We start from the raw sequence: 144,179 nt of genomic DNA on the forward strand, positions 1-144,179 counted from the left end.
GCGCGCCGGCCTCTCACAGCTGGGTTCCGTGGTTCAAATCCCGTCACTCCATGTGACATTCGTGCTGGACAAAACGGTGGCGGGACAGATTTTTCTCCGGATACTCCGGTTTTCCCTGTCATCAGCCATTCCAGCAACACATAATAGTAATAATAATAATAATAATAATAATAATAATAATAATATTCCGGACCGTCGTCAAATGTGCGGACCGCGCTGGAAACGGCTCCTGGACGGGTAATGACTAAGAATGCAGTCCGGCCGCGGGTTCAGTGCCGCCAAGGCACCCAATATGACACCACGCCGGATCTCCTGAAGGATTTTATCCATATTAAAAATGATTATAGGAAAAGATGGCAAAGATTTACGGACCCATCTGACCGGGAGGAATACCTGAGCCTAGCCCGGGAAGTACGAAATCGATTGCTGGAAAGGAAGATTGAAAAATGGGAGGAAACGTGCCGTAAAATAATAGAAAACCAGTCAGATCGGGAATTTTGGTGGATTCTTGCAGAAAACGAGTCAGATCGCGAATTTCGTCGGATTATATATCTAAAACAATAAGCATTCAGTTATAAATTTCAGTATAATACCGTAGCGAAGCACGGGTATCTTGCTAGTCGTTTGATATAACTAGAGCCCGGATATCCATGCACTATCAAATCTCAAAATATGCATGCATTCATGCACAATCATATAGCAAAACGTGCACGATAAACTGGAAATATGCACAATCAAAATTCACTTCCTTTTGAAACATTTGTACAACAGCTAATTTCTCCAAATTGCCTTGATTTAAGCTCGTCCGTTTATCTGTCAGCACATCCTTAAGCACAGAAGTTCTACGTCACAGGAAGTGACAGTGCATTGTTAATTGAAGACATTTGGAACAAAGTGAGGTCAAATTGTACGTCTTTTGCATTTTCACTACATCTTACATAAGCTTGATGAATCAAAATCAGGATTTGAACGGATCACTTTCCTCAACTTCTATCTAGCTGCCGCAGCTGTACTTCTCCGTGCGATGATGGCAGACACATTTGAATCTCCTCAATAACTGGCATTGATTGCCTGCTGCGATAACAAAGTCACGAGTGAGAGTTCCCGGTAGGAAAATCCAGGATAACAACGGAAGAGGGTTCAGTGCAAAACCAGCTGCTAGCTCAGCAACGCGGCGTCACAGAAATGCGATACAAGTTTTATTTTGTTCGTCTAACACAAGAATGAGCTCTCAATGAGTAATTCACAATTTATGGTTCGATTTATAACAATATATAACTGGGACAATTTAATCCCAAGAATTACACAGATCGACCTTCCGGCTTACGTCAATGTTTACTCAAGCAGCAGATGAGAAAGTGTTTGGTTAATTGGATAATGTACTAATTCTGGTTGTCATGTAGGATGCCTGGAATACATTCTCTCCGTTTCTCAGTAACAGACATTCTGCATAACGTGGAAAAAAGGCCCCAAATTCTGCAAACCAACATTCCTAAAAGGCACTATCATGCAAGTTAGCATTATATATGCGCCAAAGTCACAAGAAATATTATGCAATATTAAACGTCCAAATATTCGCTATTAAATCCAAAATCTTCAAGATATGCATTATGCATGAATTTTGTCCTAAAGAGGCCAAAATATGCAAACATGCACGGAAAAGGAACGGTCATTTGAAATCGTTAAGCCATGAAACGAATATTAGCAAAGTTTGAGAATTGTAACCAGCTTATTTAAAAACATGCATTTGCATGGAAATCCGGGCTCTAGATATAACATATATTCCATTTCATTGAATGGAAATTCGTACTATATTGTCCTATTTGTCTATGGAATGTATTATTTTCAGTAATATCATCCGAAAGGAAAAAATGCATTTCTAGGCAGCAAATATTTAAAATTGCATATTACTGTTGAAACATTCTCAGTGTATGCGTTCGATAGGTTGCTTTTCTTGTCCAATATTTAATCATCGACGCAAACAATCTCACAATTCGGGCGTTCGATCTAAGTAAACCAAATATGAATTAATTGACATTGCTAAATTACACTGAAAGCGCACAAATTCATTTCTTTTGACGATTTCCGGCGTTCCTAGCTGCTCCAACACCATTACGTTATGTGTATTTTTATGTAGAGGACGAAACTTAATCATGTGTTCCAGCCTGTTAAGGAGTAATCGGAGATAATACAATTATCTCTTGTCTTTACTTCTATTTGATTTGTTTGCGTGACATATTTGTTTTCAGCGGTTGAACTTATAAAGTCAAATGCCTCTCTTCAAGTGAAAGAATTTTAACTGTAACAGGAGAAACTAATACGTGGCCATATTATTGGTTCTTTTAGAGCAAATGTGCTTATCACACCTTATACAAAGTGCTCTACTACTGCGTGTAATGTAAACATGACCACCAGAGTACAGGTGAGTGCCAATACGAGGCGGATCACCACCAGTCCAGAACTGATGGCTCGCAATGCTTGCCACCATGGGTCCAGTGATCCCCGAGAGGCCCTACTGAGTTACTATTACCTGCCTACTACAAGGTGATGCCCAAACCCATTAATTGTCCATTGAAATGTATTCACCCATTACTAACAAGCGTTGGTTAACAATACATCTCGTGCTCTGTTGTGTACAAGCTCACCAAACCGACTAATCAAATCTGTTCTTGGACGTACAAAGGCTGACAATAATACACGACGTTCAATTATCTCCAGGAGAATAAAAGAGTTACTATTGTAGTACACTACACCAGATGCGAGACATGGCGAGTTATTTCTAGCAGGAGGAGCGAGAAAAATGATCTGATAAGCTAAGAATGTTATTTTAGGTCGTCTATGGAAAATAATATGTAATATTTTCTAATACACCAGTGTGTAGGTTATTATACAGTATATATTATATAGTGTCTGTGTCTATTACGTCATCAGCCCAGAGGCTGGTTGGATCCTCAAATTGCACCACCAATGGTTATGCAGTTATAAGGAAACCGCACCTTAATGAGGCGTACTAGGCTAGATGAGGAATGAGGTAGTTTGACATTGGGACAGAAAGTGCTATTGTGGCACGAATGACTATGAAAAACAATTTTCACAACAATCAGAGGCACTAGTCGTGCTCTGAATGACATTACTCAGCACCACGCATACCCCAGCAGCAATATTGTCACGGTCATGGATGAGACTGGGACTTCGGTGGAAGCCACACATTACACTGGCCTGTGCCAAAGAGATCGATGAAAAAACTGTATCTATCGAGGAATGACAGCAGGTCTCTATTATGTATCATACATTATACTTTTATATTATGTATAATTTTACAAAATATAAAAATGCTTTCAGCGAAGCAATGGTTGGCACACTGTATTGAAATACATTTAATGGATAAAAGCGGATTACTTAAAGATTTTAAAAGAAATAGAGGATAGGTGTCCTTAAGGCCCATTTGAACATTTATAAAATATCAATGGCCTTCTATTGCAATGTGATACAATTATCACCCAGCAGATGTCTCCAAAGACGGCGAATTCAACAGCATAAAACTGAATCACTGCTTCGTAATTACTTACTATACAGTTCATACCGCATTTTGATGACATTATGTTTAGGCTCGAGCCGAAGCGCTATCGTCGTGGTCATCATCATCGTCATCATTATTTCTTTCTGTGCTAAGTATACATTCGTAGCAGTTCAGTATCATTTCAAGGGGCGTAAAATTTTCCGACATCATTCTTGAACGTTTGATACCAAGTTATTCCTGATACAGTGCTTATTTTCTTTCTCATAGGTGTCCATCCCAGACAAAGTTCGGATGTCGTTATTCGAACATGCGGAGTAGTAGATCAGCTAGTTACATCCCATGTTCGGTCGCAGATGCTGACATACATTTTGAGTGTGATCTTCCTTACCCGAGTTTAAATCACGATACGAGACATCAAGTTGTATTTCAGGGCAAAGTTTTTGGAAAAAAAATTGCCATTTATTTACTTTATATGTGATTTTGTATGTTCCACAGGAACGTAAGCCTACGTGATCTTGTAGATACAAAACATATTTACCGTATGGCTAGTATCAAGTCATGAACTTATAATAAATTCAACTAATTAAGGGTATGTCTATTTAACAGTGTTCAGAAAATGACTTTCGTTCAAATAATCATCATTAATATGCATTTAAGGCTGTATCCCACGTGTAAGATTATAATATTATTTGATCACTTCGCCCGTAACCAGTAGAAATTAATAGAGGTTACAACAGTATGATTTGCCTGACAGTCTAACGTCCAGCTCCACAATACAGCTGGGTAGAGATGTCATGCCCCATTTAAACAACATTCAAACACGTCCATAGTTTGTCCATTTTCAATTCAGGACGGACCAGATCTTCCAAAGTTGTCCAAAATCTGGTGACCTAATGAAGATACAAAGCAACCAGAGTACCTCAGGGGTAGAACAGCCTTCCATGTATTTTATATCGGTCTGGATACATTGCTACTGATAGTCTGAGCGGTTCGTAGTGAATGGGAGCTAAAATGATCATCAACACAAAATTTTTGCTCTTGCTGACATCATTAATGTCTTCTTTAATTTTCCATATACTGATTTCGTTCAAAGTTTTAGTCCTCCGTCATAAGAGTTGATGGTCGTGTCTCGGAAGAAGTCTCAATTATGAAAGGAGTTCGCCAAGGCTGTATTCTTTCCCCCATGCTTTTCAACATCTATTCAGAAAAGATTTTTCGAGATGCTCTCTACGGAAAGACTCAAGGAATTGTGGTTAATGGTTTCATCATAAATAACATCAGGTACGCCGATGACACTGTGCTACTTGCAACCAATCTCCAGGATCTACAGGAACTACTTAATGCTGTCACTGAAGCCAGCAGCGCAATGGGCTTGAAGCTTAATGTAAAGAAGACCAAGTGGATGGTTATAAGTAGGAATGAAGATGGCATTCGAGGTAATCTCACAACAGCGAAGGAACAGATCGCGAGAGTGGCAACATTAAAATACCTGGGATGTCACATCAATGATGACTGGGACCTTACTCACGAGATCCGATGCAGAATTGAGCAGGCCAGAACTTCTTTTCAGAGACTTAGGAAACTTTTGACAAGCCGTGACCTTTCCATTTCACTACGGACACGACTACTCCGGTGCTACGTTTTCAGCATTCTGTTGTACGGCGTTGAGGCATGGACACTAACTGAGACCATGTGCAAGAGATTGCAAGCATTTGAAATGTGGACGTACCGAAGGATGCTTAAGATACCTTGGACAGCTAAAATGACCAATATAGACGTTTTGCACCGTATGAACAAAGAACCAGAAATTCTCACTACCATCAAGAGAAGGAAACTAGAATACTTTGGTCATATGATGCGGAACTCTAAATACCACCTTCTGCAAGTAATACTCCAAGGGAAAATTAATGGAAAACGTGGTCCGGGGAGAAGTAGGACATCATGGCTCGGCAACTTGAGCCAGTGGTTTGGGGTGACAAAGCTTACTCTGTTCAGAACAGCTATGAACAAACAACAGATCATGCTACTGATCGCCAACGTTCTGCGAGGACATGGCACATGAAGAAGAAGAAGAAGTCATTAGAGTTCATTACAAAAAGTACGATGCAGGGGTCCTCTGCTTGCTAATTGACAAAAAACGGTAATCTTAGACAATATCAACAGAGAAAAATAATGATTAATACAATATATAAAAATAAAATCAAAGTCATGAACTTCTATACAGTCTGTCACCAGTATACTTATGATTTCTTAGTACTGGTATTTGTAAATATGTTTGTCCACTTGGTTATATCTTGTCCAGCTCTTGTAGTTTTCTTTGCTACATTCTTTATTAATTGCTGAACCTCGTAACTGCATTTATTCTAATGCCTAAGATTCACTATACAATTAATACATATTTAGATACACTTGGATTTAAAATATGGTATTGATTCTACATAACACAAATTTCAAAATGTAAGTCAATATTCATGAGAAAATCTTTCTCCACTGAAATCATGTCCAGCCACGCTGAGTTAGTAACACTATGCTTTGTTTATTGTCATTCCAGAGCAAACTCTTTCCCGGAATTGGACTAGTTTGAAGTCAAACGGTAAATTTGAAGGAGTCATAGGGCTTGTCGGTGTTAAGACCGCTTCTCCTGTGTCACATTAATAGCTACAATCAAACAGTTTATGAAAATGTTCACTACCCGTCGCGTCCCATTCCACAACTTTGGTGGGTGCAGTTTACGTAACAATATAATACGCACCCCATATTTTAAAAATCGTCCGGCTGTCCGTTTGTCACAGGAGCCCTGGGTTCGATTCCCGGCAGGCTCGGGAATTTTAATAAAAATTGGTTAAATTCCATGGCACGGGGACTGGGTATATGTGCCGTCTTAATCATCATTTCATTCTCATCACGACGCGCAGGTCGTTCTCCGTCTCGTCAGGAAGGGTTATTATAGATTATATATAGTGTAGCACGAACGCTGGTCCAGCATTCCAGTTTAAGTATTTCAAGCATAAAATATGCGAGCATGCTGCGAGTGACGTAGGAGCCAGCCTCGGCTCGCCAAGGCTAAGTTGCATCATCTATAGAACCTTCCAAAACTTCTAACATCTTTCTATTTTTTTCTTCAAATCTGCTTTACGTCGCACCGACAGAGATAGGTATTATGGCGACGATGGGACAGGAAAGGCCTAGGAGTCGGAAGGAAGCGGCCGTGGCTTTAATTAAGATACAGCCCCAGCATTTGCAAGGTGTGAAATTGGGAAGCCACGGAAAACCATATTCAGGGGTTCCCAACAGTGGGATTCGAACCCACTATCTCAAGGATGCAAGCTCAGAGCTGAGCGACTCTAGCCACACGGCCAACTCGCCCGGTCTATCGTAAATAACTCATACAGGAATTACAACAGGAATATTATAAAAACATCACCGTATACATCATTTCAATAGGTCCAATACAACAAAGTTTCGTTAAATTCCACCTCAGATAAGAGGTATAGAACTAAATGAGGCCACAGCACTAGTTGCAAATAGAGGATTGTGGCGACGTTTAATAAATTCACAGAGGCCTGCAGACCGAACGCTGAAAGGCATAACGGTCTATAATGATAATATATGTACATTAGACTCCCGTTAATCCGAAAGTCCGGTTAATCCGAACTGAAATATTCAATTGTTTGAAAAATTCTCCTTATTGAAATGAAATAACACATTATACTCGTAGAATGAAGATTTACTTGCATTTTATTAGTCATATTTTACTAGAATAACTTAATGTGAACATAATCACACATCATAAACCAACAATCACTGTCGTTTATCTTTACAAAGTCTGTTCGTTTCTTTTGCCGTAGTGATAGAAACCTACTCAAAGGTGCAGTGTTAAACCAGCGTCTCATAAACATTACATCAGAAGGCGTAGCAGCGCAGTGTTGCTCGACGTAGCGTACGGCAAGTTCTTAGGTGGCCGGGGCATCTGAATGTGTGTTACCGTATTTTAGCAGTTTTAGGAGACAAGTTTTAACCTGGCTTTAGTCGTTTTCTCTTCTAAGGATTCTTAACAACCCTACTGTAATTTTATGCAGTATTTTATTAATGTAACTGCTAAAGAATGGACATTTCAATTTACAGTCTGTACTGTATTGTAGAAACTATTGTCCTCAGACGGTTGAGGCGCTGACCTTCTGACCCCAACTTGGCAGGTTCGATCCTGGCTCAGTCCGGTGGTATTTGAAGGTGCTCAAATACGTCAGACTCGTGTAAGTAGATTTACTGGCAAGTAACTCCTGCGGGAGAAAATCTCGGCACCTAGGCGTCTTCGGAAACCGTAAAAGTAGTTAGCGGGACGTAAAAATAATAACATTATTATTAGAAAATATTAATCCGAAAATTTTGTAATCCGAGCAGCTCCCGTCCCAATTAGTTCGGATTAACGGGACTCTACTCTATGTATGTTGTTAAAATTCGAAGAAATTTGCCATGATTCTATGCCGAATTCGACATCACCTCTTTAATGACGATGTGTACATTATTCCGAGGTGTAAGGTCGTATTGTATACAATGCTCACAGTCAAGATTCGTTAATAAATTCCAGGTCCATCACTGCTTCATTCAGATTAGAGAGAATGGCAGAGGCATGCATTAATTAATATTATTCAATAAGATCTCCATTAGTTTTATGTTTGAAGCTGCACATCATATTAATAATTGCAGTCTGAATTTTAGTACATGTTGCGAGACCAGTCCAATTATTACAAAATAATTTCTATATACGCAAAATAAAACGGCCGACTTTAGGAGAACATTCATGAATTCTGATATTAGTCGTCCTTCCTGCAGTAGTGAACAAGAAAAGATGTTTTTGCGATGTAACACACGAAAGGGAGACGTAAAGATGTGGAAGTCACAGACGCTGACAACTGGACCCTCGGTGCTCTATGTACTCTCAGCCGAACAAAGACTGGCTAGTAAATACATGTTTAATTTTATACCGAAGATATTCGGTTCGCCCTCAAAGACAGGATCGAGGACTCCATTTTATACTGAGTAGAGATTATTTTTTCTTGGTATCTGTGGACCTACTGTTGGAATAGCGTAGATTAAAAACAAACTCTATCATAAGAAACCCGTTGACTGTGGTTCCTTTCCTTCTCCCTTGTCCTTTTACAATGGCCTGTGGTCGTCCCTTTTGTTTTAAATATAGCCCAGTTTCACAGCCGCATGTTTTTCAGAATCCAACCCCATGCGGAACGATGTATTCGCAATTGCGTGTGTCTGTGCCGACTTTAGTGTGTCGTATTTAAATGAAACATGTATTACGATGGGCAAAAACATCCAGCAAAAATGCTACAGGGATTAAATACAAAAACGTTAAAATACTTAAAATGATCTACCTGTTTCGGCTTTGTATAAACCATCTGACATTCAATTCTGTTGAATTTCTTACCTACTGACATCAATTTAGTCTTCGAAAGGCAAATGTTCATACCATACTCATTGCACCTATTTTCAAGTTCCAAGATATTAGACTGCAGGCTTTCTGCACAATCTGCCATTAGGACCAAGTCGTCAGCATAGATCAGACTGCTTACTACATTTCCACCTAACTGCATCCCTCCCTGCCATTTTATACCTTTCAGCAGATGATCCATGTAAACTACGAACAGCAAAGGTGAAAGATTGCAGCCTTGTCTAACCTCTCTAAGTACCCTGCACCAAGAACTCATTCTAACATCAATTCTCACTGAATCCAATTGTCAACATAAATGTCTCTGATTGATTTTAATAATTCACCTTTTATTTCATAGTCTCCCAGTATGGCGAATATATTTTCCCTCGGAACCCTTTGATATGCTTTCTCTGAATTTCTACGGAACATAAACAAAGTTGCCTATTCCTCTCGTAGCATTTTTCAATTAGGTACCTGGCGCATACTGAAAATCTGATCCTGACAGTCCCTCTGTGGTCTGAAACCACACTGGTTTTCATCCAAATTCCTCTCGACCACTGATCACACCCTCCCTTCCAAGATGCCAGTGAATATTTTGCCTGGTATACTAATCAATGAGATACCTCGATAGTTGTTGCAATCCTTCCTGTTCCCTTGCTTATAGATAGGTGCAATTACAGCTTTTGTCCAATCTGAATGTACCTTACTAACACTCCATGCGAATCTTACTACTCTGTGAAGCCATTTCATCCTGCCTTCCCACTATACTTCACAATTTTAGGTCAAATTTCATCTGTCCCTGCTGCTTTGTGACAATGGAGTTGATTTACCAGCCTTTCCACTTCCTCGAGCGTAATTTCACAATCGTCATTTTCCTCCTCCCCATGAGCTTGGCTGTTCGAAACACCACCAGGAAGATTTCCTTTCACGATGGGAAGATGTTCAAAATATTCCCCCCATCTCTCCAGTGATTCCCTGGGCTCTATTATGAGTTAAACTGAATTACCCAAAACACTGTTAATTTCCTTTCCCCTCCCTCCCTAAGATTCTTTATAACTGTCTAGAAAGGTTTCCCTGCTGCGTGACCTACCTCTTCCAGGTTTTTACCAAAATCTTCAACGACTTATATTTGGATTCAACAACTATATTGTTTTGCTCTGTTTCCCTCATCTACGTACAATTTTCTGTATGCATCGGCCCTTGTGTGGAGCCATTTCTGATAAAACGCCTTTTTACGTTTACAAAATGCTCTCACATCATCATTCCACGAAGATGTTCGCTTTGTCCCATTATTACACACAGTTGTTCCTAGGCATTCCCTTGCTGTTTTCTACTACAGAATCCCTGTATGCCATCAATTCTCTTTCTATATCCTGAACCTGCTTACTGTCTGCTGTTTTAAACTTCTCACAAATAACATCCGTGTACTTACTGGAGATTTTTTCCCTTATTCGTTTGCAGACAGATTTCACTTTTTCTATCCTAGACCTAAAGGTACTCAGTTCACTGCAGATAAGATAGTGGCCTGTATCATCGAAAAATCCCCCGAAAACTCGTACATTCCTAACAGACTTCCTGAATTCGAAGTTGGTTAAGATATAGTCTATGAGGGATCTGGTACCCCTAGCCTCCCATGTCTAGCGTTGAAAAGCTTTTGCTTGAAGAATGTATTCGTAACTGCCAAATCCATACTAGCACAAACGTTCAGCAAACGCTTCACATTTCCATTAGCTTCCATATCTTACCCACATTTACCAATCACCCTTTCGTATCCTTCAGTTCTATTTACAACTCTCGCGTTGAAATCGCGCGTTAGCACTATCCTATCCTTGCTGTTGTCCCTGACCTCGATGCCACTAAATGCTTCATAAAACTTGTCAACTTCACCCTCATCCGCACCCTCACATGGTGAATACACTTAGGCAATTCTCATCCTAATTCCTCCTCAGTTCTGTTTACGACTCTCGCATTGAAATGTGCCTATGAGAACTATCCTATCCTTGCTGTTGACTCTGTCTACGATGTCACTTAATGCTTCATAAAACTTGTTAACTTCACCCTCATCCGTACCCTCACATGGTGAATACACTGAGACAATTCTTGTCCTAATTCCTCCAACTGCCAAATCTACCCACATCATTCGCTCATTTACGTTCGTTACAGAAACGATGTTGCGTGCAATGGTATTCCTGATTAACAGCCGTACCCCATACCCTGCCCTTCCCTTTCTAACACCCGTCAAGTACACTTTATAATTTCTTATCTCTTCCTCGTCTCCCATTAACCGACTATCACTTACTCCTAGCACATCCAGATGCATCCTCTTTGCTGACTCAGTCAATTCTACTTTCTTTCTTCCGTAAGTCCCTTTAATAATGATAGATCCCCATCGAATTCGATTTCGTTCGCCAATGTTTCCAAGGAGTCCCTCACCTGTCAAATGGGAGTGGGACTCCGTTACTCTCACAGGTCCGAGGATTGCTTAGAATGTTCTTACACATAGTCCAATTGAGGATATATCCTCTAACGGGTTAGGGATCACGGTGGATTGTATAGCCCTAGCCGCCTGAGCACAATGAAGGCCATGACTCAGAATATATCCGAGATGCCCACTCCCATTCCATAACAACAGGTATCCCGACTCTAAGGACCACTTACTGGGCCACTCAGCCGTTGCCCATGGTTCACGAACTAAGACGTGACTACAGTAACCCACACCACATATGGTTTATGCACATAAATATAGAGCAGATTAAGTCGTTTTGTTGAGATTATTTGAAATTTGAGGTGGATGATGTACAATTCTACCGTCCTTCACCCTATAAATATTATATCTAGTTTCACGTTTCATCTTAGGATTGATGTATTGGAAACCGACGAAGAGTTGAGGTGTGGGGAGGTGGTTGCAGAGTCGTGCATACATCCTTTTCATGAACTCCAATTATTTTCCCGAATTTTCTGGGGAAATCCATTTCGGGAATGGATGCAAGAAAAATCAACAAGTCTTTGCATGCTTGCTAAGTAATCACAGAACATTTAAAACAAAATAATATATTTTCAAGGTAAGTGGGGATCACAAGTAATAAAGTTTTCAATAATTCACAACATCTGTTTCCAGAATGATTGGTCACGGTTTCATTCTAAAAGTGTTACTCCGGCTTCTGATCCAACTTGTATAAATTCAAACCTGTTTCATTAATTAAAACCGGAATATCGGATAATTTGGTGACTGTGCCCGCATATCAAATTTTTCAACCTCCCTAGAAACCAGTTCGAATCAGGAAGTAATCATTCTCAATAAATTCTCTCAGTTCATTCAATTTAAGGGAAGCTAAGCTTAAAAGTCACCCCAAATGAAATTATTATACAGAAAATTCAACTTCTTAATGGATGGTTGGGAGGTAACTGAGTAAAAGTTATCGAATTGCTTGTAACGATTACATTCTTAGTCATTTTACATTTAATCGTTACTGTTTTACAAAATGCGATGTTTACCTCTCGCAAGAATCAATTAATTCATTAACCAAAATAAAATTTGAATAAAAAGAAATGTTTCGAAATTTGCAACGTACAATATTTAGTCTCACCTAGTGAGAAGAGAAAGTTAATATCGATATGCTAAAAAGAAACAAACCAACATTGAAGTAATGCATTTTCCTTGCAAATGATTGTATTATTCCAGCCCTATGTGTAAAGTCACTGATTGCATCAATACTGGCATTCTACACTGACTGACAGAGCAAATGCAACACCAAGAAGGAGTGGTTCGGAAGGGATGAAAGTTGGGGAAAAAACAGAGACGGCACGGACGAATAATTGATGTTTATTTCAAACCGATATGCAGGTTACACAATGCGCACGGCATCGACGCAGTAGGATGTAGGACCACCGCGAGCGGCGATGCACGCAGAAACACGTCGAGGTACAGAGTCAATAAGACTGCGGATGGTGCCCTGAGGGATGGTTCTCCATTCTCTGTCAACCATTTGCCACAGTTGGTCGTCCGTACGAGGCTGGGGCAGAGTTTGCAAACGGCGTCCAATGAGATCCCGCACGTTTGCGATTGGTGAGAGATCCGGAGAGTACGCTGGCCACGGAAGCATCTGTACACCTCGTAGAGCCTGTTGGGAGATGCGAGCAGTGTGTGGGCGGGCATTATCCTGCTGAAACAGAGCATTGGGCAGCCCCTGAAGGTACGGGAGTGCCACCGGCCGCAGCACATGCTGCACGTAGCGGTGGGCATTTAACGTGCCTTGAATACGCACTAGAGGTGACGTGGAATCATACGCAATAGCGCCCCAAACCATGATGCCGCGGATGCCGCGTTGTTTAGCGGTAGGGCGCTCCACAGTTACTGCCGGATTTGACCTTTCTCCACGCCGACGCCACACTCGTCTGCGGTGACTATCACTGACAGAACAGAAGCGTGACTCATCGGAGAACACGACGTTCCGCCATTCCCTCATCCAAGTCGCTCTAGCCCGGTACCATGCCAGACGTGCACGTCTATGCTGTGGAGTCAATGGTAGTCTTGTGAGCGGACGCCGGGAGTGCAGGCCTCCTTCAACCAGTCGACGGGAAATTGTTCTGGTCGATATTGGAACAGCCAGGGTGTCTTGCACATGCTGAAGAATGGCGGTTGACGTGGCGTGCGGGGCTGCCACCGCTTGGCGGCGGATGCGCCGATCCTCGCGTGCTAACGTCACTCGGGCTGCGCCTGGACCCCTCGCACGTGCCACATGTCCCTGCGCCAACCATCTTCGCCACAGGCGCTGCACCGTGGACACATCCCTATGGGTATCGGCTGCGATTTGACGAAGCGACCAACCTGCCCTTCTCAGCCCGATCACCATACCCCTCGTAAAGTCGTCTGTCTGCTGGAAATGCCTCCGTTGACGGCGGCCTGGCATTCTTAGCTATACACGTGTCCTGTGGCACACGACAATACGTTCTACAATGACTATCGGCTGAGAAATCACAGTACGAAGTGGGCCATTCGCCAACGCCGTGTCCCATTTATCGTTCGCTACGTGCGCAGCACAGCGGCGCATTTCACATCATGAGCATACCTCAGTGACGTCAGTCTACCCTGCAACTGGCATAAAATTCTGACCACTCCTTCTTGGTGTTGCATTTGCTCTGTCAGTCAGTTTATAAACTAATTGTAATTTTACTGATTATTAGTTGGGAAAGTAATTTGAAATTTTAATTGAGTAAAATATTTCTTGTCCACCTCTGTGGTGTAGTGATTAGCTGCTACCCTCGTATGTCCGGGTTTGATTCCTGACTCAGCTACGAAATTTTAAATGTCTTACGAGGGCTGAAACAGGGTCCATTCAGCCTCGGGAGGTCAACTGAGTACAGGGTATTTGATTCCCACCTCATCCACCCTCGAAGTGGTTTTGTGTGGTTTCCCACTTCCCATCGAGCCTCTACATTCCCTCTTCCTTGTTTATCCCTTCCATTCTTGCCATCCCTCACAAGGCCCTGCTCAGTATAGCAGATGAGGCCGCCTGGGAGAGGTGCGGTCCTCCTCCCCAATGAAATATTTCTCCGGCCCAATGTCTCACGCTCCAGGACACTGCCCTTGAGACGGTAGAGGTGGGATCCCTCGCTGAGTCCGAGGGAAAAACCAACCCTGGAGGGTAAACATATTACGAATGAAAATATATAAAGAAGGAACGAAAGAAAGAAAGAAAGGAAAAATGAAGAAGTATATTAAGAATACTTTGAATTCATTTTATTATACTTGTTATCATTGTATATTGTTAATTCAGACAAGTAGAACAACTTTAAAATAAAGAACTATGGACGATTTCTATCTGTTTTTCACCCCGTATTTGTTTCTCAGAAGAATTCACCTATAAAGGATATATTCCTATGTTGACAGAAATGAGAAATGCCTTCGTCTGATAAATGTAGTGAAAATACCAAGAAAATAGGCACTAACTGAAAGTAATAAAATATCAATTTTGGAATTAAAATTTAGTAATGCACATTTACATTCATATACATATAAAATAAGTGAAGCTATAAAGTATAACTGACCAGTAATAATTATAGGCAGTAATTCATCACGGTTGATGATTTTTTGTGGTGAACAAATTCACCTTTTCTTTAGAGTGTATGTACGCCAACCTCCTGAGCTGAAACATTATACGATCAATAAAAGCTAAATCCACGAACTATGCGCCATTAAACATAAAAATAAACAGATTGAACTGCAGTGCAAATATGAAAACAGAAATAAAAACCTATTTTATTTACCGCTGCTGGCAGAGAGAGGGAATCAAGTGACCCCAATTGGCTCCAATTGATTCATTATACAGTATCCACCCCTTAGAGAATAACTGCCTTACTCTAGTGTATCGAGAATCAACCTCAGAACAGTATAACATTTTCTAGATGTGATTCTTTTATACGCTATTAAGGCAACGAATTACCTGAAGAGGATTCTTATGGTTACACAAAAAGTCATGCATGTGATGATACATAGGCTGTCAGGATAACGAAGTTAATATACAATGTTCACAGTCAGTAAAACAGAATTTCTTCAAATTCAATGAGATGAGTCTTTCTATCCTCAAATCGGCATCTGATCCTATCTTCTCTAGAATCTCACTTAATTTGGTTTAATCAATATTATCTAATGCCTTTTAGAGATTTACGAATCGCATGTACGTGGGACGTCCTCCTTAATTCAGTCCTCTAAAATAAGACGTAAACTCAGTAGCTTCACGTGTTCATACATTTCTTATCAATCCAAAATTGTCTTCTAAGGCATGAAATTACATAATCAGAACGTACACAGAGAAATTCCAAGAAATATATTTAAATATACACACAATTCTCACACTGAAATGGCGTATGGCTTTTAGTGCCGGGAGTGTCCGAGGATATGTTCGACTCGCCAGGTGCAGGTCTTTTGATTTGAGGCCCGTAGGTGAACTGCGTATCGTGATGAGGATGAAATGATGATGGAGACGACACATACACCCAGTCCCCGTGCTAGCGAAATTAACCAATGATAGTTAAAATTCCCGACCCTGCCTGGAATCGAACCCGTGACCCCTGTGACCATAGGCCAGCACGCTAACCATTTAGCCATGGAGCCGGACATTCTTACTTTAATATCCAAGTTCCTATGAAAGTCAATTAGTAAAGGTGTCAGGTTGAGAATATCCTGAGGGGAACACTCGTGTACAGTATGTTTGATATTTTGTCGCTCACCACGACAATCACACTCATCAGTTGACAACTTGCCCCAATTTTGGAGCGTATCAACACATACATCATGGAACATACTAATTCTATTCAGCCTTGCGCAAAGTCTTCTGGGTGAAACGAATGCTCGGTGCTTTTCCATGTCAGAAGACATACTGCGAATTTCTGGAGTTACACCGGGGTTCCAGTCACGTGGCCACCGGTTAGTAAGAGTATAGTTCTAAGCAGTTATTTTGAGCTGCGCATATGTGGGGGGTTCCTGATATGAGCATGCAAGGCTGTATGTATGCCAGTGAACTCACTATGGATTGCTAATTGTGTTTTTTATTCTATATTTTCAATTTTCTGAAAAGGGAGCAAAGTCGATGAAAATCTGAAGGAGCGACGTGGCAAAGAACAGGCAGGTCAATTATCAATTAAAATTCTGCTTCGATAACTCTCTGCCCGTTAACGTTGGAAATTCACGAATTACATAACTCCCAACTCCAACGTATTTCGAAGGGGATGGCTTTCTTGCGCTCGAACCCACTTGAACCCGGAATCCATGAATACGTACGAGGGTTGGGGCTTCAATAGTGGCAACACTGCTGTGGAGACGCTATGCAACGAAATCTAATTTTGTCGCTGATAGCACACGTTGGTTACATACCTTACTTACGTCAGAGCAAATGGACTCGCCCTTCCCACATCACCTGCGTGCGCACAAGCGAGAGAAACACAGTCACGGTCTAACGTAACGTTGTCACAATGTTTTCCAAACAGGAACAACGGAGTTGGATCAAAATTGAATGTGCCAGAGGTCGTACAGCATGACAGTGTCATTAAGGTCTTCAAGAGGCTTCCGGGAAATCTGCATTGCCTTAGAGAATTGTGGCACGTTGGGTAAAAGCCTTCAACGATGGTCGGCAAACTATAGCGGACATTCATCGGACAGTTCGTCCTACAAGCGCCAGTGAAGAATAATTTTTCTTGCCGCGTTACTGGACAGTGATCGAAACCAGACGATTCGTGAGTTCGCCCAAGAAACCGATTTAATGCATACGACTATGCTTCACATCCTGAAGGAATGCCTGGGCATGCGAAAAATTGCATCACGATGGGTTCCGCATAATTTGAGGGAAAAGCACAAATGGTTGCCTTACGACGCTGCTCAGACGCACTTGAAGATCTATGAGCGAAGGAGAAACTTCGTGGCATTCGCTTCAGAACTGTTGCAGAGGTTCGACAGGCAGTAGACCGCTCCATTCGCACCATAAACCGAACAGGCTCTGATGAAAGTATACTACGACTTCCACATCGCTGGCAACTGGTTATACACATCGCTGGTGACCACATGAAGGACACTAAAGGTTGTTAACATGTAACTCTATTGTATCTGTTGTAAATAAATATTCGCCACTATTTAAGTTCCAAACTTCGTATTTAACGGGACAGTGTTTCTAATTCACGCGTTACCGCTTTAAGCCATGTTTTATAATATTCACATTTTTTTCAATTTGTACAATTGATTATTAGATAGTTCACTAAACGATGATTTCACATATAAAATTACACTTTTTGACAAGAGACTTTTAGTTATTTATTCGGATTTCCAACATACATAACAGATCTTGGTGTGTTGGTTGGAAACATTAGCCTTCTGTCTGTCTGTCTGTCTGTCTGTCTGTCTGTCTGTCTGTCTCTTCATCTCTCATTGAACTTGAAACATAACTGCAGTGCTCTTTTTTTTGCTATTTGCTTTACGTCGCACCGACACAGATAGGTCTTATTGCGACGATGGGATAGGAAAGGCCTAGGAATTGGAAGGAAGAGGCCGTGGTCTTAATTAAGATACAGCCCCGGCATTTTCCTGGTGTGAAAATGGGAAACCATGGAAAACCTTCTTCAGGCCTGCCGACAGTGTGGCTCGAACCCACTACCTCCCGATTACTGGATACTGGTCGCACTTAAGCGACTTCAGCTATCGAGCTCGGTGACTGCAGTGCAATACCTTAAGACCTCAGTCGCATATGTGTGATTCATTAAAACGTAGGCCTATAGTATTACTATCTTGCCGTCTACAAGTACACAATACCAAAGTATATTAAGTAGTGAAACATATTGTTATAGCTTGAGGAGCCATGCCGAGAAATGAGCATCAAACACTAACACACCGTGGCTTTCAGCCAATGCCACCGTAGGATACTTGCTATGGGCCGAGCCTATCAGCAGGGTCGTCCTTGTTCAAATCCCTCCCCTGGAGAAGTTTATTTCTGCTATCGGCGCTCTCAGGCCGGTCATAAGCCGCGTGAATACGCCCATCTGAAGTCGTGCACTAAGCGATCTGATGGGCGAACGTCAGCAGCTGATAAAGTAACAACGACGCAAGATATAGACATATCTTTTTTTTCAAATTACCTACGTGTATGACCAACGCTCTAACGCTCTTAGACCCGGTTCACCACCCTGTACAGCCATCTATGTATTAATCTTTGATGCAGTTACAAAATCGTAATCCCCGAAGGTTTTAATTCATACAAGGGGTAAGAGAGCATTTTTTCATTACATTTCATCACTTCCGATGGCAAGACATTAAAATCATTTCACTACTTAGAGCATTTAGGGACTTATCTACTGTGCTACTGCTTTATCTTATTTAGTAATATACATTCTAAATAATTCTGCATACATCTAACTTCGGCTTCATACCTAAGATAATATACTTTGTTAGCGCTGTATACACATAGCACATTTTTTAAAAATTAAACCATGTGTCTTAAATGTAATATTATATACAAGTATAACAAACATTAATAATTCAATCTTCGCTAATTTTCACCCAACACTACAGTACTCCAAACAGCCCCAAAGTCACATATAAACGCCCACTAAACCCGAAAATAACTCTCAGTGGCCATGAACAACATCGAAACGCCCTTCAGACTCTTTCCCCAGTGATCACAATCGCATCAAGACCTTCATACAGCAGTACTTTCACCATTAACACCAAAAACAAGCTTTAACCCTTTCAAAGTTGGAATGACTGACTACATCCAATATGCAGAGTCTGCCCATTTTTCTACATTGGCTTCAGAATCAGCATCGTAGCCAATCGAACACATGACAATTGCAGTGACTTTAAAATCCATGACATAGATCTTTATACTCCATTCACAACAGAATCTCTCAAACCTCATTCCATTATTGTTCCACACTTAAATTTCTACGACACTTACCCCCTTCTTCCTATCTCTTTGTCCTTAGAGATTCCTAAGTCAGATATTAACTAGTGCTCAGATTTAAAGAAGCACCCGAACTTAACTAACAATAACTGCTTCTGTTTCCCATTTTCTTCACTTACGTATGATTCCCCACTCCCTTCATCATACCTTAGCAACCACTACTTTTCAACAATGGTTACTACCTGGATCGTTTTATCCTTCAGTGATGAATGCAGCACAGAACAACTTTGGACTCGTGAGTTTCTGTCATGCGTACTCTATCTACGCATGTTTATACGGTGTGTAACTGCTGTCCAAGTGTTTCCATTACATATAGTGTATTACAATAATATAGATGTTTCTCTGGACTTTAGAAAAAATACATCGTAAGAATATTTCCTTTTAGTGAGGACGGTTGCCTAGTTGTACTTCCTCTTAAAACAATAATTACCACCACCTCCTTTCCTGTTAGTGGAATTCACAGTAGAAAATGTAAGGCTATTGATTGTCAGCAATGTGAGTAAGATTCAGAATGGGACCTCTCAATCATTGGCTTCATAGGTACACCTAAGTTAAAATTAAAATCCAACCTGATGTGTATAAAATGTGTGTATATATGCAATTTCAGTAATGATGTGATGACAATTAACCATCGTATCCCATTCAATTTCAGGTATTGCTGCCATTAATACTTGCAAATCTAATCAAGATAACAACATACAAAGCAGAAATGTAATTACGTCTAATATTTTCAGTACAACTTGTAATAATACAGATGCTTACTCTTGTTAAAATGCCATTGAATCCACATGCTTTATTGCACGTCTTAATTAAATTAAGAGGAAAGTGAAAAAATATCAGAGACAGGTTCCATAACGCGAAGCACCGTTTAGTCCCCGTATTAAGAATGATTTAATTAATTACAGCTTGGTATAAGACTGCTTGCACAGCCGGTATGTAAGCTGAAATAAAATATACAATGGAATTTAATCAAGTTGATTCAAGAGGAAAAACCTGTTACTGGTACTGTGTTTCTAAAGGCCAACCAACCGCTGTGTTCCGCCCAAGTGGAACGGCCAACACTCCTGCCGTATAATCTGCACTCCTCCCAGTTGAGCAGAAAATCCCATTTATACATAGCCCAAGGGCTGGGCGCCCTTCTTTCACCCGAAGCAGCAGAAAAATTAACGCTTGCACTTGTATGTTTGGTTTAGAGAACACCGCCTGCTGAGTGCCTCCCTAACTTACCTGAATCCAGAAGGTAAGCGAATATTATCCTGCTTTGTTTTAACCGATAGATGAGAAAATATTGTATGACCTAATAACAAGTACATTCTAGACATGATAATAAACTTTAGGGCTTTCGCCGTGTCAAGAAAAGAGAGATGACATTCTTGATGTTTCTTAGAAAACTTTGCTCCGCTTTTCAGTTTTCACTCAGTAACGAAATTTATTTAAAAATGTCATGGTTGTTCCATATTGAATATAGAAATATACAATATTAAATAGAAGGAAGGATCCACCTTTCAATACTCCGTTGTTAAGTTGAACCAAATAGAAGTTACAACCTGTTCATTTGAGACCGGTTTCAACACAGTTGAAGTGTCATCATCAGCCAATGAGCAAAGCAGTGCAAAAATTAAGTCATAAAGGTCTAAAAACAACTAACACAATGATCCCAGGCAAAAATTTAACACTATTTCGTGCCGAAACAAATGCAGTTGAAGTTCATAATTAGGTCTAGTACAATCCTGTATTGCCGCATTCACATATGAAGACGTAAGAAGATGTTGTATTTGAGATCGATAACGAGTTAAAGGACTTGTTCTAATATGCAAACTTTAAGGGTAACTCGTTATGAAATTGAACTTGTGATATGTCGACAACTGCATATCACAAGTAAAATTTCATAACGAGTTACCCTTAAAGTTTGCATATTAGAACAAGTCCTTTAACTCGTTATCGATCTCAAATACAACATCTTCTTACGTCTTCATATGTGAATGCGGCAATACAGGATTGTACTAGACCTAATTATGAACTTCAACTGCATTTGTTTCGGCATGAAATAGTGGTGTTCTTTTTACTCTTTTGACTGTGATCATTGTGTTATGAACATCTACTGGAAGTGCTTCGGCACGAAATAGTGTTAAATGTTTGCCTGTGATCATTGTGTTAGTTGTTTTTAGACCTTTATGACTTAATTTTTGCACTGCCTTGCTCATTGGCTGATGATGACACTTCAACTGTGTTGAAACCGGTCCCAAATTAACAGGTTGTAACTTCTATTTGGTTCAACTTAACAACGGAGTATTGAAAGGTGGATCCTTCCTTCTTTTTAATATTGTATATTTCAGTAATGAAAGGAAAACAAGTTCAGTCGGCTGAACGCGATGTTCAGTGAATGGAAGGTTATGGCATGGATGCTGAAACAATCAACGAGACATTTCGTACAATCTAGTAAACATCACCAAATTACATAGCATAAAAAGAAAGTGAGATGTTTTAAGTTTAGAATACAATTCTTCTTCTTGTTGTTCCTCGCGTTCTTCGTTTTTTTCGCGTTCATGCGACGTCGGCGTTTCTGACAAGTCGTTTCCATTTCCTTCGGTCCAATCGGCATTTTCTCTTAATTCGTTTCCCTGGGATCCCCCCCGCACACAATCCATCCATCTTTTCCTGGGTCTACCAGTCTCCCTCCTACCTTCCACCTCCATGTCAAGCATTCTGCTCCCCGCATAATTTTCATCCCAGCGCTTTATGTGGCCATACCGGAGCAATCGTCTTTCCTGGACCTTTATAGATATTTCAGTCACTTTAACGCTGCCTAGTATAATAGTGTTCTTTATGTGGTCCATCCTCGTAACTCCACACATCCATCTCAGCATCTTCATTTCAGATACATCCTGCCGCTTAAATTTTAGCTACAATGTTATACAATTTTACTTTGAAGAAGCTATTGCTCAAATTAGGGAATATTCAAAAATTTATTTCAAGCATATAAATAGTTCTACATGGAGCTCATTTCGAAATGACGCTGCATCCTCACAGGAATAATATTTAAACACATACTGGCATGAGTTACATACATGTTGTTCATCATTGAGGAAGACCGTGATACATTTTCATAGGAAAGTTCATTGTTGTGGTTTTCTGTTGCCTTACCGGCCTGCTTTCGATGTTAATGTCATGATCCAGAAATTTAATCGCAAATGAACTTATAGAACAGCGTATTAAAGAACAGCAAATAAATATCCATACGAATGAAAGGCAATTGTAACATATAATAAAATGATCATTCAGAGATAAATACAAGGGAACGTCCCTGTTACAACTGTGAAGCATGACTTAAAAAATAAGTAACACGTAGAACACCAATGTTACTATTTAAAATATCGCGCTTTCATAAAACCTAAGAAAGACGAAAAAATCTTACCCTAGTATTTATTATTCAAATATTACATATCTCAAAATCAATAGTATACAAATACGGTTCACTTTAATAAAATACATTCATTTTCTTTCTGAATTATTATTACATTTTACAATTTCACTTTAATTTACCATAGTTAATATATAAGCTAATTCTCTAATTCTATATATGGCTGACTGTGTAAGCTTATATAATCGTTCACAGAATAAGGAGACACTTCTGCTTTTATGGTAACGGAGTACCAAAATGTATGGTCATAAAAATAATTCTGTGCAATATTTCTTTATCTATAAATTATACTCACTATAATGTGATCAGCATCATACTCTTGAAACGGTCACCACATAGTCGAGTTCAGTACGTGTAGTAAACCTTACCTAAAAAAGGAAAAACATAGTTTAGACGATTATAATAACTGCACAAAGGTACCATTGTATTATTGTTACCCAGAATGTGATATAGTACGTACGGTATATTTAATCGAGGTATCGAATAACAGTAACGTATATTTTTATTATTTACTTTATTAAATTGACATATTGAGCATCTATGAAACGGTTAAAATTTGTGAAAAAACATGTGAACACATAGATTAGTAAATAAGAATTTACCTGCCAATTAACTCGGGAATATAAGAAACAAAATGTGTTACTTATCATCAAAAACCTATTATACTACAGCATCCTAGAGTGACATTTATTGGCTGCGTATCAGGTAAAGAGTAAAATACCGTAAATATTCCATTTCCTCAAGACTACTGTCTATGTCCTGATGTCAATGGCTAACTTTTAACAATGTAAGTTATATAAACAGAGAACGTAAGGTGGAAACAAATTTTTAAAAAAAGTTGACAACTATGAAATGATATATAGCAGACGGAATAAAAATTTATTAAGCAAGAAAGGAAAGAATGATAAATGTTGATTAACTAAATTCAGGTAGCTGAAGGGATGGTAAAGGAATTTTAAAATATATGTGGTGTCGGATATGAAAGGTAGTAAACATGTCAACAAATTCCAAGCAATACGGACTGAGGACGATGTGAATCTGACGACATGGCACTCCAATATATACAGGTTATCTGACTGGACAGCAGTCGTCAGGGCAAGTAAGGGCTCGTAAATAGCTGATACGTCCGATGGGTTTATTGGTTTATTTGTTTCTTTTGTAGTTATCCCGTGAGTGTATGTTTTTTAAATATTAAATTCCTACACGATTCATTACATATATAAAGATTATTGTGATTAAGTTGGCTTTTGGATTCGTAAAATGGTAGCTTCCAATCCAGAAGGGTTTGTCAGATTTTTGGAGGGAGAATAAGACCATTCGGCACTGTACGCCGTCTGCATTTGATGTAATCGATGTTTAGCCCATAAAAGTAATTAAAGATGAGCATAAAGGCTCTGCCACCTGCGGTATTTGCTGAAGAGGAAATCAGCTTTAGGAAGAAATTACTGTCACATTGCATTAGACTGTTATCAGATAGACTTTCCTGTAAGACTGAAAACGGGATAGACTCATAATATTCTATAGCTTAGGAACAAAATACTGTAAATAAAAGTAGTGAGAATGACTGCTTTTGCAAACAGATGGCAACCATTGCAGGAGGGTACTCGGAAAGAGAAATTACTGTAAAGGCAATATTAGGAGTAAAATAGGTAAATTAGTACGCATGAACCAGCTTCGATGATGGGGTCATAGGAGGCAAATAAAAGTGATTAGTTTACCAAAGAGAATAATGGACTTGACAGTGTAGGGTACGAGAAGTAGACTGAGACCAAAGGGATGACGGTCAGACTCTGTTTTTAATTATTTACTGATAACAGCAGAGGAAGTGAACGAATTTACAAAGCTAGTTAAAAATAGAGGGTTGTGGAGGCGCTTAATTAACTCGCAGACTTGTAGAACGAACGCTCTAAGGCATGACAGTCTATAATGAAGATGTGTATGTTTCTGTCGGTAGATGAAGCCATACGTTTATTAATGTTAACATTTTTCAAGTTAACGAAACAGTATATCTGGCATAGTCATAAATTGTGAGAAGCCTGGGTTCATATAGCGTAAGTGGCTTACAAAACGTAGTTTCTAGCAGCCTTCTGTGAAGGTAGATTCCCCACTCAATTTCCAGCAACCTCTCAGTGGTAAATTCGAAAAGTGGGCTTTAAATTGAAATATAATTTTGCTTCTGGCGTCCTAATAACAGTGCTTCTTCATCGTTAAGCAGACAAGCGCATAGACTTCATCTTCCAGTCAAATGTGGGGATAATAATGTAATCACAGGGTGCAAGGCTTCTCCTTTCTGAACGCGCAAGTTCCGACTTAAACTCCCACTGCAACAGACAGGATTTATTTCGCCTAATGAAAGGCTGGCAAGCGGCACGTTTCCCGTTAATCCCGTCTACACTGACGTTTTTCAGTGCACGACTACACTGCAAACATAGAGTTATTTATAAAATGTCCTCTAAAATTTCAAATGTATGTACTGCATGTTTCTGTAAGAGTATTAACAACCTTTCGTATTTGAACCAGTTCAACGGTTATTTATTTTCAGCTCAGTAATAATAATAATAATAATAATAATAATAATAATAATAATAATAATAATAATAATAATAATAATAATAATAATAATAATAATAATCTCAGCTACCGTATGCAAGCACTTCAATTTTACGCCATTTAGGCAGCCTAAGTGTCAATTTCTATTTTCCATTTTGTTTTAACACATGGCAGCGTAAACTGGATCCGTTTCGGGCGATTTGTGACTCAGTATTTATTACTTTTGTCAGGCAAACACCAAGTGATTCAACAGAAATATTTTACCTCACATTACCTTACGGCATGGAGTGTTGAATTTATGTGTATAGCTTTTAAAAAATCTGACTAGCTCTGCCGGGTTTGTAGTCGGGATCTTGGGATCCAGAGGTCGTTACACTAATAATGAGAATAGAGGAAACAAATTGCTGAGTTTGGCTAGAGCCGATCATTACCAACAGAAAGCGTCAATATATAATGAAGAGGGTAAATTGAATTTATTCTTCTTGTTCTTTTTCTACCGTTTATCCCACATCGGTTGGGTCGCGGGTGAAAACTGTGTCGCACATATGGATTTAGCCTTGTTTTACGGTCAGATGCCCTTTCAGACTTCAACCCCATATGGAGGGATGTAATTCCTATTGCGTGTTTCTGTGGTGGTTGGTAGTGTAGTGTGTTGTATGAATATGAAGAGGAAAGTGCTAGAACAAACACAAACAGCCAGTCCCTGGGCCGGAAGAATTAATGAGAGGCGATTAAAATCCTCGACCCGGGCGGGAATCTAACCCGGAACCCTATGAACCGAAGGCCTCAGCGCTGACCATTCAGCCAATGACTCCGCCAAATTGAAATTTAAAAATAAAAGGGGTAATTGTCCTAGCACACTTAGGTGGGTTTCCCAGGGTAATACACAGAAGATAATTCTAACTTTCGTTTTAAAGAAAAACACCTTAAAAGTTCAGAATAATAGAAGTGTGAAAACTAATTGAATAAATTACTAACTTTTGTGGGGCTCATAAGATACTTCATTAAGAACGTTGTGGATCTAATTTCACAATGTTTCGAGTTTTTGATAAACTAATTTTTAATAAATATTCACTGTACTGTTTATTCTTTGTCTTCTAGCAGCCTCCAGGAAGACAACGAATTTAAAATAATAAAATGATAACTTATGACAAAGCAAACCAAAGCAGTCATCTCGGTACAGGCCACGAAGGTCTTGGGAGGGTTGGAAGGTAAAAAGTTCTACTATCCGTAATATCGGCAGTTGGTGAGGTAGAGTGGTAAACTTCTGCTCCCGACCAACTTTTGGCTCCAGGAATTAACCTGGTACTCATTTTTGATGTAGGCTGAGTGAACCTCAGGGCCAAATATACCTCCGGAATTGGAAATTTCGTTTCATACATTTCCCGAATTGCTGGCGGGGAATCGAACCTACATCCTTCCAGGTGAACCCAGCTCGCCTTTAACGCCTCGGCCATGCAATCCCCAGTCTATAATGGTACGAACGAAAAAATAATTAACTACAGCGTTAACCTATGTTGGGTTAACTGGATACGCCATTACACAAAGAATAATCTCACAAACTCTTGTTGTTTAAGATCTCCTTGTGGAAACAGACAGAAAAATGAGAAATTCTGCGGATTCTTACGAACAATATAGAAACACATACCAAACCCAAAACTCGACGGCACAGCAGCCCTGAAGGGCCAATAGGCCATGGCCTACAAAGCGACCACTGCTCAGACCGAAAGCCTGCAGATCAAGATGTGTTGTGTGGTCACTTCTCTCGACCGGAGCCACTATCCCACCGTCAAATAGCCGCTCAATTGCAATGAAGTAAGTAGAGTGTACCAAGAGCCAGCCATCATATCCAGGTAAGAATTCCTTACCTTGCTGGGAATCGAAACTTGGGCCTCCGGGTAAGAGGCATGCAAGCTACCCCCACACCGCGAGGCGACTGATAGAAACACACACCGTCACACAATTTACAGAAAACAGTAAGTGAATTGCACTATTTTAAACTATTGCATTATAACAACTATCCCATTAAAAGAACATTGACAAATCTACAGTTTGAATTTAAACCTCGATTTTTTTGTAATAGGTAGTAGTTTTATGGTTCATGTGGGTTACTGTAGTCACGTCCTAGTTCGTGAACCATGGGCAACGGCTGAGTGGCCTAGTAAGTGGTCCTGAGAGTCGGATACCAGTTGTTAAGGAATGGGAGTGGGCATCTCGGACATATTCTGAGTCGTGGCCCTCCATGTGCTCAGGCGGCTAGGACTATACAATTCACCGGTGGTCCATAACCCGTTAGAGGAGAGATCCTCACTTGGACCATGTGCAAGTAGGGTAGCGTCCTGCTTCATGAATCGACCGAGCTCAGAACATTTTAAGCAAGCCTCGGACCTATGGGAGTAACGGAGTCCCACTCCCATTTGACAGGCGAGGGACTCCATGGAAACAACTTGGCGAACAAAATGGAATTCGATGGGGAGCTATCAATATTAATGGGGCTTATGAAAGAAAGAAAGCAGAACTGGCTGGGTCAGCAAAGAGGATGCATCTGGATATGCCAGGAGTAAGTGAAATTCGGGTAAGGGAAGATAACGAGGAAGAGATAGGAGATTATAAAGTGTACTTGACGGGTGTTAGAAAGGGAAGGGCAGAGTCTGGGGTAGGGCTCTTGATCAGGAATACCATTGCTCGCAACACAGTTTCTGTTAGGCACGTAAATGAGCGAATGGTGTGGGTAGATTTGTCACTTGGAATAATTAGGACTAGAATTGTCTCAGTGTATTCACCATGTGAGGGTGCAGATGAGTATGAAGTTGACAAGTTTTATGAAGCATTGAGTGACACCGTGGTCAGGGTCAACAGCAAGGATAGAAGAGTGTTAATGGGCAATTTCAATGCAAGAGTTGGGAAGAGAACTGAAGGATACGAATGGTAAATGTGGGAAAGATATGGAAGCTAATGGGAATGGGAAGCGTTTGCTGGACTTCTGTGCTAGTATGGGTTTAGCTGTTACGAATACATTCTTCAAGCATAAGGCTATTCACCGCTACACATGGGAAGCTAGGGGTACCAGATCCATAATAGACTATATCTTAACCGATTTCGAAATTCAGGAAATCTGTTAGGAATGTACGAGTTTTCCGGGGATTTTTCGATGATACGGGTCACTAAATGATCTGTAGTGAAGTATATCTAGACCTAGGGTAGAAAAAGTGAAATCTGTCTGCAAACGAATAAGGAGGGAACATCTCCAGGACGAGGAAATTAGACAGAAATACATGGATATGATTAGTAAGAAATTTCGAACATTGGCCGGTAAGCAGTTTCAGGGATGGGTGGCATACAGGGATGCTGTAGTAGAAACAGCAAGGGAATGCCTAAGAACAACTGTGTGTAAAGATGGGAAAAGGCGAACAGGTTGGTTTAATGATGAATTCAGAGCAGCTTGTAAACGTAAAAAGAAGGCTTATCAGAAATGGCTCCAAACGAGGGCCGAAGCAGACAGGGATTTGTACGTAGACGAAAGAAACAGAGCGAAACAAATAGTTGTGGAATCCAAAAAGAAGTCGTGGGAAGATTTTGGTAAGAACTAGGAAAGGCTAGGTCAAGCAGCAGGGAAACCCTTCTGGACAGTAATAAAGAAAGGAAGGGAGGGAAAAAGGAAATGAACAGTGTATTGAGTCATTCAGGTGAACTCATAATAGATCCCACGGAATCACAGGAGCGGAGAAGGGAATATTTTGAACATTTTCTCAATGCTAAAGGAAATCATACCGGTGGTGTTTCGAACAGCCAAGCTCATGGGGAGGAGGAAAATGATGTTGGTAAAATTACGCTTGAGGAAGTGGAAAGGATGGAAAATAAACTCCATTGTCCTGAAGCAGCAGGAATAGATGAAATTAGACCTGAAATGGTGAAGTATAGTGGGAAGGCAGGGATGAAATGGCTTCATAGAGTAGTAAAATTAGCATGGAGTGTTGGTAAGGTACATTCAGATTGGACAAAAGCAGTAATTGTACCTATCTATAAGCAAGGGGACATGAAGGATTGCAACAACTATCGAGGTATCTCATTGATTAGTATACCAGGCAAAATATTCACCGGCACCTTGGAAGGGAGGGTGCGATCAATCGTTGAAAGGAAGTTGGATGAAAACCAGTGTGGTTTCAGACCACAGAGAGGCTGTCAGGATCAGATTTTCAGTATGCGCCAGGTAATTGAAAAATGCTACGAGAAGAATGGGCAGTTGTGTTTACGTTTCGTAGATCTAGATAAAGCATATGACAGGGTACCGAGGGAAAAGATGTTCGCTATACTGGAGGACTATGGAATTAAAGGTAGATTAATAAAATCAATCGAATGCATTTATGTTGACAATCGGGCTTCAGTGAGAATTGACGGTAGAATGAGTTCTTGGTTCAGGGTACTTACAGGGGTTAGACAAGGCTGTAATCTTTCACCTTTGCTGTTCGTAGTTTACATGGATCATCTGCTGAAAGGTATAAAATGGCAGGGAGGGATTCAGTTAGTGGGAAATGTATTAAGCAGTCTGGCCTACTGATGACTTGGTCCTAATGGCAGATTGTGCCGATAGCCTGCAGTGTAATATCTTGGAACTTGAAAATAGGTGCAATGAGTATGGCATGAAAATTAGCCTCTCGAAGACTAAATTGATGTCAGTAGGTAACAAATTCAACAGAATTGAATGTCAGATTGGTGATACAAAGCTAGAACAGGTCGTATTTAGGTTGTGTGTTCTCCCAGGATGGTAATATAGTAAGTGAGATTGAATCAAGGTGTTGTAAAGCTAATGCAGTGAGCTCGCAGTTGCGATCAACAGTATTCTGTAAGAAGGAAGTCAGCTCCCAGACGAAACTATATTTACATCGGTCTGTTTTCAGACCAACTTTGCTTTACGGGAGCGAAAGCTGGGTGGACTCAGGATATCTTATTCATACGTTAGAAGTAACAGACATGAAAGTAGCAAGAATGATTGCTGGTAAAAACAGGTGGGAACAATTGCAGGAGGGAACTCGAAATGATGAGATAAAGGCTAATTTAGGAATGAACTAGATGGATGAAGCTGTACGCATAAACAGGCTTCGGTGGTGGGGTCATGTGAGGGCGAATGGAGGAGGATAGGTTACCTAGGAGAATAATGGACTCTGCTATGGATGGTAAGAGAAGTAGAGGTAGACCAAGACGACGATTGTTAGACTCGGTTTCTAACGATTTAAATATATGGTATAGGCCTAAATGAGGCCATAACACTAATTGCAAATCGAGGATTGTGGCGAAGTTTAGTGAATTCACAGAGGCTTGCAGACTGAACGCTGAAAGGCATAACAGTCTATAATGATAATGTATGTGTGTATGTAGGTAGTAGTTTTAACTTCAGCTTCTGACAGAATATAATCTATGCAATATGTGCAGTGTGGAATGATTTCAAGAGTTTCCGTATACAGTACGATAGTCAGGTACCGTAGAAGAAGTAACGTATCTCTGACCTAATGACATTTTAGCACAGATATGCACAGATACTTTATAATAATACAGTTTAATTATAAGGACCGAGTTCAATACACTCAGTAAGCAATGATAGGAAGGGTAGAATTCCTGACTTCTAATTTATTTATTTATTTATTTATTTATTTATTTATTTATTTATTTATTTATTTATTTATTTATTTATTTATTTATTTATTTATTTATTTATTTATTTATTTATTTATTTATTACAGATAGGCTTTTGACGACGATGAGATATGAAAAGGGTACGAGGGGGAAGGAAGCGACAGTGACATAATTAAGCTACAGTCCCAGCATTTGCTTGGTGTGAAAATAGGAATCCACCGAGATCGATCTTCAGGGTTCCCGACAGCGGGGTTCGAAACCACTACCACCAGAATACAAGCTGATAGCTACTTGACCCACACCATGCGGCCACTTGCTCGGTAATGACTTCTAATTATACAGTATAGTGCTCTGGTACATATTTAAAATAATCTGGCAAATAAACCAATATGGATGTGGAAAAAGTTATCTAAATCGAAATCACCAACGAAACCTGTAAGTTGAGTTTGTAGTTGCGCACTCGATGCACTGTAAAAAGGAAATGTGTTCACACGGAACAAGTTTGCTGTAAGAGAGTGGGTGTACATTGTTGTATATAACAGTCATAAGCTGCAGATAAAGGAGGTATGACGTTCAGTCCTGGACGTTGGCAGCCAATGCAGTGTTCCGAGGTGTATCATGGGACCAACGATCTTGCACTCTGAGTCAGAGTTTACTTGACGTAGGGTTGTCAGTTATTTTCGTTCCTCTTTCTAGCGTTTAGCATGTAGGATACCACCCGAATGACAAATAAATCCAGATATTATTTAAATTGAGGGATGTTACGTGATCCGGAGTAACAACAGGCCTAATAATATAAATACAGTTCATTTTATTTCAGACAAACTATCTTTAAAGTCTTCAATGGTAGTGGAAAATTGTCTGTTTATTGGGCTGAATGGATGGCATTTTTCCCTTCGGTTCAGAGGGCTCCAAATTCGATTCCCAGACAGACGAGGATTTCAAGTGAGTATGAGTAATTTCTCTAGTTTTCGGAACGCGTGTTTGTTTGTTTTAACGTACGTCTTACAACACAACACACTACAAACCCCCAAAGGAATATGCAATGGTGAACACATCCATCAACATAGGCGTCGGGAAGGGCATCCTACCGTAAAATTAGACCAAATCCACATGAAGTGGTGACCGTAAAATTCATGGAAATGTCAAGACGGGGAAGAACAGGAATGAAAAAAGGAAAGTTCCGTTGGTGTTATTTTACGTGCCGGTAAATTTATCTAAGCTGGGATATTTAAGTCCCCTCAATTATCATCGAACTGAATTGGGGTTAAACCTGCCAACTTGAAGTCGAAAAGTCAGCGCTCTACCATCTGAAAGATTCAGACAGTCCTGGGAACCGAAGTCTGAATCTAGTACGTAGCAGACAAGCTATAGTTGTGAAAATTAGCGGAGATAATTGCTTATACAAACTGGTTAGAACAGTGAGACGAAAGACGTAGTAATGGGAACATAAATGTTACGTTATAAATAAACAACATGTTGAATGAAGCTGATGAAATGAATCGCCTTGGATTTTCACGTTGGCACGAAAGGAGAAATGTAGGCAACGTAGATGACTAGATCGGCCAGCGGGGATAACAGAAGTAGAGGCAAGCTCTGGAACCGACTAATTCCAACGAAGGGGCTAGAGATTGTTCCCGTGACTGTCGTTGTGCATCAAGGAACAGGGTTGAATTCTCGTTATGGATACAAACACGTTCGATTTGCAGAGTGAGCTTCCTTTGTGTTGACGACATCCTACTTGCAATTACCAGTGTCCAGAGTCTAGGGTGTACAACATGACTTTCAGTCACGGAACGACTGGGTCAGCACTGAAAGGAATGAGTTTCATTGGGATCAAAGTGAACCATGTTACTCTTAAGTCAATGGGAAGGATCCTACAAAATCTGCTTCCCTCCTGGGATGTCGCATAATGAAGGCTATCTGAGTGATGTGCTGAGAGCGATGATAAACATGATTCGGATGTGGTGAAGAGACGACAGTTATACACTGTGAGCGTGGTCACATGCTAATCCATTATCTAATCCTCGTTATATCGTACTGTCGCACGCCAACCGCACTGAACGAACCAGAATTTAAGCCAACAAAGCGTAGAGCACCAACCCCACGTTGTGGAGATGCAGATACTTCGATAGACTATGAAAATTACATGGTTATACCACGTCTGATTTAACACAATCTGGCAGCGAATGAGTCTGAAACTAATGCACGAGAGACATTTCCTGGTGTACGACGCATGATTTCTATTTGCTACCTGCTCATCAACACACTGAAACTTTCTGCGACACAAGGTTCCGAGAGGTAGCGGTCTTCATCTTAATTGTGATACCGTCCCAGCATTTACCTGGTGCGACAAAGTTGCTGCCGATGGTGGGGTACGAACCCAAAATCTCCCGAATGCAAGCTCACAGCTGCGCAACAAATTCGACATGGCAAACTCGCTCAGTTACGAGGCATGAAACTGTCGTCAGTACAACACACAGTTTTGAAGACGATGGGTAACGTCAGGGAGGCCTATACAGCGATAAAACTAAACTCGTGCCCTCATTCCGAGATGGTGCAGATGTTTTCAAGCACACGCCAAAATGGAGGCGAGTTGAATGTAGCGTTTCCACCACATACCAGCCCTCCTGCCATTCTTAAATTTCTGGCAGTACCGGGAATCGAACCCGGGCCCCGAAGGACGGCAGCTAATAATACTAACCGTTACGCTACGGAGGCGGACTATACAGCGATGACTGGATACGATGATTTTAGACTTAAAATTCACCTGTTTTCTACCAGTTAATGTTTTGGGAGATCAAAATAATGCTCTGAGGTCCAAAAAAGTTGACATCGCACCTGAAGGGCAACGTTATGTACGTATATATGTATGTATGTATGTATGTATGTTTGTATTATCATATTTCTCGTGGTTTTTTTTTTTTTTTTGCTATTTGCTTTACGTCGCACCGACAGATAGGTCTTATGGCGACGGTGGGATAGGAATGGGCTAGGAAGTGGAAGGAAGCGGCCGTGGCCTTAATTAAGGCACAGCCCCGGGATTTGCCTGGCGTGAAAATGGGAAACCACGGAAAACCATCTTTAGTGCTGCCGACAGTGGGGCTCGAACCCACTATCTCCCGATTATTGGATACTGACCGCACTTAAGCGACTGCAGCTATCGAGCTCGGTATCATATTTCTCATCACGGAGAACTGCTAAGAAGTAAACCGACACCGTTCCGAAAGGAAAATGTTTGCTAACGCACTCTTAGTAACAACTACGATGTTATAAGGAGGTTCTCTGCCTGATGAAGGTGGATGCGCTCGCTGAATAGATATTATTACGCAGGACAGGACAAGGGAAGAGCTTTTGTTCTCATTTTTTTTTTTTTTTTCCAAGTTGCTTTACGTCGCACTGACACAGATAGGTCTTATGGCGACGATGAGACAGGAAGGGGGTAGGAGTGGGAAGGAAGCGGCCGTGACCTTAATTAAGGTACAGCCCAAGCATTTGCCTCATGTGAAAATGGAAAACCATGGAAGACCATCTTCAGGGCTGCCGACAGTGGGGTTCGAGCTCACTATCTCCCGAATACTGGATACTGGCCGCACTTAAGCGACTGCAGCTATCGAGCTCGGTGGAAGAGGTACAGTATTATAATTGACTCCACGGTATCTTCGAGAAGAGTATGGAACAGCCGGCAGCTATTGACCTAATAAGCTGTTACGTGTGGTTCGTCTAATCATTGGAAGCCGTGGGACAACCCGAAGATCTTTTGTGGAGTTTTGAAATCCCGTGGGAGCCATCCATCGGGATGCCGCAATATACGCTCTCTAAAGTTCGATACAAATACTGAGGAAATCACTTGCATCATCTCAAAAATTAATACGTAACCAAGAAATCTCGTGTAATGACCCATTACCGTTAATTTGTTCCTTTCATACTTTTACTTGTCGCACATTTTATCAAATTACTTTTTCACAACGCGTTTCAGACACTTAACCCCATTCTCAGATAGTGAAAAAGGCCTTTATAATACACTTCGTCATCTTATCTTAGTTTCTTTCATTTTTTCATGTTACATATTTTAACTAGGTATAGTTTCAATACCTAGGGCATGTTTTGTGCGGTGAAAAATACGCAGTTTTACATCTGATTTTGAACAACATGTCTTAATAATAGTAAAGACTGGACAGGCATAAAAAGCACTGAAGAACTCTACCGTGCTGCTGAAGACAGAAACGCACTCTCCACATTCATCGCCAAAGCCCAAACTGTGTGGAAGTTAAGGTAAATAACAACGTGTATGTATGTACATACATAAGCTTGCACGCCACAGTTTTCAAAAGTCTACATCTGTGTTGTCAGTACGTACGGTGAGTAACCCACGCATGCGTGGGAGCTTTTTACGATGTTCGGGAGTTGAACGACATGTGAAATAATGAATGCCTGCATACATCTCCATTTGTTGGGAGGCGGCGAAAAAAATGCTTAACACGATAGCAATTAAATTAAGCGAGGAGCGGTACATGTCGTCGTTGATTTATCACAGCACTGCCTGCCCCACAAGTTGTGATCACTGGCAGAGCTTTCCCAGCGTAGGAGAACAACGCATTACCCCATTTTATTACTAATCATTTAAAGGTACTTCACAGAATAAACAGAGCCACTGCGAGGATCGTAATTTTTGAGTAAGTGTAAGGGTTGACATGTTCATTGACCAGATGATGATGCCATCTAGATATTTGCTGGTTTATGTAAAATTAATCATGATAATAATAATAATAATGATGATAATGATCAACCTCATATTGACCACCCATCTTCATTTCCTGGTTCATAGATGAACAATGTATCATCGTTCACATAAAAAACACGGTTTCGTTTCCCGACTGGGTTGGGGCTTTAGCCGCATTGGGTTACTTCCTCTGCCTCTTTGTTTTTATTATATACCTCTTAATTTACTTACACGAGACAGTTCTATATACGCAGGCAAGGACATCCTGGCCAATCAATCAATCAATCTATCTATCTATCTATCTATCTATCTATCTATCTATCTATCTATCTATCTATCTATCTATCTATCTATCTACTATTATATGTATCTATCTATCTCTCTATCGGGCTGAGTGGTTCAGACCTTTGAGGCGCTAGCCTTCTGACCCCAACTTGGCAGATAGTTGAAGGTGTTCAAATACGTCCTATTAGGTTACTTTCGCACACATTTCAGACTCGAATTCTTTCCAACCAGGACCTCCTTTTTAATTTATGTATCTATCATAATGAACAGGGTCTTTCCGATTCCTTACCACCTTAAAAGGTCCATATATCTCTTCAGACTCCTCAACGATTGCTTTAAACCTTTCCTATAGGCTGTTAACATTTTAATTTACCATTTCTCTCTGATCATTATTACCTTCTCTCATGTCTCTCTTATCAACCATATGGTATTTTTAATAGAGGCATGAGGTAGTTTAAAAGAGTAATGATGCTAAGAAATGGCACAGTAAATACAAATGTAAAACGAAGTCAAATTTACACGCGGACAGTCTACCCGAATAGGCTGTAAGAAAGAAAGAAAGAAAGAAAGAAAGAAAGAAAGAAGACAGAGTAAAACTTCAAAATATTACTAAGAGTAATAGTGCCCGGTCCCGCGGTGTAGGGGGCAACGCGTCCACCTGTAAACCGGCGGCCCAGGGTTCGATTTTCGGCTTGGTCTGGGGTTTTTAATTGTAAATGATTAATGTTCCTGGCCTCGGGACTGGGTGTTTGTGTCGTCCTTAACGTCCCTTTCCTCACATTCATCACTCTTCACTTCCTCCATTCCAATTACATGCAGGTTCATATCACATGGTACATGTAGGCGCAAATAGGTCGACGACCCGAACAAATAGAATTAAAAGGAGGGTAGTAATAATAATAATACACAGAAGAAGAAATAACAATAGTAATAGCAAATTCAATGCTCCTCCTTTGACTCTGTACTATGGTGGGTGAAGAAAATGGATTCGATTCCCGTCTCACTCTAGGATATGAAGGTCCGAAAATGTCTTCCCCTCATATTCGTCGAATTAGTTGATAAGAGAAGCAGCGGACTCAGTTATAAAAGACAAAAATACGCCTTGGATATTGTCAAGATATTGTCAACACGTGTTAGTTCTATGTAGTGGCGGCTGCTCGTGTCAGACTGGGAGGGCTGCAAACCTCGATACCCATGAATAATTTTTGCGGTTACATACATCAGCAGAGGTTTCGTTAGGGCTATGTCATATATGTTGGTAAAGGAAAGCTACAGTATGTATATTCTCAGTAGTATTCTTCTTCTTTTCCTACCGATTTTCCCACACCTGTGGGTCGCGGGTGCGAACTGCATCGCACATGTCGATTTGGCTCTGTTTTACGGCCGGATGCCCTGCCTGACGCTAACCCTATATGGAGGGATGATGTAGTCACAATTGCGTGTTTCTGTGGTGGTTGGTAGTGTGGTGTGTTCTGTGAATATGAAGAGGAGAGTGTTGGGATGGACACAAACACCCAGTCCCCTAGGCAGAAGATTTAATCAGAAGCGATTAAAATCCCCGACCAGGCCGGGAATCGAACCCGGACCCTCTGAACCGAAGGCCAGTACGCTGACCATTCAGCCAACGAGTGGGACTATATTCTCAGCAGTATAGCATCGTAAATATATATGCGTGAAGCCCTTGCAGTGCTTTATGTAAGCACTCTCTTCGTTAGTCCAAGATCCATGTTCTTTTTGTTCTACAGTATTTAACATTAATACAAATGGTAATAACAGTTCACTAGAAAGTGAGTCCGACTCGTTGGCTGAACGGTCAGCGTACTGGCCTTCGGTTCAGAGGGTCCCGGGTTCGATTCCCGGCCGGGTCTGGGATTTTAACCTTAATTGGTTAATTCCAATGGCACGGGGGCTGGGTGTATGTGTTGTCTTCATCATCATTTCATCCTCATCACGACGCGCAGGTCACCTACGGGTGTCAAATAGAAAGACCTGCACCTGGCGAGCCGAACCCGTCCTGGGATATCCCGGCACTAAAAGCCATATGACATTTCATTTTACTAGAAAGAGAAAAAGGAAGCAAGTGAGGAAAGTGCAGTACCTTGGCAGCTGGAGCGAACTTAACATGTCAGAGAATGCAGCCCTGTTCACTAGAGTTAACAAGCTGAAACTATCCGCTCTACTAACTCAAAGTACCCGCAAGTGATATCCCGTCTCGTAATCTCAACCTGAAACACAACCCTACAGTCATGCGCCTGGAAGTCCTGTATGCCGCGGAGTGTCTACCAATACACACAGAAGGCTTGAATGAAAAACTAGAATTAAGAGAGAGAGAATTATCAGGGGGATCCCAGGCCCGCTACTAGAACATGGGGAATATCGGAGACTTCACAATTCGGAATTATATTTCAGATACAGTAGAGAGGCTCTCTGACTGTGCAAGGAAAATGATGGCAGCTTCTTATCGTCACGCGGTAAAATTGTCCCCCAAATTGACTGAGCAACTGCCTTTCCACCTTCTGGCAAAACAAGAAATTCCGCACCGCATGGCTGACGGAGGATGAGAAGGACATAAAAGAACTGGGACCGATGGATTATAAAACGGACAAGTTGTGGGACAGGTGGATCTCATGAGAGCTAATTGGTGTCCAAATTCTATGGTGAGAGATGAAACCAATCTTCATCGTTAAATCATAACATTGTTTGAACATCAAGCAGAAAGCGGCTGCTAGAAACAATATTGTGCGGAAGCTAATTGGAACATCTTGAGGAGCACAATCAAACACAGTGAGAACATCTGCCCTTTAGCTCTGCTAAATACGCATGCCCGGTGTGGTACAAATCTTGCCACGCCAAAGCAGTTGATGTAGCACTCAACGAGACTTGCCACATTATTACTGGATGTTTGAGACCTACACCTTTGGAAAACGTGTATTGCCTTGCAGGGATAGCACCTCCCGATATCCGCCGTGAAGTGGCAGCCAAGAAAGAAAATAGAAAGATGTTGACATCAGCAACCCACTCTTTGTTTGGATATGAGCCACCACGCCAGCGCCTTAAATTTAGGAAAAGCTTCTTGAGAGTAACCGAAACACTTGCAGGAACAGCGCAGCAAGCAAGAATTCAAGAATGGCGCGCCAGGAGTCAACATACGAGTAACATTCAATGGATGACACCAAAAGAGGAACTCCCTCCTGGCCATGTTACAGATTGGGTGAATTGGAGAGCACTGAATAGACTGGTGTTACGCGGTGCAGGGTCAACCGGAAGAAACGGGGTTTGGAAGTGGGTGTGTATGTGGAGAAGAGCAGACCACAGCCCATTTGCTGCAATGTAGTTCATGCCCATTCAGTTGCACAACAGAAGACCTGGTTAAAGCGAAACCAAATACACTTGATCCGCGAGGTAATGGCCTCACATAGTTTAATGCGGCTCTTCTGTTTTTTTTTTTTTTTTTGCTAGTTGCTTTACGTCGCACCGACACAGATAGGTCTTATGGCGACGATGGGACGGGAAAGGCCTAGGAGTGGGAAGGGAGCGGTCGTGGCCTTAATCAAGGTACAACCCCAGCATTTGCCTGGTGTGAAAATGGGAAACCACAGAAAACCATTTTCAGGGCTGCCGACAGTGGGGTTCGAATCTACTGTCTCCCGAATACTGAATACTGGCCACACTTAAGCGACTGCAGCTATCGAGCTCGGTAATGTGGCTCTTCGTCACTGAAGAATTTATATTATAATTTATGATTTATATTCTTTCCTCATATTTAATTTAAAACTTATATATGCTTCTGACACGATATAAAGAAATTGTAAAAAATCCATGGCTTCTTTCTCCGAAGTTGAAGAATCAATTTCAATAATGCATACGTTTGTCATGATCAGGCTCTGTCAGCTTGTGGAGAGCAGTCATTCTACACGGCCTGAGTTTTGCCACTTTAGTTGCTCTTTGGCATATCGTCACAGAGTATCCGATCTCCTTCGATAATCGGCGCAATATTTTCCAAGGAGAGCGAAGCAGAAACTTCAGTGTTCTTCCAGCAAAAATCATGTAAACGACCGGAGACACCAGATTAATATTATCGTACAGGACAATGGTATATGAGGACGTCGGATGCTGCAAAGACGGATCTGACAAAGTTTTCAACTACTAGAAAAGTTGGGGGAGGCCTACATAGTAGGATTTTTTTTTTTTTTGCTAGGGGCTTTACGTCGCACCGACACAGATAGGTCTTATGGCGACGATGGGATAGGAAAGGCCTAGGAGTTGGAAGGAAGCGGCCGTGGCCTTAATTAAGGTACAGCCCCAGCATTTGCCTGGTGTGAAAATGGGAAACCACGGAAAACCATTTTCAGGGCTGCCGATAGTGGGATTCGAACCTACTATCTCCCGGATGCAAGCTCACAGCCGCGCGCCTCTACGCGCACGGCCAACTCGCCCGGTCACATAGTAGGATTAAAGGAGACAGGCTGGTTTTGACGACCGGCAACTAGTTGGGCCGTTTCGACTATACAAAGACAATGCGTTGGAAACACTCTTTCATCGGGAAAGCTCTGATGGGCTACCAGAAGAAAGACTTTCACATCGTCCGGCAAGCAGTACCAATACCGACACAGATAGGTCTTATGGCGACGATGGGACAGGAATAGGGATAGGAGCGGCAAAGAAGCGGTCGTGGCCTTAATTAAGGTACAGCCCAAGCATTTGCCGGGTGTGTACACGGGAAACCGCAAAAAACCATATTCAGGGCTGCCGACAGTGGAGGGGGGAGGGGAGGCTTCGAATCCACTATCTCCCGAATATAAGCTCACAAATGCGCGCCCTTAACAGCACGGCCAACTCGCTCGGTAGCACCAATCTCAGAGCCGTAACTGGTCGCCTTTACGAAATATGCCATGTCATCTGAATAATCCAAATTTAACCATTACCAAATCAATGCATAATAAGGAATATGATCTATGTTCTCTCTCCTACTTTGTCTCCATTTCTGAAAAATAAAGAGTGATGGATTAGTACATGCTACTGTTGACAGAGGGTGGCGTGTCTGTCTGTCGAATGGTGACGACTGGTGTTTACCGGCCAATCTTGGTTTCGTATGGTTAAGAATGGCGAACGTTTCCGACCATGTAGACGCCCTACCCAGTAATGCTAGTCCTCTCCGGTAGTCATTTATTGATCTCTGACAGTGCTGTGATACGTCCATGTAGTTCTGCAACTGTAAGTTTACCAGGCCCAGAACTTTACCGACAACAAGGGTATTTTGACAGCCTTGGTTATGACTCCATAATTCCTTTGTTGGCATGGTCCCAAACCTCCTTCCCAAATAAATTAATTGGGTTCAAACTGGAAGATGACTTAGATCAGCATCGAATAAAATGCATCATATGCAACGGCTGTGGGTAGATATTGCTATACTGTATACAAGAATACCCAACCACGGCACCACATCTCTCTTCGACACGGGAGGTATGACGCCGGCCCCGTGATGAAGGGGTAGCTTGGCTAAGGCAGTATAACTATGGACCAGTACAGCCGTTGTTCCCTAGTTACATTTTATTAGACTTGGAGGAGAACGCTCATCGCATTACGTTGGCTCTAGTGTACGACTGAGGACACTTCCAAAAACTGCTCTGATGTTTCTGACCTGACACGACCCAGGATAGACCCTGTTACACGAGCCGCATCACCTGCAGTACGAACATGTTCCCTACGCACATTGATTCACACTTATGAACAAATGAGAATGTCACGAGTAGTTGCTCTAAAATAAGGACATGCAGGCCTGGATGCACAATTGCATCCTTAGTAGTGCAAAATTATAGTACAAAAAGCGGTAGTGAAATGGCCTATAAACCATTACTTTGTTTTTTACTTATTTTCCATATCACCTCCTGAATTATCTCCTTGTTTTATGCCACTCCTTATGCCACTCGCAGCGTACATATTAACAGGAGAATATTGTACAGTATCAAGGTACTGGAATGTCCGAATATCCACTGCTAATATTAATTTAGGGAAATGTGACACTATTGATGATATTAAAGCTGGAACTTACGAGTGTACTTTAGACTGGCCCGTAAGTTGTTATTTTAATGAAGCACTACGGTGAGTGTACACGGTCTGGCATATTGCAATTCCATTACACGGCAGGTTTACGACAGTATTGCGGTCCACGATACAGTGAACGTACACCTCTAGTCTCAAGTAACAAACCTTCCGATAAATTATTACATTCCTTGAATTTTATCACATAGGTATTACATCAAATAACATTTCAGTTTCCCTGTAGTCGTCAAAAACAAATAATTGTACAAAATTATATCTTACAGCTATCCAAAATAGTACAAATACACAATCGATCTTCACTATAGTTAAAATATCGTAAAATGAAGAAATATTTCAATTTATCAACTAAGATAAAACACTGTTCTAAATTACCCGTATAATTTTTCAAAACTTATTCCCCTATCTCACAAGAAAACTATACCTAAACCAACAATGGATTTTGGTAATAACATCCAAGTGCCACTAGGAAGCTCACTTACCAAAAATACCTACAACGTTCCGAAGTATAACCTCGAATATCTTCTATGAGGTAGCAACAGTTGGACATCCCTGAATGATTGCAACGGTTCCAGCTGCTCGAGTGAGTGGTGAGGTGCCCGCTTGACCGGAATATGGGAGTATGTGTTCCACTAGTAATCGGAGTTTCCCTAAAGAATTTACAATACCCCATGTAGTTATACCCCCAATTATTTTCGGGATTCTGATTTCGATCTTGGAACCTTTCATTTAAAACTCGCTGCTATTTTCTGGTAAGTGAGTTTCTTATAAGATGTATACAACTGTAGCCAAATTTCAATCCTCTCGACATGAACTCATTGATAGCACCCATTTCAGACAAATTTATACGTAGTGTTGTTTTAATTAAAAAAGCGGAAAGCTTCGATTTAATTCAGTTATGAGCAAGTGTTCTCAGAATAGAAATCAATAATCATGTTAATATTCGAAAAGTACAGACAGAAATTCGAGAGAAATAACTACGTACGATTCTGGTGGATATACGCCTAGTACATGTCAAAAAGAAGAATCGTGCGGTCACCATGAATGGCAAACATTTTATTTCTTCTCTGTTGTCTAGTATCTCAGATAAAGGTGTGGAAATATTACCTATGGTGTGATACGGAACAATTTTACCAATTCTCGTTGACGTTTACTCCCATTCATTCCTTTTCTAGCTTGTTTCATGTTCTTCCTTTTGATTTCATCAGATATATCCTACGACGATGCACTGTGAAGTTCAAATATCACCCACTCCAATACACGTTTGAGTCTTCTGTCTTAGGAAGTGAATAACTTCTAATCTTCTGTGGTACTCAGGCTGGTACCTGTATATGTAGCACCGTACGTGGTTCTCTCAAATTTCTGTCCGTACTTTTCGAATATTAACATGATTCTTGGTTTCTAAATCGAACAAAATAGAAACGAATAACCTATGCCCAGCTCAGATTAATTTTTGTTTGTTTGTTTGTTCGCTTGTTTGTTTGTTTGTTTGTTTGTTTGTTTGTTTGTTTGTTTGTTTTACTGCTACGGGATCACGTGGAAATGGATTTGTGGTATTTCCTGAAAAATGACATTTCCGTTTAGGATAAGGGTGATTAGGATCATATCTACAATTCCTTCAAAACATTTCAGTACGAGGGGGCCTTCAAAGAGGCCATTCATCATAAAACTCGATGTACCTCTCTTATGGATGAAAACAGCCTACGAAAAATGCGTTTAGGATATTAATTATACACGTTCTTGTTTCGTACCTTTTACATACAGTGAAAAATAAGGGAAACATCAGTGCCGATAGTGTGTAAGTTAAAGCGTCGATAATTAACACAATGGGAAGTTTCTACGTTCACCTTCCTAGAAATGTCTAAAGGCTTTTTATACCTGTTTGTAGCCTACTTTTTGAATATTAACCTGCACTTTGTTTACATACCTTGAGGTGGAGATCGAATCCAGAACAAGAGCAATACCAGAAAAGACTGAAATACGTAGGCCCACAGAGAGCCAGAAAGCGAGTGCGTCATAACAAGTCACTGACAACCGCACGTACACTACGTACCTCTGACTCTCAGAAACAACTTGAATGGTCGAGAAAAATAGAATTATGCAAGTAATAAACTATTGTCTCGTCAGCTAGTGGTACAGCAGATATTATTTCATAGAAAAATCACCGTGCTGAACTCTTCAGATGTTATAAGTATTCCCTAAACCCAGGTTGCTGGCTTAGATAACAGTCCAGTCTGGTGGTGTTTGGAGGTATTCTAATACGGCAGCCTGGCGTCCTTAGATTTAATAATGCTGTTGGCTTTACGTCCCACTAACTACTATTTTTACGTTTTTCGGAGACGCCGAGGTGGCGGAATTTAGTCCCTCAGGAGTTCTTTAACGTGCCAGTAAATCTTCTGACACGAGGCTGACGTATTTGAGCACCTTGGAATACCACTGGGCTGAGCCAGGATCGAACCTGCCAAGTTGGGATCAGAAGGCCAGTGCCTTAACCGTCGTTAGATTTAACGGCACGTAGAAGAGCTACTGTAGAGCAATAATTTCATCTACATTGTGGATGTTATAAAACAGTCTTTGAGACGTAAAGCAAATAACATTATGATTAGTGTGACTCCTTTTTGAGTGTTGTGCAAACTTTGCATGTTACAGTTGATGATCACATAATCATATCTGCGCCTGGTAATTATTTGAGGATAGAATAATTACGTGATACTTTGAGGAAGAGCTATGGTATGCTTTGTGTATTGCTGAACTGAACTTTCAGCCCATTTCTTAAATGCTGAATGGAATCCATTCCCTATTACTTTAATAACTTTATTAAATTTTACTAGACATCGTAAAAAGTTATGGCTTCTAAACTAACCACTTTTTCTTTAGTACAAGTACAATCATTATATTGCCTTCTGAAGTATCTCTTTCAAACTTTACGTAATCTTGATTACATGTATATACCTTTCTGTTTATTGAACTGGAGGTTACTACTACTACTACTACTACTACTACTAATGTTATTCGCTTTACGTCAAACTAACTACTTTTACGGTTTTCGGAGACGCCGTGGTGCCGGAACATAGTCTCGCAGGAGTTCTTTTACGTTCCAGTAAATCTACCGACACGAGGCTGACGTATTTAAGTACCTTCAAATACCATCGGACTGAGCCAGGATCGAACCTGCCAAGTTAGGGTCAGAAGGCCAGCGCCTCAACAGTCCGAACTACTCAGCCTGGCAGGTTATTCATAATGCAGAGGCGCCGATGACATAGATGTTGGGCTCCTTTCAACAACAAGCATCGTCATCATAATAACACAGAACTGTTTTAGTTTTCACACGTAACACTAAACAATTTTGCAGAATACAATCTGGTTTCATTTCCCTAACATTGTCAGGATTTAATCTACGGGACAGATGCTAATATAATATAATATAATATAATATAATATAATATAATATAATATAATATAATATAATATAATATAATATAATATAATATAATATAATATAATTGATTAATCCTTTTATCTCAGAACAGTGCACAGAATCCTAAAATATTGTTCCATATTTTGACTACAAATCATTCTTCTGTTCCTTAATATTTTTCCTCCTCTTCTGCTTAACTTTCCGAATTAGGTTTCGATACTGCACATGTGTCATAGTAGATGTAATGTAAATTATTTTCTTAATTTCGTCTAAATATTTGCTATTTCGTTGTATCTCGTGGCCACAGTGTATGATGTATTCTGCCCTTATTCTTCCATTAAATATTTCCGGATCGTTTCTGAGTGATCCTTCGTTACTCTCTAGCATTTCTGTATGTTCCATCCTAGGGTGTTCATATCAACCACTTGGAAATTGTTCCCTCCGATAGGGTATAATCCTAAACTGTACTTTCGTCCGTTCCTCCTCCTACTACCGTACTGCAATCTCACGCCCTTATTACATTGTGACATAACTCAATACCTCTCTTTTCTCCGTCCGACATTTCAATTTCAGATGCACCTGTGGTTGCGAATTATAACCAGTTTAAAATGTTCAAAGCAATACTACTAAATAGCAGTCAGCTTTAGTATGATGCTCGAGTATGAAGTTGCTGCGCCGATTGCTCTGATTATGAATAGAGTTTTCCTATCAGTAGGCTCTCAGGTTTAATATATTAATTATTGGTAATAATTCATACATTACAATTGGGAGATATTACGGTATCAATGTTTATGCAATTAAATTAAAAATGCATTACATAAAAATTGGAAAAGTATATTACAAGAAACTACATCAAAGCAAGTGTAATGGTGATTTAACAAGATGACTAAAAATCAGTTATGAAAAATACAAGAATACCTGGAAATTAAAGGTAAATCACGTGTAGTGTGACGTAATTGCCATCATTCGCATACGAGTTAATAAACAATTTATTTACAACATTTGAAACGAGGTTACACAGGAATTCACATAAAATATACAGGACATGTTTTTTTTTATCGTTACAAGTAGTGCATCGTAATAATTAAAACACAATAATATATCATCATAATCAATGGTATTACTCATTACTGAGTATCATGGCCCCATTGTTTTATCTCCAGAGAGTTACATACTTCACAAAGTGTCACCATCCAACTTGATGTTTAGCTTTTGTTAGGATTTTTTGAAGATGAAGGCTGGTTATCTTCCTAGCCTGATATAGCCATCTGATTGCTGTCTTTCCACGTAGTCTTCTGCCTTCTATTTTTCCTTCTATGGCAGACTTCTCCAAGTTGTCTCCATCCCTCCTTAAGATATGTCCAAGGAAATGGATTATTCTTTCATTGACCTGTGTAGAGACGTTTCACTATCTTCAGCTCTTTAATGATTGACTCATTTGTTCTCCTTTCGGCCCAAGCTAAACGTAGCATTCTACGCCAACACCATATCTCAAAGGCATCTATATCGTCTTTGTCCTTAACCTTGACGGTCCATGTCTTACAACTGTAAAAGAACACGGAAAATACTAGTGCTTCAACTAATCCAATCGTGATTTTGGATATAGCTTTGTTCTCCCAGATCTTAGTTAGTTTACTCATTGCTGCACGTCCCAGGACAATACGCCTCTTTATCACTTTATCGTCCGACTCGTTGGATGAACAGTCACCGTACTGACCTTCGATTCAGAGGGGTCCGGGTTCGATTCCCGGCCGGTTAATGGTTAATGTCAATGACCCGGGGGCTGGGTGTTTTTGCTGTCCTAAACATCCCTGCAACTCACACACCACACATAACACTATCCCTCACCACAATAACACGTAGTTACCTACACATGGCAAGTGCCGCCCACCGTCATCGGAGGGTCTGCCTTACAAGGGCTGCATTCGGCTAGAAACAGTCACACGAAATTATCTCTCTCTATCGCAATTTCCCGTGTCACTTATCCATGACCCAAGGTATACACGGTCATTAACCAAATCCAATCACTTTAATCGACCTCTCAGATGCACTTGATTCCACTATCAATCTATGATCATGAGTTTGGTCTTCTTCAAATTGATTTCTAATCCTAAAATTAGACTTGCATCCTTTACTCTTGTAAGTAAATTTGCAAGCTCATCTTCACTACTGACCTTGAGTGCGATGTCGTCAGCAAAACGCAAGTTGTTTATTTTTCGTCCAGCAATTGAGATACCACAAGACCAACCATCAAGCGCTCTCTTAATGATGTGCTCGACATAGATATTTTATAGCTGGGGAGATAATACACAGCCTTGTCTTAGGCCTATGTATACACTGAAAAAGTCTGAAGTATCACCATCCACCTTTACGGTCGCCAAGTTACTGTCAGAAAAGCCTTTCAGCAGTGATATGAGATGTGATGGAACAACCAATTCATCTAATACCTTCCATAGTTTGTCCCACTAAACACAATCATTTTTTGTAATCTACAAATCAGATAGAAACAGGAGCACAAAACTCACGACATTTTTGAATTATCTGCCTCATATTCAGAATTTGCCCTCGTGTACCTTTACTTCCAAAAAAACCCCTGCTTGTTCCAGGGATATCCGAAGTTGTGGGAAAGGCTTCATGCGTTGATTCTGTATGCGTAATACGACTTTGCTTGCGTGGGATACAAGTACTATGGTTCGGTGGTTAGAACAATCTCAAACGAACCCTTTCTTGTGTAGGGGAATTAAGACAGAATTTGTCCAGTCTTTTGGCCACTGCCCAGTTCTCCAAACATTGTTGCATAATGAGTGCAATACGTGAATGCCTTCTTCACCCTTCTTCTCTTCAAGCATTTCTCCTGAAACACCAACGATACCCGCCTATTTGTTATTCTTCAAATGTTTAATTGCATTCTCTATTTCACTGAACAAAATATCAAGTTGCAATTGAGGTTTTTTTCATTATTTGCTGATTTAATATATTATTTTTATAGGATATAGTTTTATACAATATTCTTTCCACCTTTCTACAGCGTCCTTTTTATCTCCGATGAGGTTGCCAATTTCATCCTTTATTAACCATGCGCGTGGTTTAAACTCTCGGGTAATGAATGCTGTGCAGTTTTTTTTTTTTTTTCTTTCTTTGTAGAGGTCATATACTTGGTTCTCGTTTTGATGTTCTTCCATTTCCTCGAACACACAGTTGAGAAAGTGTGTCCTGTCATATCTGTAATTACGCTGTATTTCATGGCAAAGTGCCTTGTATTTATCGTTTTCCCCCATGGTATGTATACCACGTTTCTTTAAATTACTTCTCTCTTCAATAAGCAATTATGTGGTGTCTGAAATCCAGGGGTGTCTCGCATTTGAAAGTGTAGTATCCGGTTTAGGAATAGATGAGGAACTGATCTCTTTAATATTATCCCATGTTTGCGGGACTGATTAATTGTCATCTTTATTAAATTCATGTAGCTTTGGTCGTATGTCTTTTCCGTATTCTTGGAGGGTTTTTTGATCAGTAATATGAACCCTTCAAGCTGATAACTTCTTGGTCAGATTGAGTATGATTCTCATTTTCATGGCGAGTATAATATGATCACTGCCATAGTCTGCTCCGGGGAATGTCTTACAGCCTAAAATGGAAGTCCCTCCAACGTTGTCGTACGAAGATGAAATCAATCTGATTTCTGGTCCTATCACCTGGAGCAACCCATGTCTTGGATGGTGCTGAAAGAGTATATTACAAATGTCATTGTTGACACAGAATTCCAATAAGCGCTCACCTCGTTCATTTCTCTCACCCAGGGCATAGTGTCCAACCACAGACCTCATGTGGCTCTCATTGTCAATGTCTCCTAGCTTAGCATTGAAATCTTGTTATTAACATTTCCTTGTTTGGCATTTTCTTGATGACATGTTCTAGTAGTTCATAAAATTCGTTAACCCCGTCCTCAGATGCTGCTAACGTAGGAGCATAAACCTGAACCAAATTGATTTTACGAGGAGAAGCGTTAAACTTAATGAAGTTGATCCTATCAGAAATGGGTTTATATCCCAAGACGGCACTGGTCAGCCTTTTTGAAACAACTACAGCGACACCACTCCGGCTTTCGTTCTCACATCCTGAAAAGTACACTGTATTCTCTCCGTTGGTAATGAAATGACCACATCCATTCCAATGTGTCTCACAAACTCACAAATAATATAAATAATTTCAATACTTTAACAGCACGATTTGCAGTAGTTTGAGCGGTACAATTATTTAACGCTGTATTTACAACGCCATCAGATTTAAACTTATATAAACGTATCAGCATACTGAAGTCTCTCGTTGAAACAACAAACACTTCTAGGGAAAGTCAGTAAGACTGCTATCTAGGCCTAAGATCTCCGGTGAATGATTCCTCTTTCCATTAAAGGAAATTTCCTGATGCATTGCTCATAAGGGAACTACAAGAATAAAAGGATGTAAGATACACATATAAAGACTACTCGGCTAATGTGCAGCTCCAGCTCTTAATGCTAGGGGGGGTTAATTTTATATCCAGTTTATCTCCTCATCTGTTGTTAGAAGAGCCACTGTAGGACTTCCATCGGTACTTTATGACCTACAGTTCCCGCTATCAAAAAGGAAATGATGTTGCCCAATTCAGAGGCATCTTTGGACCTCAGATAAAGTTGCCGTAACAACACAGCACATCTATATCACTTAAATTGATGGTACCCTCGAACATAACACGATACCAATTTTACTTTACAAGTTCTCGAATATTCAGCTTTCAGTATTTCACTTTCTGACATGTATAAAGCGATGTTTCATCTAATTATTATTCATTGCAAGAAAACGAAGGCATGTGTAGTAGCAAAGAACATGTTACTTTCAACTTCAAGAACCACCTAACAAAGACAGGTGCTCATTATAAGTCCTAGCAAATTTACCCGTGCTTAGCTACGGTATTCTACATTGTATATGGATATCGAAGGAAATGTACACGCAGTGAATGCGACTTTTTAAATCGCATGTCTCTTAGCGTTATCCAAAAACAGCATGGGGATGTCCCCATACGTTGTTTCCATTGTAAAGTGCGATTTCCGGAGTTGTGAAGATAACTGGAGGCTCACTTGCCTACTGCCATTCACAGTCGAGTTGCGAAGTTTCCAATATAATAGAAGGCCCCGTTGTCTACTGTGCGGTCACAAATCGATTTGGGGCGTTTTCGATACAATGATAGGCCCCCTTTCCTACTTCTAGACACAATCGGGTAGGAAAGTTTTGAAGAAAATTGCACGTTCCCTTGCCTTCTGCCAGTCAAATCGAGAAGGGAATTATTCATTACAATGGCAGGCCCTCCTTATTAATGCCAGTTGCACACGAGTTGGAGGACCCCGTTGCTACTGATAGTCAAAGTCAATGTGGGGAGTATTGATTGCAATAGCAGATACCCTCCTCCTGACAGTCACTAACGATCTGTAAATTATTCATTATAATGGCAGACACACCCCTTCTAGATCGCTAAAATTGACTTCAATGAATACTTACAGATCGACGTACGAAAGTATATGCATTTTTACAATATTGTAGTACCTCATTTAGAAATTAACTGCTACTAAACGGTAGATTACATCGACACACGGATTGCACTATAAGTCGCCTCTTTCAGCAGCCTAATGGTTGATTCTATAACATTTCCCCGTATCTCCTATATTCATGGATTAGGTTGAGTCATAAGCTTAGAAACTTTGAATAGGGAGAAATTTAGGTAAGGTTTCCACATACTGCATTACTTTCCGGATACTTGTGAGACAGGTGGAAACATAGAATTTAGCCCATATATGGCTACCGAGAGGGCCAATGTTCGTGCAAAATTTGATGATTCCAGTGTGTCAAAATATGAATTATACGTGTTAAACTGCAAAATTTACGTACAATCGAGAAACACATCTAACGCATAAGGGTTAGAAATACGACAAAAAGTCATAGGTCCAAAGTTTTATATCAGTTCAAACAGAACGGAGATTGTGCAATCTGTTTTGTGATACGACTTACCGTTTAGCCACGAAATTTTCAAAACGAAGGTCCGCAACGTCATTAAAATTGCCTCCATAATTTGATACTTTCTGAGGGTAAAAAAGTGAAAAATTTAAACATCCTGGAATGTTTCTGTCGGTTACAGGCTAAAATCTATAATTTTGCCTAATTTCTATTTTCTAGCTCGTCTGGTAGATTATGCCGTCATCTTGATTTTGAGGAGAGAGGTAAAAATGAGGACAGACGGTGCTTACGATTTTATCCAAATAAGTATCAAAATAAAAATACTTCAACCCCTATTTCACTTCTTTTTAAGTCACCGTAAGTGGATTTTACAAAAAAAATCCTGTTTATTTCTACTTAAGATTCCACATACCAATTTTCACGCCTGTAACATCTTCAGTTTTTGAGATATAAGTATCCTCATAAAAGGTATTGAACCCCCTTTTCACCATTTTCACCCGCTTAAGGGAATTTTCCGAAAACAAAAAATACGTGTTTCTTTATTTTTAAATTAGATTCCAAATACAATTTTTTACGTCTGTAAACATAAGTTTTTGAGATATGGATATACTCATTTAAACAGTTCACACACTTTTCAACCACTTAGCTACGGAATATCCAAAAATTCTCCCTTAATGAGCACCTAAACTGTGGTATAAATGTATATCCAAAATTTCATTTCCTTATGCTGCTTAGTTTTGGCTGGGCGTTGATAACAGCCAGTCGGAGTTAGCCTATTATATAGGCTATATAGATATACACAGCAGAGGAACCAGGGAAACATTCGCCAGTGAATTCACCCCCGCATCCGTGGTTGTAGTCAAGAAGAGCATGCGGCTTTGAAAATGAGTTAAATCCGCATATGTGACACAGTTCACATGCGTGACCCCATGAGAATCTGCCAAAAGCGTAGTTAAAAGAATAATTTTCAGGAGAGATGATCTAATTTTCTAACAAATGTACCTTATATCTACAGAGGAGAAACCTCAGCATTCTGGGCATAAATTATACTGCACAAGAGATTCCCTTGACAGCTGTCCCTCGGTAGCATTTTCCTAGATGAATTCCAATAAGAATGGCTCCTTTGAGACAGTTTATCGTTATATATAATGAGATTGTCGTACTCTATTTTTAATACCGTTTGGAATCGAGGCCATTTACGTATGTCAGTCCTACTAATGAACGTAATTTAGCAGTATATATTGTTTTCTAATTAGCTGTTGGCGTTGAATATGAGGATCCTCTCATCCCTACACAATTCTGGGAGAGGAATTCCTTTTGCTTGACTTTTTGACGATCACAAACTTCAAACTAATTCTTCCCTTAGAGGTTTATGCCCATACACCGCAAAAATATATTTTATTCCTGAAGTACTATAAACAAATTTTATAATCTGTTGGTACAGGTGGTGGTGATTATTGTTTTAAGAGGAAATACAACTGGGCAACCATCCTCTAAATAACACTGATTAGAGAGAAAAAATGGAAGGGATCAGTCACTCCGAAAAATGAAGGTATATGCCAAAGAAAGACAAGGGCCACGGAGGGCGTGAAAATAAGAGACTCCCTAGGCCACGTTACCGAATACCGTCGAGGTCGGAAAAGAAAAAGAGTTGACCAAGAGAGGCCCGATATGATAGATGAAAGTGAGGAGCCTGACACAAGTAAGTGGAAGCCATGCTATAATTAAGCTAAGAGCCCCGTGGTCAACAACCCACGCTGCCAAGATAAGAGCCCTTGCAGCCCCTTTCAGTCGCCTCTTACGACAGGCAAGGGGTGCCGCGGGTGTTATTCTACCGCCCCCACCTGGAGGACGTTATGCTGGTACATCTCCTAATAAACTCAAATAGTGTAGAATAGCCTTTTTCATGGTATATGTATCTGCATTATTCCTTTAGCACATCACTAAAGTTCCTTAGAAAATATGAAGCGATCTTAAATCATACTTTCAAAAGCTTGGAACGGTCATCAAAGTTTTGTTCGTAAATTAATAAAATGAGCAAAAATTCTGAACAAGTAATTAACTGCACTTACTGGTTTATAACCTAAATACAGTACTTCAATCAGATTCTCACAGCTTCCATAGGTGATAGAATGCTTTATATTGACCCATGTTCCTTAACATTCTGAACAAAAATTATGAAACAAACCACGTAATGTACTGTTGTTTATGTTCTTAGATCGTATTCAAATACAAGGAAAGCAGATGAATAACTGTAACTGAGAGTTACTGTACAGACGATCGCAAGACGAACGTTCTACGTACAAGAGTGTAAATACAATATCTATGATTCTAGTCAGCTGGTCGTCGAATGATAACAGGTTCTTCAAATAAGACCAATTTTAGCCGCTGACCGTTTCGGAAGAATACTGTATATGGTTGTTAAATAAACAGGAATGAATACAAAGTTTTCGAGTCTGGTGATGAAGATTCAAATAGTCTAATAAGAGCCGTTTTTAGACCTAACACGCGTTTCACTTTATGGACTACATGGACTTATGGACACACTGTGAACTGCAGTCATGTACAGATCTCTTCGTACGCTATGACACAAGAGGTCACAGACTCACTTATACTTTAGTGAGTGATAACTGAATAATTAGAAAGCAGTGGATAGATTTGCAAGATTCAAGCATCTCGGAACAAGTGTGGCGGCAGACAGCTTCCATTGCCCCGATTAACAATGTAGAGGGTCCTACGTAACTGTAGGAGGATGCAACGAAGATTCGCATTAAGAAATACAGATAGCGAGACAAAGGGAAAGAAAGAAAGACAGATACAGAGGGAGGAAAATGAAATGGCGTATGGCTTTTGGTGCCGGGAGTGTCGTTTGATTCGACTCCCGTATGCGACCTGCGCGTCGTGATGAGGATGAAATGATGATGAAGACAACACATACACCCAGCCCGCGTGCCAGCGAAATTAACCAATGATGGTTAAAATTTGGACCCTGCTGGGAATTGAACCCGGGACCCATGTGACCAAAGGACAGCACGCTTACCATTTAGCCATGGAGCCGGACACAGAGGGAGGAAAAAGACAGAGATATATCAAATGTTATTTTGCTAGCTCAGTGTTCACTAATAGGACTGGACTGAAAGAAGCTTACACACCATATCTTGAATGTAATAACTGATCCCTATTGGTCATATAATATTTCATTAAGAACGATTCGATCAGAAAAATTCCGATCAATGGCTGGTATGAGATCCCACGTCTCAGGCGGATTAGGATTTCACTTTCGTTGACTTCGAGCGAGTGGGCTTGGGTCATGTAGCTGGCAGCATGCATTCTGGAGATGGTGAATAGGATTCCCACTATCGGCAGCCCTGAAGATGGTTTCCCACTTTCACACCAGACAAATGGTGGGACCGGACCTTGATTAAGGCTGCGGTCGCTTCCTTAAAATATTAGCCATTTTCTCTTCCATCGTCGGCATATCTTATCTACGTTGGCACAGCGTAAAACAAACTGCAGAACTTTTAAATGAATGTTGTAACTCATGTTTGAATTGTAAAGGGTGCTACTCATTGGGCCGATCGTGCTTAATACAGCCACTTAGGCTCAGGGAGGAATGAGGACGAGTTCGACAGCCGTAGCGGAAAGACGTGTTCCTCTCGCTCGCTCTCTCTCTCCTCGCCAGGCGCTCTGTACTTTCCCAGTACTAGTCAGGCAGCTGTACTTGTTAGTACATCTTCGAAAGAGCATTTGTCAGAGCTGAGCACTTTTCAGTGCTCGCTATTTCTCTTTCAGGAGCTTTATTTTCAGGAGGACCAGGATGGAGAAGCCGACCCTACCAGTGAGACCGGTCGACCACGACTACGAGGCAGCCTTCGAGAAACTACAAGACGCGCTCTACACGATGGAAGCCCCCCACTATGAACGCCCGGGGCTGGTGGTGTTCAACCGGTGGGGGGGAGGACAACCACCAGGGGACGCTGAGAGTATTCGACCACCTCAACGCGATCGCGGAGTCCATCGGGGAGCCAATCCTGCGGATCATAGGCCATATGGTCCCTGCCTGGGTGATCATCATTCGCCCTAATGACGCAGCTAGCTTCAAGGTCTACGAGGAGCGCGCGTCCCAGGAGTTCCAGGTTGCCCGGCTACCAGGACTCAGAGAGCATCTGGACGTCTCAGGCTACCGGGAGGCAGCCTCGCAGACGGAGCCGAGGACCGAGTACGACGGCGGCGCTCCCGAGCGCCGCGACGGCGCGACCCCAGTTGGAAGGCTGTACTCTACGAAGTACACGCAGACCAACAAGGCCGCCAACCAGGATCGTCGACCACTTACCAAGGCGAAGTGGTCGCCCCACCAGGAAGGGCCTGTTACCCGGGCGCAAGCCAGGAACGCGCCCGTGATGGTGGACAGCAGCACAGCAGTGGAGAAGGACGCCCCCTGGCGTTCTGAGACTGCTGCCCAGGCCCAGCCTGCCTGCATGTCTGTCGAGCTACAGACCTCGATATGCGCCCCTCAGGACAGGGAACGCAGTCGAGTGTTAGCACCGACCGACGCCGCCGCCGCCAACCAGGAGATGGAAGATGACGGCGACGCAGCGGAGCCACCAGCTACCCCGGGGTCACCAGGCCGGGAGGAGGGCCACCAGGACGAGGCCTCTTCCCCTGCCGAGAAGCAACCCCTGGAAAGAAGAAGAAGACGACGCCGGACCAGGAAGCAGAAGGCGACGCCGGCCCATCAGGAGAGGGCCGCCCAGCCGCAACCCAGGACTGCTCCCAGGACAGCAGTCTGCCGAGTAACAAATCAGGAGATGACCTCAGCGGGTAGCGGCAGCCAGGTGAGATGGAAACGTCCCCCTCAGCAGCTCTTGCAGGGTTTCCGCTGTCTGAGGTGGGGCCACAGGCAGGAGAGCTGTGGGCTCTAAGTGAAGTGCAATCGTTGTGGGGGTGATCACCACTACACGGCCTGCGCGACACTTAAGGAGGCGGCGGTTTGCGTCAACTGCGCGGGGGGCCACCCGGCCTCCCATCGCAGTTGCCCAGTCTACCGGGCCATGGCGCGGGCAGAGAGGAAGGAGGCCCGGCGTCATGACCCACCCCCTTCCAGGAGGCCCCCACCTCGGCGGGCTTGGCCTCATTCTCCGGAATCGGAGACTGTGTACGAGGGACACCAAGGAGGTGGTGCGGTGCGGCAGGCCCTAGTGGTACTCGACGCATGGCTCCGCAGCCGGCAAGGCCCGCGCTAGTCACGGCAGTGCCCAGACGGACTGATCCCCTGGCAGATGGAACGGCGAGAATATGGTTCATGGCTAGCTGGTGCATGATACCTCTTCTCAACTAACACTACCACTAGACCTTTCCCAGTCCACATCCTTGCATGTGCTATCACAAAATGTCAGGTTTTACATGTAAGCTCTTTCTATTTCTGCCTATGTGGTTTTTTCCTGACCCTTCAATACCACACCTCAACACTACCTTACCAATACAAACTCTTGCCGTGGTAGCGAGTCTAACTCGGAAACCGGCAGATACTCCTTGTATCACTTTCCCACTCTTCCCTGCTATCTCTTTCTTCTTAGAAATTAATAGCATGTCGTAGGCGATGTAGATTGAGTCTATGGTCACGGCGGGGGAGCGGGCAACGGGGGCCCCCCGTAAAAAAAAAAAAAAAATCAGGGAGGAAATCAATGGCAAACTACTTCACTCTTCATCATCCTCTGTACGCCTCATTATGGCAAAACCACTAGATTTTGCAGTTTTCCTATAACGACATACCCCATGGTTGGGGTTTTTCCTGTAAGGGATGAGAAAGCCACGCCAAGTAGCTTCCAGCCGATTCGAGAACATGCCGCGGACTCTTCTTGTATTGTGCTTTCGTCTGGTTTTACTGTGGGCCTTCTGGGACACGAAGCGAGAATGTTCCCATTCCGGCCGAGCCCCGAATATTCTAGTACTCCATCAGAAGGGGATAGAAAGGAGGCTAGCCACGAACAGTGAGTGAGTGCAGTGCAGTTGGACAGCAGGTGCTGGCTGCCGTGAGAGTTGTTAAGCTGGAGTGTGTGGTTGGTATTCAACCAGTGTCTGTGCTGAGGGGATATCGCCGTGATGGACTTTCCAAATTGTCGTCGCTGTGTTAGTAGTGTTGGAGAGGAGTGCTGGTTAGCACTGTTGTCGTTTAGAGGTACGTGTTGAGTAGCCCAGACTGAGGAGATGTAACGTTGACTGTGAGTTATATGAAATTAGTGTGCTGATTGTGTTCATTATAGGCCCCAGCTGGGGTCAAGCCAAGAAACAGTCATCGTGCGTCGTGATTGCCGGCAGAGAGGCAGATGCTGTGGCTGTAGTTGTATTAAGGCCACGGCCGCTTTCTTCCCACTGCTAGGCATTTCCTATCCCATCGTCAACATAACACCTATCTGTGTCGGCGCGACGTAAAGCAGATTATAAAAAGAAGGAAATGAACTTAACCAATTTTCGACTCAAGATAATTACTAAGTATTAGGCTAAAATTTGAAGTATACATACAAAATTATTATTCTATTTGTAGAGATGAAGAGTCCAGGATTATTTGCCCAAGTGACATGTTTTCTAACGTTCTCAGTGGTTCGTGACCGCATGAACATGTGGTAAATAAAACTGAACGAGATCAACTCTCTACCATGATAATTAGTTGCACTGGTTTCTTCTCGTTAACTGATTTTAACTTACCCTCCTTCTCACCGTAATTACACTTCAGTGCCTACTTTAATCCAGCATTTCATTCATTAATCATCTGTCAAGCACACACCAAATTAAGAATATCAGGCGGCATATCTACGGCGTTCATCAGCGTTTTAGGAAACGTGCTTCCCGTATGCGTGTGGTGCGACTGTGAAAAGTATCACGTTACAAGAGAACTAATAATGGTACTAACAATAATAATAATAATAATAATAATAATAATAATAATAATAATAATAATAATAATAATAAATACAGATTGCCGTGAAAGTCGGGAGTTACTTCCAGGAAGGACAGAGGAAGACACAAATTAATTTTATAAAATCTGTGCTGAAAATTTTTTCAGTAAATTACTGATCACACTGCGCAGAACTACTCCTGTAATTGTTGAAGGTAAATCTACCTACAAAATATGGTTGTGACCGCAGCAATGACATGTGCTATCCCTGGAAACTTCGGGAAAGTCTAATGTTCAACTGTTCGGCACTGTATGCTCCTTTCACAATAACACCTATTCTGGCTGTGTGAGGACGCGCATGGAACGATTCTCTCCAACACCACGATATTATTTATGCGACCAACATACATGCAGCCTTTTTTTTTTTTTTTTTTTTTTTTTGTTTTTGCCTGAATAAATACCTTTGTCTTGACTTCCCTTGCCTTATCGGAGCACCTGTATATTCAATATTTGAACAGATATCTTACTTAACTTGATTTGTTACTGAAAATGTAGACCCTTCTGATCAAAGTGAAGCCTTAATCCACTGTTAAGCCGGAATTCACACCAGTCATTCACGATAATTCTTCCGATCATGTAGTTTATATCGTTCGCATTTACTGAGGGAGAGATTCTGAGGTTTCTTCACCATCTCAGTGTTCACTCTTATGACATAAGGCCACGTACCTATGATTTGAGGCTACTTATGATGAAAGATAAATAAATAAATAAATAAATAAATAAATAAAAATTTTCTCATCCCAAGCTATTAAAAATTTTGTACTATTTTTTGGACTAAAGTGAATTTGAGTGACGGGAAGTTAATGTGATTTTCAGATTAGCTGTAAAGCTAATTTGTTCCTCAGAATTTTCATACAATTTAATAAAAATATACAGAATTTTGAACGTGGCATGCTTCTGGCACGCCTATTAACCACGCTGTTAACAATACAAGGAAGTATCAATCTAACGTCGTAATATATATCCAGCAAACAAATGTACCTTACAGCATTTCGTAAAAAAATCAGAAATATTCTTCAATAAAATTTGAAACACTTGAACAAATTTTATTTAAATTTAATATACGATAGTGGATGGAAGCCAGAAATGACATACAGGCAGAAATATGTCACAATTGTTGATTCACTTTTGTAGTGTAGTACATTGTGTCAAGAAACCTTCATCACTAATAATTTTTATTAGCGTTCAAGAATGGCATACCTCTCTCGATAGATAGATAGATTGATGTATATTTGACTCTGTTCATTTAATAATCTCTCTCTCTCGCTCAATCAATCTCTCCGAAATTGCATCGTGGTCTCATGCAGTAAGGCATCGCATGATTCGTTTCAAAGGTTCCGTCGCTCGGGCGAGGTGGATGGGTTCATTAATTCATTAATTCATTCAAGTTCTGACCGATCGCACTCTTCAATTGGTCCTTTCGATTTGGTCCGTGTCCTCTTCGTCGACGACCATAAAATTTCCCGGCTACAAGAAGTTGCCCTAAAACCTCTGGTTTTCTGAGTAAGTGGCGACAGTACCTGAGGAACCGCTGGCTCACACTGGTCAACAGTATCGTATGCCATCGTAATATTCATTCATGAGAAAGACAGCCGTCTATCCCACTACTTACTCATGGATTCAAGGCGGCGGATGTCAGACTTCTTAACGGTCCTTTTCAGCTCCATATGTGGCAATAGGATAAATGTTCGGGAAAGTCTGATTTTGGTGCAATTGTGGAGTCTTTCCATAGACGGGTTACACCAACAATAGTAATAATATGCCTTTGTTATTACGTCTCACTAGCTATTACTACGGCTTTTGAAAAACCTGAGATGCCTAAAATTTGTCCCACGAGAATGTTTTAACGTATTAGTAAATGTAACGTCCCGAATCCGGCTTATTTCAGCAGCGTGACATACTACCAGACTAAGCCGGCATTTAACCCGCCATCTTGGGATCTGAAGGCCAGTGCTTTAGAGTCGGGGCCACTCACTCTGGCTCTCTGCTCTTGATGCCCCTGGAACTGTGTGAATAAATGATTGTCATATGTAGTTGGAGATATCCCGTCTCGTTCAGCGATCTTGAATCAGCTGGGAAGCCTCGTGGATGGACTTCCCCACTTCCGTCTTTATGAGATCTGTCCACCTGGTTGGTGCTTGTCCTTGCATTCCTCTTTCTTCTACTTTACCTTCTCCAAAATCCTCTCCATTATTTTCTGTCAACTTGAGGTATGTCCAAGTTACTTCAGGTAAGATTCGTTAATGACTATATCCATTACACTAACCATAACCTCTAGATCGTCGAGAACAAGGCGTTGGTCTGGTGTTCAGTCTATGATATATGTACCATTATCTAATCGAGAGGAGAGGGTTGTTCCAGTATTTAGTTAATGGTATTCGCGGGATTCGACGATATGCCCACATTACCAACATATCGATTATTATTATTATTACTAGAAAGATCTTTTGCCCTTACTTGCACCATATGCTAGGAATCTGCGTGTATTTTGTAAATGGCGGAAGTGTAAAGTGTTGAATGTGAGGAAAGGAACGTTAAGGACGACAGTCTCCTGGCCGGGGATATTAATCACTAGCGAATGTACCCGTGCTTCGCTACGGTATTCTACATTGTATTCGAATATCGAAGTAAATAGTGTACATGCAGTAAATAAGATAGTTTTAAAATTGCATGTCTCTTAGCGTTATCCGAGAAAGAGCATGGGGAGGTCCCCGTACGTTTCCAATGTAAAGTGTTTGTTACGGATTTGTGACATAACGGCAGGCTCACTTGCCTACTGGCATTCACAATCAGGTTGGGAAGTTTACATTATAATTGCAGGCCCCATTGCCTACTATGCGGACAGAATCGATTTGGGGAGTTTTCGTTAAAATGGCAGCCCCCTTTTCCTACCTCCAGACAGATTACAGTTTTTATTATAATAGCAGGCAATTACCCTACTATCACTCGAAATTGAGTTGTGCAGTTATCATTATAATGACAGGCCCCTTTTCCTACTGCCAGCCAGCGTACTGCCAGTCACACCAAGTTGGTGAGTTTCCATCAAAATAGCAGGCCACTATGCCTAATGCCAGTCACATTTTAGATGAGTACATTTCTTTATAATGGCGGGCACCCTTGCCTACTGCCAAACACAATCGGGTAGGGGAGTTTTAAACAAAACTGCATGCTCACTTACCTTCTGCAAGTCAAATCGAGAAGGGAACTATTCATTACAATTGTAGGCCTTCCTTACTAATGACAGTTACACAGGAGTTGGAGAAGGAACCCTTTCCTACTGCCAGTCAAAGTCGGTGTGGGGAGTACTGATTACAATAGCAGACCGACCCTTTCTCGATCGCTAAATCGACATCAGTGAATATATATAGATCGACATACGAAAGTATATGCGTGTTTACAATATTGAAGACCTTCATTTACAGATTAACTGCTACTAAACGTACGTCATATCGACAAAGGATTATACCATAAGACACGCCGGATTTAGTGACCTAAATGGCTGGTCCAATGATATGTCATCTATTCTTGGGACAGATTTAGAAACGTGGAACAGGGTAAAGGTTTTGTAAGATCATCTCACATTACATTACTTTTCGGATAATAATGTGACAGCTACATACGTAGCATTTGGCTCACATATGGCTACTGAGTGGGCCAATTTTCGTGAAGAGTTTGATGATTCTGTATTTCATATAAGTAATTGAAAGTATGAATAATGCATGTGAAAATTCCAAATTGACTTAACATCGATTAATAGAGAAAAATCAAACGTAAAAGGGATACAGATACGGCATAAAGTCATAAGACCAAGGTTGTAGATCATTCCAAATTGAACGGAGATTGTGCAATCCGTTACGTGATAGGAATTTCCGAAGGTCTGCACCATCATTAAAATTGCCTGCATATTTCGATATTCTTCGGGGATAAAAAATGAAAAATTTAATGATATAGGATTTTTCATTCGTTACAGGCTAAAACGTATAATTTTGTCAAATTTCAATTATCTTCTTATTCTTCTGGCAGATTATGCCACAATGTGGATTTTGGGCGAGGCGGGTAAAAATTAGGACTTTCAGGAAATCAAAAATTATGGAGATTGTTATTATTACCCCTTAAACGGAAAGCTGTACGAAAATTTCGCCAAAATAGTCAGTGTAGAGGTACACAGTCGTTACGATTTGATTTATATAGATAAGGAATCTGCTCCATGTAAAACACCTTTTGGGCTATGTCCGCTGGACTTAACCTGCAAAAGTGACCATTCATGATATCTCCCTTATTAATCCTCCTGACGAAAAAATGCACATGAGAAAAAAGGTTTAGAGGTGGAATTCCATCAGGTTTGGTCGATTTCCAGTCAGGTTGGTCTTGTTCTGTATATATTGTGGAAGAGTAAAATCACCATTTCGGTTCCTTATAAACCGCCAGTCCATTCCGGAACATGAAATGTTATTTACGTTTAAAACCTACCTTTGGACAGGTGGATGCTAAATATAAATTTTGTTTCGAATGTCTTCAGTAGTTTTCAAGTTGTAAGGAATACGCTTTACACGCACCCGCTCGTGAGTTAAGTCCGATGGGACTTGTACAGAAAAACGGTCCTTTAATGATATCTCCCTTATTGATCCTCGTATCGAAATGATGCACATGAGAAAAAAAGGTTTAGACATTAATTTCTACCAAGGTAGGTAGACTTCCATAAACTTTTGTTGTGTATATTTTTTGGAAGTGCAAAATCACTGTTTCGGTTTCGTATAAACCCCCAGTTAGTTCAGGGATTTAGAAACAATATTTGCCCTGAAACCTATCAAGGACAGGTGTATTCTAAATACGAATCTTGGTGGAAATGCATCCAGTAGTTTCTAGCATTCACGTACATACGGCGTAATTAAGGAAGAAAATAATACAGTTAAGAATGTTGAAACTAGTAGAAAATGGATTATAACTGAGGACAGCCGGATAACGACAAATAAATAAATGCCGTGAGTTATGGATATAATAAAGCGCTAACAGAGGAGAAATTTAGGTTCAGTGATTCTTAGGTAAACAAATATGAAGATGACTAATGGTGTTATTACTTAATCTATTCGAGGGCGGTTATAACCTCCAACGATATTCCGCCAATATCCCGCAGATGAGCCGATTGATGCCTCTCTTGCCATCTACCCAAGGAACAACCACGAATTTAAAAGCATGATGAGGAAAATGGCAATACGTTACTTCCCTACTGGCATGCAGTCAGAGACGTTGCCATGGTAACCTGTAGGTTCGTTGTCGGTCTGTCGGTCACTAAATGCAGAGCATGATACCAGCAGAAAATTGTAAATTTCTCCGTCATGTGAAGAGTAAGGTAAATTATGAACATAACGAAAGTTGTTTATAATGAAGAGACGTTTCACGTACGGTAAACGAAGTTTACAGAAAATCAATAGTATAAGAGAAAATAGAGGAAAACCACTGTGGTTTTCCTATAAACACCCCGTCTATTCAAAGATTTTAAAATTATATGCATATCGGAACCTTTCCTGGGATGAGTATACTCTAAATATGAAGTTTGGCTGAGATCTATCCAGCCGTTTCGACGTGATGGTGGGAAAACCACTCTGGTTTTCCTATAAACCCCCCGTCTATTCAAGGATTTTAAAATGATATGCATATCTAAACCTTCCCCGGGATTAGTATACTCTAAATACAATGTTTGGTTGAGATCCATCCAGCCGTTTCGACTTGATGGTGGAAAAACCATTCTGATTTTCCTATAAACCCCCCATATATTCAAATATTTTAAAATGATATGCATATGGAAAAGTTCCCCGCGATGAGTATCCTCTAAATATGAAGTTTGGTTGAGATCTATCCAGCCGTTTCGACGTGATGGCGGAACAGACAAACAGACAGACAAACAGAAACAATTTTATTTATCCCCGCCCAAAGGAGTCCTATGAGTGCCTTACACAACAGTATATTTTTTTCCCAGATATTAAGTCTTATTTGTACCTATTTTGGTTGACAGCTATGCCCAAACGTACATGCATAATCTCACTGCTCTAGAATCCTGGAGCTGACGTTGCCATGGTTACGGCAGTTCATTTCTTTATCCGATTCCTAGAGCAGGGGTAGTGTGGTGCCAATATCTCCGTAACGGTTGGTTTTAGGGCCTTAAAACATGGTTTTCGGGCCCGTAGGGCTTACCGAGTTTTGTTCTTTGCGTCAAGAGGATTAAATTGAGCTTTGTCTCGTCCTTATACGACAAATTCCATATTTTGCCTATAATAGTATAAGAGAAAATGGAGGAAAACCGTTTTTCCTATAAAACCCCCGTCTTTTCAAAGATTTTAAAATGATATGCATATCGAAACCTTCCCCGGGGTCAGTATACTCTAAATATGAAGTTTGGTTGAGATCTATCCAGCCGTTTCGACGTGATGGTGGAACAGACAAACAGACAGACAAACAGACAAACAGAAACAATTTTATTTATATAGATTATTATTATTATTATTATTATTATTATTATTATTATTATTATTATTATTATTTAATTTTCGTTCCGGCCGTCTACGGACCACGTTTGACAGTATTTGCAGTATTTTCACCCTTCTCTGACTTCACTCTCTGCCAGTAATTTTTCATCCTTTCTCAAACTTCCTTCTCCTGCTCTTCCGTATAGGACCTTCCTTTTCTCACTATCGTTTCCCCACTCTCCTGGAAACCACGTAATTTTTTGACGAGTTGTCTAAATTGATTTCTGTCCATGATATAACCTACCAGAACCCCCATCTTTGTCAAATCCAACCTAACTTTTCGAAACCATTTCAGATCTGTATTCTTGTTCTTGAAGAATTCAAATATTCTCTTCGTCAGTCTCTTACTGTCCTTCCTCAGCAAGTGTTCATAGAACTGTAACCTTCTCTTCCTCATCAGTCCAACCACACCTTCAGATCTTTTATATAATTATTTATTGGATTTGAGTCACCTCTCCCCATTTTTTACATTTGGGCCCAGAATTTATCTTAGTGTTTTCCTTTCGGATATCTTCAAATCCACCTTTTTCAGTCATGTTCAATCTTTCCACTGCATACAGGCCCTACTATTCAGGTTTAACAACGGTGTCAAGATACCTCAATTTAACCCCATAAGATAAAACCTTTTTGTTGTAGGTGTTCCTTGTCAGTTGAAATGCTATTTCCTTTTCTCTCGCCCGCTCCTTAATGGAATTCCTTCCCGACCCATTCTCTTGTAATGTTTCTCACAAATAATTAAAACTCTTGACTCCCCTTAGTTTGTTTTTCCTAACTTCAACAAGTGAGAGTCCTCTTTAAAGTTGGTCACGGATGCAGTATGTTCAAAAGAAATGTGATGCCCAGTCTTCTTTGCTATCATCTAGAGTGCTTCAGTCCATTCCTTAGCTGCTTCTATATCGTTGGATAGTATCACTAAATCATCAGCGAATACCAAAGAATCCATATATGTATACTTCCCTTACTTCTCCCAATCTTGAAAGTCTCTTTATTACGAATTCCCTTCTTCCATTCCCTAACGACTTTTTCCAGAACGCAGTTAAACATGATTGGTGAGAGTCGATGTCCTTTTCTTACGCCAGTTCTGATTTCGAAGGGGGGGGGGGAGAGATCTCCCCTCTGAACTTTAGTTTGTAGGAAGTGTTTCTGATTGTCTGCCTGATTAAATTTCTTGTCCTGTTGTCTACTCCAAACTCTTCTAGAACTCCGATCAAGGTTTTCCTGTCAATGGAATAATATGCCTTTCTGAAGTCCACAAAAACAGCCACATACTTGTTCTGCCGCAGAATGTTGTATTTTATGATACAAGATACAAGATTGAAGATTTGTTCCGCGCATGACCTACCTTTTCGGAAATCTGCTTGATATTCTCCAAATTCTTGATCCAGTACAGAATGACATATAAAATATATTAAATGTGTGTGTGTGTGTGTGTGTGTGTGTGTGTGTGTGTGTGTGTGTGTGGAATTGCATCTGCCTGTATGGCAACCAAAAGAAGAACGTATTTAAAAAAAATTAAAGTCGCAGAAATATCTTGTGATGAATCAGATCCTGCAAGAACTCTACATGTTGTGAAACAGTTAAATACTAATGATGAGTAGATGCCAAAATCTTACATATTGTATAACATGCGATATATCGGAAGACATTTCCTTTGTGTTGCGACTCCATGAATTTTTAACTGTTAGGTTCTTCAGTCTATGGAAACTAACGCATGAATAATGCAATTTTAAAAACCTGTAAAAAACAAAATATAATAACAGATATATACCTGAAATATGAATTGCATAATTAAAAACAGAATGACATGATTCGTTCTTGAAGGAACATAATCATATTCTGTCAAACCACACTTAAATAGTGAGAAATGTATGAACATTTAAATTTAAATTATGTTTAAACCTTTTAATACCAGAAAGTTGGAACTCATCAATTTTCTAAAATATAATTCTAGAACGTCAGTCCACGGAGGTTTGATTTACCATTCAATTTGAAGTTTATTAAAAGAAGAGTAACGTCAGTCTCATGTTGTTGTTTTTCTAGTGGCTTTACATGGCGCCGACACAGTTAGGTCTTATGGCGACGATGGGATAGGAAAAGCCTAGGAGTTGGAAGGAAGTGGTCGTGGCCTTAATTAAGGTACAGCCCCAGCATTTGCCTGATATAAAAGTGAGTAATCACGGAAAACAACCTTCAGGGCTGCCGACAGTGGGATTCGAACCCACTATCTCACGGATGCGAGCTCAAGCCGCGTGCCGCTAACCGCACAGCCAACTCGCCCGGTGTTGATAGATTTACCGGCACGTTACAAGATGTTCTTATTTACGTTATACCGACACAGATAGATCGTATGGTGACGTTGGGATAGAAAAGAGCTACGAGTGGGAAGGAAGTGACTCTGGCCTTAACTAAGGTACAGCTCCAGAATTTGCCTGGTGTAAAAATGGGAAACTATGGAAAATCGTCTTGCGGGCTGTCGAGAGTAAGGTTTGCCGATGCAAGCTCACGGCTGTGCGAACCTAATCGTGCAGCCAACTCGCTCAGTTTACAAGATTCTACTATACGCTATAGGCTAGTAAGGAGTAATGAAGCAATGTTGGAGCGCTTCATTAAGATAAGTTCTCAATTCCAAGTATTAAATGATATAACAGAACTTAAATGTTTATAGGTTTCTAAATATTTTAAATAGCCATGTGATAAAATCTGATTGTGTTCTTTGAAGAACAAAACATGCCATTCTATCTTTAATTAAGTTGTTTCTTTTCCAGATACAATTATGTGACTTTTTAGGTAGTTTAAAAAATTGTATTTACTCATAAATTATTCTCGACAGAGTAAAAAATACTGTGCAACAGTCAAAACAAATTACTTATCTATGCAGTTACTGAAACACAGACTTACGACCTTTGGAACAATTTACAATACTTCTTTCGAACGTCCACCACTGACTTGAATGCGCATTTCAGCTCTCTAGGCAATAACACGCGCAGCTTTTCTGAGGTAGTCTTGGCGTTCTTTTATGAGAACAGAACTATGCATAATGCGAACTACCAATCCCTCTGTTGTGTTTACTTCTTCTCCGTAGTTGTCGATTTTCATCCATTCACCAAATAATAAAATATAAAACTGTTTTACAGGACGCTGGTTTGTGCAAAAATAAATGAAGCAATGCGTGATTTTTTTTTCTCTATTTGCTTTACGTCGCACGGACACAGATAGGTCTTATGGCGACGAAGGGACAGGGAAGGGCTAGGAGTGGGAAGGAAGCGACCGTGGCCTTAATTAAGGTACAGCCCCAGCGTTTGCCTGGTGTGAAAATGGGAAACACCGAGCTCGATAGATGCAGTCGCTTAAGTGCGGCCAGTATCCAGTAATCGGGAGATAGTGGGTTCGAGCCCCACTGTTGGCAGCCCTGAAGATGGTTTTCCGTGGTTTCCTATTTTCACACCAGGCAAATGCTGGGACTGTACCTTAATTAAAGCCACGGTCACTTCCTTCCACGTCCTAGGCCTTTCCTATCCCATCGTCGCCATAAGACGTATCTATGTCGGTGCGACGTAAAGCAAATAGCAAAAACATGGGAAACCACGGAAAACCATTTTCAGGGTTGCCGACAGTGGGGTTCAAACCTACTATCTCCCGAATACTGGATACTGACCGCACTTAAGCGACTGCAGCTATCGAGCTCGGAATGCGTGAATTAGGCCCCATGTGTTTTTAATAATTCTTGTAAAATTGATGTTATGCGTATTACACAAAATGGCTGTAATTTCACAGTTGCTAAAAAAAATTGGACATATGGATATATTTTAAATAGAAAGAGTCCATAATACTGTCCCCCAATATATTTATTACTCCTTCAGAAACACACTGTTTATAACAGGTGTTTGCAAGAGTACAATAAGGTAGTAACAATCAGTCCAATATTGTCCTGATTTACCATCGAATTTGATGTCTATTTAAGAAACAATAACGCTAGCCTCGTGTTGGTATATTCAGTACACAATTCCGGCACTTCGACGTCTCCGCAAACAGTAAAAATATTTAGTGGTGCGTATAATAAATCCGCGACAGCGATGGTACCAAATTAAAATAGTGATTATTGTACCTATAAAATACAGCAGTTATTTGTATACCCTTACTGCAGTTAAATGTGCCATGCTTGTATAATGCAGTAATGGTAGCGCATGGTCATGTTGACACCAATTACGGTAAATATTAATTAATCAACCGACTTAATTCGGTGATATTCTGCTTTTCCGCAGCGGGAGATCATATTCCATGTATCACTGATAAGCTACTCCATGTATAATGTTTGTATACGAACCATTCAAAGTTATTTCGACTCTGGCACAATGCATCTGTGAACAGAGAGCATTAAAGAGGACAGAACAACAATAACACCGCTTGGATATTATTCCTAGTTTATAGAAACATGAGTTCAATATGCGTGTTGCGATAATAAGAGAAATTAGCATCCTGTGTTGTTCTATTGCTATGAGGGTGTTTCATGTTGGAATACGGACGTGGAGAAATGGGAACTGCAGAGCGAATTTCTCCTATGGTTAACAATTTCACTCTCACATCGTGATGCAGCAGAAAACAATCCATCGTCCTGCAAGTTAGAACCAATGACATGAAATGTATTTTGTTTATTACGCAAATTTTTCATTTTTAAGTTGCCTTAATATATACCTTAAAGGAATGAACCACATTTATGTGACCTCTGTTGTTGTACTTGTCCTTAAAAAGTAACCACTACCAAAACTGTGGTAGTGTTATTATTTTATCGCCCCACTGTTCTTACGGGTTTGGGGGCTTTGAGATGTCAGAAATTATCTTCCGTAACAACAAATCTAACTACACAAGACTGGCGTATTTGAGCTTCTTCAAACACCAATCTGGGACTAAGTCCACCGTCTAAGGGTGGAAACGTAGACCCAAAATCTGAGTTGTACGGCACAGTGGTTCGGCCATGAAGTGGGGTAGGATGCTGGTGCCCGTGACAAGACGGTATTGAGGTGAGGATGTTGATATACTGTCTGGATGTCCCACATCAGGAATGAAAACATCAGCAAAATCCTGAAGGTAACCTCGATATCAGCTGGACAACGCTGAAATGGTCATGTGACCAAAGTTGTACGAGAAACCTTCAGGATTTAGGAATTGATGGACAGTGACTCATAGAACAACCTATGAGCCGGTGGCTGGAATGCTTGCACAAGGGTATACTTCACATAGGCTTCCGTCTCACGGACCCTGTAGATTGGGTAAAGTAGACGTCAGGGTGCAGTATTGTGGTCCTTCTTTTCTAACACGAGTAATGCCTAGATGCAAGAAGCAGAAGAAGCAGAAAAAGAAGACTTGTATAGCTTGCAATCCATTATGGACACAAACGATGTAATAATCTGCGATGGAGGCGTGTACAAGTTTGGTTTCCATAAATTATACATGCAGTGTTATACAACGAAACAGGAGTATTCCGATATGTTCGTTTGGCGTAAAAGTAGAATACGTGATTAGTTCCAGGGAATTGAATGCTTTTCTAGCAGTCTTGCTATCTATCAGAGCTTCATGGTAATTAGCATTGTGATATGCATATGAGTTGGTTATCCGGGATGTATGTATCATGTGCCTACGAGCAACATACGTACTCTTTTAAATGTTCGGGTTAGAACATCTTTTCTGGAGAGATGAAACATATTTGAAGACAACACGTCATCACACCCAAATTACGGCCGATGACCTTCGATGTTAGACCCCTTTAAACAACAAGCATCATCATCATCATCAAACCCAAATGATAAAAGATAATAATTATTTCTACGATTCAGTGTAAAAATAATTAGCATAGGAAAAAAGTTTTAGAAATAGACTTCCATTAAAGCTAGATGATTTATATTTCTGGGAGAGCAAAATCACTGTTTCGGTATTCGTATAAATCCCCAGTCAGTTCAGGGATTTTGAAATGTTATGGACCCTAAAACCTATCCTAATATACGTACGTACTAAACGTGAAATTTAGTTTAGATATATTCAGTATTGTTTCAGTTCATACAAACAGATACCAAAGCTAGAAAGTATGTAGATGGTCATTATTATCCCTGAAACGGATAATTCTAAGACAATTTCATCAAAATAAGCAGTTTAAATACACACGGTCGTTACTATTTAATTTATATAGAATAAGAGTTCAAATGACTGGAAAATTTTCTGATATTCCTACGGATAGCTTACTCTATTGCATTGTATGCGCCTGTTACTAGAGATGGATATACGTGATTTACTTAAATATTATTACCTCGTTATTGCAGGGCATTACTGATCGTTTCTTCCGCTTATTAAAAAATATTGTGGTTACTTCCAAGCATTTTATGCACTAACTGTAATGTATGGTTTTTCTCGATTACACGTTATCCCAGCACTTAAAAACTTATCTTCTTTATCCGTACGCAAGTATGGTTTCTGGGGTATTTCACAATAATAAAACAATATTGAAAATTTCTATAAAATTAATAATAATAGTAATAATTGTTCCGAGGTATCTGTGGAACAGCAGAGGTGAAAGAAGGTGCGGGGGTGAACAGGTCCCAAAATACGAAATTAAAGTTAAGATAAAATTTAACAAGGTTATATTTTCTTAGCAAAATCAAGAAATAACAAGAATGGCAGGTACAGAGTAGCAAGGTAACAAATGTACAATTGCAGTATTCACAGGATTTGGGCTTCGAGCCCCGGACTCACAATTCTTGAGCAATTAGCCCAACTTTACCCCAAAACAAGATTCGACAAAGGGGCAGAAGACCCCAATTATGTTCAGGAGCACTTGCTCCCAATTACAAAATAAAGCCTCCTCGAGGCACCCAAAATCAATTTCAAAAGAGCAATCCGCTCTCCAAGTTTAAGCCTATCAAAGGCCACACCAAACTCGACTTTCAAGCTGTCCTCCAAGGACATAGACACAGGGGTAAAAGGATACCCAACCTACTGAGGCCTATTAAGTGAAGAGACAGAAATATTACATGGCCTCGACAATACCAATTTGAGAGGAGGCGAAGCTGCACACCTAATACATTTTGTTTAAAACCTACTTGGCACTAGGCCGTTAATGCAAGGGCTAATCCCATACTAAAGAGGGGACTTATATGAGAAGACAATTTACATTACGCTAGAAGAAACGGTTGAGAAAATAAGTTCACCTCGAAGCAATATGAGTGGGAGCTCGAGAGGGTTAAGCACTCTCTATCCCAATATATAGTTTAAACAGATAGAATTGATACCGAGTGTCTTTACATTTTAAGAGAAAGTTACATGGTAAAAGGCTTCGGACCTGCCCCGAGAGTTAAACTGCTGAGCTAGCAAGAAAAGAAGTTATTAAACGGCCATTACCTTGTGGAAGAACTGCTGCCCGAAGAAAGAGGCGCTTCCCGCCCCCTGCTACGTACTTTACACACTGAAAGATGTTACTGAAGTGGCCTGGAGACCCGAAAATCAGCAGTTTATAAACCCTCGCTTAAAGTTCGAGGCGTTTCAGGAATGAGAACACCCTCCCACAAGAAGTTTATTGGCTAACCAAGAAAACCCCTACACAAGATGAAGAAGAAACACATTATTGGTGGAAAATTAATTCAAGAAATTCGGGATTGGCTAAATTCAAACCTGGCGGAAGGAAGGGGTTAATATTGCCAACATAAACAATAGCTGAAAGAAATTTAACAAAGAACAAACTTATGAACACAAAATTTCTTCAAAAACATAGTTCTTTCACTTCGCACTAGGGTGCATAATTGTATTTCTTCAGTAGTGCCATCTGGAAGAGAATGTCCACACTTCTTACTACAGGCAAAACAAAAATACATCGAAAACGACCCAGTTCAGAAACTTCAAAATTTACAAGTAGTGACATCTTCTGAGCAACTAGAAAATTAACACAGTAGATAAAGTTCAGACTTCCTCCAGTAGAGGAGTTTCAACTGGCGCAAAGTTTGAATTAGCGGCATGGAGGTGTACCACCCGGTACAATAATAATCAACATGGAGAAGCCTCCGTGGTTCAGGCGGCAGTGCGCTGGCCTCTCACCGCTGGATACCGTGGTTCAAATCCCGGTCACTCTATGTGAGATTTGTGCTGGACAAAGCGGAGGCGAGACAGGTTTTTCTCCGGGTACTCCGGTTTTCCCTGTCATCTTTCATTTCAGAAACACTCTCTATTAACATTACATTTCATCTGTCAGTCATTTATCATTTCCCAAGAGGTGCGCGACAGCCTTCGGCAGCCGGCACATTACCTATCCTCGCCGCTAGATGGGGCTTCATTCATTCCATTCCTGACCCGGTCGAATGACTGGAAACAGGCTCAGAATTTTCATTTCATTTCATCATCATCATCATCATCATCATCATCATAAGTACGGTGAATATTTGTCAAATGGATTGTTATAGTAAACTGGTTTACTGAAAGCCAGCCAGAAATCTTTAACAACATACGTTGCGGTAAATTATCAACCAAAAATAGATGTTTAAGACTGACTATTCCATGATTGTATACCGTTAATTTAAAACGCGTTCTTGTCAGTAATTGACCACATTCTAGGCTGTCGATGACCATGATTCACATTGTTGGCAACACTGTCTACTATTGAAACCGGATTGTGGAAGCTCCACTGATTGGTCCTCTTCGTGCTCTGAAGACCGTATCGGCCAATCTCGCACAAAGAGAACCGCAGCGCGGGCTCTTCCTTTGTCTAGTGGTTTGCCGTTGTTCATTCTGTTAGCGACATTGCAGTTGTATCGGGTTTGGCCGGTAACAATGTAGCCCTTTGTGCTGAGAGTGACCTTCTGTGAGAGCAAAAGCCCTGAAACAGCAATTCCACGTGCAGCTCACACATTTGTTCAAAGAAGATTATGTCTACAAGCAAAATTCCCATAAATGTTGCCTAATTTAAAACGAGCTCCTAGAAATCACATTAAATTAAACACACGTACATCTTGACAGCATGGAATAACAAGTCTATATTATTTTTCAAGAAGGCGTAGTACGTTTTCCTATAAGATTATATTTACATCAAGGATTTGAAATTCTATTAACTGACACAGAACTACTTTAAAGTTAAGTGCTTCCATTGAACGCCCACGGGAATGTGTAAATATGCATCTTATAAATAAAGTTGTAGGGAGTTCGCTCTCCGTAATGTCATTTATTTTCCATACATTGGCATATTTATCTGTTTTAGGTCAACTCAAGCTCGCATCAGTAGTTTTAAGCTTTCGTGTCTGCTTTTTTTGTGTTTTCCCTTGCTTACTTGCTCTATCATCACGGGTAAACGGGTGAATATATCTCGACCAAACACATGTTTAGAGTCTACTCATACAGATGCAGGTTTCAGTATGCATGTTACTTAAAAATCACTGAACAGATTGCGGGTTTACAGGAAGACTAGAATAGTCTTTTTCAATTTTCTTTTACACTATTAATTGTATGTAAAATCTATATACTCTACGTGAAATGCCCTTTCTTTTTAAATAATTTTTGTTATGTAAGTAATTTATCTTACCCTTCAAATGACGGAGATAATTACTACGAGTAGTTTCTACGGGCTTTATGCTCTGCAGCCAGTGACGGACACCCTCGCAGACTTACAGTTATTTGAAGGATCCATAACAGGAGAAAATCAGATGATGCATAATATTTCGCTCGGCTTGAAAATTAACTCCACCTTATTTAACTGAACACTGAGGAAACATGAGGTAGAACATTTCCCTTTGGTGTCTGTCTGTCTGTCTGTCCGTCCGTCCGTTTATCGATCTGTTTGTATATTTCTAAAAGTCGAAAACTGCTGGACTTATTTCAACCAAACTATGCATTTGGTATCTTTTCATTCAGGATTGTGTTATCAGGTGCATGTGATGATATGGTAACCACATGGACTTGGTACTTGTGGGAAGATTAATCTCAAATATTTCCGTTAACACTGAGTATATCAAAAGTTCATAATATGTTATTTCCGTTCATTATGCCATGTGCGCTTTTATCGTACGTCGAATAGTAACGCAGATGATTACGAAAAATCGGATTTTTAGTCCAAGTCCCATGGGGCATGTCACTTCAAGGTGGGTAACTGGAAAAACTAAAGAGCTATTTTACTGCATTCGATTGGGCAGATATTAAGGGAGGTATTATCAACGTCACAGCAGTGGCGAGAGATGTAATATGCAACCTGAGAACCAGGGAGAATTTCGCACAACTTCGGACCAGGAACTGTACTTTGCAATAAATTCTGAAAATATCCTCATTATATCTCAAATTTGTTCAGCTTCATGATATTTCAGGTTACTCCCACGCATTTTCGTAGGAAAAAATCATTTTAAACTTGTGAATAAAGTCATGTTACTTCGCATAAATTGGTGCAGGAAACATGTAATCAACTGGAAATTTCCGTGAGAAGAATGGGAACAGATCCTAGTTATACTGATGGAATAAATACTCGTTAATATAGAAAATTATTTTGAAATTTATGTAAACAAATAGTTCGGGATAATTTGTGGTCATCCTCCGCGCAACAACGCCCTTGTATTATTATCCATTGTTAGTAATTTTATCAACACATCTGCTCTTTTAATTTATACGTAACACTTATATTACTACTGTACGTTGAACTGAGGTAGAGACGGCCAAACACGGTAAACTCTTATTTACCTAATTCCTATTGTTACATGTAGACTAAAAATTGACGTTCAGCTTGTAATTCAATTGATAATTTCTTTTGCAAATAACGTCATACAAACATGTTGGCTCAAATTAGAAATTTTTCTCAAATTCAAAAAATAAAATGATTATCCTCATTGTTTTTCAACGTTATTTAAAATTAACTTTTCTAGTTTCATTTTGATTATGATTTATGACGATGCTGGTGCTGATGATGAAGATGCTTGTTGATTAAAGGGGCCTAACATTTAGGTCATCTGACCCTAGTGGTACGACATGAGACAAAATATAATGACAACTTAAATTCCAAAATTCACCCATTGACCACAATTAAAAATGGATGAATATGAATGTAAAATGATCAGCGGATCCAACTCAGAATATTAAAAGTTAAAAATGATTCCAAACTAAATCCTCTGACTAGAATTCAAAACGAAAATGAACAATGATTATGAACTTTAAACCATTAATGGATCCGACCCCCCATGCTCCACTTCCCAAAAATCTAACTTAAAGGGGTCGACGGCCAGTCATAATGGTACTTATCACTAGTAAAGTAGAACCATGGTATTTCTCACGTAGCGGTACTAATCACATGTAACGTAGACTCCCGGTGTTCCACACATTGTGGTACTACTCACAGGTAACGCAAACCCATGGTGTTCCTCACATAGTGGTAATAATCACAGATACCCGTATCCCGTGGTGTTTCTCACGTAGTGGGTTCTAATCACAAACAAAGCAGACCTATGGCGTCGTTCACATAGTGGTACTATCCACAGGTAAAGTCGACTCCTGGTGTTCCTCGCGTGATGGCACTAATCACAGGTAATCTCATGGTTCAAATTTCAACATCCCTTGGTTGCCCCTTTTTTTCGCCTGTTACGACAGGCAGGGGATACCGTGGGTGTATTCTTCGTCTGCGTCCCCCACCCACAGGGGGTGATTATAATTTATATCTTATAATTTATTTTAATTCTTAAATTGTTAGTTCCTCCCCCAGTTCATAAAATATTGTCCCTAATTGATCACTGTTTACGGTTCCCTTTACGTTGTTTAGGTAAATTTTTTGGATTCTCTTGGTCTACAACGTCGGATCAATACATTCCCTTTGCATTTCCTAAATATTTCTAGAGCCATTTACGGATCCACAATTAAACCAAAGACCAAAAATGCAGATGATTTAGGCAATTTAAGATATTATCCATACATAGCAAATGCACATTTTTATTGAATTTATGGAGATTCACAATTCATTGTCAAAGAACTGTGAATGGAATAAAGAAATGTGGAACTGTCTCGAACTGCATGTATGCATGTCTGTTATATGCATTTGCAAGCGTAAAATCTGGCCCATATAAGAGTGGAGATTTAGGTTGATTATGATATGTGTCTAGCCACTCCACCTTCTGCAGTGTCAACTTCGTTTCTTCAAACAACGTGACTGGCAAGTTATTTACCTCCTAACAAACGATGAGTGGAGGGTAAAATTCCCTCATTCCTCTACAAGGTAGGGTCAATAATCGTATCACATTGTATTGCCTCACTTCTCCTTGTTTACCCCAATCATAGCAACTTTTATTAAGGGATAATATTTCAGATATGCTCTTGATCTTAAACCAAAAATAACATCATTCATTGGGTCTCTATTTTATTTTCTCCGGATTTACTTCAAGCCTGTCATAGGGGAGTGCAGTAAGGGATGAATGGTCAGTTACGTAAAAGCGGGAATTTGCGGAAGGAAAAACACTGTTGTGATCTACAGGAAAGGCCAAATTTTCGGCATCCAAGTATATATTGTATCTGATGAAGAGAAAATCCACAAGGGATAGCTGCCTTAGAACTAGAGGTACCATACGGCAATGCCAATCACATTTTCATTCAGTAGTTATAGTATAGAGTGAGCCTACATATTTTTAATTCTGAAATGTGCCAGTTGTACTGCTATCTCCGACGAGGAATACTCGATGTTTCTTTGCATATACCGTAAAATTGGCGATTTATTATTGACGGCGAATTACGTAAAACAATTTTAATTAAAAGAAACGGAGCAGGAAAACCAACACGTAAAAATAATTTAAATGAAAATTGTGTGACAGATTATCTGGCTCCGAAGAACAACCGAATCACCTGTCAGCAAGTGGCATGTATGTGATACTTTTCTTCTAAGTACTTAAAACAGAGTTCGTAGACTCTCTTCTTTTAAGAATCAACTTTCTTGGCCTATGAGCGGTTACCCTCAACCTTATTGTTGGTTAAATAACAACGCGGATGTTTCTCGTACTATTAATCGCGACAAAGTATGCTCGTTTATTGGGACCATCGATAGAAATACTTTGAGAGACCGCAGAATTCATATTACGTAAGTATACTGTATATATTCCGTATAAATGCGAAGTGCCATTCATTCATCCATCACTATATCTTAAGAGGCACTTGCGTGATCAAAGTGACATTTGGCATACAAATTCCCCTTAGGTCATATGTGACAGTTGAGCACTCCAAACCCAACTCTAAGGGATAAAAACAAGGAGGTGAAAACACAGATAAATAGGCAATGTTTCGGAGCGATAGGTCGTAGGCTACTACAATTAATAATAATGTTCCTGCTGCTTGGTACCGTTCATATATATTGCCGTGGATTTCTTCGTGTTGTGGAAGTCTGATCATAGAAAGAGTTGTAGGCAACTTCGCGTCTTGTCTTTTTCTTTAAGTTGAAATATTCTACGTGTCTGATGTCACAAAAATGTAGTTACTCATTATTTATATATGCTTGTGGAATGTGTATTTACTGATGGAATAGCGGTTCCTCACAATGCACTGGCTGTTAGGGGCGACGGTAGTTACATGTTATCCTCGCTTTCTTCTTTAATGTATGGCAGAGAGAAGCGTAGCGAAGAGGTTGGAGTGAGTGCAGGAAGTCATGTATCTTCCAATTGGTGTAAGTTCAAGCCATATTCTATAACACCGACTGGTGGATTCCCTTAAGAGCACTGACGAGAACTTTTCAGAGGTATCTATGCCCAACATCTTCGGTAAAATCTGTGAACTGACGGCCGGCGGTGATTTGCTTGGTTTAATTAACGGAATAAAACCACCGAAGAATAGGTAATTCCCCGATTAATTATAGGATAGGTCCACTTAATATTCCTGAAAAGTATGAGCATTTTCCGAAGAAATCGGGACATATTAAGCTAATCCATTTCCTTGCCTCATTCATTAAAAAGGACAGGGAATATTATGTGCATAAATATGAACGGTGTATAGTTTTAGCTTGTAGCATACAACACTTTGTGTAGGCAAAGTAAGTGGTATTTCATATGTCAATCGAGCGATTGTATAGAGAACTAATAAACAGGCCATACGCTAACTGTGTGTATAACTTAGCTGTTCCTTGCATGACAGCTGTCACGTAGAGATAAATTAATGAAATGACAAACCTTGAGTCTGCTATGAAACTCAAGTGGCCCATGTCACGAACCCACAGTTAACTGCAATTGTGATGACGCAAACAGCATTGCATGTTATTTCAAGTCCTGAAGTATTAATTGTGTGAAGTAGATAGACTGTGGTGAAATAACAAAATTCCGTCAACATAAACATTTGTGCAAGATGATAAATTCAAAATGGCAACCTACTCAGTAACATCTGCTACATCAAGTTTATTAAGCATATGCAAAGCAATAGGTATCCATACAGTGCTCTCTTAGTTGGTATGCGTATTGTAGAACAATGATTTTGTAAAGACGAAGTCATTATCGTACATACTACTTACAGAGTATAAATTATTATTATTATTATTATTATTATTATTATTATTATTATTATTATTATTATTATTATTATTATTTTGTTTTGGTTGTACGACCCACGGAGTCGGATATGTCTCACGGCGACTATGGGATGGAACAGGGTATAAAGATATGGTAATGAATGAAAGCCTCCTTGGCTCAGGCGGCAGCGTCCCGGCCTCTCACCGCTGATTTCCGTGGTTCAAATCACGGTCTCTCAATGTGAGGTATGTGGTGGGAAAAGCGGAGGCGGGACAGTTTTATCTCCGGGTACTCCGGCTTTCCCTCTCACCTTTCAGTCCAGCAACACTCTCCAATATCATTTCATCTGATAGTCAATAGTCACTGCCCCAGAGCAAAGCGACAGGCTTCGGTAGCTGGCACAATTCCCATCCTCGCCACTAGATGGGGGCTTCATTCATTCCGTTCTTGACCCGTTGGAATGACTGGAAACAGGCTGTATATTTTCATTCCTATTCACATTGTAATAGCCAATAAGAAAAAAGATGCACGTACACGTATTAATTTGAAGTGTGATATTAGTAATTTCTACAAAAAGAAACCCGCAGATTTTGGTCGGTGGATGCAGAGTGGGCCTCGAATCTCAACTGGCCCAACAGCTCTAGACTCAGACCGACCAACCGAACAAAGGAGGGGTGGCCACGGCTCTACCATGGCTCTACAAGAGTAAATCTGCTGCATAAACTAGCGGGCAGCAACTAGGGTGCAGATGCAAACACCCTGCACTGCTTCACTTTCCCCTAGCATACTCGGCTGGTGAGTATTGCGCTCCTGTGTGGGAAAACAATGTGCATTCGTGAAAGATTGACGTACAGCTCAATGAAACCATGAGAGTGTTACTGGTACAGTGAGGCCCATTCCTACTCAGTGGCTGCCTGTTATAGCAAACATTGCTCCTCTAGATCTGAGGAAAAAAGCAGCGAAAGTACAGTTGCTCATGAAGACCTTAGCACACAGGAACTCACTATTGTTCACCCTACACTCCCATAAAAAATTCAGTGTAACAGCAGATTGGAGACAGCGATGGCAACAATGTCCACCCACCAACGCATTTCTGATTAAAGACCAAACGAAGAAAGTGCCAGGTTTCTATCTTCCTCGACATGAGTGGTCAAAACTCAACCGTTTCAGAACAGGCCACGGCAGGTGCCGATATATGATGAAAAAGTGGGGATATTGTGAAAGTTCTGCGTGTGAGTGTGGTGCTGAGAAGCAGATATTGCTTCATGTTGTTGAGAGCTGTCCACTGTCAGCATTTAAGGACGGTTTACGGACTCTGCATGATTTGACACCAAGTGCAGTGGACTGGTTGTCGAAGCTGGACATTCTAGTTTAATTACTTGTATATTTTAGTTTATATGTTCATTGTATATTTTTACACATTATGCTTGTAAATGCAATACGACAACAACAACAACAACAACAACAATAATAATAATAATAATAATAATTTTTTTTCCTGCGGCTATTTCTAGCCGAGTGCAGCCCTTGTATGGCAGACCCTCCGATGAGAGTGGGTGGCAACTGCCATGTGTAGGTAACTGCGTGTTATTGTGGTGGAGGATATTGTTATGTGTGGTGTGTGAGTTTCAGGGATGTTGGGACAGCACAAACACCCAGCCCCCGGGCCATTGGAATTAACCGATGAAGATTAAAATCCCTGACCCTGCCGGGAATCGAACCCGGGACCCTCTGAACCGAAGGCCAGTACGCTGACCATTCAGCCAACGAGTCTGACTAATAATAATAACAATAATAATAATAATAATAATAATAATAATAATAATAATAATAATAATAATAATACCTTGGCTCTACGCCTCCGAATTCGAGAGACGGGACAGGGCTGGATTCTACGGCCGACCCCAACCGTCGGCTGTCCCTGGAATATTTTTGCGTGGTGTTCCGTTCTCTTTCACTAAGGTGAATGCCGGGACAGTTCCTTGTATAGGCCATGGCCGCCAACCCCCCTCACCTTATCCGTTTACCTCCTTCAACGTAACAAATCTCCCGCCCTGAGATACGGCGTTACCGTCTTAGAGGCCCGCCTCCCCCTTCAGGGGAGGAATGAAAACTTTTTAGTAGTAGTAGTGCAGAGTGGGCTGAAGTCTACAGGTAACCATGGCTGATCCGTTGTCCGACAGCTCTGCACTTTGACCGACCAACCGAGGAGAGGGAGGTGGACACGGCCTTACCGTGGTTCTAAGCCTCTGTATTCGGAGGACGGTGAAGAGCTGACTCCACCGTCGGCTGTCCTGAAAATGGTTTTCTGTGGTTTTCCATTCTCCTGCACTAAGGCTAACGCCGGGACAGTTTCTAGTATAGGCCACGGTCGCCAACCCTCCCACCTCCTCTGGTACAAATCTCCTGGCCTGAGAGACGGCGTCCCCGTCTAGGGGGCCCGCTCCGCCCTTCAGGGGAGGTATGAAGACATTTAGTAGTATTAGTTATACTAAAGTTCTGTAATACAGATGAGTATATTCCCGTAGGGTTAAACTTTCTCGCAGTTACACTTGCATACAATGTCGACACTTACCAATATATTGGTGATTTGGTGTCTCTTCTTATAGAGTAAAAATCCTATAGAACTTTCTTTATCATAAAATACGTGAGCATACGTCCCTGAATTACCTATTCGATTTAATAAAAATGAATCCCTTATGGCAATAATATATTACAATTAATGCATGGAAAGCCAATTAATATTTCCTTCTCTCTCTATCATTTTTATTTTCAAGAATTACGGAAATGAACAAGTTTAATTGACGCTAGAACGAATCAAATATAAAGACTCGCCAAATAAAGGACATTACATACTTTTGAGTGATAATGCCAATGCATGAGATTATCTTTCATTTTTATAATGCTCATCCAGGTGGTGTAGAGAACATAGTCGGTGTAGCCATCTTTAAAACTGAGCATGCTTATCAGAAATTAATACAGTAATCTGGTGATCATTAGCGACCTTACCTGACGGTCGTCCACTCTACATTTTCAAACCCGGGGACTAAATAACTATTGTTCACTGACACAAACCACTATAGATACCGTAATAAAATATACTGGACACTTTCCTGCCGAAGAAGTACATAAAAAACACCAGAAAAACATCAGAAGAGCTCCATTAATGGCAATTTTTTTATGGACGTCATCGGATACTATGCAAGTTACTAGACTGTTTTCTTGAATAAATGTACCGCAGTTAAGAGAGCGTTTACTTTTATTAGTTTCCACTGAACCACAAGAAAAAAGCCGGGGCCAGTGTTTATTGGGGAATTTGAATTTACCTGGATTCTGATTCATAGAAAAAAAAATGTATTCAGGTCCCTAACTACAGCTTGGCATTCCATTTAAACACCGCTATTCACTGAATGTTAACAGATGTTCTATTTGACGATGTAATCTTCTTAATTTCTCACGGGATTGTTGCTGTAGTCGAGAGTTTGGAGAATGTTTCCAGAAACTCATAAATTTAAAGGCAATGAAATGAATAGTGTGCAAACTGGGCAAATATCTTCCCTTCGTGAAGGCTTTGGTATTCGTTGTCGGCACTTGCCAGAGGGATCACGCACAGCTCAACTAACGAAGCAGGCTAGAGTCACGAACAGCGGAGTGGAATGAAAGAAAAGTCCAAATAAAAGAGTAATGTCAGTATAATGCCAACATTTATATTCCAGAGTTAACTTCACTTCTATTGGCTGTAGTACCTTGGAGAATGAAGAGGAAGGTATTGCACGGGCAATCAAACATATTCGTTTTGCCTTATTAATGTGAAATAATTTCTCCCCGTATTTCATTCGACGTTCCTTATTCTTTGACTGAAATGATGCATTTAATTCTAATTAATAATTGTAATATTTTTATCATTTACGCCTAAAACGTTTACATATGTTCAGTAACTAAGTTGCTAGCCTCTCTCCAAGAAAATTTCCAATCAAATTCCACCCAGCGTATTTTTTGTATGTCAACTCTCTCGCTCCCATTCATTTTCCAGGATCACAATATCGTCCTCCTCAAATTAGTTCAATAAGAAATTTTACCATCGTCTTACATCTGATTTTTACACCTCTGACACTAGACATCTGTATTCATTAGTCGATAAGTTTGGGTGTACCCCATGTTTTATAAAATCTCCCGCCTCTGTATCTTCACTGATTAGAATGCACATTAGGGTCTTCAAATTGCGCTAAATATTTTTAACTACGAAGAACTCATCTGGTAGCTTTATAACCCTGGCGTAATGTTTTATGGCTAGACACCGTGACTGGCCGGTTGCATTCCTTTGTTAGCTGGCAGGGTACGAGTGGTTCCTAATCACTGGAGTTTTGTGACAAATGCCTGGGTTTAGTTCCAAAATTTTCCGCAGTGTCCACATAAAGTGAAATGAAATGTCGTATGGCTTTAAGTGCCGGGATATCCCAGGACGGGTTCGGCTCGCCAGGTGCAGGTCTTTCTATTTGACTCCCGTAGGCGACCTGTGCGTCGTGATTAGGATGAAATGATGATGAAGACAACACATACACCCAGCCCCCGTGCTGTAGGAATTAACCAATTAAGGTTAAAATCCCCGACCCGGCCGGGAATCGAACCCGGGACCCTCTGAACCGAAGGCCAGTACGCTGACCGTTCAGCCAACGAGTCGGGTTCCACATAAAGTGAGAGCATATGACGCTGTTGATGATGATGCGTTCGTCGGATGGGAACGTTAAGAATTTAGTACACCCATTTATGTTATTCAACATGAGTAGATTAAGCGCCCAAATCGGGTTTCACCCTCTCTCTACTTCATTATCATCAAAAATTTGATAATAAAGATCTCTGAAAAGCATTACGATGTTAGTGAATAATGCTAAATTCCAACATTTCTATATAGCTGTTAAACACCGACCACTCGTAATCGGCACATAAAATGCCTTTAAAATACCACCAGATGAATCTATGGAGGATTATGGAAAACACCTGCCAAGATAAACGAACAGTTGTTTACATGACAACAGTTACCATTTGCAACTCTATTATAGTTTATGATAATTCGGCTTCAAAAAAACGATGGACTGGAGATCTGACTTGAATGTCCCGCCAACGTCTTCCGAGACAGTGATCGGAATCAGACGATTCGTGAGCTCGCCCAAGAAACCGGATTAGCGCAGAGATTAGACAAGCAGTAGAACGCTCCATTCTAACAGAACAGGCTCTGTAAACGTATACTACGACTTCCACATTTCTAGCAACGGGTTATACACAATAGATCTGTAAGACAATAGACACTCATTGGTACTGAGAAAATATAATTGTACTAAATCTTTCTTAGACCGTAGTATACCAGTACTACAATGAAGGACTGTAAAGATTGCTAGCGTGTAACACTTTCGTATCTGTTGTAAATAAATAGCTGCCACTATTTAAGTTCCAACCTTCGTAACATCATGATTTTAGGGACTCCATGATTCTAGTCTTACTTCTGACAAGACAGTCAACGAGGTGAGGACATTTATCAGTACGGAATAGTTAAGAGATAATAGTGTATAATTTCGTGTGGACAATTCTAGCCGGGTGCAGCCCTTGTAAGGCATACCCTCCGATGAGGGAGGGCGGCATCTGCCATGTGTAGGTAACTGAGTGTTATTGTGGTGGAGGATAGTGTTATGTGTGGAGTTTTGAGTTGCACGGACGTTGGGGACAGCACACAAATACCCAGTCTCCGAGCCACGGGAATTAACCATTTAAATATAAATTCTCCGACCCGTCCGGGAAAAGAACCCGGGACCGCTGTGACCAAAGGTCAGCACGCTAACCATTTAGCCATGGGGCCGGACATTTAACAGATGACGATAATAGTTTGAAGCTATATGTGTAAATTATTACGGTTTGCAATTACCGTTGTCGGAAGCTGGGGATGGGTTTGGGGCGCATACAACGTGTTTACAGTTTAAGGATTACAAAAAAATTAAGAGAGAAATAACACGTGATTATGTAAGAGTAAAATCGGATTTCCTGATAGATCTGTAAGACTTTAAAATAGACACTCATTGGTACTGAGAAAATATAATTGTACTAAATCTTTCTTAGACCGTAGTATACCAGTACGAGTGATGTCCAGTCTGAGACATAAAAATGTCCACTCTCACATAGAAATACAAGGAACATTCAGAGTTCCGTTATAATACTATATTATTCATGCCGTTATTGGCAGCTGAATCTCTAGCCACGGTTTGTACACACACCTGTCACTACCACTTTAACAACTTACACAACACACTTAACATATCAAGAGTTTTGTCTGTACATTGCTCAGAATTTGAAAAGAATGGTATTTCTGTATCGGTCATGTCCACAGTAACAAGGAAATGCACGTTTTACTTTTCCGTAATTTCTGTCTGTCTGTATGTATGTATGTACATTCATCACTAGAAAACGGCTAAAGAGAATTTTAATGAAAATCGGTATGCAAAGTCGGGGAATAAGTCGCTACAGTTTGGGCCATAAATAATTTTATTTACGCTGATAGAAATGGTAGTTTAGGGAAAGGCCTAAAATTTAATTCTCAAATATTTAAATTATTAGTGGTCGTATCGATAAATACTACATAACCAAAGTTATATAGAATTAAATTTCCGACCATTTCTATCATATACATTTTTACCGTACCGACTGTGATAACACAGATATTAATGAAATTGTAATTTTGTTGCCAAGTCCATTTTAACACCGAGCCACGAGGAAATCGTTATATAGAGTCGGGGAATGAGAAACAACAGCCTAAGCTATAAATAATTTATTCACCCTGGATGAAATTGTAGTTTAGGGGAAGGCGCCTAAAATTGTAATTTTTAAATACCTATGTTATTGATGCTATCGAAGAGTATTATGTAACAATCCGATAATTTATGTTTTAATCAGTATTACCGTACCGACTGTAAGCCTCTGTGGCTCAGACGGCAGCGCGTCGGCCTCTCATCGCTGGATACCGTGGTTCAAATCCCGGTCACTCCATGTGAGATTTGTGCTGGACAAAGCGGAGGCGGGACAGGTTTTTCTCCGGGTACTCCGGTTTTCCCTGTCATCTTTCATTCCAGCAACACTCTCCATTCTCATTTCATAGCATCTATCACTCATTACTAAATCACTTTGGGAGTGGCGACCCCATCGTACTAATAGCCTATATCTGATTCATTCATTCCATCCCTGACCTGGTCAGTGACTGGAAAACAGGTTGTAGGTTTTCATTACCGTACCGACTATGATAAGAGTGGTATTTCAGTGTCGGAAGAAAACTAAATGTGAAGACCTACAATATCGAAAGTGCAAAGCATTGATCAACGATAACATTGACCTTTGTTTGATGTGATGTTCTTTGTCTCTTATGCTGCCTCTCAACTCCGATAGATGGGATAACTGCTGCGTACCGAGTATAACCGCCTTACCGAATATTAGCGGGAAATAGCTGGGGAGTTAGGAAACTTTCTTCTTTGGCATTAATTTCTCTGGTTCATATATTTTCTGATACAGCTGGTACGTAACACACAGGTTCATCATAGTATTTCAGATATGCGATCCCTAATCTGACGCGCTGTTTTGAATGAGCAGTGTGCATACTTAAGGCAGAGGCTCACTTAGTAGTAGTAGTAGTAGTAGTAGTAGTAGTAGTATGGCCTGGTCTAGAATAACAATTTAGGCCTATCCCAAATTATAGCACCACAATTCACTAAATAACTCAAAATTCGACCCTGAAAAGAGCCGTTTTTTAAATTAAAGCTTCTTCCTCTTTACTTTTATTGAATTCTACATTCATTTTATTCGAGATTAGCAGTGAAGATTGGGTTTATCCTCTGGCTTGGAGGAAAAATTTGCCTCCAAGTCAGATAGTTTTTTTCCGCCGCCAGTGTAGTGAATTAAGATTCTCCGACCCATCGGGTACTCCTAAGAAACAGATTAGTAGAAGGGGGTAGTTTATGCCGTGGGAGTCTCCACTATTCGACCCCTACCTGCTGAAAAATGACGAAGGGTGTTCACGGATCACGGCTATCTGCGGCTTTGATCATTCCAGCTCTGGAACTTTGGACCGTTAGATCGGCAGCGTAGTCCTGTTCGTTAAAAGTGAGAAAATGTACGGTTTTTTCCTTTGATCGAGTATTTTATATGATATCATTGCTTTTAATCGCTACTTTCCTACCGACATTTTTGTAATGCTCCATGTTGACTTCAGTTAGGAAAACCACAAGGTCAGTCTCTCTGAGAATCCAATCGCGTAGCGAAGCACGGGTACATCAGCTAGTATACTATTGTGACCGTTCACCATCATGCCATGGAGATGTTAGGAGGTCTGGCTAATTATATATGCCGTTTTCCGCAACATCCTATGACATATAACGCAGTAGTTAGCATTCTGTATGCTTAACCGGGGTATGATCCGCGACGCGTCGGTCCGGAGGGAGCAGTTTCCCTACGCTGTGACGAGAAGAAGACAGCGCAGTATGGTTAACCTTGAAACCGCGCTCTCTTTCTGAGCGAGTGAGGAGAGATGATGACGCTACGCACGGAGATGGAGGTTTGTTGAGACCGGGCCGAATTAAGGTGTGTTAACCGTTGAAAAATAAATGCCCACTATAAATTCAACACCGCATTCATTAGTACCACTTCACCATAATTTACGAAAAAGAGGAAGAAGAAGAATACTTCTACATGAAATAAATTTCCTAAATTTATAAATCAGGTCCTATTCGAACCAGTGTATTTTATGCTGACTGTCAATGCATATAAACACAATACTTTAAATATGGATCAGTAATGACGCCTATTATACAGTAGTACGCAGATCAGAGGCGACTACTGAAATCCGGCAACATGTGAAAAAAAGTGGGAGATATTGCATGATGAAACATGACGCATGATTTTCCAAAAGGACGCTTTGGAAATTATGAATAACCTACTGATCGCTTTGGTTTCACAGATGTTCAGTAGAAAGGAGAGGTCATGAGCTTTAATTCGATTGTTATCACGTCGCTCAAAAGCTTCGATTACCGGACCCATATTTTCAGCAGCGACATATTTCACTTCCCCCCTGACCATTTTTCCGAAGGTTATAAATATAGCCTGGACCGAGACACTGTATCTCATTCTCATCCGTATAGCTGAAGTGGTAACACGTTACTTAATTGTCGTGGCAGCCCAACATATCAGAAGCGGACTTGGATATCAGTTACTTGGATATCAGTGTATCAAGTGTTGTTCCATTGAAGAAACACATCAATGTGATTTAATATTTTTACGGAATAAGCCGTGTGGTACAAGTTAATGTACATAATCGCCGAATAGAAGCCTTAATTTGGCATTTTCAACATCACAATCGTCGAAGTTAGTTAATTATGACTTATGGTGCAATCACCAACGGATGGGCAAACACTTCAGGTTATTTAGCGTGGTGAGACAGTTAACTAATATATGCAAGGGCTAATCATTACAGCTCCTGAGCATTTAAGAACGAGTGACATCTAGCAAAAATTAAATAACCGCTCTTGACAAAATTAACATTCGCATCCTCCAGGGACATTCGTTGTGATAGTCTGTGTGACGGTCAGGGAATGAACAGTGATTTTTACAAACGTATCACTACTTATGTTAATCTGTTTGAAGTTAAGAGTGGATCTTGTTACAAGTAGACCATTTTTGAAAGTGCATAAAACAGTATTTGATAACTTATTCTCCATTTTCTGTATGTTCGTGAGTGGTCGTCGAACCCAAGACTCGGAGCCTACAAGAGTCGCGCCTCAGTGCCTGCAATCAGCTTTACAAGGATCATCCCGAAATTCAACTGAGAAAACAGCAGTTCGAGTCATGGATCGTCGTATGAAGAAAAACCAAGGACTGCTAGGAACAATAATATTCATTATGTTCGTGTAAAGATCTAAGATGTACCCCAGATGACAGCAAGCCTTACTCAACAAATGTTAAGTACATACTTCAATATACCCTAAACACGAGATATGCATGTCAACAAATATAATATTTGTAAATATTATAATGTTATAATTAAATATTAAATATGTAGGGAACATTATGCGCGTATGATTGGGAAAGATTTATTACTATTAGTTAGGATCATCAAATGATTTTTAAGATAATCATTGATATTTAACAAAATTCATTTGCATGAATTATTATATAGATTTCAAAGTTCTTAGCTTATATGAATTATCTTTGGGAAGAACGGCAAGTTAGCTAGATTTATATTTCTTCGTCTGGTAAAGATCTTCAGAGTAGTTTGGATATAAATGATACTTGGAGATTCGGGTAGTTGTAATCCCGGATAATATTAGATAATGATTGGAGTTGATCTAAATCGAGGCGTAATTAATTTATAATCATATATGAAATTGTGAGAATAATTAACCTGAAATAATGGGTTTTCTCTGTGAATTAATTGAATTGATTGAGATACGATGTTAAGACATGAGAGGGCGAAGCTATAACATGTTTTGTTGTTGGAGAGATAAGGAAGAATAAATAATTATAGCTGTTGAGAGATATAAAATTGGGCTGAATATATAGCCAGATAACGAGTAATAAGAAATAATGGCCTTCAAGTGAATGCATACTTGACAATGAGCCGAGAGGATATGTAAGAGAGTTGAAAGGGAGAGTGATGGGTGATTGATTTATGGTATCTTACCCAGGACTAGTCACAGCTGTTATTGTGAAGAAAAGGTAAATGCTGGCCGACCGTACGCCAAGCGAAATCTGCAGTCTCTAGCAAACGATGTTAATGTGCCAAGCTCTTTTCATTTACCAGAGTAATCTCAATCCCATTCTAATTATACGTTGCAAGTGACACGGATAATTTCCGGATTTTGTGAAGGATAGATCCCTTCTCGTACTAAGTATTAATTTAGCCTCTGATTGGAGTCCAAAAAGTTGTACCTTGGAATCCGAAGCCCGTCGGTTCGAATGATGCTGGAGCGAAGATTTAACCAGATATTATGGCTTGGTTAAGCCATATCTTCAAGATGTGTTGTGTAAATATATTTGATATTTATATATATATATGTTTCTGTGTGTTTTATTATTTCCCAGTGATATGGTGATGGGTTTGATTCCAGCTTTGACTGATTTTCTTTAAATGTTAACTTGTTAGGTAAACCCAGGATACGCACATATATGTTCAGAGTGTATGTTCATCGTAGTGTTCAATGTAAATATACATTTGTCGTGGTCAAATGGATCACATGTTCGATACACGGTAATGCAATCTCGTGTGTATATCAGATGTGCTTATATTGTGTTATAACTTCTTTTCTCCAAATCATGACGGTAGACAAAGGACACTATTTAATATCCAGTTGTGATTAACATATGAAGGATATCTGGTTCTCACCCAGGAATTTCGAGTTCGATCCTCGGTATCGGAACCATATTTAATATCCATTTGTGACGAGAGCTTAACAAATGAATTCAGTATCCATTCTTTTTAATATCATGTATCAGTGTATGTTGATCGAATGGTGTACATCAAGAATTAAGTATGCCAAGACAATTTCAAGAAAAGAAGGCATACAGTGTATATAATGTTATCAGTTTATTTGTTTCTTTTATTCATATGTTGAGATACAACATTATTTGTGTGGTTCGTATCATTATAATAAATATGTTTAGAATGCAAGCATTGAACGGAGATTCTTCTCATTTAACAAATATTAGCATATTCCTCTCATATTATAGAATCCTACTTTCATTATTTTAGATAGTGCCTATTTTATTTCTTTATCGGACATTCCATTACCCATATTGCTCTACGAATTCAGCCGGTGATCTTATGAAAGTAGGGAGGATGAGACTTCAAGCCTGGTAAGTGACTTCTGGCGGTTCTCATCGGAATGTTCCATCTGTACGTCTGTTTGTGAAACCAAATTAAGTAATATTGCCTTGATATACCTAATGTAAGCCTTATTTTTGTTGCCCAATTTTTGGGGCCAGTTTCATTTTGTCGCCCAATGTGTTCAGAGCTGGTTCATACTTAATTTGGTGCGACGACTAATGCCCATGGCACGGTTGCATTTTTTTAACGCCCTAACGGTTGCACTATATACATAAGAAATACCAGGTAAAGGAACTTGAACATCGTAATTGGTTATACATGCCAAGTCGTCGTTTCACTGCGACAGTGAGTTATCTCACGTTACTGCCCAGGTAGATTGGCTTCTAGTACCGGGATTTACATCGTCGCTTCTCTTCTTGCCTATGGCCATTTTTGTTCAGTACTTAACATCTCTTTAACACGTACTAAATGTAAGTAACACGACCTAATAGGTTGAAAGTATTTTTATTTTTTTAGTTTATTAATTTCTCAGGATATGATCTACTGGGGGTTACAGTCAAATTTTCAGGATACATTCCTCACATTTAGATGAAAAAAAATGTTATATAGACATGGGTCCTGAAACGCTTTATTTCACCGAGCTCGATAGCTGCAGTCGCTAAAGTGCGGCCAGTATCCAGTATTCGGAAGATAGTGGGTTCGAGCCCCCCTGTCGGCAGCCCTGAAGATGGTTTTCCGTGGTTTCCCATTTTCACACCCGGCAAATGCTGGGGCTGTACCTTAAATAAGGCCACGGTCGGTTCCTTCCCAATTCCAGCCTTTTCCTGTCCCATCGTCGCCAAAAGACCTATCTGTGTCGGTGCGACGTAAAACAACTTGCAAGAAAAAACGCTTTATTTCCATGTTAGAACATTTTATATAACTGCATACAACTGAACGTACCGGCATACCACATAAAACTCTTTCTTACATGAAATGTTCAAAATGCCCCACCCCACGCGCCTTTTTAAAAAATACAAGTTGCTTCACGTCCCACCGACACAGGTATGTCTTATGGCGACGACAGAGCAGGAAAGGGCTTGGAGTGGGAGGGAAGTGACCGTGTCCTTAATTAAAGTACAGTCCCAGCATTTGCCTGGTGTGAAAATGGGAATCCACGAACAACTATCTTCACGGCTGCTGACAGTGCGGTTCGAACCAACTATCTACTGGATACTGGCCACACTTAAGCGACTGCAGCTATTGATCTCGGTAAATGCCCTCCTTTAGCATTGATACATGTATCATCCAATCGTCGCAGAGATATATCAGCGCATCCGGGTCTCACCATCTTCCTGTGTTATGCGAACCTAACCGCACGGCCAGCTCACCCGGTAGCAGGAGGTCTCATCCCACCTGGCTGTCAAACAAAAATTTATTTATAACGTGTGTACAAACGCTTGTTATTGATTAAGCCTGTCACACCACAGTCACTGTAGGGCGTGCATGTGTGCAGATTGCTGCGTAGTTGTTTTCTTTCAGAAGTCCTCTCACTAACCTGCGAATTCAAACTGTCCGATCACTGCATGACGTTACATAGTGATCATTTATATTTCGTGCATGCTGATTCCGGAACTGAAGTCAGTTTTCCCCTATCAAATCAGGTTTTTATGAAAATTCAATATGAAAATTTGATAAATATGCGGCACGCGCACATGCAAGATAACTATTATCACAAGTAAAGAACGCTTCTTTCTTATTATTTTCACCCATCTGAACACTTCTATCTTACATTGGTATACATCTGAACATAATATACAGATATGTAGTGTATTGTGTTAACAGTTCTGGAGGAAAACACAGGCACAAAGACCAAAATTTACCAAACAGTAAGCCTCATAACGTACTGAGAATGGTAAGTCTACGGTTTCAATTTTATGACGTCCTACCTTAGTATAAGAAACGTCTTCGCCTTGCTTTTCGTGTTTGAGGAGTAGTTAGACCTTCTCTCTTTAGTAACCAGCAGTAATCTGCCAGCATGTGTTTGTTACATTTCCCTTGATATCTGCGTTCCATTTCCTGTAGATCCTGATGGTTTCTTTCTCCTTGCTCTTCGCTCAGCATTCCTAGGTTCTCAGGGAAATAGTCCAGATGTGAACGTAACATGTGCACTTTCAAGCTCAGTTTGCAGCCTAAATCTTGGAAAGAATAAATCCACTATTTGTTTTTAGTCTGAATTCTTTATGTTCCCTAGAAATGTTTTGATCATGCTGTCCATGCCGATTGTTCTGCAGCGAACATAACGTCTTCAAAATTAGCATAAGAAATAAGTTTTCTGATATCTGGACCTGTGAAAATACCCTCCTTGATTTTGGAATTGATACCTGGGAATCGGTGACACAGGTACTGAAAGCATTCACCTTCATTGTTTAGGGCCTTAACGAATTGCTTCATAAACCCTAGTTTGATATGAAGCGGAGGTAACAGTATTTTGCTTTTATGAGTAAGAGTTTCTTGTTTTATGTTTTTCGACCCTACAATCTATTGTCTAAGTGGGCATTCTTTTTGAGTCAAGTGATGTAACCTTGTTCTACTGTCCCACCCACACAGAAAGCAGGGGTGCTTTGTGTAACCTCCTTGTAAACCTAACAGAATACCTATCACTTTGAAATCACCACACACTTACCACTTTTGTTCCTGGTGCTTCAGGTTACACAACGGCATTTCGAGATGCCAAAATGTTTCTCGCATAATAACTGAATGAGCAACGAGAATGGACGAAAGTTTGTTTTAATTGTGAAGAAGGACGCACTTCAAACTACGCTTGGAGGCGTCGATGAAAAGTCTCCAGTCAATAGGATCATGCTGTGGTGCTCCTAGTTTTAAGATAACCTTCGGAATGTTGTTGCAGAAAAACAACGCTCCCTCTTCAGAAAAGAAGGGTTAAATTTTGTTCGCGATGTCTGTACCAATAGTACGTCGTCCCTGGTGCGAACATGTTCCTTTCACGAAGTCTAGACCCGAGTAACTCGACAGATTACTTTGTAAGGCCAAGATCTCGAACATCATCATCATCATCACTGCTGGTCTGCCTGCCGGCAGGTCTTCGCATGAATTCTCAACGCTGTTCTGTCTTCAGCCATTCTTTTTGTCTTTCTATAGCTTATATTTACCTTTACATTGTCCACTAACTGATACCTTTCCCTTCCTCTCTTCAGTTTCCCGTGACTCTTCCCTTCCAGTGCTTCGGTTATTAAACAATTTCGTCACAAGCAATGGCCTAACCAATTTTCCTTCCGTCTTTGGATGCATTCCAATATCGTTCTACTTTCTTCATCCACTCTTATTAATTCTTCCTCATTCCTTACTTTTTCTTGCCAGCTGATTTTCTCCATCTTCAGACAGATCCACACTTCAAATGTTTCTAGTCTTCTTTCTTCCTCTCTTCTCAACGTCCAAGTCTCAGCCCCATAAAGCGCCACACTCCACACAAAGCACTTCACTAACCTCTTCTTAAGGTCCCTATTTAGAGGCCCACTCAATAGTGTCCTTTGTTTCATAAATGCTTCCTTGGCCATTGCAATTCTAGTCTTTCCTTCGTCCAAGCAATAAAGATCACTTCTGATTATGTTTACTAAATATTTGAATTTAGACACTTGTTCGATCTCTTCCCCCAAAAGTATTATTTTAGCTGTTGAGTCCTTCTTTGACCCCATGATCATTGCCTTGGTCTTTTTCCGATTAATATTCATGCCTAACTTCTTACAGGATCTGTTTAATTTTTTCAACATAGCATTCATCATTTTCTCAGTTTCTGCTAGAACCGCCATGTTATCTGAAAATCGAACGCATTCAATTCTTTTTTCTTCCAACTGCAACGCCTTGTTTTCCCTAAAAGCAATTCGCAATTAATTCCTCCAGGTATATATTAAACAGTGTTGGTGAAAGACAACAGCCTTGCCTCACCCCTGTGCCAATTCTGCTCCCTTCTAACAGATCATGTCCTATTCTGATTTGTACAGTTTGGTTTATGTAAAGGTTCTTAATTACTCTTTTTTACATTTAATACACTTTGCTCGAACAGTCTAGGTTCTTTTTCAACACATTCAGCGAGAAATCACTGTCAGAGTTAGTGCCCACCATTTCTGCGTCAGATTCAGAAGAGAGACAATCCTGTAAATGTTCTGGACGCTGTGGTAATGTTGTATCAGGGCCATGATGAACGGGAAAAATTGTAGATGGAATATTGCTTGGATACACAATGCTACCTTTGCTGCTGCTGTTAAATCTCTTCACATTCACAGAACAGAAGTAGCAGTGAGTACTGTGGTCTGGAGGTTCTCGCCACACCATTGGAATACCGAATGGCAACGCAGTTCGCTTACCGTTCGCCTATTGCCGTAACTGCTCTATACAGGTTCTACAAGACTTATGTGGTGCCCACGGCTTGTCTTGGTCTCCAAGTTCTAAGCCAAAGTAGGCATAGTAGTCCTTTCTCACGAACTCGGTTATGTTGCGCCGCTGTCTCGTCGGCACGAAACTTCCACACACATAGCAGAATGTATCTGGATTGTTCTTGCAGCCACATCGTGGCATGGTGATAGATAGTTCAATAAAAGTATTAGCACGGTAGGTCACTCACATATAGAACGCTTATGAAGACAAACTTCTGTTTTCAGTAGCAAGCGAAACACAACTCAGACTGTCGAGGACGAAGCACAACGAGAGAATGACGCCATTCAGCCAAAACCACGCGTTGCTGGCTATGTTATACATAGTTGCCGGCTCTACACTCTGAGCGTGAGAATACAGGACTACGGGATGGCTGGAGGACGTCGAATTAATAAAATAAAATAAATTAATAAAATAATATGGAAATCTAAATTAAAGCAACACTTTTCCTAACAACGTTAGAAGTGCATTAGTGCATGTGATGAAATAAACGCAATATAGAATTTTTGAGAAAATGCGATGTGATTTGGAAGAATAACATCGGATCCTGATTCAGGATGCAGAATTTATCCTAAAAGGTAGTACAGGATGGCGGCGATGAAACCTTCGCAGAACAGAGAAATATCCTGATCATTTTACATGTACTCAGTTAAAACAAATTTTCAGAGCCGTGGAATAGCATCCCGGTAGGATAATTGTTTTGCATATCCCAAATTTCGTGTTTCAAGTTGATAGTTTTAAAGGAAAGCCAACTTCGTTAATATAATTTTGATTCTTTTCTCCTTCTTGTTCCCAGTCACACTCTTTTATTTTCACACTAAGGTCTCTGAAATATAGAAAAATGTGTTAACATGTATAAATGTACACATTTTGTTTTCTGGCCTCGTTAACTGGATTCATTAATCAATTTACCTGCCAGACAAACCAATTCGATTTTGATGTAACCTAGCAGGTTTATGTTGAATTTATGTTCCAGTCGGGACCTAACGTGACCCTAAAATCAAGGCTTTCCATATTTATTACTTGACTTGGCAATTGTCCGCCTCTGTGGTGTAGTGGTTAGCGTGATTAGCTGCCACCCCCGGAGGCCCGGGTTCGATTCCCGGCTCTGCCACGAAATTTGAAAAGTGGTATGAGGGCTGGAACGGGGTCCACTCAGCCTCGGGAGGTCAACTGAGTAGAGATGGGTTCGATTCCCACCTCAGCCATCCTGGAAGTGGTTTTCCGTGGATTCCCACTTCTCCTCCAGGCGAATATCGAGATGGTACCTATCATAAGGCCACGGCCGCTTCCTTCCCTCTTCCTTGCCTATCCCTTCCAATCTTCCCATCCCTCCACAAGGCCCCTGTTCAGCATAGCAGGTGAGGCCGCCTGGGCGAGGTACTGGTCATTCTCCCCAGTTGTATCCCCCGACCAAGAGTCTGAAGCTCTAGGACACTACCCTTTAGCCGGTAGAGGTGGGATCCCTCGCTGTGTCCGAGGGAAAAGCCGACCCTGGAGGGTAAACAGATGATGATGATGATGATGACTTGGCAATTAAAAAACCTAAATTCAAGTATTCGGGAGATAGTGGGGTCGAACCCCAATGTCGGCAGCCCTGAACATGGTGTTCCGTGGTTTCCCATTTTCACACCAGGTAAATACTGGAGCTGTACCTTAATTAAGACCACGGCCACTTCCTTCCCACTCGTACTCCTATCCTAGCCCATGGTCGCCATAAGACGTATCTGTGTCATTGCGACGTAAAACCAACTTGTAAGAAAACCTAAATTCGTATATATCTCCATTACTATAGCTAGCACGACAAAGTGGTGTTAGACATAAAATACCGATAAGTAGATTTTCTATAATTTATTGTTTTATACACCTTTCAGATTTTCTGATGTGTTCGGAAATTTGTGAACTATACAATTATCTGAAACTACATTATTGTATGTCGAGCACCTCTGATTGTTTTATGAGGGACTACGTGCGTTTGAAAATCATACCTTTTAATTGAAATGTCGTATGGCTTTTAGTGCCGGGATATCCCAGGACGGGTTCGGCTCGCCAGGTGCAGGTCTTTCTATTTGACTCCCGTAGGCGACCTGCGCGTTGTGATGAGGATGTAATGATGATGAAGACAACACATACACCCATCCCCCGTGCCATTGAAATTAACCAATTAAGGTTAAAATCCCCGACCAGGCCGGGAATCGAACCCGGGACCCTCTGAACCGAAGGCCAGTACGCTGACCGTTCAGCCAACGAGTCGGACATACCTTTTAATTGATATCTCTTTTAACTCCCATTCGATTTATGCGGCATATTACCCAGTGATTTCCAAGGACAACTCCATGACTGAGTACGACAACCAGGTATTGAACGGAAGGTTTCAATGCAAGGGTTCCTGCTCATTTCTGTTTATAAATTGCCCGGAGTTCTATTTTGCAGTCGTACGTTAATTTTTCGATGTCTGAATAAATAGTGCCAGTGAATATATTTTTCTTGTATAAATACCAATTTATGATTAGTCTATATTTTGTGGCTCCGTGTCATATTTTGCCCTGATGGAGGATGCCTGAGGAACTAGCAACTGTGTTTTATTTCCATATTCTCACATAATGTAATCACTCAATTGTATGATGATCCCGCTGATTTGAAAATGGAAAGAAAATATAGGAATGAAGTTTGTGAGACAAGTAGTTGTTAAGGGTACTTTTTGTAACACTAATGCACAGGGCGAGTTGTTCGTGCGGTGAGAGGCGCGCGGCTGTGAGCTCGCATCCGGGAGATAGTGGGTTCGAACCCCACTGTCGGCAGCCCTGAAGATGGTTTTCCGTGGTTTCCCATTTTCACGCCAGGGAAATACCTTAATTAAGGCCATGGCCGCTTCCTTCCCACTCCTATCCCTTTTCTACCCCATCGTCACCATAAGACCTATCTGTGTCGGTGCGACGTAAAGCAAATAGCAAATATATCGTCGCTTAACCGGTAAAAGGTTGTAATTCACAAAGTTCTTCCTATCGATTATTCTCCTTAAGACTGGTCACGCCTCCCAGCCACGTATGGATATGCAGCCCATCAGAACAATGTCCGATGTGTTCGTTTTCCTATGCCGACGAGTAACCGAAAATGAATCTAACATGCATTATACAATAGGAGTGCGTAAATACGTAATGCAAGCATACATTCGTATAGTACGGTACAGTAAGGTTAATTTTCCTTTACACATGGGCATAGGAAAATGAACACAACAAAATTTGTTCTGATGGACTGCATAACCATATGTCGCTGGGAGGCGTGAGCAGTCTTAAGGAGAATAATCGATAGGAAGAGCTTTGTGGAATACAACCTTTTACCAGTGAAGCGACGATATATAAATAACACTAATGCTATCTAGCGGAGATGATTGGCAGCCAAAGAGGGAGACCACTCCTTCACTAACAGCAAAAGTAATTCAGTGCAATGTTATTGTTAATAAAATTTTAGGGAATTTGTGTAGGCCAACACATATCATATCCTTCGAACCCAACCGAACCCGGTTTACTTACAGCTGCAGGACCTTTAGTAGTGCCATTGAAAGACCCAACCGTTCTCTGGGAAGTTAAATTGACAGACACCACGCTGCGGCACTTCCCTGCGAGACTTCCCAAACGCCTTGTATAAGGATTAAATAATAGTACCATAACTTTTAAGGCGTGTTTTAAAGCATATCATAGTGCGCAGTTGGAATTGCGATTTCTACTTCTTTTTTCGCGTTAAGTAACATCGCTATGGTAACACAACATGAATATTTACCGAGTATAGAAAGGTATTTCTGGCTTTTCATTTCAAGAAACAGATACCTTTTTATGCTCTACGAGGCCATTTGTGGAAACTTGCTACTTCAGACGTTCTCAAATATATTTCTTAGTGTGCAGTGTTAGAGGGAGGCAGGGAGATTTCCCACTACTTTCTCCCACTTCCTTGGACCATCCATACCTCCGAATATGAATGATACAGTATATCCCTCCTTCTTTAATTCTTCGAATGATCATTTTATGGGTTTAGGACAGTGTACACCGAGCTCGATAGCTGCAGTCGCTTAAGTGCGGTCAGTATCCAGTATTCGGGAGATAGTAGGTTCAAACCCCACTGTCGGCAGCCCTGAAAATGGTTTTCCGTGGTTTCCCATTTTCACAGCAGGCAAATGGGGCTGTACCTTTATTAAGGCCACGGCCGCTTCCTTCCCACTCCTAGCCCTTCCCTGTTCCATCGTGGCCATAAGACCTATCTGTGTCGGTGCGACGTAAAACAACTAGCAAAAAAAAAAAAAAAAAATTCACACCAGGTGAATACTGGGGCTGTGCCTTAATTAAGGCCACAGCCGCTTCCTTCCTAATCCTAGCCCTTTCCTGCACCATCGTCGCCGTAAGATATATCTGTGTCGGTGCGACGCAAAGCCAATAGCAAGAAAATAAAGAAAGGACAGTGTACACTATCATATTTGTTTTTATTCCGGATCGGTGATATTACAACAGAAGGTCTAGTTACTAAATAACTGCAACAGTAATGATATCTAGTGGAGACGAGTGGAAGAGACAGAGCAAACTTCAAACAAATAAGTAAGGTTATGGATTACGACACTGCAGGCCATCATAGCCTATTATTTTAATTTTCCTCCGGCTAGTCGATGTACTATTCAGAGCACAGGAGGTCAAAGGAATCTTTCCATTTCTTCTCCTTTAATGACACCACCTTCTTCTTTTTCTTACCCTTTATTGATGGTCATCTTCATTACCTTCCTGACCAATATGACTGTCAAGGGTGTTTAACCTCATAAAATTAATCACTGAAACAACCATAATTGCCAGAACTCGTCACCTTCACGATTGATCAATATTTTCATTTCAGGTGTTAGATGTTGGATATTCTGTCAGTACTAAAAATATAAATTCGTTAATATCATGTAGTCATAGCCTGAACGATAAAAATACACGAGACATAAATTATCAGAAACAGCAGTTCTTCAAGCTTTTGTTATGTTCATATTTTAGGTAGACCTGATGTTTTCGGAGGGATGTGGAATTTTGTTTCTAAAAATAGAGATTATCTCCATTATTATTCCTCGTGCACCGCATGAAACAGAAGTTCGTGAAGAGTATTTTGCACAATTGCCTTGAAGCGCAGTTTTCGATAGAGGTATACTAATATAAATGAAGAAATTTTACTACTGTATACTAATCGAATAATATGTAAGCTAGTACACTCTCCGGATATCCTTGAACTTAAAATATGCATTTAAAGAAGTTTCGACAAGCCGTTATTTAATGATATAAACTTTTTTATATTGTAATGCTGCCCAGACAGTACCTCTAGGAACGAGATGAAGTCTTTCTTCAGATTGATGAATACGTTATTGAGGTCTTTGCGTAACTCGCAGTGTTTCTCAATCAAGATCCGCAGAGTCTGAATTGCGTCACTTGTGACAGACTTGATGTAAACCCATACTGAATCCGGTGGATGTTAATCAAACCCTTAATGCAGTCTCCTATGAAGTGCTCCAAGATTTTGAGAGTGTTTGAAGTGAGTTTGATGCTTCGGTAATTCTCAAATTCTCGGAAATCACTCTTTTGCTTGTTGATGGGCACAAGGAATCTTTGAAGGAACTATTCTATCATTGGAAATCCAGCGAGGATTTTGTTGAACTATTTCGTCAACCACTCATTTCCTTCGTCACCTACGACTTTCTATAGTTCAGCTCGAATATCATCACGGCCAACCGCTTTCCCGTTCTTCATCTTTGACACAGATACTGCATTATTAGAAGAGGTGACTTCAGGCACAGACCCCTCAACTGGACACTACGAAACTGCTCTGTCTCGTGCAAAACTCCTCATTTAGTAACCCTTCGAAATACTTCTTCCAGCGATTATAATATGGCTTTATCATTAGTCCTTAATGTTCCCCGTTCATCGTGGATACATTTGGTGGCGACAATATGCCTGGATTATCTTTCGTGCTGAGCACCGACCTTGCAGATCCGCTGAACACCATCCGGTGTCTCCAGTTCGTTGTAGAGGCCTTGCTGCGCTTCACTTCTAGCTATTGCTACGACTCTCTTGGCCTGCTTTTTAGATGATCTCATATTCTTCCTTTAGGTATTGTCCATTCTGATTGTTTTCCTCTTTCCACTATACTTTAAACGCAGTATTTTTCTTCTTCACTGCCTCCTGGACGTTATATTTCCACCACCAGGTTTCCTTGTCTATTTCCAGTCTTCCATGAGATACTCCAAGGTGATGCCTTGCGTTGTTGGTACAGTTCTCCTGGAATCTCGTCCTCATTCGATCTGGGGTGTAGTTCTCGTTCTTCTGCATGCTCTAGACGATATAAGCCCCGATATCAATGGGTGGTTGTGCTGCCTCTTTATCTCGCAGCTTGAACCACTTAATCTTGATAGTTGGTCTGACTGTGTTGTTTAACGCACACCGTAGCAATAGCTCTCCGATCGAGGAGTCAGAGGCTCGACTGGGATGACGTTGCAGACTACAAATTGTCTCAGCAGATCACCGTTGCAGAGAATATTGTCAATTTATGTACGTCTGACTTTCTCTTCCACTCAGTCTTGTACCATTGATGAGGTCTTCACCTTGTATGTGATAAGGTGCACTTCCTTCTTCTGAAAGTATTTGTTGCCTGCAGCTTAATTGTACTCTTAGGCAAACTGAAGGCTCTCTTCACCGTGGTCATTCGTAATTCCGTAACCAAAGCCTCCATGACGTTCGGAATAATCCTCGGCAGTCCTTCCAACATGTTCTCTTCACGTGGCATCTGGTGCTCTAGATGATCGTAGTACTCCCAGAATGTTTGTTTCGTGATTCCATCACGGCCAGCCTGAGGTGAATATGCAGGGATCACATTTAGGCACACGGTATCATACATGGCTACATTTACTGCCATTAGACGGTCGCTGATCCGTGTGACTGAGATCATCCTTCTGTTAATATGATTGGCGAAGATGATTCCTACTTCATTTCTTACATTGGCGTCACCGTTTTAGAAGAGCGATGGCCAATGATTATGGCTTTTCCTCCTCTACATTTTGTCTCCTGCACAGCTGCTATGTCCTGTCGGCGCCTTTCTATAATGTCTGCTAGTTTTTTCGGTGAGCGCGCGAACGTTCCACGTGCTAATTCTCAACTTTGGGCAAATATTTGCCGCTTTCTGAATGGGGCAGTCGTCCCAGCTTTTGCCTCACTTTTAGCGCGAAGGCGACCTCACTTTTCCAGGAAGGCGAAATATTTCTATTCTCACTTCTGCGGTGAGGCGACCTATCGATTATCTTTCTACAAATATGTCGCACTCTCACGGTCAGCATGGCTTGGCAAAATGTTTTACAACCGGTTTCTGCCTGACGCCAAGCCATATTAGATTCGCTGCCGTTGACTTCACTGTCGAGTTCATGCACCAGCAGTCTTACTGCTGATTATTTTTGTTGTGTCTCTAAATATTGATCTGAAAGGCTTATTTAGCTGAAAAACTGAAACTGAACAATATCATTTACATATTTTATATCCAATTAAACAACAATGCAAATGAAGATCGTACAGAAAAGAAGAACTGCTGATTCATATGCATGTCATATATCTTTCAGTTTGCAGGTGATATTGCTTCATGACCCTGTAGTTCTCCAGTAACCACCACCATGACGCACGAAATGGACTAAGATCCCTAATATGGGACAATGCCACATTGCGTGCTGTATTTTGTGTACCCACTAGTCTGTAGTAGACAGAGTACACTGCAATGTAATCAATTGTTAGAGACCACGGAAAGATATGATAATTTTCCTAATTTCAACCTGGAAGAAATACAGTGATCAAAAATAGCGTACAGTTTTCTATTTGGTTGTCCGTGTCATCACTGCGCTGGTGAGAATATTTCCTCACCAGAGTTTCCATACTGGCTTACTGCAGACTATAAATGAGATTTCATGCAGGTCACGTGCACTTCAACCGAGCCGCAGAGGGGCTTACCAGCCTAAAGTTTGTTTCTGAATGGGAGAGGATAGATGAAGCATTCAGAGGAGCTTCAAGTATAGTCTCTGAGATATATCAATCATAGTAGTCGTATGTTACGCAATAGTCGCATGAGTGTTTATTTCAAAAACTGGGTTAAATGTTGTGCATTTCACGAACTGTAGTGGTCCACGGACTGTTAAAAATTTACGATTAACTAATATGTGTATTCCCTGTTCATGAGCAGTACGTCAGCCAAGGTTAGCGTAACAGTGATGGCAATGGCAATAGACGATTTAAGCCTATATTTTATACACAGGTTGTTAGGGATACATGTGGAGATATTTTGCTAGTCGGTAAAGAAAAGTACATCTCACAACGCATGGTATGTACGTTTTAACCTGTCCTAATAGTTTCCCTATAAACGAGCCAAAAATTTCACGACCTAATGTGTTTCGAATTAACATGGTAAGAAACGCCTGTTTTGACATACTGTTCTCGTGTCGTTGAGTCACGTGTTTAACTACAGTAGCAGAGTACAGGGGGTGTTGAACCTGTTTGCTATCGTACGTAACTTATGTTGCTGTGCATTTCCCGTAGTCGCTGGAGAAGAGGGGTGGCAGCGCATGTGCGGGAAGAGGTCTTGCTGTACTCGTAAACTGGTCAAGCTTTCGTGTTAATAATAATAATAATAATAATAATAATGACATTATTATTAAAATAATAAAATTATTATTATTATTGTGCTTTTACGGCCGCATTGGAACACTGTAATCAATTTCTGTCCGGTCTTCTATAATGTTTTATGTTTTTTCTTTTCTGTTCCTCCAGTGTTTCTTCATTCTATCTGATCTTCGTTGTCGTTCTTCTTCTGAAAATACCCTTTTAGTTGTTTCTCTTTTATCACATTCTGGTAGGAATCTAATTTTACTATTCTTCAATTTATTTACTTTGTTTGATTTCTTCTTTAAATCCTCGAGTGTTATGTACATTATTTTCATGTCTTCTTCTATTTATTTTATCCAGACAGGTTTTTTCTTTTGTTTCCAAAGCCTTTCCAAAATTCCGCATATTAACCTGTCTTGAGGAGTTCTCAACAGATGACCAAAGAATGATATTCTCTTCTTTCTTATGGAATCCGTTGTAGGTTCTATTTCCTCATATAGTGCTGAATTTCGGATGATACGCCATTCTCCTTATATTTGGTACTTCTTATTAATGCATGTTCTTACTACTCTTTCTATTTTAAAAATTTTGTCTATATTATTCTTTTGTTTTAGTTTAAAATAATGTTTCACTTCCATAAAATATTTCAGATTGAACTACAGTCTTATAATGTTTCAATTTTGTATTTATTTACAAACATTTCTTCTTGTAAGTATTTCTGGTTACTTTTTGGGCTCTGGATTATTTATTCGTTCTCTCTATCCAAGAATTTTTTCATTTAAATTGTATGTTATAATTTCTCCAAGGTATTTAAACTGTTTTTACAACTTCTAATTTTTTTTCCACATATCATAACACGGCTTATTAACAAGGGATCTATTGCCATTATTTTAGTTTCTTGAAATGAAATTGTTAATCATATTTTTCCAGGAGTAGTTTGGAGACTTGTGATTTGATTCCGAGCTTCATTGAGGTTATTATCTGGTAATGCCATATCATCTGAAAATCCTAAGCAATTTAGGTTAATTTCATCTTTAGTGTATCCAATTTTTTATATTTTTGTTATTGTCTTTATACCATTCTCTCATCAGGCATTCCAGAGTACAATTAAACAAAAGTGGCGATAGTACATCAACCTGTCTTAGTCCTTTTCTAATAGTGAATGCTTCGGATAATTGTCCTCTAAACTTCACATCTGATTTAGTGCTTGTTAAAGTTTAGCTTATCATTTTAACTAATTTAGGATGTAATCCAAAATTTTGTAATATTTTTAATACTGAAGGTCGGTGAATGCAATAATTAGCTTTCCGAAAGTCTACGAAAATGATAATCATTTGTTTCTGTCTTCTTTTGTAGATGTCCATGAATAATTTTAGTGTTATAATTTGATCTGGACAACTACGCTATGGTCGAAATCCTCCTTGATACTCCCCTACATTTTTCTCCAGTTGACATTTGCACCGATTGTAAATTATTCTCGAGAACATTTTCTAAGTACTATCCAGGAGTGATATTCCTCTATAGTTATCAGGATTTGTTCTATCATTTTTTTTGTGCAAATGGTGGATTATTGATTTGTCCAATGGTCCGGTAATTTTTCATCATTCCAAATTTTAATCAAGCATTGGTTAAGTGATTCTCTAATTGATTCCGTTGCACTTTTCCACAACTCGGCAAATGTTTCGTATTCCCCACAAGCTTTATTATTTTACAGTTCTTTAATGACTTGATTAACTTCATCAAAGCCGGGTGGATCGATATTTTCTGGTGGAGTATTAATGGGCATATCTGTGTTTATATTAAGTAGTACTTACGGTTCTCCACAATTCAGTAATTTACTGAATTTTTCTGCTAGATTTTGTGTATTATCTTTATTATTACATGCCATATCTCCGTTATTATCCTTTAGCATAAGTGTTGGCGGTTTATATCTATGAAGTTGTTTACAAAATATTTTATAGTGATCCCTAGAATTGGTATTTTTGTGATCTATTTCTATTTGTTGAATCAAGCTTTTTTGATGTTGTCTTTTAATATTTCTGATGGTTTTTGTATTAGTTTCCTTCGCTTGGTAAATTCTTCATACGATGTCTATGTTTTCTGAATTTGATAATTTAACGATGCCTGATGTCTCCTTTCAAATGCTTTATCGCATACCTCATTCCACCACTGATGCTTTTTCTTTGGACTTGGTAAGGCTAATTTCTCAGCTATGTCTTATTTTAGGGATGATCTCTTTTACTTTATCTGTTCTATCAATGTCTCGAGTTAGTTATTTATACTGTTCGTTGTTTATTAGTTTATGGGGATCATAAAGTTTTCTCAGTTTGCATTTTGATTTTGGTTTCTCCACTAGTGTGAATTTAATTTTGATTTTCACCATGAAATGGACAGACCATATGTCTATTCCTCTAAGTACTTTAACATTTTGGATTTCCTTATGATAATTCTTTTCCATACAAACATGATCTAATTGTCATTCTCCTTTTATCCAATCTGGGTGTTTCTATGTCTTAAGTTTACTAGGTTTTCTCATAGAATACGTCGATTTTGATATCATATTATGGTTTCTACAAAAGTCTAACAATCTTATGCCATTTTTATTGGTCTATTTTTGAGCTGGTCATTTTCCTATCATGTCTCTGTATCTCTTTTCTTTACCTAATTGTGCATTGAAGTTGCCTATTAAAATTTTGGTTTGATTTTTATTTATATTTGTCACTGTTTGATCCAGGAGGTCCCAGAATTCATCCACCTCTCCTCTGGTTTTATCCTCTTGTTTTTATAATTTGTTGGAGCATGGGCATTAATTATTGTGTACATTTTATTCAATGCCTTTATTGTTAGCGTCGCGAGTCTTGGGGATTTTGCCTGAAAATCTATTATCGAATCAATTATTTTCAAGTTGACTATGGATCCTGTACCGAATTGTGGACATTTCTTCATCACTCTTTTCCCAGGGATAACTTTGTACACTCTATACCCTTGGGATTCCATGGGTTCCTGGTCTGGATTCCTCGTCTCTATTAGTCCAGCTATAAGGATGCTTTGTTTGTCTAGCTCATTAGTTAGGATTTTTAATTTTCTCACCTGTGCCAGAGAGTTGATGTTATATGTTGCTAAATAGTTTATCTGTTTAATTTTTATTCTTTGGTTTAGTCGTTGGTTTGTCTTGGGTATTTCCAGATGCTCCGACTCATCGGATTCATCTTTCAAGTGACTGCCCACCGTACCCGCACGCAGTCTTCCCTGGATAGTACCAAGCGGTGGAAATTTACCGAAAAGTTTTCTGTCCTTTCTTGACTGACAAAGGCATATAGCCTTGGATGGAGCAAGCTCAGAGTTACAACTATGAATGTGAACCATAGATGTTACCTCAAGATGTTCTCTGGCTGTCATTTTACGCCATTGAACCAACCCTCCTCTTTTCCCCGGGCTTTGGGACCGGCAACAACAACAACTATCGAGCTACTCAATCCACCCAGTAGGTACTTCAGGCGAAATAAAATTATTATAATATTAATATATTAATATTATTATATCCCATTTGTTCCCGCTGTTCCAAAAATGGAACATTTCTTAAAAGCCGTTGTGTAGGTATATTTCATAATTTTGAGGGAATATTTACTCCACATCGTTTAGAGTTGGCAAGACTGTGTTGCTTAGAGTGATAATCAATTGTTTCTCAGCTGTTTGTTTACAGATGTGTGCTTTTGAACATGGCTTTCCCATCAGCAGCATGAAAAGGGTAAGTTTTTTGTTTGTTTCATAAACATGAAATGCATTCTCATCAACGTAGTTATGGAAATAGAAAGACTAGAGTTGTAGTTAACCGAACATAGCATTGAAACTTTATCACTCGAGTTAATAATAACCTTCCTGAGCTGCACTAATGTCACGTTCCATTTTTGGAACAGCGGACATGAATGGCATGGGGTTTATCATTGCTAGCTTGTTCTATAGTTGGCACTAAGGACATGACTATTATTGATGTTTACAGTTGTTACTACATTCTTTCTAATTTTATCATCCAGAAATATTGGGATTTTCACTATTCTTTTCTGTTTCTCTCAAGACTGTCAGTTCATGAAATACAAGAATGTCTGAATGAAATGGAGAACGAAGCTGTCATTTTGGACACAGATGTGTTTATTGGGCCGCTGGAGAATTACTTAGGGTCGGACGAAGATAGTGGAGATGAAGATGTGGAAGACATTGATCACTTATCGGGCAACCAGTTCCGTGGTCATGCGGAGGCAACTGTACGGAGAATCATAGACCAAGAAGTTGTAGATGTACATTTAGGTTTGGATGAGTGTAACAGTGAACAGACTAAATCAAATGAAAAGTGTGTCCATTCAGTTGACTTACAAAGTTCGGGAGTATTCGATAGTCATAGAACAAAAAAACGTAAAACAGCATCTACGCCACCAAGAAAGTGGGAAGAAGTAGACATTCAGCAAGAAAATGAAAAGGAATGGTCACTTCCTGATTTCCTTTCAAAAGACTACACACCGATTGATTTATTCGAACTTTTTTATGACCAGCAAGTAATCGAAATGCTGGTTAACTATTCAAATACATACGCGGCCCAAAAAATGACATAGGGCATAATGTCACTTGCGAGGAAATGAAAGTGTTTCTTGCTATACTGCTTGTAAGTGGATACACGAGAGTTCCTAGGTGTCGTTTATATTGGGAAGAATCTGCGGACAGCCATAATGAATCTATTGCAACAGACATGTCTAGAAACAGGTTTGAACAAATCATGAGATACTTACATACGTGTGATAACATTAATCTAGACAAACACGATATTCACTAAAGTTCGACCTCTTTGGAAGATAATGAATGAGCGGTGGCTAAAATTCTATTTCAATGATGTAAATATCTGTGTTGATGAGGCTATGGTGCCTTATTTTGGGAAACATGGAACTAAACAACATATGATGGGTAAACCAATAAGGTTTGGGCACAAAGTTTGGTGTGCATGCAATCGTCTAGGTTACGTTATTCAGGCTGATCCATATCAAGGAGCCAGTACAGGAAACACAAGGACTGATATTGGAGTTGGTGTAGGTGGATCCGTTGTTTTAGACATGGTATCATTATTACCGAAGGCCGTCAGCTATAATATTTATTTTGATAACTATTTCATCTCAATCAAACTGTTGGAGGAACTCCAGAAAAGTGGACATAATGGAACAGGAGTAATACGTCAAAACAGGTTAGGGGGAGTTCCGCTGATGAATGCTAAGGAGTTAGCCAAGAAGGGAAGAGGATCACATCATCAGTTAACTGATGCTGAAGGTGGAATTACCCTTATCCGGTACAATGATAACAGCATTGTTACCGTAGCCTCGACTCAGGCAGGAGTTAGTCCTCTTGGAACAGCGAAGAGGTGGAGCAGATCACTGCAGAGAAAAATTGATGTTCCTCAGCCGGCAACAATAGTGAACTACAACACATACATGGGTGGCTTTGATCGAGTCAACAAAAATGTTGGGGGCCTTAGAGTGTCCATAAGGATGAAAAAATGGTATTGGCCATTGTTCGCATTTCCTCGAAATATGCCTGTGAATAATGCTTGGTTGCTTTATCGCTTTTCCAGGAAGTACAAAGACCAACCACTCGATTTTCTGGCATTTACTAGGACGATAGCTGTACCATATCTACAAAAATATAGTTCAAGAGCTTCCTTAGGCCGATCACCAAGCCAGGTCTGCCCAGTAAACAAAAGAGTTTCAGATGAAGTGCGTTTTGATAAAAAAAAAGGTCATGCAATCGCTTCAAAGGAAAAACAGACCAGATGCGCTCAGTGCAAGAAAAACACTACAAAAATGCGCACGAAGTGTGGCATAGCACTTCACGTCAACTGTTTTGTAGTATTTCATGGCATGTGAGACAATGACTAAAAAGAGAATGAACCGCTGTAACATAGTGCTTATCATGTGATCCTTCCTCACTAAGCCAGCAGAGCTTGTTTGTTTGTTTGATTCTTTATTTCAGTGATAATTACAATATTTCCGTATTTAAATTGTGAATAACGTGTGTTTTCCTTTTATTTAGTCTTCAATTGAGGGACAATAAATACAAATGCATTAAAACTCACGTAAATGTAAAATTCGTTGTTGAAAAAACACTCAACCCGTTCGTGCCCGCTGTTCCATTAATGGAACATTCCGAAAAACGTACTAAGAGAATTCGTAAGATAATTTTAACTACATTACTGTAGTTTTTGGACCATCTATGTGCAAAAGCGTACTAAATTTTCAAAAAAATAAAAAATAACTGTCTAGAAAAATTCGAACAGTACAGAATTTTGCCATCATAATTTTTCTTCGACTTCAACTTCACAAATTGTAACCGTACGAATCTTACGGCTTACGTAAATCGACACAGCGACTGTTACGGAATGATTCGGAATGGTCTGGCTCACGCATACTCGGGCTCTCTACCCATCCTTCTCTAAAGATGTCGAATTATTTAAGTTAGTTCGTAATAAATAACAACAAAAATATAATAATGGTTAGATAAAATTAAGAATTGTTTTTATTTCATTTTGTGCGAAATTAGGAATGATATTCTTCATTCAATTTACTTGACGTCACACCAACATAGATGGGTCTTATAGCGACGACAGGATAGGAGGGGGCAAGGAGTGGGAAGGAAGCCACCGTGTCCTTAATTAAGGTACAGCTCGAGAATTTGTGTGGTGTCAAAATGGGAAAACATTATCTCCCGAATTTAAGGTCACAGTACTCACGGTGACCAGCTAGTTAAATTAGACTTCAATTAATAACATTAATAACATAATAGCCGTGAAGGTAAAATCAATTAATTGACTTATTCCATTTCTTCCGAAAGTAACAGTAAAAATGAACGGACTACACAAGAACCTCGTTTATCCGGATTAAGTGGGACCAGGACTAATCCGAATTATCGAAAATCAGGATAATCCGGAAGAAACTAAATAACAAATACAGTACATGTTATATAATCTATTGACATAAGTTGTACAGTAATACCTTTTTTCAATTGTACAAAGAAATATAAGAAATCTGTTCGTACATTTACGACTCTGTTTTATGCACTAAAATAATGTGTGAGTTTTTTTCTCTTTTACATTTGTATGGCGTTTGCCTCTCCATGAGTCATTATTTCCACTGCTGGGGCGCTGTTTTCACCGTCAGTGAATTAATAGTGCGTTGCATTCAAAAAAGCATGGGTTCGAATCCCACCTCGGCCGTCCTGGAAATGCTTTTTCACGGTTTCCCATTCTCAATTTCAGGCAAATGCCGGAACAGTATCTTTGATAGATCGTGGCCGAATTACTTTCAATTCCTGTCCTTAACTATCCTTGGCGTAAAAGACATTCAAGAAGAGTTGACTCCCTAAAAGAAATACTGTACGTGTAAAAATACATTTTTATTATTTTCGATCCGGATAAACTGGAGATCCGGATTAATGAGGGCTGGATAAACGAGGTTCTTGTGTACTATCTACGTCTGGTGAGAAGTTGCGGCAGTAAAAACGAATACTACACTCTTAGCTACATACATTAGACGGGACAGACAATGTGAGCTCCTGCATATTCCTCACCAAACTGTACATAATGGAGTATTTATTAATATTATAGTAAATGTGTAACTAATGCACAATTGCACTAGCATTTTGAAACTTCACGACACCATCTCGTATGGAAAGAGTCACCGCGGTCGGAACCGATGTTTATTGTCAGACCTTCAGACTTGAGATAGGCGCATGCGCAATAGAAATGCTTACCTCTCGCACCTCTTAACTCGCATCCATTCGACTTCTTGTCAGACACTATAGTATCTAGCATCAGGGGCAGCAGTACCTTATGTGCTGAAGTGCTGCTGCACATTGCCTATTTGAAAACTAAATTACTTTTAAAATATTATCTACAATCAAATACAGTGCACTGAAGAAGACGTCAGCCAAAGAATAGGAAATTATTCAACTCACCTCACAACCTGGCAACTAGTCGTGCGCTCCACGCCGGGTGGCTGTGCTGGGCTGTGCGATCACAGCTCAGCGAGAATTTCTAAGCTTTTTGTCAGAAAGCAGGAACTCTGCATTTTGCGCATGCGTGCCCCACTTTTCCGATAGGCTGTGGAAACAAGAACCAAGGCCGCCAAGACATCACTTCGCAGCGATTCTTTGTTCGACCACAGAGAGACAGCACTAGTCACACTTGCATTACGACCGAAGTGAGAACGTGGCAGGTGGCACAGGTGACTCAGTGGTAGTATTTAAGAGAGGGCCGCTCACTGCGAAAAGGAAAGCAAAAAATACTGTAAAGGGAACTATATGCTGTTCCCGCCAGGTCTTTTAACACCAAAGAGGATAGAATACTCCCAACTTGCCTATTCCATAGGCACCTCTGTAAATCGATGAACTATAAAAATTGTACTTTTTATGTTGTCAAAATAAGGGCATGATATTGTGATTTTCTTTAATAAAAATGTCTAGTTTATAAATTCCACTATAAAAACATAACACGTAATTTTGCACTACGACGTTACTGGTTTTATTTCAATGATGTTGGTAACATTGGGAAGTTCTGTTTTTGCGCGCTCACTCCAGTGTTTGAGTTCGTGAATCTTTTGCCATTGCAGGTGTTATTGTGTGTTTAATTATATAGTTTTATAGTTTTTAATGAGGAATATGTGTGTATCTTGGGGTTGTTTCCGTGTTTGTTCAGTGTGGAAAACTCAGTGGAATAACTTAATAATTTAATGTTATTTGCTTTACGTCCCACTAACTACTTTTTACGGTCTTCGAAGACGCCGAGGTGCCGAAATTTAGTCCCGCAGGAGTTCTTTTACGTGCCAGTAAATCTACCGACACGGGGCTGTCGTATTTGAGTACCTTCAAATACCACCGGACTGAGCCAGGATCGAACCTGCCAAGTTGGGGTTAGAAGGCCAGCGCCTTAACCGTCTGAGCCACTCAGCCCGTCAAACTCAGAGGAGAGCCTCTTGAAAACCACATACCGGTATGTTTCTTAATATTTTTTATTTTTTGGAGGGGGGATGGGTTGCAGCACACAACTGATTTTCTGCACCAGCCACCACTGTCTAACATGCCTTACATTTCTCTTTAAGACAGACTTCTGTAACACGACGTTGTCACAAAAACCCTGCCTGGCAGCTTCTTGCCGATCTCCATCTATTTCTATTATTAAAAACATCGATTTATTTATCCTGACATAATCGAGCTTATGGAGTTAAAGACACAGAATTATATTTTAAATTAAAGTCAGAAATTCTGTTCAACAGCCGTTTAATTTAAGCGAGATGACTATGACTTCAAGTTAACAGTGTATGAATGCAGGCTATCCTGTCCTAATTCAGTGAATCTCGCAATCTTCAGGTTGTCGTGCTCGCTGGAGGGTACATGAATAGCGACGTAGGTTCTCCCGGAAGAACAAGAGTGTGCTCCGGACGGACACGCACTGTGCTAAAACATTCAGTACCCGGGACCTGGACATGTATTGTACCCTGTGTTTGTCGAGCGACATTGTATGGTATTCACCCAGACTACTGGAGAGAGCAAATTTAGTTGAGGGAAGGGATACTATTTCTCCCATAGTTCATGCCGTCACTGTGCTACCGACAAGTTCTTCGGTGTACAGAGTGTTCACAAAAGTTTTAAAGTAATCGAGCACAAAATAGCCCTAAAAACGTACGTCCCATGATCGATCGTTTACGAACTATGCCTAGTTATGTTATCGGCGTGAATGGGAGGGATATTTTGTATTCATTTTGGAGTCAATGCGATTCGATGATATTTGTTCAACCTCCATTGCCTCATTGATAACGTCATACATCATGATGCCTTACACGACACGAAAATGCAAAGTTCAAGAGATGAATACTGAGCAATTCATGAAGAGTGACGTATCAATAATGGTACATGGTCTAGCTCCATGGCCTTTAGTCCAAAGGTCCCAGGGTTCGATTCCCGGCCGGGTCGGAGGTTTTAAACTTAATTGGTTCATTCTTCTGGCTCCGCGCCTGGATACTTTTGATGCCTACAACACATTACGAATCATCTTAGGTAGGACCCCATCCTAACAGATATGCAAGTCACCTATGAATAGTTTAATAGGAAAAGATTTCTGCCAGGCCTCTCTGGAACGAAAAGTTGGAAAAATATGGCTATAGCTATAGCTTCTCTGAACGGGATGAACCAGGTAGGGCTATTATTAAAATATCCAGTATAAATTGTAAATGTCTGTAACTGGTAAATGATCGACCATAGGATATATATATAAACTAGCAAGATACCCGTGCTTCGCTACGGTATTATAATGACATTGAATGCTTATCGTTTTATATATAACCCACCGATATTCGCGATATGACTCGGTTTCTGAGAGATTCCGCCAAAATTCGCGATTTGACTCGTTTTCTGAGAGATTACGGCAACGTTCCTCCCATTTTTCAATCTTTTCTCCAGCAACCGATTTCGTACTTCCCGTGATAGGTCCAGGTATTCCACCCGGTCAGTTGGGTCCCTAAATCTTTGCCATCTTTTCCTATAAGCATTTTAATGTGGATCAAATACTTGAGGAGATCCGGCGTGGTGTCGTCTTGGGTGCCTTGGCGGTACTGAACCTCTACTTGGCGGTAAATTACATCTGCTGCCGTTGTCATTGATGACAGTATGATCAGCACCATTGTCTCCCGTAGGCAAGTGCGCAGGACTGCTGGCGAAACGAATGACATACTTCCGTGCATTATTGACCTTATTACAGAGGTGAACAATTGCACGGTCAATCATATATCTATCGTTTATTTCAAATAGGTTTAAATTTTTGTTTATATGCCAGAAGAATCTACTGTAATCTAATCAGGCTCTCCAAAGGAAAAGATGGATCTTGAAAACGAACCCAGGAGAGATTAAAAATGATCGGTTTATGATCAGAATAAGTACATTGAAAATCCACAGCCTGTTTCCAGTCATTCAACCGGGTCAGGAATGGAACGAATAAGCCCTGACGAAGCCTGTCGCACTCCACTGGGTCAATGATTAAATGAATGACAAATGAAATGAAATGATATTGGAGAGTGTTGCTGGAATGAATGAATGATGACGGGGAAAACCGGAGTATCCGGAGAAAAACCTGCCCCGCCTCCGCTTTGTCCAGCACAAATCTCACATGGAGTGACCGGGATTTGAACCACGAAACCCAGCGATGAGAAGCAAGCGCGTTGCCGCCTGAGCCACAGAGGCTCCTTATAAGCACATTAGGAACAGTAAAATCAATTGGTCTCACCTCCGTTTTCACCCCACCGCGGTTAAGTTGATTTACCTCCCCCCCTCAAAAAGAAAACGTGTTCCTTTATGTTTAAAGGAGATTTCAAATACCAATGTTCACGTGTGTTACCTTCAGTTTTCAGATATAAGTATTTCCATAAAAATAATTAACTTTTTTCACTTACTTTCACACTCCCCGCCCCCTTAAGTGAATTTTCCGGCAAAAAAATACTTGTTTAATAGTAAAGGATCTCCTAATACCGATTATCTTCAGTTTTTGAGATATGTGTCCGCATGAAACGAATTCAACTCCTTTTCACACTCGCCCCCAAAAATGATTCTCCACTCCCCCCAAAAACGCGTCGTTTTATTTTTAAAGAAGATCTAAATACCAATTTTCACGTCTGTAACAACTTTAGTTTTTATTAGATGTAAGTATCCTCATACAATTAATTCAATAAATTTTTCAATTTTTCACCCCCCCCCCCTAACCTTCATTGGATTTTCCGAAAATACCTGTTTCTTTAGTTTAAAAGGAGATTCCAAATACCAATTTTTAGGTCTGCAACATTTTACGTTTCTGAGATATACTGTAGATATAGTCTTTCTAAAAATTCACCCCAATTTGTCACTCCAGTTTAACCCCCATGAATTTAGATTTTCCAAAAGCAAAAAAATAAATGTTTCTGAATTTTTAAAGGAGATTCCATATACTAACTGTCTGGTCTGTAATATTTTCAGTTTCTGAGATATAAGTATCCTCATTAAAGGCATTCAACTCCTTTTCACCCCTCTTATTAGGATTTTCCGAAAACAAAAAGAATACATGTTTTTTTATTTTTAAAGGAGATTCTAAATACCAATTTTTACATCTGTAAACTTTTAAAGTTTTAAGATGTAGACGCAGTCATTTTAAAAATTCACCCCCCTTTTACCCCCATTATTTGGATTTTCCAAAAACGAAAAAAATCCTGTTTCTTTATTTTTAAAGTAGATACCAAATTCCAATTTTTAGGTCTGTAATATCTTCAGGTTCTGAAATATCAGTAGCCTCATTAATGGCATTCAACCCATTTTCACCCTTTTCCACCCTTCCTATTGGGATTTTCCGAAAACAAAAAATTACGTGTTTCTTTATTTTTAAAGGAGATTCTAAATACTAATTTTTACATCTATAAACTTTAAAAGTTTTGAGATATAGATACACTCATTTTCAAAATTCACCCCCTTTTCACACCCCCCATTAATTGGATTTTCCAAAAACAAAAGAATACGTGTTTCTTTATTTTTTAAAGGAGATCCCAAACAGCAATTTTCAGGTCTGTAATGTTTTCAGTTTCTGAGATATAAGTATCGTCATTAAAGGCATTCAACCCATTTTTCATCCCATTTCACCCCTCCTATTGGGATTTTCCGAAAACAAAAAAATACATGTTTCTTTATTTATAATGAATAATCTAAATACCAATTTTTACATCTGTAAACTTTCAAAATTTTGAGATATAGATATACTCATTTTAAAAATTCAGCCCCCTTTTCACCCTCCCATTAATTGGATTTTCCGAAAACAAAAAATACGTGTTTCTTTATTTTTAAAAGAGATCAAAAGTACCAATTTTCAGGTCTGTAATATGTTCAGTTTCTGAGACATGAGTACCGGTATCCTGATTAAAGGCATTCAACCCCTTTTTCACCCTTTTTCACGCCTCCTATTGGGATTTTCTGTAAACATAAAAATACGTATTTCCTTGTTTTTAAAGAAGATTCTAAATGCCAATTTTTACATCTGTAAACTTTTAAAGTTTTGAGATATGGATACACTCATTTTACAATTTCAACCCCCTTTTCACCCCCTTAGCGACGGAATATCCAAAAATCCTCTCTTAGCGAGTACCTACATCTTAATATGAATGTATCCACAAAATTTCATTTCTTTATGTCCAGTAGTTTTGGCTCGGCGATGATGAATCAGTCAGTCAGTCAGTCAGTCAGTCAGTCAGTCAGTCAGGACAAGTTATTTTATATATATAGACTAGCAAGATACCCGTGCTTCGCTACGGTATTATACTGAAATTTATAATTGAATGCTTATTGTTTTAGATATATAATCCGCCGAAATTCGCGATCTGACTCGTTTTCTGCGAGAATCCACCAAAATTCCCGATCTGACTGGTTTTCTATGATTTTACGGCACGTTTCCTCCCATTTTTCAATCTTCCTTTCCAGCAATCGATTTCGTACTTCCCGGGCTAGGCTCAGGTATTCCTCCCGGTCAGTTGGGTTCGTAAATCTTTGCCATCTTTTCCTATAATATTTTTAATATGGATAAAATCCTTCAGGAGATCCGGCGTGGTGTCATATTGGGTGCCTTGGTGGCACTGAACCCGCGGCCGGACTGCATTCTTAGTCATTACCCGTCCAGGAGCCGTTTCCAGCGCGGTCCGCGCATTTGACGACGGTCCGGAATATTATTATTATTATTATTATTATTATTATTATTATTATTATTATTATTATTATGTGTTGCTGGAATGGCTGATGACAGGGAAAACCGGAGTATCCGGAGAAAAACCTGTCCCGCCTCCGTTTTGTCCAGCACGAATGCCACATGGAGTGAACGGGATTTGAACCACGGAACCCAGCTGTGAGAGGCCGGCGCGCTGCCGCCTGAGAAACGGAGGATCCTGATAAGTACATTAATAACAGTAAAACCAATTGGTCTCACCTCCTTCCACACCCCACCCCCCACCGCCGTTAAGTTTAATTACCGCCAACCCCCCCCCCAACAAATTTAAAAGAATGCTTGTTACTTCATGTTTAAGGGAGATTCCAGACACCAATGTTCACGTCTATTACCTTCGGTTTTGAGATGTAAATATCCCCATAAAAATAATTCAATTTCTTTCACTTCCTTTCACACTCCTTCCCCCCCCCCCCCTAAGTGAATTTTCCCGCAAAAAGTACTTGTTTCTTTAATAGTAAAGGATCTTCTAAATACCAATTATCACGACTCTGACTTCTTCAGTTTTTGATTTATGTGTCCTCATGAAAGGAATTCAACTCCTTTACACTCCCGCCCTCCAAGATGGTTTCCCCACCAAAACGCGTTCTTCTTTGTTTTTAAAGGAGGTCCAAATACGAATTTTCACGTCTGTAACAACTTTAGTTTTTATTAGATGTATGTATTCTCATACAATTAAGTCAATTAATTTTTCAATTCTTTCACCCCCCCGCCCCTTCTTTGGATTTTCCGAGAATACGTGTTTCTTTACTTTTAAAGCAGATTGCAAATATCAAATTTCACGTCTGTAACATCTTCATTTTTCAGATGTTAGCAGCCTAATTAAAAGAATTCATCACCATTTTCAGTCACTTTTACTCCCCCCCCCTCCCTCCAACCAAGTGGAATTTCCGAAAACTAAAAGTACGATTTTCTTTATGTTTAATAGAGATAAAAAAATACCATTTTTCTCTTCTGTAACATGCTAAGTTTTTTTAGATATACTGTAAAAATTCTCATTTTAAAATTTCACCCCTTTTGAGTTCCCTTTAAGTGGAGTTTCCAAAAACAAATCACCTATATTTTTTTTACATTTACAGGAGATTTACACCCACTCTTTACGTCTGTAACATTTTACGTTTCCAAGATATTCTGTAGATAGTCTTTCAAAAAATTCACCCCAATTTGTCACTCCTGTTTAACCGCCATTAATTGGCTTTTCCAAAAACTAAAACATACGTGTTTCTTTATTTTTAAAGGAGATCCCATATGCAAATTATCAGTTCTGTAATATCTTTCGTTTATGAGATATGTGTATCCTCATTAAAGGCATTCAACCCATTTTTCACCCTTCTACACCCCTCCTATTAGGATTTACCGGAAAAAAAAAAAAAAAAAACGTGTTCCTTTATTTTTAGAGGAGATTCTAACTACCAATTTTTACATCTGTAAATTTTAAAGTTTTAAGATGTAGACACACTCATTTTAAAAAATTCACCCCCTCTTTTCACCCCCCTTAATTGTTTTTTCCAGAAACAAAAAATACGTGTTTCTTTATTTTTAAAGGAGATCCCAAACACCAATTTTCAGGTCTATAATATCTTCAGTTTCTGAGATATAAGTAGCCTCATTAAAGGCATTCAACCCCTTTTTAACCCCTTTTCACTCCTCCTATTGCGATTTTCCGAAAACCAAAAAATACGTGTTTCTTTATTTTTAAAGAAGATTCTAAATACCAATTTTTACATCTGCAAACTTTAAAAGTTTGGAGATATAGATTCACTCATTTTTAAAATTCACCCCCTTTTCACCCTCCCATTAATTGGATTTTACAAAAACAAAAAAATACGTGCTTCTTTATTTTTAAAAGAGATCAAAAGTACCAATTTTCAGGTCTGTAATATCTTCAGTTTCTGAGATATAAGTACCGGTATCCTGATTAAAGGCATTCAACCCATTTTCCCCTGTTTTCACCCTTTTTCATCCCTCCTATTGGGATTTTCTGAAAACAAAAAAATACGTGTTTCCTTATTTTTAAAGAAGATTCTAAATACCAATTTTTACACCTGTAAACTTTTAAAGTTTTGAGATATAGATACACTCATTTTAAAATTTCACCCCCCTTTTCACCCCCTTAGCGACGGAATATCCAAAAATCCTCTCTTAGCGAGCACCTACATTTTAATATGAATATATCCCCAAAATTTCATTTCTTTATGTCCAGTAGTTTTGGCTCGGCGATGATGAATCAGTCAGTCAGTCAGGACAAGTTATTTTATATATATAGATTAAAAGGTTGGAAAGCTCAGTATTTTTAGATTGTATCATTTACGACCCAACTACTTCCCACATTTCTGGGAAAACCCTGTATTTATAATTCCTGATTTGGAATTAAGACTGAATATATCTGTAATAAGAATTTCGATTCATGTCCTCAATATCAGCTAGAATTCTGAATAAATCTATACTACCGGTAATGCCTATAAAATGGGATTTGAGAAAGGCAGTCGGTAACATTTTCATTGTGGATATACGAAGGAACTAGTGTGACTTCAAGGCAATAACTATGAGCATTAATATTTTATATTTATGAAAATAATATTAGAAGTTATTTCTGTTCGGTAACAAGCTAGATCAGTTGGTTGGGCTCTCGATTGCAGTATAGGAGGTCGTGATATCGATTCCTGGCATTGAAGCTTTAGATTTCATAAATACTAAAATACCCTATTGGACCATAAAACCCTCAGCTGTTTTCTGCTCCGTGTACTTATGAGGAGAGATATTTCTTATAACCTTCCTATTCCGGATATCACTGTCGTGTAAAGGAAAACTCTTTGTGGCTCCATGGATGAAAGGTTAGCGTCTTGGCCTTCATTTTTCGGGGCTCCAGGTTCGATCCCTGGCATTCTTGTGGCATTTTATTCTTAAATAAATACTTAATTCCTATGAGTCTGAGACTGGGTGTTTATGCTGCCGCAAACGCCTCTGCAACTTTTACACCACACCCGACAACATCCTCTGCCAAAACAACACACAGTTTCCCAGACACGGCAGGTGTCATGCAACTTGGTCGGAAGGTCTGCCTTACAAGCCCTTCAACAGGCTAGTAACATCACCACAAAATTATTGTTATTATATTGGGTCCAGGTTTAGAACAGATAGCCCAGGAATGGAATAAATAAGGAGTGTACGGAAGACAATGTTGGAATATCCTGTGACTGCCCATACGTACGAATCATAGGTCTCAACATTATATACAGTAGCTTCCTATCAGTATAGGGATGTTAGTCATATGGCTTACGTAAACCGCTTCATCTTGTCGTTATTAGTCATCTTCTCCGCTTAATCAAGCGCGTATGGAAAATATGCTTAATGAATCCAACCAGGCAGCTCCGTTAAAGGCTATGAAGATCTAAAAATCTAGAAATTAAGTGCCTTCACTGCACTACAGGTAACTTCGCCACAATGCAAACAAGACTAATTAGGTTATTACTATGTCAGACAGTCAATGAGGGTCAACCTTCGTTCTGACCGGCTCCATGGCTAAATGGTTAGCGTGCTGGCCTTTGGACACAGGGGTCCCGTGTTCGATTCCCGGCAGGGTCAGGAATTTTAACCATCATTGGTTAACTTCCCTGGCACGGGGGTTGGGTGCATGTGTTGTATTCATCATCATTTCATCCTCATCACAACGCGCAGGTCGATTACGGGCGTCTAATCAAAAGACCTGCACCTGGCGATCCGAACACGTCCTGGGATCTCCCGGCACTAAAAGCAATACGTTATTTCATTTCAACCTTCGTTCTCTATGTGGGAACTTTGGGATTTTAATAATAACGGCGCATGGTCTCTAGAGAGGCCTAGTGCAGGTCAATCTCTAGTAGACGGCCTACAAGTTACCTGCATGTCTGTGAGGATGGGGCCCTACTAAAGATGTTTTCTAATGATGGAGACAGAGCATACACCCTGCCCCCAAACCACATGAATTAAGGATAAATTAAGGATAAAATTCCCGAACATACCTGGAATCGAACCAGGTATCTCCCTGGACCAAAAACCAGAACTCTAACCATTTTTCCATGGAGTAGGACAGTTTGCAATAGGAGGAAGATAGAATAAACACATGAAAAGTAAGAAAATGGTTTTGAATACAGGTGGCAGAGTACTCGAACAAACACAAAAAGTGTCGAAGCCTGGTTCGCTGATTAATCTGGAAAGCAGAAAAGATATCGTCGCTGGATCAAAAATGGAAGTGGAAGTGTTGGGATTGAGGATAGAGAGCCCATGTATATGAATATTCCAAAAGAACAACAGGTTATAGCCTGCTATACATTGCCAGTAACTTCACAACAATGCAGAAAAGATTAATTAGCCAACCACGACGTGTGAGAGGCCACCTTAACAATTCCTTATCCTTGATATGGGGAATGTGGGATAAGAATATGTCGAGATTTTCTCTTTTATTTTTCAAGTTTGTCCTTGTCTCCTTTCCTATTGCTCCTTCTTCCGACGCTGACCTCTCCTTTTGTTTAACGTATTCGTAATCCTAGTTCTTATATATGATTCTATTTGTCATTTGTCGGTTCCCTTTCATTAATCATAGAAATGTATATCAGAAATGTGTTTCTGAAGAGGTTTGAGTGGAACAGGGGTTTGTTTGGAAGTATTGGCAATAACTCATGTAAAATGAAAGAGAATGGAAGTATTTGAAATGCAGTGTTATATAAGAATTCAGGTGGGCTGGATGGACTGAATAACGGATGAAGGAATACTGAATCAACTCGGTGACAGAATAAATATTTGGAGAAATTTGACCAAGAGAAAATGTGGGTGACAGGTGTACGTTGACTTATTCAATTGGTTTCGGAGGGAGGTATAAAGTGATACATGTGATAGAAATGGACATGACGGACATGATAACCAGGTTAGAGTAATTCTAGGTTCAAGTGTTTATGTAACGATTACAAAGTTAACACTGGATACGGTGACTTACTCAGCACCATCAAGCAAGTCAATGGATGATGAAATAATTGTATACCGTTAACCTGAGTGGCTCAGACGGTTGAGGCGCTGGCCTTCTGACCCCAGCTTGGCAGGTTTGATCCAGGCTCAGTCCGTGGTATTTGAAGGTGCTCAAATACGCTGGTTGCTTTACATCGCACCGACACAGATAGGTCTTATGGCGAGCTCACAGCCGCGTGCCCCTGACCGCACAGCCAACTCTCCCGGTGCTCAAACACGTCAGCCTCGTTTTGGTAGATTGACTGGCACGTAAAATAACTCCTGCGGGAGTAAACTCCGGAACCTTGGCGTCTCTGAAATCCGCGAAAGAAGTTAGTGGGGCGTAAAGAAAATAACATTATTATTACTACAAATATATACTTCGGATAACTAGACGAGGAACATGCTTGTTTCAGTTCCATGATTTGGAGTACGACAACACTATCTGTTAATCTGTGTCCTGTATTATACAAGAGAGCATGTTGCCGGAACTATTTTGTTCTAGATAGAGGACACGTGACCGTGATATGAAGCAAGGGCAGATTTCCAACTTTTACCTCATGATTTCGTTTAGTTGCTGTGATTGCTACTCTAAGGGTCAATGCACTGGGTTTATAATCATCCACCTCAGATTAGATTGCGAACCTGTACATCCGACGGACGATTTACTGTATTTGAACTATAGTCTCAGTGCGACGTGCTTATATATGCACATCGTAGATTCCTATTTGAACTGGTGCTTGATGATGATGATGCTTGTTGTTTAAAGGAGCCTGACATCTAGGTCATCAGCCCCTAGTGGTACGAAATGAGGCAAAATGTAATGATAACTTAAAAGTCCAAAATCATCCACTGACCAGAATTTAAAACGTAATGACGAACAATGAATGGATGGATATGACTTTAAAACAATCAGTGGATCCGAGCGGAAATGTACCACATTCTCAGTAACCAGCGTTAAACAATAGTATTAATGACCTAGGGACTGCTTCTAAAGCACAATCATTAACCGAAGAGGCTAATAGGCAAACTAGGTCCAAAATCCAGGTCACTGGCCCCTAATAATGGTACTTACGGTTAGGAAAGTAGAACTATGGTATTTGTCATGTTGCGGTAGAAATCAAAAGTAGCGTAGAGTCTCGGTATTCCACACATTATGGTACTAATAATGTTATTTGATTTACGTCCCACTAACTACTTTTACGGTCTTCGGAGACGCCGAGGTGCCGGAATTTAGTCCCGCAGGAGTTCGTGTACGTGCCAGTTAATCTACTGACACGGGGCTGTCGTATTTGAGCACCTTCAAATACCACCGGGCTGAGCCAGGATCGAACCTGCCAAGTTGGGGTTAGAAGGCCAGCGCCTTAACCGTCTGAGCCACTCAGCCCGGCTATTATGGTACTACTCACAGGTAATGTAATGCGCACATGCAATACAGACCTAGGCTATGTTTTATTTTTTCCACATTGTGGTGCTATTTACAGGCAAAGCAAACATATGGTGTTCCTCACATAGATGTACTAATCACAAGGACTCGTACTATGCCGCGATGCTCCTCACTAATCATAGGCAAGGCAGGCCCATGGTGTCACTCACCCATGGTATCGCTCATAGAGTGGTTCTAATCACAGGTACTATAAAACTCACCCTGATTCACACACTGTCGCTACTAATCACAAACCTATTGTGTAGTATACCCAACATAGTGGTACTACGCGCAAGTAAAAACGACCCATGGTGATCCCCCCGTGGTGGTACAAATTGGAAGTAGTCTCATGGTTCTAATTCGATCATCCCTTGATCGCCCCTTTTAGTCGCCTCTTACGACAGGCAGGGGATACCGTGGGTGTATTCTTCGCCTGCGTCCCCACTCACAGGGGGAGAACTGGTGTTTAGAAGTGTAGTAAGCACTGCTTACAAGCGGACCATGCAACTAATTGTGATAACCGGAAATTACAGAAAGAGGAGATATGCCCTCTGACCACAAGCAATTATTCTGGGCTTGGATACCTTATAAATGAAGTCGGCATTAGATTTGGCGATACGCTAGGGTAATATTATGGTGAACAGTGATGTATGAAACATTTCTGAAGAAGCAATTCTTTAATGAGGGTGAAAAGAAAAGAAGAAGATACAGGTAATTTAGAGAATTATGATCAGATAGAAGTTCCGTTCCAAATTAAGGAAGTTGACCAACCATGATTTTCTCAAAACTGAGTGCACATGTTAATTTTACGAAAAAATTACGTAGATTCAAGCATGAATACGTAGCGCTTAAATAACATGATGCCAAGTTCCAGGATATTCTTCTACAGTTCTTTCAAAACCTGTGGAGTCGCGGCTGGGAACTGTGCATCACATGTAGATGTGAATATATTTTACGGCTTCATGCCCTTCCTTACGCTAACCCTGTGTGGAGGATTGTAATAATTATTGCGTATTCCTACGGTGGTTGGTAGTATGGCGTGCTGTACCAATATGAAAAGGAATGTATTGGGACAAACACAAGCAGCCAGCCCCGAAACCGAAGAATTAAAGTCTCAACCTGGCCGGGAATCGAACCCGGAGCCCTTTAAACTGAAGGCTTCAACGCTGTCCAAGCCAACGACTCGAACTTGCCACGTTCCAGGATGTCCACTTAAATCTAAAATCCTAATTATATCGATCCTTCATAATTTGTAGTATTGTACAGATTACACCGTTCTTCGTAATATGAAAGCGTGAATGCTGATATTGTAATACCACCATAGGGCAAAACAAACAAACAAACAAACAAACAAACAAACAAACAAACAAACAAACGAACGAACACTTTCTGGTTTCTTTCATTTCACTCCAATTACGAGAAAATGTACACCATTATGTGTCTCTTTTTACGAAGTACACTTTTCTACTTATTCCGGAGAATATATATTTTAATTATCTCAACTGTTTTCAAAGATATGTTTGTAAATAGCTATATAATATGGGTTAGAATACCTTGTCAGCTATCCTGAGAGTATTTTCGCGCGGTTTCCCATTTTCACCTGCAGGTAAATGACGGTCCCATACACTTACACAACCAAAGACAACACATTCGCACATCGGTGAATGTAGCTCATGCCTACAGGGAGTATCGGGAAAAGTAGCTACATAACTGGCAATCCGAAAATGTCCTCGGACACTCCTGGCATGGGAAGGAAACCCTTCGTAAAGAAACTACTAAATCTGCTAACAGCCATACACCATTACATTTCATTTCACCGTATCTCAGGCATGTTTACGGTATGCACTGCAGTGTGCAGTATGAGTCTGAGAAACACAATGATTTCATACTTGTTCGAGAGGAGACATTATTATCTTGTCGGTCAGTTTAACAACACCACTAAGGACGATCGTGTATAGACAGCTTGCGTAAACATGATAACCATGGCATGAGTACCCATTTGCAGTACTGATCACCTTCAAATTTGATATTGCTGTAAGAAGTGTGACAAGTGTGACAGCTCACAAAGGAGCGAGTTCAGAAAAAGTGACGGGCACTAACAGTTGCTGATCGACAACATAACATACAAAATAACTCCTATAGAGGTTCAGTATTTCTTGCTTTCAGAACATTGTAATACCACGGCAACTACCACGTCGTTCTGGTAATAGCCTATCTTCCGAAGACCTCCAAACCCGACGTCTCTAAAACATCCAGTGCTCCCAGGCACACCATGCGATGAAATCCTTCCATAGCTGTCAGTGATCGTGAGTCTTTCAGCTTCACTACAAGAAAACCCATTAAGCTCAGAGTCGTTGGTAAATTTTCACTGCCAGGTGTTCTTCAGATGGCTTCTAGTCTGTCTGGCTTCTGGAGTGGCCAAGAACATGGCCATTCAAGATATGCGATGTCAAGGCATACATAGAACATGGCCAGCAAACTGTACTCGACAGTATGCAGGAGTGACATGTGCCTCGGCAAACCGCAGCGTCGAAGCATTTTCTAGTTGGTGATGTAATCAATTAACTGCGGAATTTCAGAATCCATCATAGACAATGATGATGAAAAATAGTGGTCCTCCACTGAAGGTATGAACCGCCTTCACCGTTAGAAATCATTCTAAGTAGGGCCCCATTTTCACAGGCATGCAGGACACCTATTGGCCGTCTACTAGAGAAAGACCTGCACGAGGGCTCGCCGGGGGGCATACGCCGTTATTAATTTAGTCCCATAGTTCCCAAATAGAGAACGACGGTTGACCCTCAATGACTGTCTGACACAGATTTACTAATTAGTCTTTTCAGCATTGCGACGAAGTTACCTGCAGTGCAGTGAAGACATATAATTTGTAGTTTTTTTGGATTTTCGTGGCGTTTAAAAGAGGTGCTTGGTTGGATTCATTAATCGTATTTCACATGTACACTTTGATAAAGCAGCTACATCATTTTGAGACCTAGCATTCATATGTATGGGCAGTCAGAGGCTATTTCAACACTGTCTTTTGTACACTGTATTCCTGGGCCGCCATCCTCCTTGTTTTGTTTTCATATAGTGTGGTTGGGATAACGGTAGTACTGTGTATATGTATTTTTATGCTAGGGAGAAGGAAGCTGCCATCCGGAGTAGTTGGTGTAGGTGAAGTATAGCTACGGCCTTCTTGGGACGTGTGCAGACTTCGGTCTCTTGAAGAAATAACACAACGGTAGGTGAATTTATCAACAGCCTCAAATCCATGTCAGCCTGAAAGAAATTAAACATTGAAGTGTGGTATGCTGCGTAAATATCTCCCCCAGACATGACTCCAGTTATAAACAGTGAGACAAGCAATGCTTCAGAGCGGACTTAAACTATCTGCAAGAAGCGTATATTAAAAGACGAAAATCTTCATTCGATTGTGTTATGTAAACAATCACAGACATAAAATACGTTCCACAAATATTTTAAATTTTAATTTAATTAAATTTAATAAAGAGGAATCATGTTCTAAAGAGAATGTCATCTCTTGGATTATAAAAAAGGGACTTGGTAATAAAATTGATTGTGAACTGTAAATTCAAATCAACAAAACAAATGATGCATTTTATCTTGTGAATTACTTCAAATTGACAGGTACAAGTCGGTACCTCGTAAATCAACAGAAGTAATAATTCCCAATTTATATATTGGAATATTTTTAAATATCGAGGAATGTTTCAATATCAGGCTCCGCTAATCTGAGTGACATTGTTCCATCAAATTAAGAATCACACTCCAATTTTTCTATCAGTACGCAAGATATGCGTTTGTGCATTTTGTGTTGTACATAATATAACGTAATTTCTCATTAAGTTGGTAGCTATTACAAACGTGGTACTGAAAAACAGATTTTGCAGAGTGAAGTTCATTGATGCTGGCAGTTAATACAATATAGGCTAATATTTTGAAATTTTGGGACCACGTACAATTTACTGGAAAGTTTACTTAATTAGTTCTGCAAAGGCTTTCAACATCATTGTCCATAGCACCCTATATTTGATTATGTGTATGTGTACATGTGTATTGGAGTGAGGTATAAATAGAGAACTGGGAGAGACGAACACAACGACAATAATAATAATAATAATAATAATAATAATAATAATAATAATAATAATAATAATAATAATAATAATAATAACAATAATAATAATAATAATAATAATAATAATAATAATTGTTTTCGTTAATTTACTTTTACGTCTCATACTTAATTTTACAGTTTTGGAGAAGCCGAGGTGGCGGTACATTGTCTTTCAGAGTTCTTTACCGAGCTCGATAGCTGCAGTCGCTTAAGTGCGGCCAGTATCCAGTATTGGGGAGATAGTAGGTTCGAACTCCACTGTCGGCAGCCTCGAAGATGGTTTTCCGTGGTTTCCCATTTTCACACCAGGCGAATGCTGGGGCTGTACTGTAATTAAGGCCACGGCCGCTTCCTTCCGACTCCTAGCCCTTCCCTGTCCCATCGTCGCCATAAGACCTATCTGTGTCGGTGCGACGTAAAACAACTAGCTAGCAGTGTTCTTTTATGGGGCGATAAATCTGTGAAAATTAAGCTGGCGTATTTTAGCACCTTCAAGTACCATTGGATTTGGAGAGAGAGAGAGAGAGAGAGAGAGAGAGAGAGAGATAAACAATTGCAAACCCAACCTTAATTTATTTCATCGGTGTATTAAAGCCTACTAAGTGCAAATAAGGCCGTGGTAATACCAGGCAGAATGTCGTCACTTAAAAAGGATGTGATTATTGTAAAACTGATTACCTCCACCTGGTATCAAGGAAAAAAGTAAGTTTTCCCATCATTCGTTCGAAAATGAATAATTTTTTTGGCTATTTGTGTGAGGCGTCGACCCATGTGGATCTTTTGCCCCTACTGGCACCATATTGTATGAACCTGCGTGTAATTGGAATGGCGGTAGCGTGGAATGTTGTGTGTGAGGGAAGGAAGATTAAGGAAGTCACAAACACCCAGTGCCCAGGCCAGGGATATTAATCATTGCAATTAGAAAGCCCTGACCTGGGCGGGAATCGAACCCGGGGCCACCGGGTAACAGGCGGACGCGTTGTCCCCTGCACCGCGGGGCCGGACAACTGAATAATGGTTTACTAATTCTTGTGAAGTGAATGCTAACCTTTGATATCAGTACGTATGCACTCGACCTGGATATGAGATATTTATCTCAAAATCCACGTAGTGTCAGGGAGGGCATTCTGCCCTATAACCCCTGCTTCTGAGCAAGTGGCTGCGTGGTTTGGGTCACGTAGCTAATCTTGATTTGACCTCTTCATTCCAGCATGAAAGAAAGCCAAAGCTTTTAAAACGTTGCCCGAACGATCTCCATAAGAACTCTCTTTACAGTTAGTTACCTGCCTTCGGACTTGAACTATCATATTGCTGCCACTGACATTTCCCTTATTATTCTCTATATCGGACAAAGGCATAAAACAATAATTTGCTCTAGGCTATTTTCGTGGAAAACGGGCCTTAGGAGAGATACATTGAGTTTTATGCTTTAGGTCCATTCTGAAGCACCCCCACCTGCTAACATTCTTTGAACAACCTAAAGTGAATTACCAAGTTGGATTAATATCAACCCATCCATTTACCTGTGATGTTGTATCAGACACGGACAAACATTAAATCGAACTCGGCATTACAATGACGTCAGAATACAATGTTGTGACTGAAAACAATGTCAACGTATGAAATGTTCGATCAAATTAGAAAGCGCATAGTTTCTCACTTTGCATGAACATTACTACGCTATCGTTCTAACAGTACCACGTTCCAGAGCAGGAATGACACAGCCGCAGACAGAGATGATCATTGCTAACTAACTATAAAAGTTGTCCGGCCCCGGGGTGTAGGGGTCAACGCGTCCGCATGCAACCGGCGGCTCCGGGTTCGATTCCCGGCCGGGTTAGGGTATTTAATTGTAAATGATTAATATCCCTGGCCTGGGGACTGGGTACTTGTGTCGTCCGTAACGTTCCTTCCCTCACATTCAACACTTTACACTTCCGCAATTTCCAAATACAAGCAGATTCCTAACATATGGTGCAAGTAGGTCGACGCGTCGAACAAATAGCATTTTTTTTTTTTTAAGTTTGCATTCTGGACCTTGAAGGGGGCCTGATAGAGCAATACTCAAGCCAGAAGATATCGTACGATGAATTGAGAAGCGAAGAAGATGACGTGGGTGCGGCCTTGGCCTATAATAAAACCTGCCCCCGGCATTCGCCTTAGTGCAGGAGGGTGGAAAACCATGGAAAACTATTCTAAGGATAGCCAACCGACGTGATCTGTTCCTCTCCGTCTGCCGAATTCATAGCTGTAGTCACGAGAGAGCCTTGGCCATCAGTGAGACGAAGCTCAGGGATATTAAACTTTTACAATTAAAAATCCCTGACCCGGCCGGGAACCGAACCCGGGGCCACCGGGTGACAGGCGGAAGCGTTGTCTCCTACACCACGGGGCTGGTCGAGACGAAGCTTACTCTGCTCGGTTGGTCGGTCGGAATGCAGAGCTGTAGAGCTACGGGCCAGAGTGGCCACAGGTACAGCCGCAGCCAACTCCACATCCGCCTAAGCTCTACTCTTCAGCCCTTTTCCGTAAGTGTGCACACGTCCCATTCTAATCAATGACTGATAGCAGGGATCGAATACTACGACGAGCCAGTGTATTAGAACATGTATGAAACAGAGGAATGGCATGATAAAACAGCAAAGTTATCTCACTACCCACTACTCGGCACTTATTCGGAGATGACTTTGATTTTTTTCTTCGCATCGACATAGATAAGTTTTATGGCGATGATAGGATAGGAAAGATCTTGTAGTTGGAATAAAGCGTCCGTGTCCTTAATTAAGGAACAGCCCCATGGTGTAAAACGACAAGTCTAAACCGATGCACAGGAGTCTAAATGGCATTGAATCCAAACGCCTGCACACGGTAGATGAGGCCATACTAAAATAATCGTTAGAATAGTAATCTTAATCAGAATCATTATTGGCTCATCTACTGTGTAGCAGACATTTTTATTTGACAGTATTTAGGATGTCTGCCAATTTTAAGTTTCCGTTTTCCTCTATCAGGTGGCAGAGGAACCGGAAGAGATCTGGGTGATCTATGGCTCAGTTTACATTAATTTCGTCTAGTGAACACAAAAATGTGCCGCCAGAGATTTTCATATGCAGACGTCACACGATATAGAGTGCACGCAGTAAGTACATTCGATGTGTTTATTAAAGTGCAGAAACGCCGGGCTGAGTGGCTCAGACGGTTAAGGCGCTGGCCTTCTGACCCCAACGTGGCAGGTTCGATCCTGGCTCTGTATACGTAAGCCTCGTGTCGGTAGATTTAGTGGCACGTAAAAACTCCCGAGGGACTAAATTCCGGCACCTCGGCGTCTCCGAAGACCGACAAAGTAGTTAGTGGGACGTAAAGCAAATAACATTATAATTATTAAAGTGCAGAAACTGTACGGCACGATTTTATATCGAATCATCAGCTCGATGCGTGGTATTATTCACAATAATTCCAATGACAAATATCAAACCAAGGTACGAGTTATGTAAATGAAGAATGAGTAAGTTTCCCGTTGTCTTCCTTACGAATGTCTATCGCATGTACAATAGCAGAGAAAATTATCAATAAGCAAATAAACAAGCCTCTAATATTAAAAACTTCCACAACAACGCTACACACCCACTGAGTGGCATAGTCGGTATGTGCTGGCATACTCAGCCTATTTTAGTGAACCCGGCTCCGTCCTGTAGTATCTGATAGTATTCAAATACTCCAGATTTCTGTCGTTGGAATTTCCCGCACAAGATTTTTCACTTTTTATTTTTCCAATTGGCTTTGCGTTGCACCGACACAGATAGGTCTTGTGGAGACGATAGGATAGGCCAGTGTTATGAGTGGGAAGAAAACGACCCTGAGTTTTGCCTGGTGTGAAAATGGGAAATCACGGAAAATTATGTTCAGGGCTGCTCACAGTGCGGTTCGAACCCACAATCTCCCGAATGCAAACTACGTGACCCAAACTGCACAGCCACTTATTCGGTGCACAAGAAATAACTCTACGGTATAAGATTCTGGCACTTTCGTGCTTCCGGAAACCCTAAAAGAAGTTCGTGGGTCGTAAAATCAACAGCATTAGTGTTAACAACTCTAGGCTACGAAACGATGTAATTAGATCGTACCGAATTCCACAAGTTGGCATACGAAATATTACACAGTAATTGCTTATAAGACATTTCTCCAACTTCCGTTAAATATTAAGAATTCTTATATACACCCACAAGGAAAGGTTGTATCTGCTGTTCGTACACTTATTCTTGACAATGGACTTTCGTGCTTGGCCATAAGAGTGACTGGTGCCTCGCCTACGTCGAAACGGAATGTGCTGGGAGTTATTTGGCTGACCACGGTCAGAACACTTGTGTTGCCAAGAGAAAAGAAGCAACTATCTAGTGATTTTTTCCGACGTTCTCTACTCCAAAAGTTTAATGAACTGCAGCCAATGAATAACAATCTACATACGAGGTAGTAATGATGCTATGTTTTCTGCCCTGTCGGTTAGGGTGGTTAAATATTTCCACGGTATACATCGCCTATAATAACAGGTGAATAAGACGGAAACCGCTGGCGACTTATCTTTAGAGTGAGGTTTTGCAATCAAGGATCTTATAATTGATTCTGATATTACCTCCAGATATTTGGACCAGGCTCTTAACTTTCATTCTTCCTATCCGAGTTTACTTCACCAACCCTTTTTCCCTTCCGACCTCGACAGAATTACTGCCATGATAAGGAAAAAGACAGTAACTTCCTGAACGTGAAAGGTGAGAAAATTGAGGTCAATGTTTAATTATTCTACTTGACGGATGACGTTGAAATTTACACACTGACTATAAAACCGGCACGAAAATTGACTGTGATTTGAGCCAAAGGTACAATAACAATCAGCTTTTCAGGGTTCAGAATTTTTTTAATTTTGAATAAAAGGTTTATGAACAGCCTTGTTGGCTGTAAAAGATTCTTCTGTACTTTTCAACAACTATTTGTATACTTGCTGCAAGTGACATTCAGAAGAGTTGAACTTCCTACTCTAGGTCGCTCTCAACAACTGCCCCCCTGTGGGTGGGGGCGGTAGAATAACACCCACGGTATCCCCTGCCTGTCGTAAGAGGCGACTAAAAGGGGCCTCAGGGGCTCTGAACTTTGGAGCGTGGGTTGGCGACCACGGGGCACTTAGCTGAGTCCTGGCATTGCTTTCACTTACTGGTGCCAGGCTCCTCACTTTCATCTATTCTATCCGACCTCCCTTGGTCAACTCTTGTTCCTTTCCGACCCCGACGCTATTAGGTTTGCGAGGGCTAGGGAGTCTTTCATTTTCACGCCCTTCGTGGCCCTTGTCTTCCTGTGGCCGATATCTTCATTTTTCGAAGTGTCGGATCCCTTCCACTTTTCCCTCTGATTAGTGTTATAAAGAGGATGGTTGCCTAGTTGTACTTCCTCTTAAAACAATAATCACCACCGCCACCACCATCTCAACAACTCGGCTATAAGACAGGTATGTTATATTTCTGTTTTAATGCTCTTTATTCAGATAGACTGTGTGTTAAGGGCAAATGGAGCAAGATCTACCAAAAGTTAAATTTTGTCCCTTCATGTCTTTTCCTCGGAGAATATATTAAGGGTATGAAAATGAAATTTTGTTAGGAAACATTTTCAAACTCATTTACGGGATAGACAGAGTAGTTTTGAAATTTTGGTGGGCATTCTTTAGAAATAACTTACGTTCACTTTTTGCATTAGTTTCAAAGTTTTGTGGTAGAATGTCATAGAAAAATGTACTTACAGCAAAATTACTCCGTCAACAATTAAACAGATTTCAATCGTTCTGAAAGTTTCAAATCTATAAGAATAATAGTTTTGGGTAAAAACAAAGATCATCAAGGAAACGAGAGTACGTGAGATTTACAAACGTTCAAACCTCAGTGCATCGCTAGACTGTACGATGGGTAGTTTAGGAACTCCTTGCGACTCGTATGGGTTATCTGACTTCTTTTTTGCCCTCTGTCTGACTTCATAGCTTGTTAACCATTCTTTCTATCTCCATTGGTCTCTAGTGCCGGCCGCGCGGTGTAGGGGTAGCGCGCTTGCCTCTTACTCGGAGGCCCCGTGTTTGATTCGCGGTCGGGTCAGAGATTTTTACCTGGACCTGAGGGCTGGTTAGAGATCTACTCAGCCTACGTGATTACAATGGAGGAGATATGTGACGGATAGATAGAGGCTCCGGTATAGAAATCCAAGTAAATGGTCGAGAGTATTCGGCATGCTGACCACACGACACCTCAAAATCTGCAGGCCCTCGGGATGAGCAGTGGTCGCTTGGTAGATCATGGCCATTTGGGGTTGTTGCGCCATGGGGTTTGGTTTGGTCTCTCGAGGGCTACTTCCTTCATGGCGCTGGCCTTGACGCATTTACTCCCTTATTTCAGTTCTAGTTCTTGAAGTACAAAGCACTTCACTACGTTTATTTCTAAAATTTCCACTCCATCAAGGAATCTCAGTTTTCAGGTCTACATTTATACTAATATAGTTTTCGGAATGTGTGCCCTTAAGGTACTATATGCATAGTCATTTGAGTTATGAGCCTCTGTGACTCAGGCGGAAGGGCGCCAGCCTCTCACCGCTGGGTTCCGTGGTTCAAATCCCGGTCAATCCATGTAAGACTTGTGCTGGACAAAGGGGAGGCGGGACAGGTTTGTCTTCGGATACTCCGGTTTTCCGTGCCATAATTCATTCCAGAAACACCCTCCAATATCATTTAATTTCAACTGTCATTCATAAATCAATGCCCCAGAAGAGTGTGACAGGCTTCGGCAACCGGCACAATTCCTATCCTTGCCGCTAGATGGGTGCTTCATTCATTCATTCCTGACCCTGTCGAGTGACAGTAAACAAGCTGCGGATTTTAATTTTTCAATTAGGGTTATGGCTTATGCCGTGGAGGCACTGGTATGACAGTCTGGGACTGGAAAAGTATCTACATTTTAATTTCTTCCATTGAAACATAGTGGGCTATGCATGTTTAGGATTTTCACATTTTCCATCTTTCGGTGCCATCAAATGCATTTTCACAAGTCTAATGAGCAAACTCCATGTTGCTGGTTGATACAAGATGAAAGTATATCGCCCATACATCACGTCCAAGGCTCTATTAATTGGCTATATTACTTCTGATTTACTTAGTCACAGTAAGGGTGAATGTCCCCAGTTTTATCCTTGGTTATACAGTTCTCCCAATAAAATGTTTTACGATCACCAAAAAATTTTCTGTTAAGTTTCGTCTACAAATTGCTAAATCAGCTGCCTACTCTTTAGAATAAATACTATAGCTTCAAGAAGTTGCCATTTTTCAAGCATACTTAAACTCGTTAACAACAGATTTATAGGCTATTGAGTCTCTTATTATGAGAATAGCTAACGTATTCACATTAAAGGAGACGCATGCCCTCTTGTCATTTTGCGACAAATTTTTCAGTGTGTCTAAAAGAAATTCAACATTCTTTTTCCATTCCACGTTTATAAAAAATCTTCAAAAGGACTGTATATCAAAAAGTGTCGTAATTCATGCAAGTGTCTACCAATAAATTGTTATCATTCTTCCCCTGAAGTGGGAGGCGGGCCTCTTAGACGGTTACGGTGGTGATGGAGGAAGTGATCAGAGAAGATGATGGGATTGGCGGCCGCGGCCTATACTAGAAAATTTCCCGCAATTTGCCTTAGTGCAGGAGAATGGAAAAGTACAGAACACCATTCTCAGGACAGCTGACTGTTGGTATCCGCCCTCTTCCGTCTCGCGAATACAGTGATCTAAAGCCACGGTAGAGCCGTGGTCAACCTTCCTCTGCTCGGTTGGTCGGGCGGAATGCAGAGTTATCGGACTAGGGTCAAACTATGATCACTTGTATACCGAACCGCGCTCTGTATCCGCGGACCTCATGCAAGTGAAGCAGGTATTTCCGTTTATATATCAACATTTAGCAGTTTGCACATGAGATGGACACCTGTTCAAAGGCATACTAGGAAATGCGTGTATTACAAAAAAGTTGTTTTAAGTTATTTTAAACAAGGATTACTTTGTGTTTTTATTGCTTCCAAATAAATCACGTCACGTTTATTATAACGTAAGAAAGTTACAGATATCGAAGATTTGGATCGAGTTACCATACCATTCGTAACACCTTCCTTCTGAGTCTCCTGGCATGTTAGGAAGTAATTAGGTCATTTTGCTCACCTTATCAAGGAACACCATGTATTATCAGTCGGGACATGAAGCCTGATAGTATCATGCAGATAAAGCCCGTCGTGACGTCTAGACGGGAAGGCGCTGAGGACATCGGCGGAAGTAGCGCCGTCTTGGGTCACGCTATGCAGCCCGCACGGCACGTGCTTTGCTGTTCACCAACCGACAGGAGCTCACTAGCTATTCATGGGCCCATTAGTGGTCTTTAGTTACAGTACCTCAAGACTTTTCATCGTGAATTCATTCCTAGAACTCTTGAAGGATACCACTTTTACAGGAGGATATCGAACTTCAGTCTAGTTTATATGCCGTCTTGCAAGTGAAGATGGTACGTTTGGGCATTAACATATTTCAAGTATGGAGGAAATTGTGTAGCGTATGCAAAAATACTGTAAGCTAATGAAAAGGAGAAGGAGTATTATCCTAAGCATATGGATATGCGTTACCATGGAAACACAACAAGTTGACAAGACTTAACGAAAAAGTTTCTCTCAGCAGTTTCACAAAATAAATGAACAAATGAAAATTTTCACATTTACATCATAGAGGATGAATTTCTGCTCGGAATTTCGTATAATAATAATAATAATAATAATAATAATAATAATAATAATAATAATATCGGGCGAGTTGGCCGTGCGCATAGAGGCGCGCGGCTGTGAGCTTGCATCCGGGAGATAGTAGGTTCGAATCCCACTATCGGCAGCCCTGAAGATGGTTTTCCGTGGTTTCCCATTTTCACACCAGACAAATTCTGGAGCTGTACCTTAATTAAGGCCACGGCCGCTTCCTTCCAACTCCTAGGCCTTTCCAATCCCATCGTCGCCATAAGACCTATCTGTGTCGGTGCGCCGTAAAGACACTAGCCAAAAAAAAAAAAAAAACACGTTCTCGTTTATAGTGTAACGACACTAGGCGTATGTCAACAATCTTATAGTTCGTTTTTAGGACACCAGTCTATATGCTGTCCAGTGAGCTCAAGTCGCGATTGTCAACAGTTCCGCTACACGAAGAAATCGGCTCTCGTATACGTGCTATCGTACCGAGAAGACGAAGAAGGCACTCCGAGTCACGGGGGTGGAACGAGATGCCAAACCTATCCGCGAGATACACAACTCTTATACGTCCGTATTCTCATTAAGTAAATGATAAATGTAGCAGAGTAAATGCGAGCCTGTTCAAATGTCAAACTGAAAGACATCAAGATATTTACGATGGAAGTAGAGAAGAGAAGTGCACAAAATGTGAATGCCGTTCCGATCAGACTGTCCTGATTGTTCCTTTTCTGATCTGTTTATAGTCTAAGTTTATTTGCCGATTCATGGTGTCGCGTTCTTGCTCACTTCTATCCTCTTTTGTGGGTCATGCCCACTAAAGTACCAGATTATCATTCATGAGCGTGATCTCGGAGGATTTTAATTTGATCTACCACTACCATTATTTAAATATGAGGAATCATCTGGTGAAATATGACGCCTATTTACTCGGATTTTTAAAATTATTATTATTATTATTATTATTATTATTATTATTATTATTATTATTATTATTATTATTATTATTATTGTACCGGGCGGTACACCTCCGCGCCGCTAATTTAAAATTTGCGCCAGTTGAAACTCTCCTACTGGAGGAAGCCCGAACTTTAACTACAGTGCTAATTCTCAAGTTTTGCAGAAGATGTCACTACTTGTAAATTTTGAAGTGTTCTGAACAGTGTCATTTTCGATGTATTTTTGTTTTGCCTGTAGTAAGAAGTGTGAACATTCTCTTCTAGAGGACACTACTGAAGAACTACAATGGTGCACCCTAGTGCGAAGTGAAATAACTGTGTTTTTGGAGAAATTTTGGGTTCAAAAGTTTTTTCTTTGTTAAATTTCTTTCTGTCCTTATTTAAGTTGGCAATATTAACCCTTTCTTTCCCCTTGTTTTGAATTTGTCCAATCAGGAATTTCTGTAATTAATTTTCCACCAATAATGTGTTTCTTCTTCATCTAGTGTAGGGGTTTTCGTTATTAACCAATAAATGATTGTGGGCGGGTGTTCTCATTCCTGAAACGCCTCGAACTTTCCGCGAGAGTATATAAACTGCTGATTTTCGGGTCTCCGGGCCACTTCAGTAACAGCTATCAGTGTGTAAAGTACGTAGCAGGGGGCGGGAAGCGCCTCTTTCTTCGGGCAGCAGTTCAACCATAAGGTAATGGCCTTTTAATAACTTCTTTTCTAGCTAGCTCAGCAGTTTAACTCTCGGGGCAGGTCCGAAGCCTTTTCCATGTAACTTTCCTCTAAAATGTAAAGACACTCGGTATCAATTCTTTCTGTTTAAACTACAAATTGGGATAGAGTATGCTTAACCCTCTCGAGCTCCCACTCATATTGTTTCGAGGTGAACTTATTTTCTCAACCGTTTCTTCTAGCGTAATGTAAATTGTCTTCTCATATAAGTCACCTCTTTAGTATGGGATTAGCCCTTGCATTAACGGCCTAGTGCCAAGTAGGTTTTAAACAAAATGTATTAGGAGTGCAGCTTCGCCTCCTCTCAAATTGGTATTGTCGACGCCATGTAATATTTCTGTTTCTTCACTTAATAGGCCTCAGTAGGTTGGGTATCTTTTTACGCTTGTGTCTATGTCCTTGGAGGACAGCTGGAAAGTCGAGTTTGGTATGGCCTTTGATAGGCTTAAACTTTGAGAGCAGATTGCTCTTTTGAAATTGATTTTGGGTGCCTCGAGGAGGCTTTATTTTGTAATGGGGAGCAAGTGCTCGTGAACATGATTGGGGTCTTCTGCCCCTTTGTCGAATCTTGTTTTTGGGTAAAGTTGGGCTAATTGCTCAAGAATTGTGAGTCCGGGGCTCGAAGCCCAAATCCTGTGAATACTGTAATTGCACATTTGTTGCCTTGCTACTCTGTACCTGCCATTCTTGTTACCTCTTGATTTTGCTAAGAAAATATAACCTTGTTAAATTTTATCTTAACTTTAATTTCGTATTTTGAGACCTGTTCACCCCCGCACCTTCTTTCACCTCTGCAAATCCACGACACTCCGTAACAATTATTATTATTATTATTATTATTATTATTATTATTATTATTATTATTATTATTATTATTATTATTATTGAGTATTGCTGTTACATATCAATTAGAACCAAGAAGAATCCAGGTATTTTATGTTTTTCATGCCTAACCTTTCCATCTTTCCGAATATTGTACTAACATCTGTCAGTCAGTCTGCAAACATATATTTAATTTTTCAATAAATCTCATGTAAAGCCGTATGCGATAACTTTTAATGTTATGTTACACTATTCAAATATAATCTCAATTTTTTTTTTGTCCTCATGTATTTCCTTGTCATTTTTGTCACTATGATGCAATTTACTCTTCTGATATAATGTAAAAATATTATAACAGTTTCTTGTCGTGCAACAGTTAAGTAATATATGTAACTCCATTGCTCAACTACTGTACGGAGGCATGTCAACAGGATATCTCCTAATTCTACTGTATTTGTTTAGTAATATTGCTTGTTGTAGAAATTCCCGAGTCTTTCACACGCAAACTAATGAACCTTCGGAGAGAGAATTGGTTTTGTTTTTACAATTTGCTTTACATAGGAGAGATAGGCCTTATGGCGATGATGGGATAGGAAAAGGCTAGGAATTGGAGAAAGTGGCCGTGGCCTTAATTAAGGCACAGTCCCAGCATTTTTCTGCGGTGGAAATGGAAGTCCACTGTAAAACATCTTCAGACCTGCCGACAGTGGGGTTCGAACCCACGAACTCCCGAATGTAAACTGACAGGTACATAACCCAATCCATGCAACCAATCACCCAGGAATAAAATTCCTGACAAAAGGCCTCTCCCCCCTTTTGTGTTCTCTTTTAATTTTTTTGTCTCAAGTATGTATAATATCTTATTTTTAGTTTACAGACATTTGTTTAATTATGTTCACTGTTTTTGAAGAGTTCTTTTTTGTCACCTAAACTTTTTTCAGTCATTTGTACATTAATCATTCTGTGTTAAATCGTTTTTGCGTTCGTACAAAATAATAATAATTTATTGGTCCCCTTACAAATTTCCCCGTGGTTTTCATTCTGGTTGAATCCTGGCCAAAACCACTGCGACTGTCTTACTGTGTGCACTATGGTTTCGAGGGGACAGGAGGAGGGAAGTATTAGCTGTCTGGCCGCGCGTTACATGCGAAATCGCCTTCTCACCCTGTCAACTAGTCCGTTTTCGAAGTGATTTCATGAATTCAAAGAGCTAAAGACTCTCTTTGATTTGTTTATCACAACTCTCTCGCTTTTGGATGAGAAAGTTCCCCGTTATTTCTAGATTGAGTTGATAGAACTACACTCCCAAAATGAGCATGATTTAAAATACATCCTAGACACGAACAGGCCTAACCTAAACTACACGGACAAGCTGCTTAGGTCCTTCATTTTTCTTGATGTATGCAAGTGTTTTTCTCTTGTTATGCAATAACACTCATGAGCGTTTAATGGATTTTAACCTGCGCTGCTTCGTATGGTTGACTGTACAGTAAATCCTTGTTCAAAATGTAGAAGACATTGCACAGCCCAAACGCAAACAGTGTTCATTGTCTGGCTGAAAGGAGTGAATACATTTGTGCGTGTATGCAAAATGTTGTTATTGTAAAATATATAATATTATATTTGGGTAAGAAGGCTGTGAATACATATTACCCTTCATCAATCCAATTTTACTCTAAACTTTCCTTTCCCTTATCCCTGTCTGTCGTGACTGGAAGCACAGATCTATTTCTCTAACACACGTTCGCCAAATACCACAGTAGTGGGGAACAGCCATTGCTCTGACTAGATATAGTCGCGTTCCTGGGTTGTGATGTCGAGCGAAGAGTGCGTGTCTTGGCCACCACTATAATAATACTAATGGCGTATGACCTCCGGAGAGGCCTGGTGCGGGTCATTTTTCTCGTAGATGGTCTATTAGGCGACCTGCATATCTGTGAAGATGAGGGTCCCACCTAGGATGATTTCTAATGCTGAACACGCCACACACACCCAGCCCCCAAGCCACTGGAATTAACCAATTAAGGTTAAAATCCCCGACCCTGCCGGGAATCGAACCTGGGGCCCTCTGAACCTAAGGCCAGTACACTGATCATTCAGCGAACGAGTCGGACTTGGCCACCACTGAAATACAGTAAATGGACCACATGAAACAAAATAATTTTGCTATGGGCTTTACGTCGCACCGACACAGATAGGTCTAATGGCGACGATGGGATAGGAAAGGCCTAGGAGTTGGAAGGAAGCGGCCGTGGCCTTAATTAAGGTACAGCCCCAGCATTTGCCTGGTGTGAAAATGGGAAACCACGGAAAACCATTTTCAGGGCTGCCGACAGTGGGATTCGAACCTACTATCTCCCGGATGCAAGCTCACAGCCGCGCGCCTCTACGCGCACGGCCAACTCGCCCGGTAAACAAAATAATAATAAAATAAAAAAACAGCATAATTACCACAAGAAAGTGTTAAACGTAATTATTCTTATTCTTATTCTTCTTCTTGCCATGCCGTCTTCTATTGAAGGTTGGCGATCATCACGGCGTTGAGCCTGCCATACTGAATAGAGACATCATGTTCATCTCGAACAAGTCAGTATGGTTCTTCAGCCGGGAGAGTACTTCGTCCCCCTTGTTTAGTCATTACATCATCATAGTACCCGGTACTATTTGAATAATAATAATAATAATAATAATAATAATAATAATAATAATAATAATAATAATAATAATAATAATATAAACTTTCATCACATTAGCAACTTTTACGGTTTTCCGAGACGCCGAGTTGTCAGAATTCAGTCCTGCATGAGTTCATTTACGTGCCAGTAAATCTACCGACACGAGGCTGACGTATTTAAGTACCTTTAAATACTACGGTACTGAGCCAGGGTCGAACCTGCCGTGTTGGGATCGGAAGGCCAGCGCTTCAACCGTCTGAGCCACTCAGCCCGACCCTTACACTTTCAGGCAACGAGATGCATAACATTCGCCGATAGACCCGAATTTCGAAGGCTTTCAGTTTCTTGCATAGATTCTGGGTTCGAGTCCACTCTTCCATTCCGTAAGATAGTGTGGGAAATACATAGCCCTTGACCATTCGCAGCCTCAGATCAAGACTGAAATTGCGATTGCTGAGTTGTTTTTTCGTCTTAATGAAGGTGTTTTGCGCATGATAACGTCCTCCACCTGTTCAGAATTGCCATTGGAGTACTTTTTAAACTTCAATGGGGTTCAGTCTGATGAGATCAGTTGCTCACAACAAAACACACGTATAAAGTGATCGCTTGTAACGGTATTCAATTTCACTACTTTAAGCACAGGAAAATTTTTGGAATAATCACCTAAATTCCCCGGAGTATTAATATTTTCCATTCAATGTCCGACTCGGAAGTCCACTCAGGTCATCTAACCACGAATTAATTCGACTTTCAAATTCCGCAGCTTCATTCAGACCCGAATTAAATCCTACGCTGTTGTTCTGTTGTTCAACATTAAGAGACATCTGGTAATAGTTTTTAAAGAATACAGCCGATTATAGGTAGGCATACTTTATACCGTATTTTAAAAATAATGATGTGCCTATATTGTGCCCCTATACCTAGATTCGGTCCTCCAACAGGGTTGCGACCAGACATAAAATCCACAGTAAGTAAAATTTTGAAAATGTTGGAAAATTGGAAGAATAGTAAAAACGAATTTAGAAAAAAATGAGTACATTAATTATTACAAAGATTTTAAGGTTAGTAAAAGGGCTAAGAAGTAACTACTACTTCTTTCTAATGGGCCTAATGGAGACCACTCTTGTTCACCCGTTGAGCTTTGGTCTTTGCCCATTCTAGTACCATATTTTCCTCGTGTATTTCCTTCCTTTCTTCTGACCAAGGGGTACCTTTCTCCTTTAAGTGTTTGATATAATTCCAGGAAGTAACTATCGTTCATATTTTTATTTTTTTGTCGGGTAAACATTTTCTTTACAAGTTGCTTTATGTCGCACCGACACAGATCTTATGGCGATGATGGGAGAGGGATGGGATAGTAGTAGGAAGAAAGTGGCCGTGGTCTTAAATAAGGTACAGCCCCAGAGTTTTCCTGCTGTAAAAATGGGAAATCACGGAAAACTATCTTCATGGCTGCCGACAGTGGGCCTCGAATCCATTACCTCCCA

The sequence above is a fragment of the Anabrus simplex genome, chromosome 1 (genome assembly GCF_040414725.1).
Source record: "Anabrus simplex isolate iqAnaSimp1 chromosome 1, ASM4041472v1, whole genome shotgun sequence".
In the NCBI taxonomy this organism is placed as follows: domain Eukaryota; kingdom Metazoa; phylum Arthropoda; class Insecta; order Orthoptera; family Tettigoniidae; genus Anabrus; species Anabrus simplex.